We start from the raw sequence: 123,580 nt of genomic DNA on the forward strand, positions 1-123,580 counted from the left end.
GGGAAGTTTTCTAATCATACCAGATTTGAGGTGGGAGATAGCTCCAATGTTAGATACTGACATAATCTTTACTGTGTGGATATGGCTCTTCAGGAAGTCTTTCCAGTTTTATTTGGTATTACTTGCGCAAATGATGCTTCTGTTGCGGCTCTCGTGGAACTTTTTGGAGGTGTCACTCAATGGAACGTGATCTTTGCTAGTGCGGCTCATGATTGGGAGGTGGAAGCCTTTGACTTGTTTTTCAGAGTGTCGTATTTAGCAAGAATTAGATGGGAAGGGGAGGACAAGCTATGGTGGGTCCCTTCCAAAAGAGGGTTGTTTGGTATTAAATCCTTCTACAATGTCATGGGTTGTCATGATGGTTTCTGTTTCCCTTGAAAAAGTGTTTGGTGGACTAAGGTTTCATTGAGGGTGACTTTTTTTGGTTGGTCGGCGGCCTTAAGAAAGATCCTTACCATAGATAATTTTCAGAAGCGGCATGTCATTGTGGTTGATTGGTTTTATATGTGTAAAAGGAGTGGGGAGTTTGTTGACTATCTTCTGGTTTATTTTGAGATTGCTTGTGCTTTTTTTTTTTTTCTTCTTCTTTTTTTTTTTTTTTTTTTTTTTTTTTTTTTTTTTTTTCCAGTCGATTTGGGTTGTCTTGGGTTATGCCTAGATGAGTATTTGATTTGTATGCTTGTTAGTGGACTACTAGCAGTACTTGAAGTGCTGCTGTTTGGAAGATGGTGTCTTTGTACCTTTTATGGTGTCTATGGAGGAAAATGAATTATAGAAGTTTTGAGGATTGTGAGAGGACTTTAGAGGAGATTAAGTCTTTATTTTTCAACACATTGTATCTTTGGATAGCTGTTTTTGTTTCTTCTTTGGTGATTAGTTATCATGATTTTCTTTTGAGAATCTAGAAAGCTCCCTAGAGGAGGTGCTAGAGTTGTTTCTCCATACTTTGTATGTCTGGTCGATGGCTTATTTGTACCCTTTATCTATCAGCTTTGCTGAATTTCTTACTTCTTTTTCGCTTTCTAGTTAGGTGTTTCCTGTTGTATACTTCTAGTGTACGTAGGGGCGCCTTACGCTTTCAATAATACTATCATTACTTATCAAAAAAAAAGTTATCATGATTTTCTTGTTCTATTTGTCTCTACTAGCTGGGTGGCTTCTCTTGTATACTTTCTGTATACTTGGTGGTGCCTTATGCTTTTAATGATATCTTGATTACTTGTAAAAAAAAAAAAATGATTGGTTAATAATCTTAATAGAATAAAATTTAGATATTGCTTCAGGGCAGACATGGCCAAAATCCAACTCTATGGCCTATGTTTAAAGGCTATATTGACTCTCATTCATGTAGATTTATGATCTAAAATAATGGCTCCATTTGTTAATGTGTTTTGGGTGGTGTTTTTTTGTTTTTAATTTGAAAATATGTTCTGATGTGAATAAAAGTGAAAACTCCTTTTTTTTTTTTTTTAGGAGTGTTTTATGTTTGGGTTATTTGTTAATTTTTTGTTTTGAAAAGAGAAAACAAAAGACAAAAAACAAAAATTTTAATGAAAGGAGCCAATATAGTTTCTATTTGTCTGCGGCTGATTTATTTACATTTCTCACTTCTGATTTTAAAAAAAAAAAATTCAAAGTTGAATTCATGTGTTTGCTTTTAAGACTTACCTTGAGATGATGATCTATGTAAATTATTCCTTGCATTTTAGCTGGGATGAACCATGTATTTTTACGTAAGGCATATGGTTAATTTATTGAATTTATTGCTCTGTGTTAGGTACTTGGGTAAAAAGTTTAACTTGGGGAAGTAATTGATTTGGTTTATGAGTTTACTAGTTCTCCATAATATCTTACGATCAAAATGTTGTCTTTATGGGCCCCCGTGTATAAAGAGTTCGATGATGAAATTGTTTCTTGGTCGGTGCTTTGTTTATAGACAACTTAACAATTGAGTTGAGATGGTTGTCATAGTTTTGATTTCTTCTGAAGCTTAAATTGAACTAGTTGTGTAAATAAAATTGATTGACTTGTATCATTTAGTATCTATAACATAATTTATTGACGGTCTCGTTTTTGAGTCAATTAATCTGCAACTTACACTCTCTGTTTTGTTCGTTAAATCCTTCCGTGTCTTCTGCAGGTTTATGAAGTGCAAATGATGCTACATAATCAGAACTAGTTATATTGGGTGAGACTCATCCTTCACATTGTCAATTTTGAGGTGAAAATGTTGAGGCAATTTTAATTTTTGAGTTGTCCGTTTTGAGATTTTGGTTGCAAATATGTCACATAGCATATCGGAGTTTAATATTTTTCTGTTGCTAGCCACACCAGTTAAGAGAAAAAATATCACCATCTTCTGTCAGCATTGAATTTTTGAAATAGATAGGGTCCAATTTGTCGAGGCAAAGGACAAAACAAATAGGACTGGTTATTAGCATGACACTGTAAATACAGCTGAAGTTGAGCACGTGGAAATTTCTTCATCACCAGTGAGTGGTCAGACTGGAAAATTTACCTGCTATTAACAAAGTGAATCAGGAGATATGCATGGAAGTGTATTTAGTGAACCTTCAGAAAGAAGACATCTGCTTGGCTCTGAAAGTGTACAAAATGAACAAGGAGAAACCAGCTTTTCAGAAAATATAACCAAGGGTCCTCTTACCGAAGAAATGGGACCACCTCCTGCAGAAGTGAGCAATAGTGGTCAGGCTGGAAAAAGTTCATGCCCTCAAAAAATTACCTTGGAAAATATACATGAATCTGATTCCGGAAGTATACATGGTGAACCATCAGATCAAAAAAATCAGCTTGTCTCTAAACTTATACAAAATAAACCACCAGAAACCAGCTCTGCAGTATCCAGTTGTGCTGATTTAAAAAAGCTGCAATCATCTTCTGGAAATGCCACCACCAGTTCTCTTACTGTACCGTTGCAACCGCGTCCTCTAGATGTAATTGAGAGTATTGAGACAGGAAAAAGTTTATGCCCACAAGGAATTACCTTGGAACAACATGAATCTGGTTCTGGAGGTCTACGTGGTGAACCATCAGAAGAAAAAGATAAGCCAGGTTCTGAACTTGTACAATCTGGGCCAGTAAAAACCAGCCCTTCAGTTCCCGGCTATACGGCTAAGGAACAATTGCTGTCAACTTTTGGAAATGTGACCAAGTCTTGTACTGAATATGGTGGACTGCCTTCTGAAGATGTGAGCAAGAGTAGTCAGACTGGAAAAAGTTCATCCCCGCAACAAATGATATCAGAACAGACACTTAAATTAGGTTCTGCAAATGATCGCTTAGAACGAAAATCTCAGCTTGGCTCTGAACTTGTACAAATTGAACCTGAAGGAACCATCACTGTGGTGTCTAGCTTGTTTGGAAATTCTGTTACCGAGTGTGTGGAACTTCTTCCTGAAGATGTGAGTAGTTGTCAGATGGGAAAAAGTTCATGCCCTCAACAAACTATATCAGAACAGACTCATGAATTTGGTTCTGGAATTAGTGAACAAAAACATCATCTTGACTCTGAACTTGCTCAAAATGTATCAGTTGAAACCAGCTTTATGGTACCCAGTTGTATTGTTAAGAAGAGTTCTCTCATTGAAAATATTGGACCACCTCCTGAAGGTGCCAGCAAGGATCTTAGTACTGAAGAACTTGGACCACCTCCAGAAGATATGGCCAACAATTCTACGGTTGAACAGTCGGAAATGCCACCTAAAAACACAATCAATAATAAGATGCATTTGGGATGCAGGGATAAAAGAGCTCCAAAATCATTAAAGAAAAAATATATGTTGAGGTCTTTGGTAGCAAGTGATAGAATTCTTCGTTCACGGACACAAGGGAAGCCTAAAGCCACTGAATCAAGTAATAATTTGGCAAATGTTAGCACTGTGGAAGAGAAACAAAGAAAGAGGAAGAAGATAATAGAGGAGAGGAGGGTAGCTGATGAGTTTTCAAGAATCAGGAGGCATCTGAGATATTTAGTGAACCGAATGAACTATGAGCAAAGCCTCATTGATGCATATTCTAGTGAAGGCTGGAAAGGAGGCAGGTATGTACATTGCATTATATAGTTTGCTTCTTACATAGTGATCTTAGTCCTTTTTAAGTTGTTTCTGAGAAAACTTTGACATATAATTTTATTTTTGTTTAAGTAGTTTCTCTGGGAGCTTTGATATGATCACTTGTAGTTGTATCTTAATTTTTCTTCTGATTTAGTAATGCCTTGTATGGTTGCCAAGTGGTGAAAGGAAAAACATAAATGAATTGTTAGGAATGTTCAGGACTCAATGCTAGAGCTTAGTCCCATTCTTACTCGGACCGTAATGTCACTCTCATCATGACTCTTATTAGGTCTGCAAATCTTTCCCTTTTGTGGTCTTCTATTGGTGGTTATTCTATATTCTCATATTCATTTTCTTCTGGTAGGAGGTAAGCTATACCTAATAAGTTGTAGTGAAGCTGCGCTTTTAGAACTATAACAAGATCTCTGGATGGCTGGGACATTTCTTTTACGTTTTCAGAAAACAGTTTTTAATAATTGTTTTCAGTGAACGAAAAGAAAACTTATAAAGTTGATTTTTTTTTTTTCTTCTTCTGGGGTTTTGTTGTTCCTAAACTGAAACCAAAAAACACTTTCAGAAAACATCATTTGATGTTCTCTGAAAACAGACTGTTTTCAAGAATAATTATCTGAAAACTTGTTTTGAGAACACCTTTGGTAGCTCGTTTTCGCATTGTTTTCTGTTGTGAAATGTAAAAACAGAAAATTGTTTTTAAAAACAAAAACTAAACAGGCCCCTAATATCCTGCCCGTCTATGCAGCTGAAGTACGTTGGTTAATTTTGACGACTATTTGAGGCTGGCACTTCTTATGAGGACAGTAACCCCTGTGACACATGATGCTGGTCATCAACACCTGACTTAACAAAAGACTATTTTTTTACTGTATTGTAAACCATGCTTGTTTTTTGTCCCCTATATCCCCATTGTGCCAAAATCAGGATGTAGGATTAAATTAGGATAAATTATGCTTATGGAACAATTTGGTAGATATCTTAGTATAGCAGTGTGGAAGTTGTTTCAGCTTAATGTGGTGTATTTGGAGAGAACACAATGATTGAAGTTTTGAAGATCGTGAGAGGATGGTGGCAGAAAGAAATGTATTTTTCTTCAAAACCCTTTACCACCCGATGACTGCCTATAATTGTTTTCATATTTCTAGTGTTCATGATTTTCTCGATATTTTAAGTTTTTCTTTATAGTTGTCTCTCTTGTATACTTCCCGTGTATTTCGGTTGCATCGCTTTGCGTTTTAATGAAATTTGAGTACTTAAGAATAAAAAAAAACAATTGTACTTTCTTCCTATAAACTATCACTTGTGTGTCATTTACAAACATAGACTTTAACTTTGTGCAATTCAGATTCCATTTTGAAGTTTCAATGTCAGTTTGTCTCGTTCGTCCAAATCAGCGGTTAAGTTAGATGGAAAAAGATGCGAAATGATAGAATTGCCCTTGACAAGCATGTTTATTTTATATTTTTTTAGCCACAAAGATATTCTGTCTTTGATTTTGAAAATCATTATAAGGGGAATGGTTGATGGTCTTTTTTCCTCAAGAAAAAAATATTATTAATAGTTAGAGACTCCTTTTCACATAAAGTGGCAATTTAGTCATTTTTCAAATTTTTTTGGTCCAAGGGGTGTAAGTGACACACAAGTGGTACATTTTTTTTTTTAGTAAGTAATCGAAATTTTATTAAAAAGTGAAAATGTGCAACCCTAAAACACATAAAGTGTACAAGAGAGACATCTAACTAGAAGGAGAAAAAAGATCAATAAAAACAAGAAAATCAAGCACATTAGGAAAGTCTAAAGTAGTTACCCCAAGGTAAAGAGTATTGAAGAAGAAAGACTTTTGTTCCACTACCGTCTTTTCATGGTTTTTAAAACTTCTATAATTTCTTTCCTTCCAAAGACACTAAAAAAGACCTCGCCTAGGCATTATCCAAAACTACTAAAAATAACACTCCATAAGGCACTAGTGGCCTCACAGTGGAGAAGAAGATGATTCATAGACTACCGCTTCTCTTGCACATATGTCACCGATTGACCACCAAGACATGACACTTGCTAAGATTATCCAAAGTGAAGATCTTTTCTAGGGCTGTTGACCAAGCAAAGAACGCCGCTCTTAAGGGAACCTTACTCCGCCAAATACACTTTCAAGGGAAAGGAGAAACATTATAAGGGACAAGGACATTGCAGAATGATCTAACGTCGAACACGCTTCTCTTGGAGGGGGCCCAACAAAGCTTGTCTTCATTTCCCCGACACGATTTAAAGAGTACAATAAATTAAAAAACGATGCAAAGACATCTAACTCCCAATCATAAGCCACTTTGGTAAAGCTTACGTTCAATTTATGGGAGCCACTAGAAATCTCCAAATGATATGTCACTGAAGCATATCCTTAACGCAAGCAATATTGAGCAAATTTGGAAAAACTTCTTTGAGGGCTTGATTCCCACACCATAGGTCATGCCAGGATCTAATCTTGGAGCCTTTTCTAACCTCAGATTTGATATGACTAGAGAACTCCCTCCAACCTTTTCTAATCTTTTCCATAGATTCCACTACCATTCTCCACAAAGCCTCTCTCTCAAGCATATAGCGTCATTGCCATTTCCCCAAAAGAGCATGGTTGAACAAAAACAAGTTTTGGACCCCAACCTTCCCTAAAAAATCGTAGAACAAACCTTGGACCAATTAACAGAGTAAAATTTGAATTATTCACCTAGCCCACCCCATAAAAAATCCCGATGCAACTTCTCTATGTGATTGGCAAGACTTGTAGGGAGATTGAAAAGAGACATGAAGTGTGTAGGCAAATTGGAAAGGGTGTTCTTGATAAAGGTGATCAAATGACGCTCAATCTTCTCAATAACACCATCCCAAATAAATTTGGTCTTAAAAGAGGCTCCCAACGAAAGATCGAGATACTTCAAAGGCAAAGAAGAAACCTTGCATACCAACAAACCTACCAAACCATCAACATTATTGACATAGCCCACATGAACCAATTCCAACTTAGCAAAGTTAATTCTCAAACCGGAGACAGCTATAAGGCACATAGATAGCGAAGGTGGTTTGGATTTGCCCTGCAGAAAACCGAAGTATCATCCGCAAATAGGAGGCGTGAAATGTTAATCACACTAAAGTTCTTAGACCCCACAGAAAAGCCTGAAAGAATGCCCCCGTTAACATTGCTAGAAAGCATTCTACTTAAAGCCCCCATGGCGATAACAAACAGAAACAGAGACAAAGGATCTCCGTCTCAAACCATGGGAGCTATTGAAGAAACAAGAAGAATTGCCATTCACCAAAATAGAAAAGCATACCGAAGAAATACAATGTGCGCTATCTATCAACACCATTTTCCCCCAAAATCGTACCTCCTCAAATACAATAAGAACTCTCAATTGACATGATCGTAGGCCTTCTCAATGTCCAATTTGCAAGTCACTATATTTGATCCTACTATCTAGACATTCATCTTTTTTTATAAGCATGGATTCAAGGATTTGCCTACCTCTGACACGCGTTTTGGGGCTTCAAAATAATCCTCTACACAACCCTTCTCAGCCTATTTACTAGGACTTTTCCAATAATCTTGTACACTCCACTCACAAGACTAACATCTGTTTTGATCACATCCCAACAAACTTGGAAGAATGCCATAGTAAAGTCATCAAGGCCTTGCGCCTTGTCACTATTCATACCTTTCACCACCTCAAGGATCTCACCTTCCTCAAAAGGTCTCTACTCAAGAAGCAGCCTCATCAATGGAATAAAAATCAAGGCCATCAAATTTGGGCCGTCAATTAAACTGTTCAGTAAACAAATCATAATAGAAATGCACAATGTGGTCCCTAATCTTAGTTTGATCAGAAGAAACTGAGCCATTTACCAACAACTCGATAGAGTTATTTCTCCTATTCGAGTTAGCCATTCGTTGGAAAAACTTTGTGCATTTGCTACCCTCTTTTAACCAAAGCACCCTCGACTTTTTTGCTTCCAACTCATCTTCTCCAATAAGAAGCTCTCTCCATATCACTAATAACTTTGTTTTTCCTCAACTTCTCTTCATCACATAAAAGCTCTCTCCTCCTCCAAGCCATCAAGAACACACAATTCATCCAATAGAATCTCTGTATGGGTCTCCACATTACAAACGCCTGTTTGTTCCAAACTCTTAAATATGCTTTCAATTCCTTGAGTTTACGAGCCAAAATGAAGCTTTGATAGCCTTGAAAATGAGAAGAAGACCAACATTGTCTCACCCTGTCCACAAACCCTTCGGCCTTTAACCACATGTTCTCAAACTAAAAGTATCTTCTGCCACCCTGAACACTGCCGCAATCAAGGAGAATGGGAAAATGGTCCTAGCAAAGTCTAGGCAACCTTTTTGAGACAAATCAGGAAACTTGGCTTCCCAATCCGGAGAGACAAGAAACATGTCAATTCTTGACCAAGAAGGGGGATTCCGACCATGTAAAATTCCCTCCAACAAGGGGAAATGTACATGAGGCCCTGCTCAAAAATAAAATCAAAGAACTCCACCATGGCAGGACAAAATTGAGCTTCACATGATCTTTCACTAGAAAAAAGGGTGACGTTGAAGCCTCCCCCAATGCACCACGGCAAGTTCCACCAACTAAGCATGCCTGCCAGCTCCTCCCATAAATACCTTCTATCACAATCGGAATTAGGCCCATAAACGCCTGCAAAATCCCAAGAAAAACCATCTTCGACGTTTCTAAAGGAGCATGCGACAAAAACTCTCTTCCACACTCTTCAATCTTCTCCACAACCCTCTTATGCCACATAAGCAAGATACCTCTGGAGGCCTTTCTGGAAGCTAAGTAGCACTCGTCCAAATGTTGACAACCCTACGAACTATGCACAACACTGCTGGAAATGAGTTCCAGTTTAGATTCCTATGAACAAATAATATTTTTCTTCCACTATCTAAGCAAGGTCTTGACTCTAATCCGTTTATCTACCTCATTCAACCTTTTCACATTCCATTACAACAACTTAGGCTTCATAAATAACTGCAGACAACCCTCCCTTTGAATCTGCCACAACTAGCACTATCACTCTTCGATTCATAGTTTATGGAACGCGATAACCTTCCTAATTCTATACTTTCTTTCTTACCCATTGGAACTAGAAGCCGACTCCTTTAGGGAGTGACTTGCTTTGATGGCCATAAACAAGGCTTCAAGCTCTTTTTCAAACCCATCGCAGGAAAGCCCCACAAAATGCCAGTTTTCTTTTAGTCTGCAAAGCCTAAGCTGAAGAATTTGTTCCTGCATTTTCCCTTTTGGCAACCGGGGTACAGAAGCTCAACAGATAGGGTTCGTCTGAAGAGAACACTTCCACATCTAGGCAAGGCTAAGTGACATTAACAAGAGATTCATACCTAACAATACCACCCGCATCACACCCATCCATAGTAGCATAACCCCCCCACCCCCCCTTTCCTAACTCCAGGTCAACCTCATTGCTACTAGAGTTCAAATTGGAGGGAGAAGCGGGACCAACCCAATCTGATGGAGTTTGAAGGCCCAGTTGCTGCGAACAGACCCCAGAGGCTCCACCCTGGACGGGTGGTAGTTTATAGGTGTTAAGTGTAATTTACCCATTAAAGTTCACTCTAAAGGAATTTGAGTATGGGACACAATCTCCCAGGAAAAGTGAGGCTGCTTGAATTACGATGGAACGTGATCACTTCTACAACTACATTGCTTTTATTTTCATTTCTAAGTTCCTTTCCTAGTCTCATTCTTTCCGGTGGCAGGTGGTTATTCTTTGGTGCGTCCACATGTGGTTTCTCTTTTTAGCCAAATGGTCTTCTTAATTTTCTACAATGTAGGACAACCTTGGGAAACTCAAATTTAGGGGCCCTCTTATGAGGGAGAGCCAGAGAGGTGGTTGGGTGGCTGTAGATACATTTTATTCGGTGATGAGGGTTCAGTAGAATAGGATTGGACATGCTACTATGCTATGTGCAGCTCCTGTTAAATTAGAGAAATAGGATTGTTGCTGAATATTTGTGGGTATAGAAATGAGGAGGGGGAGAAAAAGAGAAAGGCAACCTTGCTTCAAAACTCAAATAATCAGTCTACATTACTAAAGTCTTCATTTGTTTGAGTACAATGAGCCATATTTATACTCTCCAACTCTTCCTTTTCCCCATTACAACTAGCACCGTAAATATGAATGGAATCCAATAGACACGTATAAGACTAAACTAAGATACAGAAAAAGAAACATGCCTCCTAGAATACTAGAAAACGCTATGATTGGTTTAATAATTAAAATACACCTAAAATACTAAATAGAAGAATTTAGAATCGACTTCTAGAAAATTACAATTATGCCACTGAGAATAAATGGGCCTATAAGCTCAAAACAAAAACTTGTTTTAACCCTTTACTCCTATTGACCTGATGACTCATTTGGATCCATGGAAAAATTGAGAGTTATATAATGGTTAAATCTTTGTTACATGGCTGCATCATATTGTGTGTTCTGTGGTGTATATAACAGATATATATATATATTATAAGGGTGTTAGTCAAATAAGTCAAGTTCATTGAACTAAGATTAAGTCTTTACTTGGTTGGTTTGTTTATGTGAAAGATTTTTGATATCTGACTCATCTAGTCTTGGCATGTACTTGGGGTCAAATAAGTCTGATCTTGTCTTAGTCTTATCTTCAATTGTCTCTGATTTTGGTGGATGGTTTATGCCTGGATATTGCTTCTGATGATTTCTGTAACGTTGCAGCCTTGAGAAATTGAAGCCAGAGAAGGAGCTTCAACGGGCCACATCTGAAATATTTCGACGCAAATTGAAAATAAGAGACCTATTTCAACGTCTTGATTCTCTATGTGCTGAAGGAAGGCTTCCAAACTCTTTATTTGATTCTGAAGGAGAAATTTGCAGTGAGGATGTAGGAGAATCCTTCAATTAGATGTCGTGTTCAGTCCTTGTTAAAATCTCACTCCCTATAAAATACTTAGTTCATGCTATTTTACTTTTGATAATAAGTAATGAGAGTTCTCTCACTGTTAATACTAAGATGTGAGATCTTTTTATGGCAGATATTCTGTGCAAAATGTGGGTCAGAAGAACTGTCTGTGGATAATGATATTATTCTCTGCGATGGTGCTTGTGACCGTGGGTTCCACCAGTACTGTTTAGAGCCACCACTTCTTAGTGAAGACAGTAATGCCCTATAACCAATTTGATAGCATAAATCAATTTTTTCTCCTTAGGTTATTTGTCAGTTATGCTTTCCTGGTTCTTTTCTTATCCCATTTATTGGGCTTACAGTTCCCCCTGATGATGAGGGTTGGCTATGCCCTGGATGTGATTGCAAAGTCGACTGCATTGAAATACTTAATGACTCTCAAGGAACAAATCTTTCTATCAATGACAATTGGGAGGTCAATGATATATCCTCGGGTCTTATTGGTTGATTAGAAATATTTTCAACTTTTCTGTTTCTTATCATGCCCCTATTTCATGTGCAGAAGGTTTTTCCAGAGGCCGCTGCTGGACATAATCCGGATCACAACTTTGGACTTCCTTCAGATGATTCTGATGATAATGATTATAATCCTGATGAACCAGCTGATGAGAAGGTTCAGGGAGATGAATCAAGTTCTGATGAATCTGAATATGCTTCTGCAACTGAGGAATTGGAGGCACCACCAAATGATGAGCAGTATTTAGGGCTTCCATCTGATGACTCTGAAGATGATGACTATGATCCTGATGCTCCAGATCTTGTTGTCAAGGATGAGGAAAGTTCTAGTTCTGATTTTACATCAGACTCTGAGGATCTTGCCGCAGCACTTGATGATAATAGGTCCTTTGGAGATGATGAAGGCCCTACGTCTACATCCAATGATGGTATTAAGCCTCTCAGAAGTTCTGGTGGAAAAAGATCCAAAGTTGGAGGAAATAAGCAGTCTTTAAATGAGGAGCTTTTGTCCATATTAGAGTCAGATGCTGGCCAAGATGGTTCTGCACCTGCTTCTGGGAAGAGACACGTAGAAAGGCTGGACTACAAAGAGCTGCATGATGTGAGTGCCCTTCTAGTATGATTGTCAAACCATGGTTCTATAATCCTCCAGTACATAGCATGCTATTTCCAGTGTGATCAATTAGTTCTAGTTTCCTTTTGTTTCTGTTCAGATTCTTGTCTTTGAAAACATGCCCTAGTTTCTTGATAGTACCTCACTATGATCAATCAATGTAAATCTGTAATATCTACTCTATCTTGTCACCATGTTCTCAATGTTAATATATATATCTTCTTTGGGTGTCAAGGTAATAGCTGTGAATAGTCATCAACTTCCGGGAAAGGGTACAAGAATGGGACCTACTATTGGACATACTATGTGCTATGGATGTATGATCATTTTGTTTTTAGAGTAATGCTACACATCATCCCCTTGTCCTCCTTTTGTCACCCCGAAATTGATGTGGCTCTTAAAATCACCATTGAATTTTTGATATATCACTCTTGGATTTTGATCCAATGGTATTTTAAGAGCCACATCAATTTTGGGGTGACAAAAGGAGGACAAGGGGATGATGTGTAGCATTACTCTTGTTTTTATGGGTTTATATGTGTGTGTGTGTTTAAATTGAAATTTTGGTTGTCTAGTCATCCATTTTCTGTATCAATCACAGTTGCTCTTGTGCTTGGTATTTTGATTGAAATTTGATGTTGTTTACATTAACTCTAACAGAATCACATATTTAGGTTTAGTTGTTGATAGTAGATTGTGTAATTTACATGTCAATGTTTCAACATAGGCTTATAACAATTTTTCAGTATTCTATTGATATAAATGACAGAAAAATTGGAGACACGGTTAGGACATGTTCTGGTCTAATTGGCTGTAGCCTGATCAAGCAAAATCTTGTTTGGTTTTGACGGTCAAGAGGAAAAAAGGGCTTTCTTAGAGAGAGAAAGAAGCACCCATTTACTGCTCTGTTCCCTTGTCTGGAGCCTGGGAATTTGTCACATTCACACAAGTCTGTGTCAATGAACTGCTATTGCTTGTCGTACTAGTCATAGTTTGTCTGTGTCAATGCATTTTAACAATCTCAAAAGAAAGTTCTGCTGTAACTAGAACTAAGATCTATGATGACAAGTTCATATGAAACCTATTTGTACTGCTCTGCATTGCTTGTGGCATTGGTAGCGACACAACTCAGTGCTAGAAGTAGCTTGTTCTTTTACGGTCTTCCTTGATTGGCTTCAGTGGTCCTTTCGTTTTCTGACTTCTTGGTAACATAATCTTTCCTTTTAACAAGAATGCATACATGTGCAATGATTCTAGTTGTATGACTGGGTTATCATTACTCTGTTGCTATGTTCACTGCTAATCATGTGCATTTCCTTGTTTGTTTCCTTGCTCTGAATTATAAAGGAGGCATATGGAAATGTTTCTACTGATTCAAGTGACGACGAAGATTATGACGGTACTGCTTCACCAAGGAAAGGGAAGGAAAGCGAATTTGCTCCAGTGTCACCAAATGGAAAGAATAAAGAGACAGATCATACTCCTAAGAGACGAACTCGCCAGAAGGCAAACATTGAAGATACAAATAATTCACCAACCAAATCACTAGATGGCTCTTGTAAACCTGGTTCTAGTGGTGAAAGATCTAGATCATCAGCATATAAAAGACTTGGGGAAGCTGTAACTCAGGTAATTGCAAGTTATTGCCTCTTGCTTCTGATTAAGTTAATAAAGCTTTAAAATCATTTTAACGGAATTCTGGATGCTATGCTGCTGGTATTTATTCTTTAAAAGAAGGGAAAACTTAACTTATAATCATTGATCTTTTATCACTTTTGCAATTAAGTACTCAAAACTTTAAAAAAAAATGTCAATTTAGAGTATCCATTTTTCAATTTCAACCCTCTGTTAAAATTTTTCGTTAAATCCTATTGAAATTCCTAAAATACCATTGTGTTTTTTTTTTTTTTTTTAAAAAAAATTATAAATTTTTTCAAAGATTCATGCATATGTATTTTTGCAAATTTCATTAAATTCTAACCATCACCTAAATCTTTGCAATTTTTTTTTTTCCTAAAAAACATAAGGGGTATTTTGGAAATTTTGACAGGATTTAACGGAAAATTCTAACAGATGGTTGAAATTGGAAAAAAAATTGGAAGATAGATACCTATCAACACTTTTTAAAATTTGAGTGCTTAATTGCTAAAGTGATGAAAGATCAGAGGTTATAAGTAAAGTTTTTCCTTAAAAAAATGAACTTAAAAATTAGGGAAAACTTCACTTATAACCCATGATATTTCATTACTTTTTTAAAAAGGTACTCAAACTTTAAAAAGTGTCAATTTAGGGTATCAATCTTTTAATTTTTTTCAATTTCAATCATTTATTAGAATTTTTCGTTAAATCCTGTCAAAATTTCTAAAATACCTCTATTTTTTTTAGGGAAAAAAATTGTTAGGATTTAGGTGTTGGTCGGAATTTACCAATTTTTGATTTTTTTTTTTTTAAATAAACAAGGGTATTTTGAGAATTTTGATAGGATTGAACGGAAAATTCTAACGGAGGGTTGAAATTGAAAAAATATTGAAATATAGATACCCTAAATTGATACTTTTTAAAGTTTGGGTACATTTTTATAAAAGTGATGAAAGATAAGGAGTTATAAGTGAAGTTTTTCTTAAAAATTATGATAGGAGAATAGAGGGCACCAATAGCTTGTATTCGGCAGTAGAGGAAAGTAGAATAAGATCCAAACTCAAGGATGAATACAAACATTATCAACATTTATTTTGTTGCCATTTTTTAAAACAATTTAATTATTAGAAAATTTTATTTATGATTTGATCCCCATGTTGCCAGTCAAGTTTTTTGGCGAGTTAATAATATTTATGAAGGTTTACTTTAACCTAATTATTTCCCTCTACTCTTCCTAGAATAAAGCAAAAATGGTGCTCTCTATCTGTCTCTGTCTCTCTCTCACATGTACTTGCATGCACACACAAAAGAAAGGGCTTATCTTAAACTTTCATTCATTTTATTTTGCAGATACTCTACAAATGCTTCAAGGAGAATCAGTATCCTGAGCGAGCAACTAAAGAGAGATTGGCACAAGAGCTAGGACTCACTTTCCGGCAGGTCCTATCTTCTTCATTGCTCTTAGGATGAAAATAATTCAATTATTTATTTCTCAAAATTTTAGTGGACATTGTTTCTTGTTTTGATGCTCAACGTCTTTTTTTTTTTTTTTTAATTAATTGTGCAGATAAGCAAATGGTTCGAGAATGCTCGACATTCATTGCGTCTGGAAGCTACTGTAGCTGATAGCCCTTCAAAGAAGGGCACTCCCTCGCCTCATACGAATGAAAAACTGCTTGTGCGGGGACCAGATACGGTTATCAGAGATGCCATTTGCAATGGAGCGCAACACGTTTCACCCAAGTCGGGTACCGCTGCCGAAAGCAGCCGAGAAAATTCTACAGCCCCAAATTCTAGAAAGAGAAAGGGTAGATCAAATATTCAGGAATCCAATCCAGATGCGAGAATTGACGAAGTGGCAAGAGCAAATGAAGTGCAATCAGGTGGTGGAATCAAGACAAGGAGAAGGAAATATTGACCATTCTAATCCTAAGAGATTAATTCTGACCATTCACCTCTTGAAAGAGCGAGATCTTTTGAGATGAGCAATTGGCGTCATGAAAGGTTTTTACTTTTCTTCCCAGAAGGTAATCTGATCACCTAGGCCATTGTTGTTCTGTAATTTGATTTTATTTCTTTTGGTCTTCCTCTCCCAGGCAATTCACTTTCCTCCCCACAAAATAAAGCTTCCCCTACTGATACACTAGGGTTTAATGCTTGTGATGAGCTTTGCCTTATATCTTGTATTTTTTTTTTTTAATTATTTTTTTTTATTAATAAACTTAACTTACCAAAAAAAAAAAAAAAAAAAAAAAGTAGCTTACCATCACTCTTAAATTCCTCTTCTAATGCCTGATATGTGCTGCATCAGTTCCCAATCATCATATGATATCAAAGCGCCGTGACTTTTTCTTGAATGCAGTGCTTGTGGATTTATTTTCCATTTTCCTTTCCGTGGGATTTGGTTCGCAGGATCTAAAATTTTCTTCGGATTCTACATTCACAAGAATGTGATGTATGGGAATCTAAATTTCTTAGAATGAGACAATTCTCACGGTTGGAAATGATTATGAATCTAATAAGAATTTTCCGAATATGAGATGTGAATGTTTGCTTTGTTCCTAGATATTATGCAGGAATTATTTATTCTTCTAAAAATATCTTTATGTTTATCTTTTCAAGCGTATAAAGTTTTTTGATACAGAATAATTTAAAAATTAAACAAAAAATGACACAAGAAAAACTAAATATAAACCGGGAATTTTTTTTTTTTTTTTTTTTTTTTATTTCTCAATATATAAATTGTCCATGCTATTTGATTTTTTTTTCTTTATTTTTCTTCTATAACCAAATAAAACATGTTTATTTCCATTTTTGTGGAATAAAATAGTTCCTCACTTCTATTTATAGATTTTACGTTCGTTTCCTCTTTTTTTTTTTTTTTTTTTTTTTTTTGGAATAAAATAGTTTCACTTTTGTATACAAATTTCACAAATCATCAAAATCAAACCTGTAAAATGGCATTAAAATAATAACCATAACAAAATTATCACGTAGCCTGTAATCTTAACGATATTCAATAAAAAAAGAATAGAAAATCAAATGGTAGTATCAAAACGTTTAAAAAGTTTGCAGACCAATGTCACCTACCTATTACATGCTATTACATATATAATGGAGTCAACCCTCCGGGCTCTAGCATGGGATATGAACATGTTTGGGCTTGTTTGGCAAATAACAGAACTTAGTTTTGAAATTAGTAAAAAATAATGACGTGATACAAAATAAAAAGAATTTGTATAAAAAAGTGAAAAAGTTTTGTATTATAATGAATTTTTTTATTTGAAAAATAATAAAAAATTATTGATGTGATATAAAAAGTGAAAAAAGTAAGAATGTTTTGATGTTGATTGTTATTGAATAATGAAAAAAAAAAAAAATTGTAAATAGTGATCAACACTATTCTATAATGTACAAGAGCTTAACAAACAAGCCCAAATTGTCATTTAAAATAAAGTAAACATTTCTAAGGCCAATGAAATGTGGATTCCTACTTCTATAGAAGAGAATTCACATTTCCTGTTCAAAAAGGTTGGGAGGGAATTCACATTTTTTTGGGTATTTGGATTCCCTCCACTTTAGCACAACTGAATGATGTAATCTATTAAGATTTTCAGGAATTCTAAAAATATTACTCTCATCCAAATGCCCTATTTTTTATTTTTATTTTTAATTATTAATGGGTTGTATTAGTTCTTGTTATTACCTAGCCTAGAGCCTCTTATAATTCAAATTGTTTTTAGCTCTGCCCTTTGGTTAGTTGAGGTGCCGAGCCGAAACCTCTTATGAGTGAAGAAAGAGAAAAGAAAATATTAAGGTTAATTAACCTTGGATTAGCCTAAAATAAGTGAACAAAATGGAGGGGGTTTGCAAGAGGAATGATAGGTAGGGGCAAACCAACCGCTCCTGCCCCATTTTCATTAAAATGGGATTTTTATAACCAAAAACAACTTCTCATGTCTCATTAGAAGTTGCTTTTGATTAAAAATATTATTTTTTTAATAAAAGGGTCTGTTGGACCCGGTTGGTTTGCCCCCAACTATCATTTCTCGGTTTGCAAATGTGAAACCAAAAATTGCAGCCTACCATTTTGATCAAATACAAAATGAAAATGGGATAAAAAAAAAAATCCAGTTTACAGGACTGGAGACAGCCAAAGATGAATGGTTAGATAAGGCCCACGTGTCCAAACGACATAGCTCAACAAGGTTGCTACCCATGCAATTATGCAAAGCAAAAAAGCAAAAGCAAATCCATGGTGCACTGAGTATTTCTAGTTTATTTAAAATCAAATGGTCAAGATTTTGTCATTTAAAATATAGGGCGGCGATAGAGTTATTATAATTTTTACTATATATATATATATAAATTGACGTGACAATTTATGTGGTATTTATTACGTTAGTCACTAAACAATTAAATTTGATTGTAGTACACATGGTAATGTTCTGTGAACTGTCACGTCGGTTTATAAATTTAGATAACATTTACCATGTTGACTGCTAAATAATTAAATTTAATTGTAATTAACATGGCAATGTCACGTGAACTGCCCATCAATTTGTAAGGGATTAGCAGTGAAATTATAAATGTTAAGAGTTACTAAAAAGATAATTTTATTTAGTAGACTGGTATACGACTAGCATATTATTAGGATAACATGACAGTAAAAATTATTATTATTATTTTTTTTTAAAGTGTTGATTCAAAATTTAAAAGGGTTAATTTTTATTGTTAAATCATCAAATTATATTATAATCGTAAATTAAATAGCATTATTAGTCAGTAAAATTGCAAAATGATAAATACTAGAAAGGAAAATTTTCAACCATTTCTAAAGGATTCTGATATCCGGGGGGAAACTGTCATCCAAGCGCGCGGTTAAAATGATTTTTGAAACGGTGAAAATGGCGGCATCGAGGCTCATCTTCCCTCCCGCCTCTCTCACTCAAACAACAGTGCATATCACGCTCGAAGCTTGACAAATATAGAAACTCTGCTTCTTCTTCTTCTTCTTCGTCTTTCTGAACCATAAATAGAACATATCTGACTATCAGGGAAACGCTGTAATTCCTCATGGGCGCGCACGAAAACACAGTGCAGGCCACGCGCTCGTCCAAGAAGCGGGCTTCGGCGGTGCTCTCTCAACAACTCTCCACGGCAAAGAAGCGAGTCGTGCTGGGCGATCTCACCAACTCGTTGAATCTCGGGTCGTTGCGGGACTCGGATTTCGGTCCTAACAAACCCAAATGCACGTTGAAATGGAAGGAGGAAGAGGAGGAGGAGGATCAGGAGCCCTCGGAGGAAGAGACTGCGGTGAGCTCCATGGTTCATCCCCTGAAGTGCGCTTACTCAAATTCTATATACAAGCATCTTCAGGCCCAGGAGGTACAGCTTTTCCAATTTTTATTTGATTAATTTTTCATTTTTATTTTTCTTCACTTATTTGGTTGATTTTCTTACTGATTGGGATTTGGGATTTTGTTTTTTGAAATTGAAAATAGGATTCTAACATCATATCTGCTCTTCGGAATTGTATTTTATCATATCCATGCTATGTTTGTGGAAACAATCTTTCAATTATCAATTGGGTTCAGAAATGTGGAGTGGGTTCGTCCGGGTCCTGTTTGATTCAATGGCTAGAGTTTGTTTGTGCTTTCTTGAATGCTCACTTGGCTCTGCCTGGATTTTTCCTCTTGAAATGATTCGAAATTGATAAGGAGTTGGTGCATGATGCTCGAACATGTACCTTCTTTTTTTTTTTTTTTTTTTTTTTATTTATTTATATATATATATATATATATATATATATATATATATAAATACGTGGAAAGAAAATACATTAACTAGGGCCGGCCAACCCTGAACATAAAAAAAACAAGAAAAACTAAGAATGAAAGTACGCAGAGACAATGCTTCTGAAGATGCGGGCCTATTGAACATGTACTTTTTAAGAGTGCGTATTTATTTTCTATTTATGTATTGATTACAAGTCTAAATATGATTAAAGCCCTTATGTGTCTTGAACTTGTACTGAAGCTAATATTAAGCTCTATTTGTTTTGAGGTAAAACGTTTTCATTGTGATTTTTTGGTATTTTATAAAACTACTGATTTTTTGGTATTTTATTGTGAACTTGAAAATATTTTCCATTTTCCGTTATTTGGTTGGCAATAAAAATGTTTCCTCAATGTTAGAGTATATTTGGATTACTCTAAACTTAAAGATTTGATGAGGATTGGCTAACACTCACAACATTGTTCACTTGTGGGGGTTGTTCCGGCGAGCGTTGGTATCAATGGGAGAAGGGGTGATGTTCGAGGTGTGTTATGGTGTGGGTGTTCGTTGGGAGAGGAGGTCTAAAGAGATGAGCGATCGACGGAAAAAGTTTTATGCCTTAAAAAAAATGTCAACTACTTTACAAAATCCAAAGGGGGTGTTTTAACTGAACATGTTTTACGGTTGACCAAGTTTTCCAAACGCAACATACACCGAGAAATGCTGAAAAGGTTTTATGGAAAATGCTGAAAATATTGAAATTTTTTGGTTTTGTTATATCTGTTGCAGCTACTGAAGCAACTATTGGGTTGAACTGGTTTAAGTTTTGGGGAGGATTTTGCTTTCTCCAACACATAACGAAGAAATCTAGTCTTAAATTTTAACTCCTGTATCTTCCGGCACTTGTCATTACTCATTAGTAACAACACGCTTGTATGCTTCTGATGATGTTGGGGCAATCGTATCTAACTTGCCTAATGATGTTGGTTGGTAATTCAGATGGAGGTGAGCAGAAGGCCATTGCCTGGTTACATGGAGTCGGTTCAAAACGATGTTGCTCCATATATGCGAGAAATTCTGTTAGATTGGTTGGTAGAGGTTGCGGAGGAATACAAGCTTGTCCCAGACACCCTTTATCTCACCGCATCATATATTGACAGATTCCTCTCTTACCGTGCTGTCGGCAAGAACAAGATACAGCTACTTGGTGTTTCATGCATGCTTATTGCGTCGTAAAGACATGATCCTATTTTGTTTTATATTTTATGCAAATAGTTTGCGTCGGTTTTCATTCTTGAAATGTTCATTGCTTTATGGTTTGATGATACAGAAAGTATGAAGAGATCAGTCCTCCACATGTTGAAGACTTTTGCTATATGACAGATAATACATACACCATGGAAGAGGTTTCTGTCTATTTCTTTCTTTTTTTCTGCTTTGTCCTTTTTACCTTTTTGGTGCCTGTCCTTCCCTCTATTTTCTCTCTTCTCTCTTTCAGTTTTCTTCTTAAAAAGAGGTAAGGAAAAGAGAAAAAAAAAAAAAAAAATCCTTCCTCAACCATGCGAACAGGTATATTGGGCCGACTTTGACGTATATCTCTTGGCGTCCAAATTATTGAAATCTAAGATTCAAATCTCAATATTTCCTACATTTTCTTGTTAACCAAATTGAACACTTTCTTCATTTCCCTTAATAAGGCTTTATAGCATGTAGTTTTGGTGGTCATTTTGCAGGTGGTGGACATGGAGAGACATGTGCTTAAATTCTTGAACTTTGAGATGGGTACGCCTACAACAAAGACTTTTCTCAGGCAAGAATGCTGCAAAATGTTATTGGACTGCCTTCTTTTTGTTTTGGGTTCCAATGTTGTTTGTTATGGCATCTATGTTAATTTCTTAAGTTGTATTTGTTTTTCGTGCCCTCTTTTTCTTCCACATAAGTGATTAATATCCAGATGCTAATATGATAAACATCACATTTCTTATTGTTTTTCAGAATATTCACGAGAGTTGCTGAAGAGAATGGCAAAGTAGGCCAACAACTTCACCAGTACTGATATTTGTTCTTTTGTCATTTCTTTCTTCAATTTTAGTTACCAATTCTGTAATGTTTGTGCTTTTCAGTCATTAAAGTTGCAATTTGAACTATTGGGTTGTTATCTTGCGGAGCTAAGTTTGTTAGATTATAGATGTGTGCCGTTCTTACCATCAGTGCTTGCTGCATCGGCTATTTTTCTTTCAAGATTCACGATCGAACCTGAGATGCATCCTTGGGTAAGAAAGCTTGAATTTTGCACTATAGAAAGTACAATGACTAATCTGAAAATTGGCAATTTTTTGGGATTGGGAATAATCTGATCAACGGTAAAAATTCTTGAAAGCTAAACACCATTATTTGGCAGTCATTCTGTATGAATTGATGAAAGTCTTTCAAGTGAAATAATGGGGGGAAAGGTAGCATGCTAGGAAGAGAAGAATGCATAGATTAGGTTTTTTAATTGTTGATATAATTTATATTCAATAACTTATAGAATATTGTTTGAAACTCTAGAATTATCTGGAAAGTGTTTTTTTTTTTTAATTAGGGATGGACCATGAATTCTGTTGCACATTATGCAGAGTTTAGCGCTTCAATGCTATTCTGGCTATAGACCATCTGACTTGAAGGAATGTGTCCTTGCCATTCATGACTTGCAACTAAATAGAAAGGAAAGCTCTTTGCAGGCAGTAAGAGAGAAATACAGGAAGCACAAGGTATTCTTGTTTTATGCTCCTTTGATATGCATCTTCTACAGGCACTATTGAATTCAGTAATCCCATGAATGTAGCTTCCTTAGGGATTGTGGTTCCTGTAAATAGCTGAAGTGAACTGGTTGGGCATGGGTGTGTATTTTGTTAGATCAGTATTTATCCCAAAATTAAAGTCAATATAAAAAGGTAAATTTAGTCATTTAATCAATACTTTAGCATTCCTTTTCACGTGTGAGTTCGAACTCTCAAATAATAAGTAAGGCTTAACACGTTAAATATTTTAATTGAAATTGGGGGTGAATTATGGAGCTAAAATTCGAACTCATAACCGTTGCTTTGATATTATGTTAAATCGTTACTTATTTCAAAGGCTTAAGCTGATAGAAAATAGATTATTTAATCATTTAATCAATACTTTAACATTTATGTTGATTTATGCCAATTTTATGTATGCTCTCCATAGATACATTTTAGAGTTTAGTACATGAGATTGCTGCTTTCTTACAAACATTAATCTGATCATAACTGAATGATCTTTTCTGATAACACTTCCTCTAACTTTTTTTGGCCTGATTCTGATGACAGTATATGTGTGTATCAACATTGACTTCTCCCTCGGAAATTCCTGCATATTATTTTGAGGCCATCAATGGATAGGAATCCATGACATTGTGAATGAAGTCTACTTTGAAGTCTGAAGTAGTCTTGTCATAGAGTTTCTTCTAACAGATTACAATTTACTTCTCTCTTCCAATACTGGCATTTTTGCTGAATTGGAGGGTGTAATAAATCACTTGCTGGTTGAGAGCTGCTCGATTTGAAGTTGGCATGTGTTGAAGTGCCTGAAAACTTTGTGCTCTGCATGTGCATTGCATCACATGTAGAGCCATTATTGACCAATATTTCAGCTTTAATGAGCAGCTCCTTTGCTAGTTATGAAGATGTGAGCTCATTTCATGTAATCCACAAAATCAAAGTTCCTCTTTTTGTGATTCATTTGTAATTTGTGAATATAAACAAGGATTGAGAAAATGATTCTTCACTCGATCTCTTTCCATCCCATCACACATTCCTAAATTTTCAAACATTCTATGAGAATGGGACATCCATAATTGCTTGTAGGATATAGGATCCTTGGGCGACAAAAGGTGTCTATTACATTCTTTTTTTGTGTTTGAAATTTGTGAATGTTTGGTAAAGCTTTTGAAATATGTTTTTGTATTGAGTTTTAAGTAGAGTTTTTGAAGAGGTGAAAAGTGAAAAGTATTGTCTATGAACAAAATTGTTTGGAAAACTTTTTAAAAAGTGTATTTTAATATTTCTGAAAAGCAAAAAAGATTTAGGTGCTCAAAATATAAAAGAAAAAAAAAGTAGAAAATTGCTATACCCTTTTTTTCCACTGGGGTGGCTGTGTTTCCGATCCTTTGTTAGAGGTAGCTGCATGACCACTTCCTCTCTTTAGCTTGTGGCCTCTTCCCTATTTTTTTTTTCCCCTAATTTGTAAAATTTTTGTGCATATTCTTTTCAAAATCTTGGTACCATTTTAGTATTTTTGAAAAATGATGTTTTCTGTTCAAATTCCACACAAATAATCACAAAACGACACAAACCCACGTGCTTTATGCGATTTTGATTTAACGTTTTAATTTTCAATTTGATAGATTTAAGACTTGAGTTTGAGTTGATTTTGAATTCAAAACCTCTATTAGATTTTTTGTCAAATAGGTAACAAAAATAAGTTTGAAAAATATTATTATGTTCTTCTAATGAAAAAAAAAAAGCAAAAAGAAAAAAAAAAAAAAGAAAGAAAAAAAACCAGCACAGACACCCTAAGTTTGGGGTTGCTTGCGAGCTACCCTATTTTTTTTTTTTTCCTTTTATTTATTTATTTTTTATTAGAGAGACATAATAGTATTTCATACTTATTTGACAGAAAATCTAACATGCATCTCACCATAATTTTTAAAAAAGAACTTTAGAAAAATTGTAAATATTTAGAAAGTCGAAATTTTATTCCAAAAACATGACCAGTCAAAATTAATGATGTGTCATATTAAATATTATGTGATAGTTAATATGACCAACAAAAAGTTAACTTAAATATTTGCACGCATACCTCAGTAAAAATAAAGATGTGTCATACTAAGTACTAAGAATTTTTAATTTTTTTTTTTTTTTGGTTGTATTTTAATAAGGGATAATGCAAAATTTGATTTACGTGGTTTAGAATTTTAACAAATAACTCCCTCAAACTTTAAAAAGTTATTGAACGCTCCCCAATAAATAAAGAAACAAAAAAAAAAATAGGTTCATGCCCTTAAAAAGTTGGTAGAATATGTTAATGTGCCACATCAGCACCAATTATAGTGTGACATATATGTAACTTACAATAAAAAATATTAAAAAATTAATATAAAATATACCTTAAATTTTTCTAAGAATTTGATTATACATTTCTAAACTTCATATACCAAAGTGAAAATTTATGTAATTTCAATATATTTTTCACAAGTATTTTGAGTGTTGTAATATATTTTTATTAATTTTCTCTTCCCATTTAATTCAAGCCCATTGTCAGCTCCAAGTCCAACAGCCGTTACAGCCCGTTCCAGTTTAGACCCGGTCTCTCGCACGCTCAACGACTCAACGTTCATAACTTCATAGGCTAGCCGAGAATCGGAAAGCAAAAGACGTCTGAACAGGAAACCGGAGGAACCGGTGAAGACATGGAAGTGGAAGCGGATGAGAAGGAGCTTAAAGCGGCCGGGGCCGAGCCCCTGCCTGACAGCCGGCGCGGCCTGCGCATCCATGGGTGGGAGATCGAGTCTCGCAAGCGCTCAATCCTCACCTCCTCCAACTTCGTCCTGTCAGTAAAAAATTTGTCTAAAAAGTCACAAATTTCTATTTCGTATAGATTGCACATGAATTTAAGGGTTTTCCAATTTCTATTTCAATTTGGAGTTACTTAGTGAGATCTCTGTGTTGGTGGTGCTTGCAGGTGGGAAGAGAAACTTCAGACTTCTCACCTGCCGGAGATGGTTTTTGGGGAGAGTTGTTTGGTTCTTAAACATGTGAACAGTGGCACCAAAATCCATTTCAATGCCTTTGATGCTCTGACTGGATGGAAGCAGGAGGCGCTGCCGCCTGTTGAAGTCCCCGCCGCGGCGAAATGGAAATTCAGAAGGTAATTTCTTTGTTGTGGACAATTGGATCGAACTACATCATGCATAGCTTTTATAGTGATACCACCTTGTCACGCCTTGGCCCCTGATCTTAATGAAAAGGGAAAACCTACCTCCTAGTGGAATTCACATCGGAAGAAGACACAGTGCAACAAGCATTACACAAAATTAGAAATTTACCTTAATATACCTGTCTAGGGCATCAACTCAAATTTCTATCGTGGTGTCGTTTCCTAATCTTGCTGATTAGCACTAGCTCCCATATCTTCTGTAAATAAAAGATCGAACTTACGCATGTTACCGACATGCAATTCGATCGAAGTAGAGGATGAAATTGTATCTAACTTCTACGGATAAAACATGTTCTCTCCACGGGATAGAAATGTAAATGTTCTCTTACTCATATAGATGTCTGAATTTCCTCGAGTTGGCTTACCGTTGATTGGCAGTATAAGTATTGAAAGAATGCTGCTTATGTGAAATATTAATTTGAGTGTGTGTGTGGTCGTGATTTTGTGTTTGTTTCCATCAATCAAATCATTGTTGTCAATATACCAGCATGTGCAGAGGGATTGTTTTTTGGTCTTAAATTATTATTGTGAATTTGCAGCAAACCCTCCCAGGAGGTAATACTGGACTATGACTACACATTCACAACGCCATATTGTGGGAGTGAAACAACTGAGATAGATACAGAGGAGGTATGTGCTCCCTCGTTTTCTATAGCTGTGTGAAATTTGCGTTGTCTGGGCTCCTCTTGTAGATTCGACTTTGTGTATGTGTTGCATAATTTAATGAGTTCCCTGTCCCTGTCCCTTTCAGTGCATTCCTTTCTTTTAGTCTTTTTCAATTTCAGAATGTAAGACAAATATTTTTCTGGAAACAGAAAGGGATAATTTTAGCCGGCTTCTGAATTTGGAGGATTGTCATTATGGCTTTGACTGTTGTTTTTATAATAATAACACCGATATATTGTGGTTGGTACTGTTTCATATGGTCAGCGTGGAAGAGGAGAAATCTCTCAGGAGGCATGTAGTCTCCAATGGGAGGAATGTGAGGAGCAAATTGATGTTGTTTCACTGGCATCAAAAGAGCCTATTCTCTTCTATGATGAGGTGTGCATCTTGATACCTAGAACCAGGTATGTTCTCTTCCCAGAATATGTTTCCATGCCATGACCAATGTAATCATGTAATGGAACAGGTAGTCTTGTATGAAGATGAGTTGGCTGATAATGGAGTGTCACTCTTAACTGTAAAAGTGGTAACTATTCGATCTTTTAATATGATGTCAAACTGCTATCTGCACAACATTGAGATGGTTAAGGACTAACCACGTTCTTGTTTTTTTTTTTTTTTTTTTCTAGAGAGTCATGCCAAGTTGTTGGTTTCTTCTTCTGCGATTCTGGGTGAGTCAACTTTATTGGTTCACGATATCTCTGCATGACATTATATAATGCAATGGAGAATTTGTTTGATTAAATTTTTCTAAACATATGTAAATGCATTTTTTTTTCTAGCATGTATAAATCTTTTTGACCCACACCCGTATTTCTGATGTTCAAGCGGCAATACGCATACAAAGGGCATACTCTGTTCTAGTAAACTCTGAAACTTATAAGGGACTACATATGTGCTTCACTTTCTTTTGCGTGTTAATTAACTCACGAACAAAGCAAGAATTGGACCCACTGCCTCATCCACCACCCCATACTTACGAGGGTGAAAGTGTCATTAGGCCCAAAGGCCATTACTTTATGTTCTCTTGCTGTTTATAGAATTTTTGTTTAGTCACTGAATCAGTTCTTCTTGTAGCTTAGAGTTGATGGCGTGCTTATGAGACTAAGGGACACTCGTATGCATTGCATCTTTGGAGTTAATGCAAATCCCGTCATTCTTCGAGAAAGTTGCTGGAGAGAAGCAACATTTGAAGCTTTATCTGCTGTAAGTTTGCCTCTTTTGTGTGTGCACTTGCACTTGCATGCATGCATGTGTGCAAAATCATAATGTTCTCTGATTCTAGGATGATAATCTTGTTATTTTAGTCTTTACACTTTAGAAAATGCTGTGCATATGTGCAATGATGCTAGGTTGATGATGTCGTTTCGTCTATTTGCCAATCTTTCACAGATATTCTTATTTTATCTGCATTTGGAGAGTCAACAAACTGCTCCTGTCACTTTCTGGGTGTTACAGGGGATAATTCGGTTGCTTTAGATAATATTAACTTCAGTAGTATGGTAATCTTTTAAAGTTCAAAGACTCCTTGTCTCCTGTACCCCAAGAAAACACACTATGCCTGCACACGTATCTCTTATGTATCTCTTTTGGAGTATGAACTGCATTTTCTTTTCAGCTGATTTTGTAATGGTACTAATATGTTGGGTGTGGGATCTATTGAACAAGTAGGAATGAACTGCATTTTCCTTTCCCTCCATAGACACTACAAAAGGCACAAAGGCATCATCTTTCACACAACACTTCGAGTGTTACTGGCCGTCCACCAACAGGCATACAAGTCAATAACTTGTCTAGACATAACCTATGATAGCCCAAAGCGACTGAAAAAAAAATTCAGTAAGGCACATGAAAACTCACAGTGGAGATTGGAGAAGATGGAAGATGGTCCACGAAATCTCAATTCCTTCTACACATACAACATTGATCTACCATTGACATGTCCCTTCCTAAGATTGTCCATGGTAAGGATATTTTCTAGGGCCGCCGTCCAAGCAAAAGAGGCCGCCCTCAAAGTAACCTTAGTTTGCCAAACACTCTTACAAGGAAAAAGAAAGCCATCATTACAACCTAGGGCATTGTAGAAGGAGTGTTGTTTGGAAGGTGGTGCATTTGTGCCTTTTGTAGTGTTAGTGAAGGGAAAGGAATGATGGGTGTTTTGAGGACTGCGTGAAGACTTTGGAGGAGTTGAATTCTTTATTTTTCAACACTTTGTATCTTTGACAGTCGCTTATGTTTCTCTTTAGTTATTAGTTATCATGATTTTCTTGTTTTTTTTGCTCCTACTAACTAGGTGGCTTCTCTTGTATACTTCTTGTGTACATGGAGGTGTTTTACGCTTTTAATGATAGCTCTATTAATTATGAACAAAAAAAGAAGGATCTAACATCGGACAACCCTATTTTGGAGGGAGCCCACTAAAGCTTGTCTTCACCTTCCCGTCTCTCTAACTAATGAAAAATGCTACACACACCCAACTCCCCACACCCAATTTCCACATCAGATTTTTTTTTTTTAAATGAAAACTCTCTCTCTCTCTCTCTCTCTCTCTCTCTCTCTCTCTCTTATTCTCCCTCATTCTTCTTCTTCTCTCTTCTGGTCGGCAAATGAATACGGAGACGGAGAGAGTGCCGGCCGGCTGGCCGGGATCTAGTCGTTCCCCAGCCAGAACGACCGGGGATTTGGCCATTTCAAGGCCAGAACGGCCGGATCCGGTCCTATCCCAGCTAGAATGGCCGGATACTGGCCGACTGTACGGGGAAGGGCTAGAACGGGTGGTCGGCTGGAGGTGGGAGGGAGAGGGAAGATGGAGGGAGGAGGCGGAGAGGAGATAGGAGGGGAAAAAGAAAACGGAAAAAAAAAAAAAAAAAAAAAAAAAAAAAAAAAAAAAATTGATGTGGAATGCCACATCAGGGTGTAGGAATTTGGGTGTGGGGAATTGGGTGTGAGTGTAGCAGCTCTCCTAACTAATTACAACACCTTGTAGAATAAGGCAAAGACATCCACCTCTCAATCATGAGCTGCTCCAAGGAAACTTACGTTTCACTAATTGGTGCCACCAGCAAACTCTAAGTGAGCCACTACGGAAGCATCTTTCGTGCAGGCAATACCATATAAAATTGGAAATGCTTCTTTTAGGACCATATCCCCACACCATAGATCGTGCTAGAATCTAACCTTGAAGTCATCTCTCACCTCAAATCTGGTATGACTTGAAAACCTCCTCCAACCCCTTCTAATATTATTTCATAACTCCACTCCAAACGCCCTAAGAGACTCATTAGAACACCACCTACCCCAAAAACTACCAAATTTAGAGTCTACCACAACTCTTCACAAAGCCTCTCTGTCATGCACATAATGGCATAGCCATTTTCCTAAGAGATCACAATTGAATATCAACAAGTTCCGAAGAAGAGAGTGCTATGGTGAGAAGAAGAGAATGCTAGGCAACCAGGTCTGCAGTAGATGACCAAATCACTAGAAATTCATGGATATTTATAAACTTTTGATTCTTCCTTACTCTAATGTTAGAAGCTTAAACTTTTAGTGCAAAGCCAGGACACTGACATCATTGAAACTGCATTACTTTTCAAGTTTTTAGACAGTTTCTACTAGGTAAAGATTTAGTACAATCAGTCACTCATAGTAGTCTGCATTCTCAATCTGTTTTCTTGTTCTGTTTGTTCTCTTTATGTTGGCACCTTGTTTAACTATGAAGAAAGAGATCAGTTTTATGTCTGTATTGTCAGGATTTAGAAGTATTTTCTTTTCTTAATGCATTGATTGGTCAAATATGGTGCAGAAAGGATACCCTTCTGATTCTGCTGCCTATAGTGATCCGAGCATCATCAGCCAGAGACTTCCCATCGTCATGCATAAGACCCAAAAGCTTAAAGTTCCTGGTAATTTGTAAGGTTATAACTGTCTTCATACAAAAGGACTCAATTTTTATCTGTGTTTTGGTTGTAGAGAATTTGAACATCCAAATTCACATACGCATTATTTTGGCTCATTCTCTCATGTTTGACTTTTTAGTTATCTTCGTGCATGTACACAAAATTTAGCTTTCAACTTTCTACTTTGATGTTTTATACCATAACTTCATTGACAAATTGGACCGCAGAAAGCAAAAGCAATGCAACATGAGTTGATTATGGTTATTTGTGGTTCAACTTCCACATGGTAATTATGTTATTTGGTTCATGAACAAACCAGGACGATTGATGCAATTCTGAATATAAATGAGAGAGAGTGTTTAAGAAGGGAAATCAGAAAGTATCAAGCTATCAAATTAGCAAGAACATCCAAACTCAATCCCCAAGTGAAAGGGAGAGAAAAGCCACAAATGTTGGATGATTCAGTTCTCTGGGGAAAAAAAAGGACTGTTACAACTTCAAAAAACTCTTAAATAAGACAATAAGTTGCTGCCCTAGCTAAGACACGATCACAACCACTAATTCAAATCTAATCTAACATTTCTGAATTTGTCCAGTATGATTAAAAAGTCACATGACTTATTAGTGGCCACATGACTTGGTACATAAAAATTAAAAAAGATTTAACATAAGAAAATACTTAAGTTCAAGACACAACAGCAACTAAAATCAACCAAGATTGATCATATAATCAAACTTATGGATGTCTAGGCTTCCTTTTAGTGTTCCTCTTCGGATGATCATGTATTTGTAAAAAGTCCCCTTTCATATGCTTTGCATTAGTCCTTCTTAAGTGAGGGAGAACTCGCCCTCGAGTTACCATCCTCCTCCACGATCTATTGCAATGCCAAATAGTCCTTTCCAACCCTTCTTCCTATGATGTCCCACACAATAGAACATCCGAAATCTTGTAGATGACATATAATTCTGCATGTTTCCATTCAATGGATTATGTGGATGATCTGTTTTGAAAGCAAACTCAACATTGCGCTTCATGTAGCTGACCTCCGCACTTTGGATCAAAAAATCTCTTTACGATCAAACAATTTTGTCGAATGAATTCCCTTCCAATAAAGTCTTGCCGGATTTGATCATAACTGGCTTCATCATTGTGTCGTGGAAGGTACATAATCCGGTGACAAACCAATTAACATCATGTCTTTCTCTTCGAAGTTGAAAACATGAATATGTGAAGACTAATGCTAAACGAATCTACTCTCTCTGGAGTTTTATTTGGAAGTGTTGGGAGATACTGACCAACAATATTGAGTTGCATGTTATTTTCCAAGTAGGGAATTTTATCAAACACTTGATATGTATCCCATTTTTTTTTTTTTTTTTTTTTTTTTTTTTTTTTATCAATTTCTTGACCATATGACAAAGAACTTACCTCCACAAGATCTTCATTGTCGAAATCAGTATCATAGATTGGTGCATACTTCATATCAAACACTCTCTCACCAATGGACAAGCATTCAATAAACTCTTTACCATTCAGATCACCATTGAACACAGGAATCTCCACCTTAAATCCACCATCCCAGCGCCTATCATCAAATGGAATAGGTGTTGATCTCCTTGGAGGTTTCAGATGAATAGGATTTTCAAATTCCTCTTCTGTTGATGGTCATCCCCCTCAGATTCGTTGCCATCTGAGAAGGATTCTCTCTTTCTGCAACGTGCTGGGCTAAAGCTTCAATCTGCCTTCTTAAATCTTCAATCATACTGACAACTAGTTGTTGATCAAACGCAGTGTTCTGATTTGGTGGAAGAGCTGCTCCACAAGGCTGATTCCTTCTCCTAGGTGGCATCTTGCAAATCCTTAGAGAAAATACCCCAAATCCCCACTGAATTCCTTCGGATTAAAACTTGCTCCGATACCAACTGATGCAATTCGTAATACGAATGAGAGAAAAAGAGAGTTTAAAAAGGAAAATCGGAGAGCTAGTTCAAGCTATCAAATTTAGCAAGAACACCCAAACTCAATCCCTGAGTTTCTAGTTGGCTGAAAATTCATTCAATTCTCTGGAACAAAAAGAAAAAAATTGTTACAACTTCAGAAAACTCTTAAACAAGACAATAGGTTGTTGCCCTAGCTAAGATGCGATCACAGGTATTAATTTCTGATAGTTCTAAATTTGTCCTGTGTTGATCACATGACTAATTAAAAGTCGCATGACTTATTACATAAAAATTAAAAGACTTAACAAAAGAAAATACTGAAGTTCAAGAAACAAAATATCCAATTAAAATCAGCCAAGATTGATCACATAATCAAACTTATGGACGTCTAGGCTTCCTTTTGGTGTTCCTCTTCGGATGATCATGTATTTGTAAAAAGTCCTCTTCCATATGCTTTGCATCAACGATGAAACACAAATTGCACTATATGCCTCGACACTGCTAATTTGGACAATTTTCTAAAGGTTATCTTTGTTTTTCTAGACCAAATATGTGACACCCGAGGTAAATAAATACCAAAGAAACATAGAAAACTAGAATTTAATAAATAAAATGTCGGGTTAAATAAAAATTTGGTTGAGCGTGGGGAAGCTCGTGGGCATTCGATAAAAAACGGGCGAAGATATATATATATTTTTTTGATAAGTAATAAACCAATCTTATTAAAAAGAAACGGGCGAAGATATTAAGTTAGAAACTTTAGAAATTCGGTACATAGGTGTGGCATTTGAACGAAGGATAGGCGCGTTCGAACACGGGGGATCTGCCACGTTTTAGTTAGGGGCGTGCGCGGGAAAACAAACGGCCAGGATCGATCAGGAACAAAACTCAATTGATTGTGTTCTGACGGAGGTCATTAGGAAAGCTGACCTTCTGCTTATTATTTGGATTTTTTTCTCACTTCTGAAAAGCACGAACGGTGGTCATTAGGAAAGCTGACCTTCTGCTTATTATTTGGATTTTTTTCTCACTTCTGAAAAGCATGATTTCGACAAAATTTGTTGATTTGTAAAGTTGGTAATACTGCTCAACCTAAGTACCTGTTTCTTTACAGTCCAATCATTTTCACCGTAATACTGGTTGAACCATAGATTAACCAAAATGGAACTGAACTAGAAAATGATAATTAAGATAAGAGAAGCCCTGTAAAAAACTCAGTAACATGTGGACTGCACCAGTAATTATTTCAGGCATCAACAACTAGGAATAACTGAAAAGTGGGGTTATGTTTCAGGTTTGGTTGTGCTACAAGATGCATAGTGGTAGGAAATTTTTGGTATCTCCTCTAGTTTCATTAGGCAGAACCACCATCCAGGTTATTGAATCTTAAAACTCTGGATTCTACCTTGGTTAGTTTCTTTCCTTGATGGATGAAGAAGTCAAAAGCTGTTCCAATAGAAAGAGTGTAGAATAAATTCCAAACTGAGGCAGAAGAAGGATGGTTGGGTCAGAGCCGCAGATTTAAGTCAAGCTTGTGTGGCTCTGATGGTGGCTCTGGTAGGGGTCGATCCAGATGAAAGCTGCCTGGCCAAATTAAATCCATTGAATCCTCCATCGTGACTGGTGTCCATGCCATTCTAAACCCTGTATTGGCATCATTAAATCTTGCTACAACTGCAGTTGAATCTCTGCTTGGCTTCTGAACAACTGAATGGGGCCGGACCCCAAGCGATCGGGCCATGGGAGTGTTAATGGGCAATCCCATCATTGCCAGCATCCTATGGGACTGGTATCTTCTGGCTGCGCCTCTTTCCCTCTTGTGGGCATTCTGATGACCCCCTAGTGCTTGTGAACTATAGAACTTTCTCATGCAGAAGTTGCATGAAAAAACCTTGTTAGAAGCAGTACTTTTTGGTTGTGGGTCAGAGTCTCCAGCTGTTGAGAGCAAATTCCTGCCTAGGCTCAGGTTCAGCCACTCTCCTGGATTATCATCTTCAGGTCCTTTGTTGTTATCGACGCCGCCGATTATTAGCTCCACTTGCCGTTTGTCTCTTGTTACTTCAGTTGCCTCTTCTCCCTGAAAGATCATGTCTCCACAAATTTCAAATATCAGGTGACGGTTCAAAGAATTAGAACAAAGATGGAGGAAAGAAGTGGGAAGAGGTATCAGAATGTAGGGGAAGTGAGATTGGGAGTCATTATTATTTATTTTATCGTTTCTCCATTCAGTGACCCCACCTTGGTGATGCTCGGTGCTCCAGGGGACAAGGCTTATGTCATCTTTACTGTTTCCCTTGTCAAGCTTAGGATTCCCCACTTTCATCTTTTGCCTTTTCTTTGTCAGACTAACTTTACATGGTTCTCTTTGGAGTACCAAAAGAAATACAAGGTTGACAATCATACAACATTTCCTGATTAGTCAAAACCATAATCTTACCCATGTACTTGAACTGCCTGCCTCTTGAGTGCTTCTTACCCACCAAATAGACAATTCAATGGCTGAACCTTTATGACTTTCTATGCTTCTCCTGCGATGGGATGTTGTATGTATCTATAGATTTTGGCTGTTTCTCAAACTATTTATGCCTCAGTAACTGCTGCTGATTTTTTACATTATCAATTTATTCTGTAATTCTTCTCCCTAGTTTATCAATAAACAGCTAGCATGATCTCACAGCCAGTAAACTCTTTCATGTCAAGCTGGTATGAAATATAATAAAGATGGTACCCACCAGAAAAGAGGTATGTCCAGAACAGAGAAGTGAGTGACAAGAAAAAAGAAAGAAAAAAGGTCAATGATAAGCTCCAAATTCTGAATGCAGCCATTGTAGTGACTAGTGGTGGTGGTAGTAAGTTAGATAGGTTATTAAATTGCCTGTCGATTTGATCTTTTGTGGTGAGTGACGGGACCTGAGAATTGCCAATAATGTTGATAAAAAAAAAAAAAAAAAAAAAAGAAAAAAAAAAAGGGAAGAAAAGAAAAGAAAAAGTAGAAAACCAGACAGGCTGGTATCTTGCCATTTTAACAGTGTTTTCTTTTGATAAGGGTATCTATGTGGGTGTCTTCATGTTGGGGCTTCTTGGGGTTCCTTTTCAAACGTGTAATGGGCAATGTGTATGCACATTAGGAGAAGTGCACAAAGGGCCACATGTACTATTGTCAGTCTTTTTTGTTATGAAACCTTTAGAAGACGAGAGTGGGTTTGTTTGGTAAAGTTTTGAGAAACTCTTCTCAATTTTCAAACATTGAAAAGAACTTCTCAAACAATAATTATCCAAATGTGTTTTCAAATGTGATTCTACCATTAACACCGTAATCACTCACTTCCAACGACACAATATTGTCTATTTTTTATTCCTTTAAATTAACATTTCCAAGAGGTCACCTATCTTGGTTCTACTATCGCATAAGCACGCTTAACTGCAGAGTTCTTATAGGTTCGTGGCCATCAAAGCTTTAAAATGAGTTTTTCAAGAAGGGTGCGAATATACATATAAGCAAATCTTCATTCTAATACTTAGGCGATATAGGACGTCACAAATACACTTTTCAAAATAAACCACAAAATACTTTTAAATAAATTTCTAATACCTTCGTATAAGAATACAAATGTTTTGAAAACGCATTCTGGAAAGGGGCTTTGTTACTTATGAAAAAGAAAAATTAAGAAATAATAATTTAAATAAGAAAAACACAGCCCTGGGCTCCGCCACTATTGGAAAGTTTGATAAAAACAAAAGAGATGTGAAATGCTTAGGATGACTCTTCTTAATCATGCTTAGCAGACAATATTATGAGCTTTCTTTCTTAAATTGTCTTTACCTGCAAGATTTTTCTCTTCGATGAGTGCAAATAGGGGAGGAGGGAAGAGCTCTGCCCCTGCCTTTCTCCCCCCTTTTGATGATTGAACATGTCCTCTTGCTCCCCTTGTGAAGCCTTTTCTCTCCCTGTGTGGAGACTCCCTAGCTTCTGGCGAGAGACTTTTCTCTCTCCAATGAATTCAAGCAAGAGCGGAGGGAAGAGGTTTACTTACTTCATTCCCCCCCCTCCTCCCTTTCACCTACAAGCACCGACACAATTTTTTTGTCTCCTTCATCAGATCCTTGGCTCCCTTCCACCTTCTCCTCTAAATTTCCATAACTTGTGCCCCTCTTTTGACTATGGAGACTTTCAAATCCAAATCTGATGTCCGCTAAGCATCCATCACCAAGCATCCCCCTCAACGAACATCACGCAGTGATTTTCCTCTACGGCGGCCCCAATCCAATTAATGTTATCCTCCATGTTGTGGCTTCAAAGTCCTCTTGTAGTTGTAATAGGTGTTTTTCATAGCTGCTCATCCATCGAACTGCCTTAAAATTGCCGTTTTCGGTAGCCCCTTTCTTGGATTGTTTGCCAAAAAAAAATCATTGAGACGTACCATTTATTTGGCTCATTCCCAAATGCCAGGTTTTATCTAAGACTGTGATGTTTATACTGCGGTCTATGTTGAGGTGCCTCACCCCCTCCTCCTTTTGTGTTATCTTTGCTTTGATTAATACAATCTCACTATATATATATATATATATATATATAAATGGGGAGATTTAATTTGAGGGCATACTATTTTGGCCTCTAAATGCAATAAAGCTAATTGGATGATAGGAAATTAGTATAAGCTGAGAAGTAGGGGATGAGAAAAATCAAAATTAAATTAAGTGAGAGAATGTTTGACCTACAAGCTTTATAATTGATACCTTGCTATTGATTATCTCCATAAAGAACAAGATTCATGGTGCTGACGCTAGATCTCTCGGATAAGGCATTGTTACAATGGTGCAAGTGGCAGAGTGAATATGTCCATCACTTTTGGAAGGCACCAACTTTTCTAACTCTACTTGAAAATAGTTTTCATACATGAATAATTGAGAGATATGGGTATACAACAGGGATTCGACAAACCAAAAGCCCCAATTCGTCAATTGCATCATCATTTCAGAATTGATAATATCTTTCACAGTTCTAAAAAGCTCTGTTGCTCAAATTCTTCATTTCAATTATTGTGTTAAAAAGAAAAACATGGTATTATCTTCATAATAAGGGTTATCTCAAAAAATGGATCATGTGGCTTTCCTGTTTATCATAACAATCATTGAGTTTTAGAGACTAATTGAGCTTTTTGAATTTATAAGATTAGTTCTTTCGTCCACATGCCGTTAGGCCTGTTTGTCACTATTATGATCCGGAGGAAAATCTCTGAGAGTTACTAAGAATATGTGCATCAGTTAGGCTACAGATTTACATTGATAAGAAGAGGACAAATTTCCTACTCACAATTTGAAAAAGAAAAAAGAAAAAAGAAAAAGAAATGGTGACTACCAAAGCTGCTGCCAGTGATGAGGTTCACCATAATGGCTTCAACCTGTGGGAAAACAATTTCGACACGTGTTCTTTGTTTGTTTTCACCCTCTTTCTGGCATGGTTGGGCATAAGGAAGATTTACAATGGATAGTGGAGCAAAAACATGACACCACTGGAAAGGACCGAGACGCAACAGGTATCATGATTCACGAGAGTAGGGTTCTGGGAGGAAAATTCCAAAGAAGAATGAAGGAAAAGAAGATTGGCAGAATCTGGGTGAATGATGGAACGTGATTCACGGAGGTGACACGATAACAGTTCGTGACCCAATGCAGAGGAAAGTACTTTAAAGTTGCTCCCGTTTTGATCTTTATAAATCTCAAGGAGACAAACCATTTTAGACAAATTTGCAAGAGACGACAAAATATGCCTCCTAAACGAAAATAATGTCTTGGTAACCTGTCTTGTCCAAAGTGACACAATCCTCTACACTAAAGGTGCCCGAATTGCTTGCTCCAAGTGCAAGAAAATCCTCCTCATCCCTGAAACAAACAATGAACACAAGCAGGTAAGGATTCATATTCCTAACAATTCAACCAGCAAATATGAGAGTCTCTCCGAAGCTCACCTGCCTGAACAGGAGGGCAGACTGCCTAAGCCTTATTTGGACAGGTAAATTTCGTAAGGACTCTTTCACGTTTGCTGCTCAAATTGCTAACAATCCTAAAACAATACTACAAATAACCACAGAAACACATGGGCCAGTCCCATTATAAGAGCAACAATATGTGTGCTGATTCATGAACCTTCTTCTATGGATTGTAGCTTAAATTTGCTCCAACAAAAAGGCCAATAGTGGACCATGAACCGACAGTAACACCCCTCGTGATCGTCCATAGTGACGCAATTGTCAGGACTTTATGCATCCCATGCGCTCCTTGTCATGAAAGTTATTACACATGACTTCATGACGCTGCCAATGGCAGACTGAACCATAAGACTTTGTCTCAGCTGTCTAACCGAGCATAGAACGGATCCATGAAACAGGCCCAGAAATATAACGAGAAAACCCACCAGCAAGCACACTGGTATTAAGTTCTATAACGATAAAACCACTCATTTTTCATTGAAAAGAAACCACGTGGCAAATGTTAATAACAGGTACTCCAAAAGCTAACAGTAACAGAAATTATTAAACAAAATATTTAATTAGCCAGAACCAACGTAAATTGTTGATGTCCATGATTTAAAAAACCTCCAAGTTTCTTCTTGGAAATGGCATAACTTGAATGACATCTTATTAATTTCCTACTAGATGGCTGAAGTTCCTACAAGATATCCACTCCCTACAACCTCCGCAAATTAACTCTTGCACTCAAATGTGCTGATACAACAGCCCTTTCAAGTACCTGCAATGACATGGCGAAAAGAAAATAAAATGCATAAGAAATAGGATCACATACACCAAGTGATTTGAAAAATGTAGCAACTTCTTCTACAACACCCAAACATAATATATTACTTGTTCCCCAAATGAAAGCTGATTGGGGATGGAATGAGAATCCACAAGAATAACCTTGACACAAAATTTCCCTCCAAGCAAAACCTGCTCAATATGTAATCAAAACCCAACAAAAAGAAGCAGAAGTCTTTTGCACCCGAATTTCAATAAGTGCACGGATTACAGAATAAAATTGTAGACATTTATTCAAGTTAAATGCGGCTATTTCTGGTTACAAATAAAAGATCAAATTAGCACCCACGGTTCAAAAGCTTGTCAAACATAAGCATTTTCAGATGGTCACACTGAACATGTTCACCTGACACTGCACGATCAGAGAAATATCCTAACTAAGGACGAGCTGGTAGTTGAAGAGCTATTTCTTCCCCCTTCTTCCCCATTCTCAACTACGACGTGCATAAACCTAATTTCCTAAATACAAATAAGAAGGAAAGAACAAAAGAGAGCTGCAATCAGATCCAACTAGATTTCAATCGAACAAGAATGTATCATTTTCAAGCACTAGCAAAATTCCAGGAGTGGGCCATGGTATCAAGCAATATCAGAAAAGCTTATGCTTTCTCCTCCCAAATGGAAGAAAACTTTAACCACCTGCCCTAGAAATTTCATATGGTCTCTTAGAATCTGATGTATTTCTTTTTTTTGATAAGTAGAATCTGATGTATTTCTAGCTGGACGCAACTTCATTACCAAAAGACCCATAGCTTGTATCCATAGAACATATTAAATGAGCGACAAGTAAATCGGACCTGGATCCTGTGGGAAATGTTGATCATGTGAATGGGTTGACTGGTATTTTGGGTTGTGGGGTTTCCTCTTTGCCTTTGAAGTATCTTGGTTTACCTTGGGGGCCTCCTATAAGCCCAAACATATTTGGGACGGTGTTATTGAAACGATAGAGCATCGGTTGGCTTGGAAAATGATGTACTTGTCTATGGGTGGTAGAGTGACCCTTATTGAGAGCAAACTTTCCAACATGCCTATGTAGTATGTACTTCAGGTCCCTCTTTCCTCCCCCTGTGAGTGTTGCAAACCCTAATTAGAAGCTTCAATGTAATTTCTTATAGGTTGGGCTAGGCGAAGAGTTTAAATATCACCTAGTTAGATGATCCAAGGTTTGTTCGTGGATCTTTGAGGGGGGGTTGGGGGTTATGAACTTGTTGATGTTCAACCGTGCTCTTTTAGGAAAATGGTTGTCATGCTATATGCATGAGAGAGAGGCTTAGTGGAGAGTGATGATGGACTCTAAATATGGCAGTTTTTGGGGAGGGTAGTGTTCTAATGAGCCTCTTTAGGTGTTTGGGGTGGGGTTATGGAAGAATATATGTATTTTTTTTTTTGATAAGTAAAAGTAATATTATTAAAAAACGCAAAGCACAATCAAGTACATAGAGTATACAAGAGAAGCGACTAAGAAGAAGAAGAAAAAAGAACAAGAAAATTATTAAAACTAACACTAAAGGAGCTAGGAACGCAGTAGTCCAAGAGAACAAAGAAAAGAAGAAGAAAGTAATGAACTCATCAATCATCCTTTCCTTGTCCTCGAAATGTCTATCATTTTAATCCCTCCAAAAGCACCACAAAAGGCAAGAAGGAACCATCTTCCACACAACAGCACTCCGAGAACGACCACCCGTCCAAAAACAAGCGAATAAATCTACCACCTGAAGACACATAACGCAAGACAAACTGAAGCAACTAAATATAGCATTCCATAGAGCGCGTGCACCCTCACAATGGAGAAGAAGGTGATCTACAGATTTCCGATTCATTTTGCACATACAACATCTATCAATCACAATGACAAGACGTCCAAGGTAAGGTAAACTTCCCACTCTAATGGAATGCAACAAGGTGAAGAAGGAAGCCACGACGTCCACCTCCCAGTCGTGGGCTGCTCGAATAAAGCTAACACCCCACTGAAAAGAACCACTCTTCGAAACCAAATGAGCTGCAACGAGCGCATCCTTGTCAGGAGCTATGCCATACAAAACTGGGAAAGCTTCCTTGAGGGGCATCCTTGTCATGAGCTATGCGCATCTATGGAAGAATATTAGGAGGGGTTGGAGGAAGTTTTCAAGTCATACCAAATTTGAGTTGAAAAATGGCTCCAAGATTAGATTCTGACATTATCTATGGTGTGGGAATATAGCCCTTAAAGAGACATTTGGTATTGCTTGCGCAAAGGATGCTTCTATTACAACCCATTGGGAGCTTTTTTTTTATTCCAATAAGTGGAACATGAGCTTTACTAAAGCGGCTCATGATTGAGAGGTGGATGTCTTTGCCTCAATGATGTTCTCTTCAACTAGGGAAAATGATAGGTGGAGGACAAACATCCGTCCCCCATCACCCTCTTTTGTTTTTTTTAATCAAAAAAAATATAAATTTATCCTTTGATGTGACATCAAAGGACTAATTTTGATTTTTTTTGCTTTAAAAATGAAAAAGGGGGTGATGGGGGACGGTTGTTTGTCCCCCATGTAACACTGCTCTTCAACTAGAGTGAGGCGGAAAAGTGAAAATAAGATGTGATGGTCCCCTCCAAAAGAGGGGTTGTTTGAGGATAGATCCTTCTATAGTGCCTTGGCCTATAGAGAAGGCTTCCGCTTCCCTTGGAATAGTTTTTGGCGGACTAAGGTTCCTTTGAGGGTGACCTTCTTCGCTTGGTTGGCAGCTCAAAGAAGAATCTTTACCATGGACAATCTCAAGAAGCAAAACGTCATTGTGGTTAATAGGTTTTGCATGTTTAAAAGGAATGAGGAGACCGTGGATCATCTTCTTCTCTATTGTGAGGTTGCTTATGTAATATGGAATGTTTTTTCCAATCGATTTAGGCTATCTTGGGTAATGCCTAGACAACACTCGGAGTGTTGATGTGTGGAAGATAATGCTTTTGTGCCTTTTATGGTGTCTATGAAGGGAAATGAATAATAGAAGTATTGGGGACCGTGAGAGGACATTCCTTTTATAGTGTCTATGAAGGGAAATGAATAATAGAAGTATTGGGGACCGTGAGAGGACATTGGAGGAGATTAAGTCCTTCTAGCTAGGGTTTTCTCCTATTACTTATAAAATAAAAAATTAGGTGTTTTCTTTTGTATATTTCCTGTGTACCTGGGGGCGCCTTATGCTTTTAAATATATCTCGATTATATATATATATATAAGTTAATCGGATTTTGATTATCACTCTTTATAAACATATTTCAATCTATAACATTTGGCAGACAACTAACATATAAATAAGGATGGATAATTAGATCCTCCCTCTTACAAATTTATTACATAAATAAAGAAGAGGCTAGACTAGAGCCTCCTTTTTGTGTTAAAGAGCCATTCACTGCCGCCTCCAAATTATGGTAATTAGCATATTGAAAAAACTTAGCATGCAATGAAGATCCAAAAACCAAAGAATTAATTATATATAAAATAAAACTATAAAAATAAAAATATGCACCAAATGACTCTTTTTAAGTCTTAATGCATAGTGATATTTTTTGGGGGGAAGGGGGTGGGGGGTTGAAATGGCAGCTAAATTGGTCAACATAATACCCTTGTTATAATCTTCAAAAAGAAAAGAGGTTCGCTTTGCTATGGTAAATGGTAATTAACCAAAAAAACTCTCCAATCATTTCTAAGGCTTTACATTATCCATTAACTCATACAAAATAAAAAAATTTACCACACTTATGTTTTGGAAAGAAAGGTTTAAAAAGATAACCTACAGTGCAGCATCATCCTCCCCGCCCTGTGGATGATCGAGAGTCCTCATGCATCACCCGTCTTTTCCATTCCACCCTATCAATCCCAATCCCAAGTCCTTTTCATCAACCAAACTTAAAAGGCTAACAAACTCCTACCAAGCCCTCATCTATCAACCAAACAGAACTGTAACCAGATTTTTTAAAGTGTCAAAACATTTAATGTTCTCTAGGGCATTAGTGGATCTAACAACAAAATGAGGAAAAAACAACTGTTTTCATTTTTGTCACGTATCCTAGAAATAGCAAGACTCACAAAGAGACTACTAGCGATCCTGACAAGTACGACGGAAGGTACCATGAGACAGCTCACAGAAAGCCCGCACGTTGGCAGCAAGGTGAGATGTGAGGCCTGTGGCCAATGTGAGTGGCAGAAATGATTGTGTGCATCCCAATTCTCCCAAGTTCCTACAGGAAACACAAGAAAACCAGTTAATCTCAGCAGAACAATCATTTAACATCTAATAATATAGAAAAGGCGAGAAAGGAAAACCTTTTGATCCCTTTATTTGCTACAATAATAATGATTTGCCATTACTATTTGTGTCCCAAGAAAGCAAATGTCCATCAAATTATTTATTTATTTATTATTATTATTATTATTATTTTAAAAATGACATAGTAAAACAAAAATAGGTTCATAAAAACTACAGTTAACAACCTTCAAAAAACGATCTCTAGTTGATTTGGGTAAAAAAATGGAAATGGAAACAAAACTGAACCACAAAAATTTCAGAACTTTAGACGGGCACAAAAACAAAAGATAGCACACAATATGGACTATTTTCACTTCTCTCCATTATCTCAGCAACCAATCGTGGAGTAAAGCACTACTTGGAAATGGCAAGCAATTAATTGATAATAACTACAATATTCATAAATCAAAGATCCATACAAATGTAATTGCTAAAAATAAACAAATGCCATTGCAAATTTGCAAATTCGAACTTTACATTTCCTTTATCGTCCTCTCTTTTTTCTCACAACACAGGCAATGGTTGAAATTCCATCTCTGTCCCATATCTCACATAGCCGATATCCAACCAACATGAATGAATAAATACCGATAAACAAAATAAAGCATATAAAAATTCAAAATTTTCTCATGTTTTTTTTTTTCTATCATTTTCCCGGAAACCAAACAGGGAGGAGAAGAGGTTAGGTTTTGGGGGACCTGGGGACAGCAGCGAAGGGGAGGCGGCGGCGGGACTGCACGCGCGGAGCGGCGAGTGACGGCAGGCGGGTGCGGGGGAGAGGCCGCGACGAGCGGAGCGACGAAGCCCTGGCGGTCGAGATTAGCGACCGAGACAGCGATCCTGAGCGCAAAGCCATTTCTCTCTGTTTCTGACTCAGAGAAAAGAGGGAGGCGCGAGGGGTTTTCGAGGGTTTAAGGGTTTGTGTTGGTTTTGCTTTGTGCTTAGCGTGTGATGTGAGGTGGATGATACGGTGCTGCGAAGGAGGCTAGGAGCAGAGATTTACAGGTATTCCTATTTTTCAAAAAAAATTGATTATTATTTTTTTAAATTAAATATTTAAAATTTTATTACATCAATATTTATCACTTTTAAAATATTATAAATTATAAACAATATTGATATTAGCAAAAATGATGAATACTGATATAAAACAATAACCCAATCAAAAACAATCGTTGGAATTTTTTTTTAAAATAAAAAAAAATAAATTTAAGTGATTGAATATCTTAAGAATTCTTGAAGATTCTAATCCAGCAGCAATGTAGAGTTAGACAATCAAATACATTTAATTTATATTAATGATAATACACGACCGATCACATATTATTTTTAGTATTATCAATGAGTTTTAACTCAATTTGTACTGGTTACTGGTACTTCTTTTCTTTATAGTAAGGTGTAGGGTAAGATCGTAGGCTCATGTTCCACGTATGCCTATCTAAACAAAGAAATTATATATACCACATGCAGAAACCATTTGGGTTCCATCTACCCTCAATAAGTTTTAGATTCCATCTTCTTTGGGCTAAATGAAATTTGGGTTAGGGTAGGGTTGGATAGTCGGTGAAGGGCTTGAGTTGTCGTCCCGTGAAGCCAAAATTTTTGTTCACAGGGCCTGACAGGGGACAAGATTAAAGGATAGAGTTATACTTCATACATTACATGCTTAATGGTCGCTGGCAATCCAAATCAGAGTAGGAAGTTAAGTTATATACAGGGTTAAATACACTTTTAGTTTTGAGTTTTAAAAATTTTATTTTTTAGCTCTTAGAATTTCAATTCGCCTCATGGATGACACTTCAATTTTGAAAAATGACCGAATTAATACCTCAGTCAAGTTTTCCATCAAAAAAACTAACGGCTCGTCACGTGTCAACCTCTGACACTATATAAAAAAAAAAAATCTTTAAAAATTAATAAAATAAACAATTTTTTTGAAAAAAAAAAAGAAAAAAGAAAAAAGAAAAAACCACCCACCTTGGCCACCATGGGGATGGCCGGGCCACCCCCAAAGGCAAAAAAGGATCTTGAATTTTTTTATTTTTATTGTTTTATTGTTTTTTGTCAAGGGGCCTTTTTTTTTCAATTTTTTAATATTTTTAATTTTAATATCTTTTAATTAATTTTTAAAGATTTTTAATTTTTAATTTTTTTATATAGTGTCACGTGTCGACCTCAGAGGTTGACACGTGACAAACCGTTAGTTTTTGGACGGAAAACTTAACTGAATTACTAATTTGGTATTTTTTTCAAAATTAAAGTATCATCTGTGATGCAAATTGAAACTCATGGACTAAAATATAAGTTGTCAAAACTTAGGGACTAAAAATGTGTTTAACCCATTATATATATCAGCAGCAAGAAGCATAACTTATTTGCTTTCCTTTCTTTCCTGGATCTTCTTCCCATACTAACTAAAGATATGTTACATGTTCTTCACAAAATAAGGTGATAGCAGCAGTATTAATGATTCACATAACATTGCAAGAAACTAACTATAACACACAAGATATATAATTACCTCAGAAGATCCTAACTTTTGAAAGAGGCCCAAAAAAGACGAAAGATTTATTAGAAAAATATGAGCAATGTTCCTAAAATATAATTGATATTAACATTCAAGGAAAAGCTGCTTCTTTCAGAGAGCATGTCTTCACACATTTTAGCTGTGCATTGAATGTGTAGATTATGCCAGATAATATGTTTGCTGTGACTATCGTTCCTCGGTAGTGTAATCTTTTTAGAGAATTGAGGTCCTTCGACCAGAGACCGACTTCATGAAGATCGCCTTCTTCCCAGCAGATGCTGACTGTTACCCCACCACGCGCCTTCAATCCTTTCACACAACCATTAGCCCATTTGTCCCGGGGAAGAGCAGGAAGGAAATACAGGTCATTTATGGTGCTCTGGACAAGCATTTCTGAAACTGCTGCTATGAAACTGAAATCAAAATATTGTTAATACCTTTGTCAATCACCAACATTTATTACTTCCAAGGCAATATTTGTTTGCAAGAAGGTTTGAAAGAAAGACTGAAGTCGAAATATGTTGCTTGGTCACAATCAGAGATGCAATAATTTACACTTGGCACTTCCTGTTTGACCCCTAAAATAATTCCTAATCAAAATTATCTTTCCCATATATCTTCTTTTTTCTTTTCTTTTTTTATAAGTAATAAAAGTTTTATTAAAAAAGTGTTAAGGGGCCCCTATTCCCATATATCTTACTGAATAACTTAACAGTTTTGTTTTATACAACTAAAACATGAACAAGAAACTTAAATAAGGGATTCTTTTAGGCACATTAATGGCAACTGGGGTGTAATTAATGCCAATTGCTGTGAATAGATTACTTACCCAAAGTTGGCATCAATCTGGAAAGGAGGGTGTGCTGCGAATAGATTACTGTATAGTCCTCCTTCAAATGGTTCCTCATTATCCGGATCCACCAGGTTGATCAACTTCTTGACCATCCGATATGCATGCTCACTGTTGTGGAGACGGGCCCACAAAGAAGCTTTCCATGTAGTCGACCATCCTGGACCATCCTCTCCTGTTCGAAATGGTCAAAATGTAAGAAAAACAACTCTATATGACATTGCTCCTAACAATCATACATGTTGAAGTCCACAAAGCTACTCCAGAATTCAGGCTGCATAAGTTAACCAGTTGATTCGTGATGGTGTTTACTAAAAACCATGGTAGCGCACATAACATGATATCTAGTCCTCCATACAAATTCAAATTCTAAAGGAAAAAGTTGTAATCATAATAGGCCTCCTTCCCACATTCTGTGTAACATATATGTCTATGTATTTTTGGGTGTGGGTACAAACAAGAAATTTGCATTTTAGAGTGACTGTAGTTTGATTTACAACTTTTATTGGTGCTAACGGATAACATTTTGATTGTATAATTATTCTTCCTTTTAGGAAACTTGGTTATTCGAGACACCCATGAGATTTTAGTTTTTTCAACCTTATCCCCTGTGCCTTTTGAATTTAATGTGTCTCGTCAACTAATTCATTAGCATGGCTTATGGAAAAAAGTCATAATTGTAGTTTTTGCTGTTATTATTAGTACATGTAAAATGAGGGTGTAAAATTTGTTGACCAAGTGATGTACTATTATCGGTTAAGATGTCCTCTGTCAATCTTCTGATGTAGATCCACATGAGTGTATTAACAGAAATAGGATTCAAAAAGAAATTAAGAGATTCCCAAAATAAGAGGTGCAATTAAAAGAAGTTGAGATCTTAGGGGGTGTTAATAGGACCTCAAAATTGGAGGGGTATCCAAATGCCCCAAAACTAGACTGACATAGGAAGACAAAATAAGCAATCTAGTTAGTTCCCAGAATAAATGAATAATATGATTTTTTTTAAAAAGAAAAAAACCTCGTTTGTTGAGAGAAATCTCTGCAGCTTCACAGAGATCCGGAGCTTTCTCAACAGTTATTGTGTGCCCAGGAAACAGGCCAAATAGGTGCGAAAGATGTCGATGATGCACATCTGGGTCCTCAAAATCTTGTGCCTGGCTTAACACAGACTGGTTTTCTTAGCCCATTACACAAGCGAACTTCATTACTAACTCCAAAGCAAGACCTTTTGCTAATAATTGACAAGTTTACACTCGAGGTACTCACATACCCATTCCATAATGGAACCATCTCCAGCAATTTTTGTTGGATACAGCCTTGGTAAAGCCAGGCGCACTCTTTGAACAAGATCATCTTCATCTCTCTCCAGAACCTACTGTCAAAAATCAATTAGGATATGGAATATATTTTTTTTTTTTTGATAAGTAATTTAAAATTCAATATATGGAATTTATGGAATATATTTTTTTTTATTAGGATATGGAATATATGGAATATATGAAAATTAAAAAGAGGATTGTTTTGGATGGTATAGAATAAAAGCGTCACCTCAGCTGCAGAAACAACTGCAGCAAAAACTTCTCTTATAATTGCCATGTCCATTGTTGATGAGTAGCTCACACAAGCAGTCTTACCGTCAGGAGCATCAAAGTCATGTTCTGGAGAAGTTGAAGGGTTGGTTTCAAGATAACCATCCCGGCCTTCAATCAACCAATCCAACAGAAATGATGCACATCCATCCAACAAAGGATATGCCTTGACTTTAAGAAAATCCTAATTATGAAGAACATATTAGCAATATATACCTCCAATGAGTGAATTAGATTCTGTTAGAAGAAATTATATATGGTGCGTTGCTGCAAGAATTTTTTTTTTTTTTTTTTTAGAAAAAAAAAAAAAAAAGTGCTTTCAAGATTGCAAAACAATCAAACTATTCAAGCCCCATAAGCAAAAGATTCATTGATCTAGTAAGAAATATGAGTTTTACAAGTACCTAAGTAATCTTCAGGGTTTTCAAATGGCAAATTACAAGACGATCACCTTCAACTTAAGAAACAGCAGCACTTCATAGGCTGCATATATTTAGTATTATAGCATGCATTTAGTGAAAGTTTGACCCATGTTAGTGTATGACCTTGATATACATTGTTGGGCTTATTCTCATATCAACTTAAACTTATGTGACAATTGGTTCAGCAATATGCTGTTAAAGCCTTCCAGTCCAAAAAGTTGTTTTTATACTCTAGGGAATCACCATCGTATTTGGTTACTTTCTATGGTGTTCATACTTGTGTTCGAAGTTCAGGTCTAGTTTTGCTTCAGCATGAGAAGGTGTGTGTTAGTGTCTGAGCTTATTTACATAGTTAAGCTTGTCTCCTATTAGGTTAAGCTTTTGAGACAATCGGTTTTGCTAACAAATTTATTTTCACACATTAAAACATGGAAATTTAACCAACTTACCACATTAGCTAAGCCTATAATTCCATGGCCTTTGTGCAGAGCTTAACTTCAAAAAAGAAGTTGCTTAGTTTTCAGGGACCATCTCTCACCCAAAAGAACTGCCTGAACCACTTGCTTAACTCTAGTGCAAAAGGCTTTCCAAAAAAAAAAAAAAAAACTCTAGTGCAAAAGGCAATCTTGAAGAATTTTTTTTTTTTTTGCAAAGCTAAAACAGGATTCATTAAGAGATACCAGCAGATTCTACCTATTTGAAAAGTATTTTTCAATAACCTTCCTATTAGGAGGAACACATTTTCAGACCAATGATAGACTAAAGCAAGGTATTTTTTTATAAGTTTAAAAAAAAAAAAAAAAAAAACCGAAATCTTACCTTGTCCATTGTATAAGTGTAGTGATCCCATAAATGGGTACAAAGCCATGCTCCGCCCATCGGCCATAATGCCCATACAACATCACCTTGATCTGCCGATGATTTTGCCCAAATGTCAGATTTATGATGTACAACCCAACCATTTGCTTCATAGTTTACCTACAACATTCTGCAAATAAGAAAATTGTGCATGGGAATAGATAAATGGGAACATAATTTCTTGAAGAACAAAATAAGATCACAAAGGAGGGCAAGGGCATTGACAGAGATTGTGCTGGTCTTAGGCCTCGTATGCTTCATTCCTGACATCTACAAACATAGCTTTCAGATTTAGGCTGCCAGCTACCATTCGATGGCAGTCAGCAATTAATTCCAAGTTGTTTTCATCAAAATAAGCACCATGCTGTCCTAATGGCATGGTATAAAGGATAACAGCATTGAATTTAAAACTAAAACTTCCTACTTTAAGATTACCTAAATATTTGGACATGGGAGCCTCATATGCATAGCCACATTTCAGGACTTCCTCATCTTAGTCCTCTATTGTTTTCAAATATTCAATACTTAAACTGGAATGCCCGCTTACACTCGGATAGTTTAGCAACCAAAAGAGATCATATGGATGAACAGACTAAATTGATTGAAGGCTTTAATATAATTAGAAGGAGAAAATTGACTTACTTCTGCAGTTTTACGTCCATTAATTGACAAAGAGGAAATGAAGTCAAACAATGGTTCCTGGCACTCGCTAAGGTTGCAAGGAAGGGAAGGCCAATAATTCATTTCAAGATTAATATTCAAGTGAGGAGCCCCACTGAACAAAAAGATGAAGGTGTCAGAAACTCTCCAGATAAAATCTTGACGTAACTAACTGCAAGTAATTGTAGGTTTTATATGACTTATCAATATCTTACATCAATGTGCTACTGTTGGAAGGTAGTAGTTTATGCATATTACGTGTATTAATTGACATGTAAAGAAGTAGAAAGTGAAGTAAAATATTCTTTCAGATATGGCCAACATTCTCTTTTATCTCTCACTCTCTCTTATCTCTTTCTGAAAGCCTAACTTCCTGCACAATCTTATTACTGGAATCTCAAATTTTTCACAAATAATAAGGAGATGGACAAGGCATATAAAAATTATAAAATAGCAACGAAATTAAGAGGGAAAAAGAAGAAAAAAGTCTCCCTAGTTTCTCCACTTTTTCCTAAATTGGAACGGTCACAAAAATTAGAGACATAACTTACTTTTAATACATCTAGATACAACAACCACCAATCCCTAAAACTTAGGAAGTGACCTCAAGTAAAAGGAAAAGCAGAAGAATATCAGCAGTAGAAGAGGAGGTTATGAACTGCTACTCACCAAATATATTAAAACAAAAAAATTTTAAAAAAAGAAACAAAAGAGAGAGGAGGTTACAAAGTTTAAATTGATGCATTAATTAAGGCCCTTTTAGATCAACTGAAATAATTTTCTATATCTAAATTACAAACTAAACTCCTGCGTGGCTGCGTGTGTGTGTGTGTTTTGGGGGGAGAGGAGTGTGTGGGTACGGTGTGTGTGTGTGTGTGTGTGTGTGTGTGTGTGTGTGTGAGAGAGAGAGAGAGAGAGAGAGAGAGAGAGAGAGAGAGAGAGAGAGAACAAAGCAGAAAATATCAAGCAAAATAAAACAAATTGAGTTGGAGACGGAATAACAACTAAAGGAATGAAGAGAATGTGACATACTCCCATTTTGGCTGAATATCCTTATTCCATATTCCCTGCAGGTTTGCCACCTGAGTTCGAGGCCGTGAACAAGAAATAAGTAGATATCGACCATACTGGAAAAGAAGCTCCACCAAGGAAGGATCTTCATCAGTCTGAAAAGATTTGACTCTTTCTGCAGTTGAAACCATGTTATCTTCACTTCCCTTATGATATAAACCGGTTACAGAGGGCGTAAGTTTCTTCAATTCCAGAGACCCATCAGATATAATGCTCTTCAAGTTTTTCGTAAGCTGCAGTGAGACACGATGGAAGAGATTCTGATAGTCATCCAAATGATGAGCATAAAGATCATAGTATGACAAATCTCTCATCGGCTTCAACGCACTGAGTGACTCTGAAGTAGGATTCCTCTTAGAATCTGAAGGCTTAGTGAATGGCCCAACAAATGAAGATGAAGCGACTAGAAGCAAAACAGCCCAATCTGAACCCTCAATCCTCAACTGCTTGTCATCCAAAATATGCATCACACCTCTGTCATCACTAATCTGTAAATCAAGAACTGCAGAAAACTGAATTCCCTTTGGCTTGTCATTTGCATCCACTGTTGGGGGAATCCTTTTAGCAGGACAGCTTCCTTCCATAATAATCTGATTTTTCCCATTAATGTATGAATGATGGGGTAACTTGCTATCTAGAGACACTGAGAATGATAGAGATCCTGGTTTGCTTCCAGAAATCTTTGTAACAATTACTTGATCGGGATTGGAAGCAAAGTGTTCCCTTGTAAATTCTACATCACCCACAGAATATTTTACTCTTACTGTTGCAGTATCCAAGTCTAACTCTCTGTGGTAAGTTTCTTCAGCAAAGGTAAGATGGGAAGCATCAAATTCCAGCTTGATGTCACCAAGAAGTTGGTAAACCTGAATTATCACTAAATAATCAGTACAATATAATACTCAGACCTATATAAAGCTTTCTGGAATGAATAATCTCAAAATGGAAGCTCATGGGCTTTAAATGATATATTGAAAGCTAAAACCCAACATACGAACTAAACACTAATGCGGGACAACAAGCAATTGAGAAGAAAGTTTGAAGAGAGAGAAGAGAAGTAAGAGAGAAGAAGAAGCGCGCGCGCGCGAGAGAGAGAGAGAGAGAGAGAGAAGAAGAAGAAGTCAAGAGGGAAAAGATGACAACAGTCGATTATTTTCTTTTTCATCAAAAACTATTTATCACAGTAAAATACTATGCTTAAATAGACTAGAGATTTAACCATTGTAAAAGTCTATGGGCCTTACTCACCCTCAAAAGACGCCTTGAGAGAAGAGAGGTGTCCATGGCTTATATAGTCTACAAGACAAGGAACTCTTAGCAATGTGGGACACTTTAACACGCCCCCTCACATGTGGCATCTTTGGTCAAACACGTGTTCAACAACGAGAAGGAAATGCCCATTATTGTCAAAGGAACCTGCTCTGATACCATATAATAGTCCATGGGCCTCACTCACCCTCAAAAGGCGCCTTGAGAGAGGAGGGGTGTCTATGGCTTATAAAGTCTACAAGACAAGGATTTCTTAGCAATGTGGGACACTTTAACAACCCTAACCCTAACCCTAACCCTAGTGATACTTGAGCTTACAGCCCACTAAAATAACATAAAGCCCAAAACCAGAAAAAAAAAAAAAAAATAACAAAACACGTAAAAATGCGGAAAATTACTAAAGTGCCCATAATAATATCTTTAGCTCTCAATCACCCAACCACAAGGTCATGGATTGGGCCATCCTCCAACGTCGACATCCATACACGCGTGTGATCGGTGGCTTGTGTCTGGTGTCTCCATCAAACACAAGCTGTGTAGCATGAACAAATTTTTGGCTAGAAAGTACCCCAATATATCTGAGGCTAGTCTCAGGTGGTGAGGCACATTATTTTAGTAAAGGATTTACTCTTATGCCCAGCCGGAACATACATCACCAGGATGGGTGCTAACTGAGCAGTCACCACCAGGTGCAGACCAGGGATTTACGTGCATTTGGCGCCTAAGCAGTCCCAAACAATAATGTTCAGCTGCCTGCTGTATCCAACCTTAACTGCCTCATTTGTATTTTACATAAGCCCCATCTTGAAATCAATTCATTTCACTCTTTCCAAACAATTTAAACTTTTAGGCCAACAGATAACTTATCAGTTATCATGCGATCAAGGTAAGTGATCCTCTGTTTAAATTCCAAGGCCTCCCACTTGGTTTACAAGTTTCATGTGTTAGGCCTACATATAAAAGAAGGTTTGAAGCTTAAATGTGAGGGGGAGTATTCAAATAGATTAAACTCCAAACAATTTAACTTCTTAAGACAATTGGTAATTTATCACCTCAACAATATGAAGGAACCAAAGCACTATGGTGGGAGATTTTTGCATATATACCGCAGTAAAAACCCACCATAGGCAGTAGATAGACCCTAAAAGAACTGTGAAGGTGATACTAATACAGATTTATTAGATTAATTCTGGGTCATCTTTTTTATGTGCAACTTTATCTACCTCAATAGAATAATGTCAACCATCGCAGTACTTATCAAATGATATCAAATCATCCTAGACATTTCAAAACATAGATTTCTTACATGGGATCCATTATCTATCTTTGTCCTAATCCCCTTTGTGTTACAATCCCTCCACAAATTCTATGTTTTAATAGATTCTCTCACCTTCCAAGGAAAATTTTCCTAAAAAAAAAAAAAAAAATTATTATTTATCAACGTACTTTTGAGCTATCAGAACCTACTTATATTATACAAACCCATTGAAACAGTTTCAACATAAGCAGCATGTACGCGATAAGACCCAGACAGATTTCAAGCAGCAGGGGTCTATAGTGACATGTAAATATTCTATGACATCATAAAGCTTCTCTGTATATTCCTTTTAGTCAACAATCACTAGTAAATTACTCATACAGACCAACACTATGAAGAAGAGCAGCCACACTAAAGGTAATGAATAGCACGTACCTCAGCAGGATTTCCAGTCAACTTGACTGCCTCTGTAGTAGCTTCAGCGTATTTATCATCGTCAACAAGTTTCCTGACCTCTGAAAGCACCTCTGGAGCATTAAGATTAGTATAGTTGCCAGGCGTCCCGGTCCAGAGTGTGTCCTCTGCAAGAATTTGTATGCTATGAGTTCTCTGATTATTTGTATTTCACACATTACCCGTGAAACAACCATTTTTCCCTATAGGGTAAATTTTTTTAACCTTATTTACGTATTTCATTTTGCTCCATTTGGTTGCCAATTGAAATTATATGAAAATAAAATAAATAGTTCTGAGCTTCAAAGCTTTAATAATCTAGTCCTTGAAAATACTTCCACGCAACTGCACTTGACATCAATTCAGCTTCTACAACATGAAGCATAAAACTGATCATTTTATTAATCAGAAGATTATCTAAAAGATTAAATCTATGAACTTATCTAATAATGAAAAATATGAAAAATGGCAAACTTGACAGAAATTAAGCTGTCAATTGTAAAATTACACTCTGATAGCATGATAAATTACTAATTGTCTCTAAAGTATATGCCGATAGGAAATGATGAATTTTCACGTGAACAATATTCTAACACCAATTGAAAATTTGATACCATAATCAATAAATAAAACTAATCAGAAACCTAGAGGTAGAAGATACTGCACCACTTTTCAAATTGAATAGGAAAGCACTATAAGAAGCAAAAGCAGCCCCAAAAAGTCCCACATTCATATGGTAATCATTTCAAGCAGTCCACACAATATCAGTGAAAAAAAAAAAGTAATAAAACTAAAAATAAAGCCACAAAAAAATCACCAACCAATTAAGCTTAATCAACAAATCCAGGACTACTTACTTAAACCCTACAATTTTTTTTTTACAAATTCATTTAAATTCCAAGCAAATGAGCTCTTGGTTATACCGTTAAGCTGGAGAGTCTCCGATGCGACGCCGCCCCAGACCATGGCTCCGAGCCGACCGTTGCCGATGGGGAGCGCATCGGTCCAGTGCTTGGCGGGCCCAGTGAACGTGATCTTCAGAGGCTGAGAAGAGCTCTCGGCCTCCATCGAGCTTGGGTTCCACAATTCCGTCTCCGTGGGCTGTCGCACGTAAACCCACCCTCCATCTCCCATAACTGAAACTAACTGAATTTCCGGTGGCAACAACAGCGTATAGACTCGCTTTGCAGAGTGATGAAGTTAAAGAAAGCAACGTGGATTATCCCCTTTGCTTTGAAATTTTTTTTTAAAAAAAAAAAAAAAAACCCTAAACCTTCGTCAATTACTTCGTAAATTTAAAAAACTTTCAATTTAGTATATTTATCTTCTAATTATTATTTTTTTAAAATTTCACCCCTGTATTAGATTTTTTCATTAAATCCTAATGGGGGATGTGTCAAAATTTCAAAAATAAAGAAAGAAAATACAAGGATTGAGACGTTGATCAGAATTTACAAAAATACCCAAACATGAATATTTGATTTTTTCTAAAAAAAAGTAATAATATTTTGAAAATTTTGACATGATTTAACAAAAAATCTTAACAAATTAGTGAAATTAAAAGATAGATACACTGAATTGAAAGTTTAAGTTTAGAGAGATAATTACAAAAAGGGTGACAATTCAATAGAGTTAAGCAAAGTTTTCTAAAAAAATAAAAGTATCAGGCTTTTAAATTGCTTTTGGCTTGCAAAGTTTATTATATTAATTAAATAACTATATTTCATCATTTGTTTTATCTTAAAATTTTAAAATAAGTACAAGTTTGAAGTTTGATTCTACTGTTTATCGCTAATTTTAATTATATATTATACATTTTACACATTAAGCCTCACTCGTTAAAAACAAAGTAGACCGATGCCAATTAGCAAGATTAAGAGGCAATACTAGGACTGTAAACGAGCCAAGCTTGAGCGAGTAGTGCTTGTACTAGCTCGGCTCATTTAAATTTATCACGATCCCGAGTCGAGCTTGAGCTTATTTATCACGAATCCGAGCCGAGTTCAAGTTCCTAACGAGTTTTAAAAATTAAGCTTAAGTCGACTAAATGAGCTCGAGTCATAACAAGTGTTAAAAATTAAGCTCCGCTCGGCCGATTTTGTGCGTTGTAAGTTTTATAGTTTATTTAACAAACAAAAAAGAAGAGTGAGCTCATTTAAAAATCAATATTACATTATATAACATATAAACAATATATATTTTTATTGTATGTTAAATAAACTATATAACTTACAAAAAAAATAAAAATAAATGATGTAATGATTATTAAATATCTAATGATAATACTTATAGCATATAATAAAGTGATTACATGTCATATGCCATAATGTTATATGATTATATAGTCCTATAATCCTATTATATTATATAAATAATATGATTAAGTATATAGATTATCATTATATCATATGACTAATAATTAAGTATTGATATTATTCTATTTTACTATTTTATATACATATAAACAATTAATATATACTGACCAATGACCATTATTACTTGTTACTTAATTTACACTTACATATAGTATATTGTTTGTTAATATATATATATATATATATATATATATATATATATATATATACACGAATCGATCCTTATACGAGCAGGTTTACGAGCTTTAATCCAGTCAAACTGAGTTTATACAAGTTTGCATCGTTTAATAATCGAACCTAATTTCGTGTTCACGAATAGCTAATTTAATATTCGATTCGAGCACAAGTCGAGTTTATTCGAGTCGATCTCGAGTAAACTTACGAGTAGTCCAACTTGTTTACACCTCTAGACAATATTAATCTTAGACAAGTGTAAGTTGTAAGGTAAACTTCATTGTGAATGTAAAGTGCATATCATATATATATATATATATATAAAAGTCGAGTTATTCCTTATAATTGCATAAAATAGTGATACGTGACATAAACCCATACTTTTTAGTGACTAAACCGGTCATTTAAGTACTGAACCGATCTTTTAAATAAAATTGAACCGATCTATTTAATATGTCTCTCTCTCTCTCTCTCTCTCTCTCTCTCTCTCTCTATTAATGATACAAGTAGTCTCTCTCTCTCAAATAATTTATATTTTTTTGTTGAAATCTAAATATGTTTCCATTTTGTTTGTGAAATATTTGGTTGAGCAATTCTTCATTTAAATGTTTTTTGAACCAGTTTTCTTCTTGCTATTCTTCTTCGTACTCATTTTCATTCTAAACTACACTTATGAGAACAAAGATTTTAATATGTTTTAATTTAAAGAAATGTTTATTGCACACACTTTGTACACAAAGTCCTACGTGGTACGTGGTATGTTTTAATGCTTTGATAATCAGAATTCTGGTTTTTCTCTTGATACTTTTTTCTCTTTATACTTCTTTCCATTTTAAATTACACATCTGAGAATATTTTAAATGTTTTAATTTATATGGATTAAAAATAAAATTATGGTTCTTTTGATTTATATATTCTTGCAATGTTCTATGTGCAATGGAGATTTTTTTTAATTTTCAAAATTAAATTATAATTAATAATCCTGCGCATTGCGCAAGTTATGAGCTAGTTATTTTATAAAACTGGATATTAGTGCTTTAATATATGTTGCAATGTGGCAAAAAGTATCAAGGCTTTATTTGTTAAACCATTCTATTTTTCACTTTTGTTTAATGTTTTTAAAACAAAAATATTATCAAACAACTTAAAACACAAAACACTCAAAATTATTTTCACTTTTATATCACATCATAACATTTTTTCAAACAAAAAACGTCCTTCAAAAAGCATTAATAGAGCCTAATTTTTTTCTCCGCTATAAAACTATTTTTTTTTATAAGTAAATTTAGTCTTATTGAAAGCGCAAGGTGCCCATAAATACACTGGGAGTATACAAAAGGAAACACCTAACTAGGAATAGAAAAATGAACAAGGAAATCAACAAAGCTAATTGACAGTATGGACAAAAAAGTCATCGTTCAAAGATACAGCGTATGAAAAAATGTAGCTAAAATATCATTTATGAAACTCTCTACATCCTCGAAACACCTAAAATTTATTTCATTCCAAACACACAAAAAAAAAAAAAATGCAGATTGGCACCATCTTCCAAATCGCACCACTTCTCAGCTTTCCAAACTTCCACCAGCAGACTAACAAGTCAATAACTCTTCTAGGCATAACCCAAGACATACCAAAACGAGTAAAATTGTTATTCCACAAAACAGAAGCCACATCACAGTGAATAAGAAGATAGTTCATAGATTTCCCATCTCTCTCGCACAAGCAACATCTGTCCACAATGACGATATGCATCTTCATGAGATTGTCTACGCTAAAGATCTTACTATTATACTTGTTATACAAATTCTTTTGCTGTGAAATTATTATAGAGACGGTTACACACCCTCAGATCAAGATCCCCTGTTTTTGGAATTAAGAGCAAGGGCGTGACAAGTGTTGCCAAGACTTTGATCAGCACAATTAGAAAAAAATAAAAATTAGAAAGACTTTGATCAGTACATAAGACTTGCATCTTTAGGTTTTCAGTATTTGAAGCATTTAGGGGAGGATCCAAGTCGAGAGCGATACTGGGATTGCACATCCTCAGCTAGTAATGTGAAAATTAGATTATGAGAAAAAATAAAAATAAAAATTTGTACCATTGGTCCATGTGGTAGACCTAAATTACAAATTACTTCCTCTGTAATCAAAATTAATTCAAAGATTATTGTGGTTCGCTTAATTTAGAAATTGCTCTCTAGAGTCAAATTTCGATAAATTTTTTTGATAAATTCCGTTAGGCGCCACATCAGCGCCAATTAAATGACGACACATATCGATAATAATAATAATAATAATAAAAAATATATAAAATCTATTAAAAATATAAATAAATGAAACTTAAAAAATTATTTTTTTTTAAAAAAAAATTGAAAAGAAAAAAAGAGGAAGCTGTCGGTTGGGCAGCCTCCCCCAGCCAATGGGGGTGGCCGCTTGCCATCTCCGGCCACCTCTGGGAGTGGTGTGTAGCCACCCATTTTTTTCTTTTCAATTTTTTTTTTCCATTTTTTATTTATTTATATTTTTAATATATATATATAATTTTTTTTTATTATGATCGAATTGTGTCACAATCTTATTAGCGCTGACGTGGCGCTTAACGAAATCTATCAAAAAAAAAATTAACAAAATTTGACTGAAGTAAGCAATTTGTAAATTAAGTCAACTGCATGAATCTCTGAATTAATTTTGATATCAAAATTAACGATTTGTAATTTAGACCAACCACATGGACCAATGGTACAATTTTCTAAACAAAAAAAAGAAAGTGAAAATTAAGAACACGCAAACATCACTCAGAAAGAAGTAATAATTGAAGAATGCTTCATAGAAAATGCTTGCCTGAAATTGTCTTTTTTTTCAATTTTTTTAATAAATAATTACAATTCAATTCATTAAAAGCGCAAATGAACGCAACTCTTATACATGTGAAATATATAAGAGAGCCCCTAAATAGGACGAGAAGAGAATAAATATAAAATTTTTATATAAGTAAAACCATTCAAACAATAATGTGACGTTATCCAAAGATATATCATATTGAGAAATGAGACTTGCATGAAATTGTTATTAACAACAAATAAATGATACCGTGAAAGATTCTCTCGCTTGACCAATCAAATCAAATCAAATCCAAGACCAAAAACTTGATAAAGAAAGACAGACAAAGAAATGCAAAGGAATTCATAAGATCAATTTGATCTTAGCAATCAAGAAAAAGCCTCTTGCTTCTCAGAGAGAGAACGTCTTCACGCATTTTAATTGCCGATTGAAGGTGTAAACCGTGCCGGATGATATACTCGCCGTGACTGTAGCCCCTCTATAATGTAATCTTCTAAGAGAATTCTGGTCCTTGGACCAAAGGCCGACTTCATGAAGGTCTCCTTCCTTCCAGCAGATGTTTACTGTCATCCCACCACGTGCCTTCAATCCTTTCACGCAACCGTTCGCCCATTTATCCCGGGGAAGAGCAGGAAGTAGGTATAGATCCTTTATGGTGCTCTGGACAAGCATTTCTGCAACTGCTGCTGAAAAACTATAACAAAAGATTTACAGAATCGTCAATCATGCATGAATAATATTCTTACTTCCAAGACAGCTTTTAGTCAAACTGATATCTACTTCAAGTGCATGTATATCAAGGGTGTCACTTAAGAAAAACTTTAATCACAAACTCCCAATTACTGCTATGATGATTTTTAATGCTCGGAGTCGGAATCAGATCCTTTTACAAGGTGAAAACCAGAGTTACATTGTACGGCTGAAACCCTCCTTGCCTTTTTTTAGTACAGTGAGTATATATTACTCGGCACATAATTTTGACTTGGATATTCATGTTCGACCCCAAAATTCTTCACAATGAGATGCTTGGTGAAAATTTGGGACATGATCCAGAAATTTATGTATATGTGTGATGGGGCTGCCTTAAATGACAGGGAGAGGGAGGGAGAGGTGAACTTTTAATATGACAGCCTGCAAAATATACTTGTGGGAAAGCCTCATGTCTCCATAAGCGAATGTTTTTGTCAATGATGCTGACAAGAAAAATTACAGTATCTGAGCTCCTACTCCCAAATTCATTTACAGAAATGCAACAATAAACATGAAATAAACTGTTGTTGTCAGGGGAATGGAATTTATTATAGATAAAAAAAATTTCCTGGGGCAAGCAGTCATAGATAATGAGCGTTACTTAACACAAACATATATTACTAACATACGGAAAATATATTGTGACTTACCCAAAGTTAGCATCAATCTGGAAAGGGGGGTGTGCAGTGAACAAGTTACTATATAGTCCTCCTTCAAAGTCACTTTCATGATCTGGATCTACTAAGTTAATCAAATGCTTGACCATCCGGTATGCGTGCTCACTGTTATGAAGACGAGCCCACCATGCAATTTTCCATGTAGTTGACCATCCTGGACCGTCCTCTCCTGTTTCATGTTAAAAGAATATAAATGACAACTCTACGAACTTGCTGTTAAAGTAATATCATATTCTCAAAATAATCAGTAATATCAAACCGAAGTAAACAAAAAATATGAATTGGCTAACTGATAAAATGAACTCTAGAGAGAGGCGATCTTCTACTTAGGACAATCATTTCACACTAACTGGCCTATGGCAGCTGCTGTCACAATTAGTTGAATACTGCCATAGTCCCACATAATAATATTTGGCATGTGTAAATGTATCACATGTATCAAAATGTTTGCTTTTCTAGTGTAATAAAAAATTGTCAAGTATAGACAAAATGCAAAATAAAACATAAAAAATGCTTTGGAATCTAAATAGTCAGTTATGACACGCGAACCTCTTTTATAGAGGGTATAATCAGCTGCTTTACATAAGTCTGGCGTTTTCTCAACACTGATTGTATGCCCTGGAAAGAGACCAAAAAGATGTGATACATGTCGATGATGCACATCCGGGTCCTGAAAATCTTGTGCCTGCCATAGAACAGAGAGAATTTGTTAGCTCATAACGAATTCAGTTGTTCCAGTTCATAGAAGAACTTCATTAGAAATACTAAAACATAACACCTTGCCGAAAAAGACTCAGAAATTAAATTCAAGATACTAGCGTACCCATTCCATAATGGAACCATCTCTAGCAATTTTTGTTGGTGGTAGCCTCGGTTGAGCCTCAAGGACTTTTTTAACAAGAGAATCCTCAGTTTTTCCCAAAACCTGTTTGCCAGAGAATTATTAGTAATGGAGTTCACCAAGATAGAAGATTAGGATTGATTTGGCCAGCATATAAGAGCTTCACCTCAGCAGCAGAAACAATTGCAGAGAAAACTTCTTTTATGATTGCGATGTCCATGGTTGATGAGTAGCTCACACTGGCAGGCTTACCATCCGGAGCAATAAACATGTGCTCAGGAGAAGTTGATGGGTTGGTTTCCAAATATCCTCCACGGCCTTCAATCAACCAATCCAACAAAAATGATGCACATCCTTCCAACAAAGGATATGCCTTATTTTTTAGAAAATCCTAAATATGCAGAAATTATTAGCGATCATATATATACTAGATCTTTTCAGTCAGAAATTGTCACCAACATAGAGAAAATGTCATATATGAATCTAGGTAGAAAACTGAAATTTCAGTTTTACCAATATTTCAAGTCCCTAAATCCTCATTTTCTTAATTAGTTTAACCTCAAAACAACAGATACTAAGTCAACCAGCTTCGATTACGCAACAACAGCAACATTGGCTGCATCTTTTTTTTTTTTGCTTTTATGAGTAATCAAATTTCATTAAAACTAAAGGGCTCACCAAGTACATAAGATGTACACAAGAGAAACAGCTAACCAGAAAAAGAAAAAAGAACAAAAAAGTCACGGAAACTAGAAATATGGAAACAATCATAGGCAGTCATCTAATGGAAAGGAGGGGGGGGGGGGGGGGGGGGGGTGGGGGGTGGTGTTAAAGAATAAGGCCTTTAACTCCGCTACCATCCTTTCTTTGTCTTCAAAGTTTCGATCATTTCTTTATCTCCAAATACACCACGTCAAGAATAGCGGAATCATCTTCCATACAACTTCACTTAAAGGGCTACTAAACTTCCCTCTCCAACAAGCAAAAAGAGCCCTCACTCGACAACGCATGACCCACACTCAGCTGAACAGTCCGAAGATATAGTTCCATAATGCACTAATTAACCCACAATGGAGTAAAAGATGGTTAATGGTTTCTCCACTCTTCTTACACAAACAGCACCAATTAACTACAATGATATGCTGCTTAAGGCTTCCTTAAGTTATCCAAAGTAAGGATCTTACCTAAAACGGCCAACCAAGCGAAGAAAGCCATTCTCGTAGCGGTCTCACTTTGTCAAATGCACCTCCAAGGGAAAGAGTGCTACCATGGGGGATTAAGACATTATAGAACAAGCTAACCTCAAACATCCCTCTCTTGGAGGGGATCCAATAAAGCTTGTCTACACCATCATGTCTCAATTTGATGGAGTACAGCTGATCGAAGAACTGAAGATGAGCTGCCACAGAAGCATCATGTGCTACTCTAACAAAATGAATGTTCCACTGAGGAGAGCCATTAGAGAATTGAAGATGACCTATCATAGAAGCATCCATGAGGCAGGCAATGCTAAACATCGCAAGATTGGGAACCCCAGTTTCTTGGTGTGTCCTACAGGAGGCTTCCTAGACTTTGCTCATGCCATTTTTCCGATCCTTCTTGATTGCAGAGACTTTCAAGGGGGTAGAAGGTATTTCAAATTGTAGCTAAAATCTTAGGGTTTTGTGGATAGGTTGAAACAATGGTGGAGTTCTTATCACTTTCAAGGTTCTTCGAGTTTCATTTTGGCTCACAAGCTTAAGGTTTTGAAATATGTTTTAAGAAATTTGAATAAGAAGGTGTTGGGTAATGTAGAGAGGCAGAACAAGCTTCTTTGGGATTGTTAGAATAATATATTATTATCATTGTAATGTGTGGTAGGTAAGTGTGGTAGGTAAGAGGGTATTATGGTCATTGTAATATTCTCCAAAGTCTATATAATAGTATGTGAGGTAGGCTACGATATATAAGAATTAGCCTCCTCTTTCCCTAAAACATGGTATCAGAGCTGGTTTAGATCCTTGGCTAAACCTCTCTTTTTGGTTTTCTCCCGTTGGTAATAGCACCGCCCGTGTGGGCTAAGCCCACACGGGCAGTGCCTTGATAAAGCTCTACAAGAGCTATTCATCGTGATTTCCGGTAGGTTATATAAAATTGTTCGTCGGTGCGATTCTGTGTGTGGTAGAGGGAGATCGTGACCCACCGAACCAGCTGGAACCCGTGAACCCAGAACCAGCCAGACCCAGACCTGACTTCCGGCGATTTCTGGGTGTTTGTCTCGACACTGTATGGTCGTCTCACGGCCGCGTTTTGTGATCTCTGGTGTCGCTTGAGTTGAGGTCGTTCGGAAGAGTCTGTTCGTTGTCGTTATAGTGGTCGCCGGCACGGTTTGTGTGTCGCCAGAAAATTCCCGTCGCTGTTGCAGTTGGAACCCGTGCTTGTCGGCGCTGTTTGTGGCATGGGTGGTTGTTTGTTGGCCCATCAGAAGGTTTTTCTGGCCGTTTCCGGAGTCTGTTTGACGCCGGTGTGTAGTGGTCGTTTCCGGTGAGATCTGAGGTTGCGATCTCGCCGGACGATCTGGTGTTGCTGTTCCGTGTCGGCATGAACATTGATTTGGTGCGTCTGCCGGGAGTTACCGACGAGTTTCCGGCGGTGGGTGTGCTGTCGAACGTGTACTGTGCCTTGCCAATCTGGTTGATCTGGTCTGGGCAATTGTTTTTTGAATGTTCTGGTGATTCCGTCCAGTTGGTGGTGTATTTGTAACAAGCTGGGCTTATATGATATATATGCTCCAGCTTGAGGGGGAGTGTTAGAATAATATATTATTATCATTGTAATGTGTGGTAGGTAAGTGTGGTAGGTAAGAGGGTATTATGGTCATTGTAATATTCTCCAAAGTCTATATAATAGTATGTGAGGTAGGCTACGATATATAAGAATTAGCCTCCTCTTTCCCTAAAACAGGGATGAGTTATGAGGTCTTCAAACTGTTGAAGAAGATAGGGCCTTATGTGACGAGGAGAAGGCGAAAGTTATAAGTGATTTCGAGATGTCCACTCTCATGTAGGAGGTAAGTTGGAGGCAGATATCCCACCAACAAGAGGGAGATCCATTAGACCCTGATCAAAAATGAAATCTAAGAACTCCACCATAGCTAGATTAGAACGGGCTTCTCTCGACCTCTCACTAGGGAAACGAGAGATTTTCCCCAATGTACCAGGGCAAGTTCCACTAGCTAAGCAAACCAGCCAATTCATCCTAAAGAAATATTATCTCCCCATCAACATTAGGGTCATAAACACCTGTAAAAGCCCATATGGAATGATCTTCAACGTTTATAAAAGCGCAAGCAACAGTAAACTCCCCCACACACTCGTCAATCTTTTCCACCACCCTTCTATCCCACATAAGCAAAATTCCACTGGAAGCCCTGCTAGAGTCTAAACAACACCAATCCACATGACGACAACCCCACAAACTACGAACGAAAGCATAAGACATAACCTTCATTTTAGTTTCCTGAAAACAAACAACATTAGCCTTCCATTTTCTAAGTAAATTCCTAACGCTTAGGCGTTTATCACTCACATTCCAAGACCCCCCCCCCCCCCCCCCCCACAAGGAAGAGGACGATGCCAAAAACTTTCTTGGCCCCACAAGAACCTCCGCAAATGACCTATTCCCAACCACCTCCACCTATGATTTAAATGGCATAACCGACTTACTTCCACCCAAGCCCAGCGACGATCGTCCATTGAAACGAACCCCAGCTAATCCACCACCGGATGACGACTGGAGAAGTTGCAGATTTGAGCGCAACTCGGTGGCAAAGGACCTCCAACCTTTACCACCATTCTTCCTTCTGGCACAAGAATACATCCGCTCCTTCTTCCTCTTCCGAAACACCCATGCATGTTCAAGCATCGCTGGGCGAGAAGAGTTGAGATTCCAACTTTGGAGCATCTCTAGAACTCCATACAGCAGCTAACAACCTGAGACAAGCTTTACCCAATCAAATGGATCAAACACAACCTCTACTCCTTCCAAAAATCCGTAACGTTGAGGACATGCACTCCACCACCAACTCAAACGACTGGATTCAATGAGAAACCACCTTGAGATTCCCATAACAGCAAAGAAAAGTCGGCACGCACTAAAACACGCCAACGAGAGAGATAGAGGACTAATGTCTAGTTTCTTTTGACACTAAGCTGGTTAAGATTGCTTAGTGTTTTGTTTTCTCATAGGATAAAGCAGGAACTTACTTTGTCCATTTTATAAGTATAATGTTCCCACATATGGGTACAAAGCCATGCTCCTCCCATTGGCCATAAAGCCCACACAGCCAGACCTCGATCTGGTGATGTTTTTGCCCATATGTCAGACACTTGATGGACAACCCAACCACTTGCTTCATAGTTCACCTGCAATATTCAGTGACTATATAAGAAAAGATACACTTAAAAGTATGTAGAAAAGATAGAATAATAAATTGTCTTAGTGAACACAAAGATCATGGAGGCCACCAAGGGGTTAGGTTAATACAGGTCTTACTGGTTTTAAGTCTATCAATGCTTCACGGAATGAGGTATGTACGCCACCACAGTCACATTAGCATGATACAGATAATAATAAAACCAAATTGCATCAGAAACTAAAGAGTCCCTTCTACAGGGTCATCCTATAGGCACTGCACAATCCATACATAAGCAAATTTAAGGCTCTCATATTATTTCAATAATTTATCTAAAGGCTCACTACTGCAACTTAAAGTGCTACTTACAGCACCCATGTATCTTTCAATATTGGTTCTTTAATAGAACAATATTTGTTAGACTTAGGGTGAATGTCATCCATTAGAAGTTGCCATGAAAAAAAAAAAAAATTAACCTTGAACAAAACATATAGATAGATAAAATAAACAGGTCAAAAGGACTGTACACTAGAAAGTGAAAATTCTTACTTTTGCAGTTTTGCTCCCATTGATTGACAAAGAGGAAATGTAATCAAACAAGGGTTCCTGGCACTCACTAAGGTTGCAAGGAAGGGAAGGCCAATAGTTCATTTGAAGATTAATGTTCAAGTGAGGAGCGCCACTGAATAGAAAAGGAAGGGGTCAAATAAGTAACTATTCAAACAAATCATATGCAAATAGCCACATGAATTGTAAGGTACCACATGCTATGTTTATGTACTATCATTGAAAGGGAGCAGTTTACCCATGCCATGCATCTAATTCATGTATATAGAAAAATAATTAGAAAATAAAGGTGTAGAGAGGGAAGGGGTAATATTCCTAGAATGTACATTTTTATCTAAATATCTTTCACTCTTGCCTATGTCCCTCTACAAAGCCTAACTTCCTCTATTTCAGGAAAAGTAAAAAAATACACACACAAATACTATGGTGGAGAGGGAGAGGGGAAAACATACTCCCATGCAGGTTCAATATCCTTGTTCCATATACCCTGCAGGTTTGCCACCTGAGTTCCAGGTCGTGTACAAGAAATAAGTAGATATCGACCATACTGGAATAAAAGCTCCACCAAGGAAGGATCTTCATCAGTTTGAAAAGATTTTACCCTCTCTGCAGTTGAAATGGAATCAGCTTCACTTTCCTTGAAATTTGAATTAGTTACAGAAGACATTACTTTCTTCATCTTCAAAAAGTTATTTCCTAAAAGGCTCTTGGTGCTTTTTGAAAGCTGCAATGAGACACGATGGAAGAGATTCTGATAGTCGTCCAAATGATGGGCATAAAGGTCAGAGTATGACAAATTTTTTATTGACTCCAAGACATTGATCGACTCTGAAGTAGGATCCTTCTTAGAATCTGAAGGCTTCGTAAATGGCCCACCAAATGAAGATGAAGCCACGAGAAGCAACACAGCCCAATCTGAACCTTCCACCCTCAACTTCTTGTCATCCAAAACCTGTATCACTCCCTTGCCATCGCTAATCCGTAAATCAAGAATCGCGGAAAACTGAATTCCTTTAGGATTGTCATTTTCTTTCACTTTAGGTGGGATCCTTTTTCCAGGACAACTTCCTTCCATTCTTATCTGATTTTTTCCATTTACTTGTGAAGTATGATGTAACTTGCTGTCTAAAAACACTGTAAATGACAGAGACCCTGATTTGCTTGAAGAAATCTTTGTCACAATCACTTGATCTGGATTGGAAGCAAAATGTTCCCTCATAAATTCTACATCACCCACAGAATATTTTACTCTTACCGTTGCAGTATCCAAGTCCAGCTCTCTGTAGTAAGTTTCTTCAGCATATGTAAGATGTGAATCATCAAATTCAAGCTTGATGTCCCCAAGAACTTGGTAAACCTTCATCATCATAAAATAATCATTAGGATGTAAATCCCATAAGTCAATCTTTTTAGGAACATGGAAGCTCACCTTGTCAAGTAGTATCAGTAATAGAAATCTTGCCCTCATACAGGTTCACAAATTATGCAGAAAGTTTTGGGTAACGTATAAGATGCACACTACGTATACATAAGACCACCATCAAGAGATGAGGCATATTAGCATGACAAAAATTAACTAAAATGCTTAGCCAGTGTAGCATGAGGCACCGTATGATCAGTAAAAGCCAAATGCAGAATTTTGCAAGCAAGAATACATCAGGCACTCAAGACAGTCGCAAACTATCATGTTCAGCTATTATGTTTCATATTTAACATCTCATTTGTGCAGTGTATAAGCCTCAATTATAAAATATTTTTTTAAAAAAAATTGGACAGTTTGCATATGTACCAGCGGGGCCTCATGCTAGATAACAGATTAAACAGAATACATGATGCACTACTGACTAGCAACAAAGGTTTAAACTGAATTGCATGGGTTGTTTTACAAGATAGAATAAGCTCGAGAACTGCATTAATCTCGTTGAATATCATATATACTGAGTAACGAAATGAAGAATAGCAGCATCAAACGTAATGAAATTACATACATCTGAAGGTGCTCCTGACAACTTGACCGCTGCTGCAGTGGCTTCAACATACTCACCATTATCAACAAGTTTCCTGACCTGTGTTAGTGCCTCTGGAGCATTTGGGTTGGTATAGTTTGCTGGGGTCCCAGTCCAGAGTGTGTCCTCTACGTAATAATTGAAATAAATCAGCCATTACTTATTACTAAATGCCTGTGGAGGTCAGCTGAGTCATTGAATTGCAGAGGAAGTAGATGCATATAATTGTAACAAACTCCATTTGGTTACTGAAATATATGACAAGAAAAGAAATCTCCATCAAGATTTCCAGGCGTGTATTGTCTGGGACCATTTAAAACAATAATTATCCAGACAGTGATGGACGTTTTTTTATCTTTTAGAAACAATAAAAACATAAACTCAAGTCCCCACTCTCTTTGCCTCAGGAATCTCAGCAACCAAATGCAGAGGTACTTGACAGATAAGATAACACATAAATTTACCGAATATGATTTATTAAAACAGGTAGAATCAAAGAAGTGAACTCAAATTCAAGAACAACATCCCCTAATTATAACCAAAATTCTCAGAGACTAAAAGTTGAGTGCACCAATATTGTTGGTAAATGCAAAAGTAAATCTTTCATTTCAAACCTAGTCACTCCAAGCATTTCAAGTATCTTGAGAGCCAAATGATTGTAGTATTTCCAACAGTTTGGTTGCTTAGAAAATGTTACAACATGAACAAGTCACAATGTCAAATCCTCGATCTTAGAAATAAGGGGATAGAAAAAGAAAAACAAAATCATAGATATCACTGGAGTTCACTACAAGCATTTCTACCAAATCCAGTAACACTTAGCCTCCACATGGCCATCCAAATGTAGGATTGCAACAACAAAAATATAAACAAAAAACTAAATTCTATTTACTAATCAATAAGGAGACAAATTATAAAAACTCAAACCCCTTGATGCTAAAAATAGTTAGAAATTTATTAAAAAAGGAAAGATATAGTTAAGCTTTAAAAAAATGTTCAACATAAGCAACCCTATTCAATTGTTTCCTTATTTGATTTTCTTCTTTCCCCTTTTTTTTTTGGAATAAACAAAACCAACAGCTTTCACAAAACCCAGAATTTTCTTTTCATTGCTTTCGTTTTTTTCCCCAAACAAATAATAACTAAAGAAGTTTACTATCAAAATCCAAATTAACAGTTCTTCGATGCAAAAGGGAATGTGGCATTGCTTTTTACCATTAAGCTGGAGAGTTTCTGTTGCCACACCCCCCCAAACCATAGCTCCAAGCCGCCCATTCCCAATAGGAAGCGCATCGGTCCAGTGCTTCGCCGGCCCAGAAAATGTAACCTTCAAAGGCTTAGAGCTCTCTGCATCCTCTAAACTCGGACTCCAGAGTTCCTTCTCTGCCGGTGGCCGCACCAGAACCCACTCACCATCCTCCATTACCAAAACAATCGAACCCAGAAAGAGTTCCACAACAGCAACAAGAAAGACGCTTTGTGTGTATCTCTCTCTCTCTCTCTCTGTGAGTGTGATACAGTAAAAAAGGTGGGGTGGTTCGTGGTTGGGGAGGCAGAGAGGCCTTGGCTTTGAATTTCACATGGCATGTAGTGAAGTAACCGGGTCCACGCTACACGGCATTTTCTGTAGAAGCTTATGAAGTGATTCTCACACAACACAATATTTACAGAAGGTGAAACTTATACGTGTCTCCTGGGTTTCATCTTATGTGGGTTTATTGTGTAAATGTTGCGTACATTGTGCTGTTTAAATATCATTTCTCCCTTTCTTATGATGTGCGTGTGAGTCTGACATCATAATTAAGTGCACGCGGCGCGATTTGCTCACGAGCGAACCTAGATAGATTGAGATTCTCTTGTCTTTCCCATTGTCAGAAATTCTGACTTCTTTATGCTGCCCTTCCGACCCATAAGAAAAAGGCTATGAATAAAAAAATACTAAGTAAATAAATATGCATGGGACAAGAATAGAGAATATTTTATGTGATTTTTTATGTCCTAAAGGGTGGCTCGTATGTCACATGTAATTTTGTATGATTTTATAAAAGGGTTGGATTTCTCTCATAACTCTTTTTACACAATTTTTTTTATTTTACGTAGGATTCATGCATATAAATTTTATATGTAGGTCTCACACAACATATGAGAGGAGGTTCTGTTTGTATGAGAGTTGTAAGTGAAATATTTTTCTTTATAAAATATATAAATTAAATATATTTGTTAATTTATTCTAATAAGAATATTATTAATGAAAATTCTGATTAAAGGTCCTAATAGATATTATAAATAAAGGTTGGGTGTATTTAGTCAATATAAACAAATTAGCATAATTTAGAAAAATGGCTCTAACACCAATCCCATGTCGGCCATTAGGGATGTTAGATGAGCTCAATTGCTCATGAACTCGACTCGGTTAAACTTAATTTGATATCGGTTTGAATAATAAACGAGTCGTTCGTGAATACAATAATCTCCTCGAATATTAAACAAGACATACTCTTATAAACTCGACCCGATTTAAAAAAAGTTCGTGAGCTTACCTTATATAAGTTCGACTTGAATCATTAGGTCGCTCGTGTATATATATATATATATATATATAGAAAGAGGTTATTTTTATTTTTTTTATTTTTAAATATGGGTGCATACGTTACGCCTAACGTGCACGACTCATGCATGCACATGTAGTCCATGTAGACACCCTTATGACAAAATGCCAATATGGGCAACAGACAAATTCCGAAGAGCTAGCGAAGAGTCATGAAGATATTCAACAACAGCTATAAGCATAGCTGTCAACCATAACCTCTTTCAATTTCACTTAACACCAAGAACCATATATGTTGCCTTGTTGGTCAAGAATCAAGATACAATAACAAATTACTCATTTTCACCATCGATGGTCACCAATTGTCGTGTGTGGCAGTGCAGGAGATATGGAGCAGTTGGGTGCATGACTTGCAGATCTGTTGTCGTGTGAGAAGAGAAATGGGTGTAAAAGGAGGAGCAACAGGTGGCAGGGGGAAGTGGCTACTGCCACCAGCCCACCCTCTTGGGACCGAGCAATCGGTGATGGGGTAACCAACGTTTATTTTTCTATATTATTTAGTTAAAATTTTACATAATTTCAATTAAGATCGATGGGAGGCTTGGCTTGTTAACTTAACCTTGTTCAAGTCAAGCTCGAATTTGGCTAGACTCTTAACAAGACAAATCCGAACATATCTTCAAAACTTGGCTCAAGCTGAGTTCGAGTTCTCAAATTATGTATTCGAATGGAATCTGACAGCTCCAAGCTCGACTAGATTATAGGCGCCAAAGAGATATTTAATTTTGTGTAAAATATATATGTTCTTATTCGTTATAGTGATGATTTTCACTTGTTGATGAACTTGTTAACACGACAGAATTGTGTATATATATGGTCGTATTAGATTAAAACATAGAAAGTATGGAGGGAAAATAATCTAATCGAATCCTATATCGTCTCAAGGAAGAAAATTAGTATTTGAAATCCGGATTCGCTATGTCTCCATGCCCAATGGTTCACGAGGTAACATTAACTAAAGAAGTTTGTCATTTTCTTACGGAAAAGAAAAAAATAATAATAAGAGAAAAAAAAAAAAAAAAGATTGCAGCCAAGGATTCGGGGATTCTCGTATAGGCAGCCATGCCCTTGATAAAGGTGTTAAAGTGTCTCACATCGCCAAGAAATACATGACCCGGATACTTTATAAGCTATAGACACCCCTCCTTTTTCAATGCGTCTTTTAAGAGTAATGCCTATAAACTTTTACATGGCATCAAATTAAAGCAAGTTTTTTGGACGATTATGGACCTTTCCCTCCCGATGTTGAACACGTGTTTGACCAAAATTGTCACACGTGAGGGGGCGTGTTAAAGTGTCCCAGATTGGCAAGAGATACATGACCTGGGGACTTTATAAGTCATGGATACTTCCTCTTCTCTCAAGACATCTTTTGCGAGTGAGTAATGCCCATAAACTTTTACAAAAAATGGTAGTACAATACGTCCATGATAAGACATAGAGGAAGGTCATTCCATATTGTATCTATGATACTATTGTGGTAGAACTAAATGTTCTACCCTTTTAATCTTGATCAATAAAGTTAAAATATGATCTAGCTTTAAAATAAAAAATAAAAAAAAAATTAGGACCCCTTAAACAATCCCACGTGACCATGGGGTCCAAGAAGCAGTACCATAGAATGCATGTTGTTTAACGAATAATATCTGGTACGTGCTTCCACAACGAATTCTAATAAATGATCTTGTGACTTTGCCAAGACGTATGTTTTTGGTTTTTGGTAATAATTCAGTAGCTGCATGCTCTAACAAATCAATCTCCCATGGATCCCACAGAATTTGAATCCCAAATTAAACTCTAATTTAACAGTGAAACTTGGATAAGTTATATATAGCTTTGTAATGTGAACTAAAAGGATCGAAAGAAAAGATAAAAAAAATAAAAAAATAAAGACAATAGCAGAAATGAATTAAAATAAAGACAAGTAATTTTACGTTGTTTGGTCTATGACTTACGTCTACAAGATAAAATTTAAAGGGCTACATTTTTCTTTTATCTCATGATGATTTTACAATAAATAATACTCATTTTTTTTTTTTGAACGGAAATGATAATCTATCATTGATATGGTGAACAACCCAAGGCATACAACTTGAAAATAAGGGACAAGCCCCCCATTCTCTAAGCCAGCAAAATCTGGCTTAATAAACAGCTGCCTAAGCAAAAATACAATTTTTACAAGAAAGCATTTGAGCCTCTTTACATTAACGCTCACTTTCTAAATAAAAGAGACCAGATCTAGCAATTAGCCAACAAATATTCCAGTAAAAATTGAACCCAACACAAGCAGACTGTGACCCAAGAAAAGAGAAAAAAACACATGACACTGAAGCAGAGACCACCCAAAAAACAAGCTGCCGGCAGTGGAGCAAAAGGGCCAAGAAGCCAGACGGCGGCGCGTGGGGGACACGCGCCGACACCGGCGCCACCCAGACGGAGGACCGAAAATCGCCGAGATCGGCCAGAAAAAAGCGGCGCGTGGCCCACACGCGCACCAAACAGCGGAGAGCCCACTGGCGCGTGGGAACCACGCGCCGGTCACCGGCGACCGACAGGGCCGAATCTAGCGGCAGAAGGCGACGGAGAACCCGGCTGGGGGGCGCGTGTCAGTCAGAAATGGGCGAGGAAGAGCAGATCTGGCTTCCAAAATCTGAAGAAAAAAGGTGAAAGAATGGGCCAAAAAACATCCCGCCGACAACACGAACGCTCGGCCAATCCCCCAAAGAAGACAACTTGAGATGAGAAATCCTGCCAAAACAAAAGAAAGCAAACAAATAACGACCCATAAAAGCCACCACAGCCCAAAAAGGCTAAGGGAAGACCAGCCTCCACCGGATCTAGCCAGGAGGAACAAAATATGATTACAATCAAATCATATAAAAGGTAAGTAACGTATCATATCATTTTAATATATCTTGTTTCAAACATAGGAAATATGTTCCATATCTAACATTATCCAGGTAATAGAAAAGGTAATTCTAGTATAGTGATTGGATATTTTGATTGCCTATAGACTATGCATCACAACAGCAGCATCTGAATCATCATCATCAGCATTATATTGGAGAATCTATCAACAGGAGGCATAAGATCAGATTCATTTGGGTGTTTAGGACCATTAGATCTAAAGGCCCACCTTCACAAAGCCCAAGAAAGCCCCTAGACAACCTTAAATGGAAGACTTCTCTCTAAAACAGGGTTTTGGAGATATATTTTCTACCTCAAAAGAAATTCCCCCCTCTCATTTTTCTTTAAGACAAAAAGTACTGGTTGGAGGCTCTTTCCTTGTTTTTCAAGTAGTCGTTATCCAATTCGGCCGTGCAAAACTGTATGATCAACATGAGTTCATTTCTCTTCAAACGTATTTCAGATGCATGTTCAACTTAATTTGCAAAACATGTTCTACATTCAAGCCAATTTTATTAGAGAATTGGCTTAATTAATGCAAGCAATATTTGGCTACCATATGCAAATAAATAAATAGGTACTCATAAAATTAAAACCATCACACACATATATATAAAACCTCAAATTTATTGACATCATAGACTTTCTTACAGGGTTACAGTTACACACACAAATTTCCAAGGAATCAAAGGCAAATCAACCTCATCACACCACTCCATACACCTTGTCTCAAAATATGAACTCTTCACCTCGTTAGGGAAATAACTCACCCAAACTTGCCCTCCTATCCTCCACTCCAACACACTCCCTTCCATCTCTTTGCTCAACCTCCAACCCACTCCCTCTCCATACTCGTCCCCAGCAAAAACCAACCCTCCGGTTTTCGTAAGCGGTCTACTCGACCCGATAACCGGTTCTCAAAATCGTGTCCCAGTTTACCACCACTAGTAACTGACTTCCACGTGGCAACTTCGAGGCCCGTCCTGTTGTCGCAAAAAACAGCATCGAAAATCGCTGCGTTTCCCTCCGCGTCCTGCTCCCACCTCCAATTCCTTGTCCTCGTCCTCGTCCTCGTCGAAGTCCTCGCTGTGGCTTTCACCCTTGGAGCCTTCGATTTTCTGAAACTACCCTTCACTGTCTTTTGCACTTCCACTTCTTTCTCCTCATTGTTCGTGGATCGACCCAAGCTTAGACAACAAAAATAAAAAAATAAAAAATGAAAAAATAATTTTAAATCGCGTGTTACTCGAAAATTCTTCATACCTTTACCTTAAAGGAAAGAAACTAAAAATATCTTGAGTATCTATTAAAGAGAGAAGTCGAGAGGCCAAAATTTTGTACTATTGCAAGTCTTTTAATATTGATTATAAAATAACTCCCATATATGGCCTTTATTTCAAGTGCGTATTGATTATAAAATAACCCGGTTGATCCCTGAAGTCTCAGTTATTCTTAATCATTGACACGGCGAAGACCTGATTGGCTAAAGTCAGCACAAGTCTCACGTATTCTCATTCTAATTTCCCCATCATCGCCTTCTTTACGAAGAAACAGACAAAAAGTGAAACTTGAGAGAAGTTTTTGCGTGTTTATCTAGAGCCTAGAGGAAATCCCAAAGGGCAAACAAGCTTCAACTCCCAGGAAACTCTGTCTTTCCAAGTGATCATTCCAATTCATCTTCACTCTCAGCGACCTCGATTTCGACTCCGTGATGGAGGACGACTGCTGTGCCACGCAACTCATCGACGGCAACGGCAACTTCGACGTGCAAGGCCTGGAGAATTTCACGAAGAAGGTGAAGCTTGCCGAGTACGGCCTCTCCTATGCCGTCGTCGCCATCATGGGCCCTCAAAGTAGCGGTACGTCTGTATTTAACTACAGGTTTCTGGAATTTCCATATTTGCGCTTCTGCATTCTTTTTTTCATTATTCAATGATATCCAATTCGCTGCCACGCGTGCCTAGCATAAATCATTTCAAGTTGGATTAGGATTCTTCAAATTTTTTAAACATTTGACATTTTCAGATTATTAAATTTTAGTCATACTTTGCATTTATCGGTTTACAATATACCAACTATCCTTATAAAATAAATGCTATCAATAAAAAGTAGTATAAATTGTTTAACATTTATTTCATATGGACAGTTAACATATTATTAATCATTAGATGTAAAGCATGACTAGAATTTAAAAATTTAAAATTCTCAAATGTTTAAAATTTTTTAGGAAATCCTGATCGTTCAAGTTGAGCTTGATGGGTTGCTCTCGCGTATTGTGTTCATGAGAGTGTTGGTGTTTAGAGCCAATCCGTGGACGTTCTTGGCATTATTTGGAATCTCTCCTGTTCCCATTGATCACTTTAATTTCATGTGTTAAGTTGTTGACTTCGTCAATTACTATGAGTAATTACACTTCTGTGTGTTTACAAGGACAACATGTTGTGTAAAAAGTCTTTTTTTTTTTGGCATCTCTCGTACTTTTCCTTTCATGTTAGACCTATTATCCTATCCTCTTCGTCCTTGTATATATTAATATTCAATTCAAGACTTTTAATTATGTTTATAATTTCATTAAAAAGACATTTTTCGGTAATATCATGATTTACTTTTATAAATTGGAATAATTGCACCATTGGTCCCTGTGGTATGCCATAATTATTTTCTACTCCCTATAGTTTAAAAAGTTCATAAGAGGTCTTCGTGGTATGCAATAATTATAAATCAATCCACGACGTCAAATTCTGTTAAAATTTTTAACAGATTCCGTCTAATACCACTTTAGCGACACGTGTCGCCAATAAGATGGCGACATATGTCCATCTTAATAAAAAAATATAAATTATTAAAAAATAAATAAAAATACTTATTTTTTAAAAAAAAAATAAAAAAAAAAAAATCAGCAAGGGTGGCTGGACCACCCCTTTAGGGGTGGCCTGGCTGCCCCCAGCTGGCCGCCGCCACCCCCTTCGGCCACCCCCAAAGGGGTGGCCCAGCCACCCTTTCTGCTTTTTTTTTTTTTTTTTTTTTGAATTTTAATTTTTTTTTTAAAAAAAATAAGTGTTTTTATTTATTTTTTAATAAATTTATATTTTTTTATTAAGATGGACATGTGTCGCCATCTTATTGGCGACACGTGTCGCTGACATGACATTTGATGGAATTTGTTAAAAATTTTAACAGAATTTGACGTCAGTGATCGATTTGTAATTATTGCATACCACGAGGACCTCCCATGAACTTTTTAAACCATAGGGAGTGAAAAATAATTATGGCATACCACAGGGACCAATGGTGCAATTATCCCTTATAAATTTTATAAAATGTTTGTCTATTTTTATTGTATTTGTTGAAATATCAACACATCTTATTATGAAAAACATTTGTTCTTGATGACTTGTATCAGGTGTACAATCAAGCATAGTTGAAAAATATTTTGCATCTTTAATTTTTTTAATAATTACTTTTAATTTTAGTTGCTAGCTAACAAATGTATCAATTCATTTTGTATATTATGTTCAAGATAATGGTTATGAATTTCACCATGCATCTTTAACACGCCGAATATGTTCTTGTATTATTGGATCAAATTATGATATCATTTCAATTAGACTTAAGAAAATTTCATTATTTTCTTGGTAAATATTTTCATTATTTCTTCGAAATGCCAAACTATTTTTACTAAGATTCTTTACTACAACAATAATTATCAATAATACTCTTTTTCCGATGATCTTTTTCTTTGTTAATTTTTTCTTGGACATTTTTATCAATTGTTTCATTTTTTGACAATCTCATTAATTTCTAAATCAACCCAAACATTCATGTTAGTAATATGTTCATTGGTTGCTTCATGACTTTTAAGTTTAGCACTAAGATTATATTTTTCCAGTCATTAGTTCATTCATTAGCTAGTTGACTTATACTAGAATTTGAATTAAACAACTTGCAATAAAAACAAAATATTTTATCCAGGGGCGGTGCTAGCTTTTAGATTTTGGGGGGGCCAAATTGAAATAAAAAAAATTGGGGGGCATAAACTAAAAAAAAAAAAAAATAGGGGTAAAATTTATTTATTTATTTATTTTTGGAAAACCTTGGGGCTTGGGGGCATGTACCCCCAAGGCTCTACCTAACTACGCCCCTCATTTCATCTAAATCATTTGAATAGATTAGCCATTTTCTATCATTATTCTCCCCATTTGATAATTTTCGTACATAAAAAGTAATAGAAAAATGTCTAGGGTTCTCATCTTTAGGAAAATTTATATTGTTGTCTCTTATTAGACCATTTTCTACTAATAAATCTCTTAATTTTGTATCAATATTTTTTCATTGACCTGGGTCATAAATATTTGTAACAATAGAATTAGATACATCATTAATAATTTTATTTTCTTTTAAATTTTCCGAAACTTCTTTATCAATAATTGTTATATTACATAATTGAACGTCAATATCATTATTTTCAATATCATCTTTTTGTTGTATTATTTCATTATCTTCTAACTCTTTTTATGATTTTTTTTGTTCATTTATGTGTTTTTCAACTAAATTATCATTTATATTTTGTTTATTGGTAATAACAAATTTATTTAAAGATCCTTTTAAAAATTCAATTATTTTTTTTTTTTTTTTTAGTTTTTCATATCCAGAAGCATTTTTTCTAGTAGACATGTATAACTAAAAGTATTTACAAATTACATAAACACGATTTCTAATAAAAACAAATATATATTTTATGACTATAACAAAATAAAAGGAGAACTTTACAAAAAGGTACTGAATTATCATTCATTTTGACAACAGAGTATTTCTATCATTTTTCTCGAACCGAAGTGTTTAACTATAAAAGAAAAAAACTATCATATAAGGATAGTCCGTCTAATTTTGGTGTTAAAATATGACAGAAGCCGAGTCACGTGACTTCCAAGTGATTAACTTAAGCAAGAATACTTATTATGCCCACAAAGTGCATGCCAAAAAAACACGTGTTCTATAAGGGCCATTACCACCGACTGACCGACATGTACGTGCAAGATGTCGTGGAAGAGCGCGAAGGACATGGAGTTCGAAAACAGCGCTAGCGCTTGGCGTGAGGACTCGACGGCGTCGTTGAGACGTTCGAGTCTGTGGGTGGTAGAGTCGCGGATTAGCGATGCCGTATTGTATTGAAGGAAGCTTAAGCTGCTGTGCATGGTCTGAGCTTTCGAGATGGTCTGAGCTTTAAGTAGAAAGAGATGGTCTGAGCTTTCGAGAGCATACCTGCGAATCGAAGGACCAAGCAAAGCCACGCAGAGAGTGAGCCACTGAGGAAGTTTCAGAGAAGAAAACGAAAGAGTGAAAATAGGGCTCAAGAAGTTCCTTCTCTAGCTCTCTCTCTCTCTCTCTCTCTCTCTCTCTCTCTCTCTCTCTCTCTCTGTGTGTGTGTGTGTGTGTGGGTGTGTTGGCAAGGGGTGGACGGCAGTGGCGTGGTGGGGCTCCGATCCGTTGGTGGTGTGGCTTTCAAAGAGAGAGAGAGAGAGGCAAACATGGGGAGGGGTGGAGGGTGACTAGCCAAAAGACATCTGTGCCATTGATCTTAAAATCTGATCATTTCATTTAAGGGCAATTTTGTAAAAGAGACTAATTTTAGACTCTTTTCTTCTCTCTCATTCTCTACGTAGCCATGCATGGGATTGAGATTTTTCATGGAGAAATGATCCCTACACTCATTTCTCACAACAGCCCCACAACAAGCTGACGTGGCTGGTAATATTTTATTATTTTTTTGTTTTGTTTTCATTTCTTTTTGTAAAAAAATAATAAAATATTACCAGTCATGTCAGCTTGTTGTGGGGCTGTTGTGAGAAATGAGTGTAGGGATCATTTCTCTTTTTCATGAGAAGCCAAAAATGTGTGTACGCTGTTTGATTGCAAGAGGTGTAATGACAATGGGGCAGTTTCTATGGGTCGTTGATTACCGGCAGGAACAACGACACAACGACACAACGACGCTCTCTCTAGCTAAGTGATTAGTGTTCCCTTGCTTAATTATGCTCATGATTTTGATCATTCTTTGTTCCAATAATTGGTAGCATGGTGCCTCATTTCCAACATTCAGCAAATTATGTTGCCTCCTTAATTTGGTAATGCAAAGTTCTAAGGTTCAACTCTTCGACTCATTTGAGTAGCAGCTGGATGTTTGTGCTATGAAGTTTTCAGATTATAGTTAGTTAGCAAAATAGGCCAATGTCAATTGGATTTGTAGAATTGAGGGGGGGTTCATGGCCTCTACTTCCTCCCTTAGTTTCGTCCTTGTCGACACTTCGAAATTTTGTTTTATTATTTTATTGTTTTTTTAGTGTTTTTTTTTTCATTTTTTAAAATTTTAATTTTCATTTTTTTTTAATTGAAAAATGACAAGTGAAAGGGGTATTAATTAGAGGCATATTTTGACGAAATTGTTCTTTTTGAATCTTTTTGATAGTTTGGGGGCTACTTCCAAAAAGGCTGGTAGTTTGAAGGGCTATAATAAAATTTTTGTTTTTTTTATCTATTTATTTATTATTACTAATCAGATATGGAATGATTTTAAGGACTTGAATAGTAAGATATTGAAAAATAATGAAAATGGAGAAAAATAGATAAATTCAAATTCGAGTAAGATCGACTTGAATCGGAAAATTGAGATAAAAAATGAAAATTTATAAAGAGTAGGATTTGAAAGGGAAACTTAATTAGATACTTTCTATCTTCTCACTTCTTAGCATTTATTTATTTATTTCACTTTGTATTGATTTTTGAACGTTGGACTTAAGGCGTAAGGCCTTCAATTTTTTGAACGTTAGATAGTTGCCTTAGTTGGACTTAAGTCTTATTTTTTGAATGAGACTTTCCATCTTCTTACTTCTTAGAATTTATTTATTTATTTTTCATTCTATATTGATTCTAGAACGATGGACTTAAGGCGTAAGGTCTTTAATATTTTGAACGTTGGACTTAATTAAGTGTTATTTTTTGAATGTTGGTAATTAATTAAGGCCTTCAATTTATTTATTTTTGTTTTGAAAATAAATCTCCATTAATATTTTGTAATTGGAGGCCTTAATAAATTAGCACCTTGGATTATATTAATGCCTTTATTAATTTTATTTTTACCATATTTCGAGCCTTACTAAAGTGTATTGATGGTAATTAAGATCTTATTTGCTTTTTAGAAATAAATCTCTATTAATACTTTTTAATTGGGCTTAGGTTGCTGCTTTCCCCCTTTCCCCTTTCTTGGGGTGTGCCTTTCGAGTGTGATTTAATCTTATGAATTGAGCTAATATTCTTTTTTTCTTTTTCATTTTTTTCCCAACGCCCTTTGCTGAGCAGGGAAGAGCACCTTATTGAATCATCTTTTCCATACAAATTTCAGGGAGATGGACGCATACAATGGAAGGTTGGTTTTTTAATTGCTTCATATATGGTTAACCAGAAGACACTTTCCGTTGCTTCTCTTGGCTTTTTTAATTCACCTCCATATGAGAAACAAGCAATATAGTTTTGTGTTATTGTAGGAGTCAAACAACCAAAGGCATTTGGATAGCTAAGGGTGTTGGCATTGAGCCTTGTACAATTGCCATGGATTTGGACGGTACTGATGGGAGGGAAAGGGGCGAGGTAATGAGATTTTTATTAGAATTTTTGATTTTATTTAAGAAGATACAATAGGAGAAATGAAGCATAGTTATTACCAAAAAGGAGGGCCGTTAAGCTTTCATACACTTTATGTGGCAAAAGTTATGGTGTTTTTGTGATAAGAGTGGTATATTAGATGTCAAAATTTAATCCAACATGGCTCTATTCATTTTGAATGCAAGGAAAATAACCAATTTTAGGCACATTCACATTCACATGCTCATGCACACACATCCACAATTAAAAACCTGTTACTTGACCGAACCTTCATATATTTTCGTATACTTTAACGAGTTTGTTGCTTCATTTTGGATTGTAAGTGGTACATTTGTGACCTGATGTGATACACCCCAATTTATATGAGACTCATGAGAAAATATAATGGTGGAATTTTATTGTTTTTGGAAGTCTAGTGGTGTTAGAAATTAGAATTTGGGACCGAATCTTCATATATTTTCGTATACTCTAACAAGTTTGTTGCTTCATTTTCGACTGTAAGTGGTACATTTGTGGCCTGATGTGATACACCCTAATTGATATGAGACTCGTGAGAAAATATAATGGTGGAATTTTATTGTTTTTGGAAGTTTAGTGGTGTTAGAAATTAGAATTTGGGTCCTGCTAAATGAACTTAATGGTTTGGATGAGTCTTGAAGTATTTTTTTTCTTCTTCTTGTTTTTAGGGATTTAGTAGGTCTACTAGGCCTATATTTAGGCCTTTATGAGTGGTGAAATGAGATTTACATCACCTCAATATAAAACTCAAAAGCAAATTAGATGTGTCCTGAGCTATGCTTACCATCTCTCCTTTTTCTTGGTTCCTTTTTTTTGAAGTATTTTTTCACTTATCCCTTTTCTAATTCATCTTCCCTCCTCTAAGTAATGTGTACCTTTTATCACAAATTACTGATTATTTTGAGCAATTTTCTTCTGTTAACTCTTATTTTTCACTAGTTAATGTTTGTTGAGAATCACAATTTGAATATTTTTTTTGATAAGCGTAGATTTTTTTTTTGATAAGTAATAAATTTTATTAAAAAGGGTAAAGGCGCCCCCTAAATACATAGGAAATATACAAGGGAGCAATCAAATCAGCCCAAAAAGAAAGAGACCCAACAAACCTGCGAGACACTAAAAACCCAAAAGACCTAAGACCCACGAGGCATTGAACACTACATCATGTGAACCTTGCATTTCCAATGCCAGGAGGTTGCATAATCATTTCCATAATTGACAGAGCTTTTCAAATTCAACATCTCCCTTCGACCTTTATTCTTTTGACGGGCAACCACAGATTCCTGATGAAACTCCTCTTCGCTAATGCTAGAATCCACGATAGCCAAAAGTGAAGCCCCATCCACTTCATCTGGCGAATAATCACCCAAAGGGAAAACGGCTACACCATCCTCCCCAGACCGACTAAAACCAACCGGTCACTTCTGAGACTCGACTAGACAGTTCACCCGAAGGTCCTCACCCTTATCAGCTAATGGAGAGACACAAGGACGCAAATGAGAGGGAGTCCCTACCACCTCATCTTCCTTAACAATTAGGGTTGTTAGCGACATGACCGGCACTTTAGGCGAAAAAAACCCCTCCATAAGAATCCCCTCACCGGAGGAGTTCGCTTAATGACATCCTTCATAGAAGTTGCCTCGTCAACAAGGGGCGGCACTTGAGAGCTTTGCACTAAATTTGACTCCAAAGGAAGCTCTGGCTCAGGAGTGGCACCCAAGGGAGGAAAAGGAATCCCATCAGCAAACTCGCCGCCACAAAATCGAAAAAAAAAATGCTCATCCATTTTTACTACTTGACCTTCCTTAGCCGTCCTATAATACTTCTAGAATGGTTTTGAGGTCGATGCCATTGGACGAGAAAGACGAAGCCTCTCTCCCAACTCAGCAGCCCCTGAGGAAGAACTACTAGGGAAAAGGTGAACTGGAGCCGGAGCAAACTCCTTAGACTTGAGAGAAGCTTCTAAAGACACTGTTGATTCTTGCTCAAGCTGAGAGGAATTCACATGGACAAGCCCATCTCGAGCAGTGGAAACCAAAACCTCATTACCCAACCAGTGGTCTTTTGAGAACAACTCAGACCAAACCTCCAGCAACCCCAACACTGAGCCATGCACCGATTCAGACCCAAAACCTTCCTCTATCAAGATCACCGGTGAAGAAACTTCATCGGAAGCTCCATGAGTACTGCCAAAACCAAAGGACCAGGCCTAAAAGCCCTAACCGGAAGACTTGCAAACTGGTTTAAGGTGGATAATGGATTTCTTGCCAATATTCTTAGGCTTGAACCCATTGAACTTAGAACCCAACCCAACTAACTGACCCACATATCCTCTGACCCGATCCATCACTAACCGAGAAAGCCCTAGAAACACCTTCAACCATTAATTGACGGAACTGCCCTTCGGCTATATATCTATCGTCTTTTTCGTTGCATCATTGGAAATCACCATCGACAACCTAGAGATATCAAGCTCGTAGCAATTCACCGCTGTTCGCACCTCCTCACCACCATACGCCAACACTAATAGAAGCAAATCGAGAGGAGTCACGGACACCGGCTTTGACCACACCATCTTCTCATCAACTTTGTCCATCGAGTGTAATACTGCCATGTAAAAGCGACCGGATAGGAGACCCCCCTTCTGTTTCCCCTCCAAAACAAGTGCCTTAGAAACTAGATGCCACTCATTTACTTCGAGGAAAGCCAGCATCTAATGTAACTCACCCACTCAAGTTTGATGAAACGAGAGAAAAGGAGCCATCAACATCCACACAATAAAGGTTGTCCTACTCATGTCCCGAACCAATCATCTTCTTGGTCTTAAGATCCTGAAAGAGACAAGTAGGGGAAAAATAAATTTCACATTGTAAGGCTTTAGTTAATTGGCTAACATAAAGCAAATTAAAAGAAAAATCTGGAACATAGAGACTAGATGGTTAGGAAAAAGAATTGGTAGGATGAAGAACACCTTTCCCAACAATGGGTCGAGAAGAACCATCAGCTAAAACAATGTGGTGTTGAGCAGGAATCAAATCAGAAAAGGGAGATAATATACCATATATATGTTTATTAGCGGTAGAGTCAATGACCCAAGACGGGGATGAATTGGCCACACATGCAACATTATTTGAATCAGCAAATGTAGCAGTGGAAGAAGGAAGTGTAGTACACAGGCATTGAACAAGTTCGCTAAGCTGACTAGTGAGTGCATCATAGGAATCAGAATCAGAAGGTATACGTCCAGAAGAAGTAGTTGGGAGATGCCTTGGTGTATTGGGGGAGATTTTAATGTACGTGGTTCGATTTCCAAGTGAGAGATCAAGTGTTTCCGGTTATTCTGCAACAATGGAGGAGTTGGTGGATCTTTCGCTTGAAGGTGGTCAGTTTACTTGGTTGAATAATCAAGAAAATCAAACATGGTCTAGAATTGATAGATTCTTAATTTCTCCTGAATGGGTAGAACAGTTTCCAGAAGTGACACAGGGGAACTTGGCAAGACTTTTGTCTGATCACTTTCCTTTGTTGTTGGATTGTGAGGCGCCTAGAGGAGGGAGACGTATTTTAAATTTGAAAACATGTGGTTGAAATCTGATGGTTTTGTTGATTAGGTTAAAACTTGGTGGATGTCCTATGAGCTTTAGGGATTACCAAGTTACGTTTTGGCTAATAAGTTGAAAACTCAAGAGGCGGATTTGAAGAAATGGAGTAATGAAGTGTTCAGTGATGTAGGGAAGAAAAAGAATGAATTATTGGAAGGCATTCAAGAGCTAGTTATAATTGAAGAGTGCTATTGCTTAGTGGAGGAGGAGAGGGTAAGAAAGAGAGATATGTAGAGGGAGTTGGAGAAAACTCTCCTTTTTGAGGAAATGAACTGGAGATAGAAATCATGAGCTTTGTGGTTGAAGGACGTGGACAAAAACGCAAATTTTTTTTTTTTTTTCACAGGGTGGCCAATTCACATCGCAAATTCAATCATGTGGACTCTTTGAATATACATGGAGCATTGTCTAAGAATCCTATGGAGATAAAGGAGCAGCATATAGTACATTTTTATAACAATCTATATTTTAAGTAGTGTTCTTGGAGGCCAAGGGTGAATAGTCTATCTTTCCTATCCATTGATGAGGATGAGAGTACTTGGTTAGAAAGAGAGTTTGAGAAGAATGATATGTAAGATGTGGTAAGGGATTTGAATGAAGATAAGGCGCTGGGTCTGGACGGCTTCACAATGGCTTTCTTTTAGAAATAATGGTGGCATTAGAATGGAAGCTTGCCACATTATTCCCAGGACTAATGAGTTCATGTTTTATTGATAGCTTGGTTTATGGTAGATGTTGAACCTATTTGACATAGATTGTTGTTTTTCTTCCATGATGAAGTTAGTTTTAGGAACATAGAGGCATGCTGACAAATACTTGCATTAGTGGATTTCGAAGATATTGCAGCCTCTTCAACCCCAAAAACCTATATTTATTTGTAAAATTTTTAATATTGTTCCTGCTCCTTCCCCTTGAGCATAGTTCCTTCTCTGATTTTGAGAAAACCCAACAGTCGAGCTTTTGTTTCCTCAACTGATGATTGCTTTTTATTTATTTGGTCATTATATCCTACATGGACTATTTGAAACTAAATCCCTACCATTATCTATTTGAAGCTTTCTCATATGGAAATCTTTACATCTTCGGCATTGTATGGATGCTACTGTCCAAGGCTTAACACTTTCCTTTTCTTGCATTGACCGAAGATGGATTGTGGTGTGCTATTCTTCTTCTCATTAATTTAATTAAGTAATTAACACTGTAGTCTAACTTATAAAAAAATAACAACACTGCAATTCCTTTGCACTTCAATTTTTTTAATGGTGTATGTTTCTGAATATTTTTGAAATTTTGAGGCCCATTCATATTTCTCAGTTCCTTTAACTGGTATCAGTGTGTTAGCAGCAGGATAGCTGAACTTTCATTTAGGATTTTTATTTTGGATAAGTACATGATATTTTATAAAACTTATACCTCCACGGGAATTTCTTCCATTCTCATAGTTTTTTTTTTAATATTTTTTTATTTGTTTTCTCTCACTTCCAGGATGACGCTGCATTTGAGAAACAAAGTGCTCTATTTGCTTTGGCAGTTTCTGACATTGTACTGATAAACATGTAAGTTTTTATGATTTAAGCATTTTCTTTAATATTTAATCAAACCATTGAGTCTTTAGAAATGGTTGCTTTTCGTGAAAACATAGGCTGTTAAAAAAAAATGAGCTTTTGGTTTGGAATCTCTTATACAGATACATGGAATATAAATATGCTTATTTAGGAGTTTATGTACACATGTAATGAGGAATCGTGTTAGATTGCAACTAGAGATTGAATATTCTTTACAGGTGGTGCCATGATATTGGTAGGGAGCGTGCTGCCCATAAACCTCTTCTAAAAACAGTTTTTCAGGTACTGTATAGTCATGTTCTTTCCGGTCAACATTTCTTGGTTGGTGTATGATACCTTCTGGTTACTGTACTATACGTAGGTCATGATGCGTTTGTTCAGTCCCCGTAAATCAACCTTGTTGTTTGTTATACGTGATAAAACAAAGGTCTGCACTAAGCAAACTTATTCTCAATGTACATGTTTACAAATACTTTGGGTCTTTTATTCGAATGCTCTATTTTTTCATATTAATCTTTGTAGTCTTCATGGCTTTCCATGTAGACCCCACTTGAACGTTTGAAGCCTGTTTTAACGAAAGATATTCAGAAGGTTGTCGTTTATTTTTACAGTCAGACTTTTGCCCCGTTCTCTTTATTATTTTTATTCAGTATTTCTCAGAGATTGTACATTCTGCAGATATGGGATGCAGTGCCCAAGCCCCAAGCCCACGAGAATACTCCTCTTAGTGAATTTTTTAATGTAGTATACTCTCTCTCTCTCTAACTGGTCGGTTGTTCACATTGTTTTCTTGGTAATTAATTTTATGTGTTGATTTACTTTCTTTGACATGAAGGTTGAGATCACTGCTTTATCCAATTATGAGGAGAAGGAGGAGAAGTTCAAAGAGGAGGTAATCTGTTTAATATAAGAAGAATCTCAAGAAGTTTGTTTTCTTACTGTCCAGATTCGTTTATATATGTACACACACATGTATAATTTTCTCTATTCTTATTCACTTGAAGGCCTCCTGTACTGTTTCTCCACTTGTTTCTGGAAATTTTTTATTCTTTATCTTGTAAACTACATTGTGCCTTGATTATCTGAGATATTTGTAAACTTCTCTTGTAGTACAGTGCTGAATGTTTGGATTGTTTAATGAATTATCTTATTTCTGGAAGTTTAAATTCTTGCAATAAATGGAACTTAACTCCTTGACATCCAGACCTCATTTGATCAATCCTTAGAAAATTTCCATTCTTCTTGATTTTAGAGTGGAATATATAGGTTTACATCTATATGTCCTGTCTTATACAGGTTGCTCAATTGAGGCAGCAATTTTTCCATTCTATTTCTCCTGGAGGGCTTGCTGGTGATAGACGTGGTGTTGTCCCTGCTTCTGGATTTTCGTTCAGTGCACAGCTGATATGGAAAGTTATAAAAGAGAACAAGGATTTGGATCTTCCTGCTCACAAGGTTTTATATTTTATTCTATGACTCCCTTTTCTTTTTTCCTTTTGGAAGTGGTTGTGGTATCTTCACATGCATTTATCTGTTTGTTTATTAGGTAATGGTTGCCACTGTCCGGTGTGAAGAGATTGCCAATGAGAAGTTAAGTCGCTTGACCTCTGATAAGGTACACCTTTGTCCATCCTCTTTTCCCGGAGTTGCTTCTAGATTAATTTGGAATTTTCTTTTTTCATATTAGTCATTATTGAATTTAATTCAGGCTTGGTTGGCACTGGAGGAAGCTGTTCAAGCAGCTCCAGTATCAGGTTTTGGGAAACAGCTCAGCTCAATTTTAGAAAAATATTTTTCAGAGTTAGTTCCATTCAGCTTGTGTCTTTTAATATTCAAATCTTTAAATATGCCCAATTTACCTGGGAAATATTTCTTTGAGGTTGCTGATCCTCTTTTTTCTTGACACTCCTTGACAAGAAAAATATATATATTTTTTAGAAGAGCTTCTATGTTTAGAGACCCTTGAGCATGAATTCTAATTATCTAGTTCTCTATCCACCTCTTGCTTTATTCTATGAATCTGGATGCATCCCTCTACTGCCCATCGACCATCGTTGATTTACCCCAACAAGATTCAGCCAGACGCTCCTCAATCTGGGGTGGTTGTTCTATATATAGATCTAACTGTTGATTGTATAGTCTTGGACTACGTTTTTTTTTTAGAATTAATTTGAGTTATAACCTTGCTTTCGGACGCCTCCCCCCTCGGGCGGCTTCAACGACCCAAACAGATATGACATGGAGACAGAATTCTATGATGAAGGTCTACGAAATGCAAAACGACGGCAACTGGAGTCAAAAGCATTGGATGTAAGCCCTCACTCTTTCTCAATTGTTATCTTAGTTTCAATTGTTACACACAAATTCATTTAATTTATTGCATATTTTTCTGGATAAATAATTTTATGACTTGTAATGGACTTTGCTATATTATATCCCTTCACCCTGCTCCTGTATGTGTGCTATATGGCCACCATGTGTTGTGTTTTGCTATTGATTATGCTCCTAGATTCTTTAATGTAGCAAGTATCCAAGTTGAATAGGTAAGGTTGCTTTTGCCTCTCTGCCCATCTTCAAGCTACCTTTATTCCTTCCGCTATTTATTATAGATTCATTCCAAACTGTTTAGCTATCCAATTTACTTGCTTTCACAATCAAGCATTGTGACTCCGCCCCCTTGGCCTTTCTAGCGAGTTTTGGAATCATTATATTCTATACCCTAGAAATTTAGACTAGATTTTGGCATCTGAACATCATTGCTGAGCAGGATTCAATGTTACAACTACAAAGGGGGAAAAAAGGTTAAAATGATTACACCACATTTTTAGTAATTGAACACACAAGCATAATTTCAGTTTGATTGAACTCCACAAGTAACTTATATGATCTAAAGTTAAGGCAAACTATGTGATGCTGGGAAATTCTGCTGCCATAACAAATTTTACATCACTCTTTCATGTCTGCCTCAAGGATGTTGATTAGCGTTTTTGAGGATGCCTTGAATGGCAAGGATGGAGAGAAATGCATTTTGGAATTGATTTGTAGACTCAAAATGGTCTTTAGGTGGGTTCCATTTGATTGCAAGGACCTTTCACCTAAATGGAATTAGCCCTCCAATCATGAAGGGTCTATTCAACCCTGGTCATTTTGGGCTAGGGATGGGGTTTATCTTTTAAAGATGAGCCAAGGGGATCTGCCTTATTGAATAGAAGAACAATGGGCTTCATTTAGTTGACCTGTTTCAGAAATCATAGCAGCTACTGATGCCTATAGCCTTACATTTCTTGAACTCTCTATATTAGTTTGTTGTCCAACGACCCTGGCTCCAACTTATTGTCTCCAACAAGTTTAGCTAGATAGAGATGAGAAGCATTTCATCAACTAGTAGAATATTTGGTTTTTGTAGTTGGCCTCAAATTTGGGCATTATTTTTTTGTTGATTGGTAATTGAGATACCATTAAAAGTGTAAGCCCCCACCCCACAATTACATAGGAAGTATACACGAGAAAACACCTAGCTAGGAGAAGAAAAAAGAACAATAAAATCATGATAACATAAATTTGGACATTTTTTTTTTGATAAGTAATAAGGTTTCAACAAAAAGTGCAGAGGGGTGTAACTCTAGTACACAGGAAGTATACAAAAGTGCCGGTAATTAAAGGAAACAAAATAACATGAATGTAAAAACTTAGCATATATAACACGACTCGGGCTATGAGCCAAGAACCAAACATATAACATATTAAGCATATTTCGACACAAGTCCACAACCAGTAACTCCACATCTTCAAATAGCCTTGCATTCCACTTAAGCCAAAGACCCCACATAACACACAAGGGAACTTGCTTCCAAAGACGCGTAACATGGCCATGGTCCAACAAAGTGCCCCAACCACTCAATAAATCCATCACTCTTCTTGGCATGACCTACTCCATCCCAAATAAACTATAGAAAGAGCTCCAAACAACCCGTGCCACATCACAATGAAGTAGAAGGTGATCAATGGATTCCACATTCTTCTTACACACACAACACCACTCAACCACCACAATATGACACCTACGCAAATTGTTATGTGTCAAAATCTTTCCTAATGCCGCTGTCCACACAAAAAATGCCACCCGCTTTGGAGTCTTAACACGCCAAATACCCTTCCAAGGAAAATAGACCACCTCTTGACAAGCTAAGGCTCTATAAAAAGTCTTCATTTCAAAGCTCCTCCTCTTGGAAAGATTCCACCAACCTATCAACCTCTTCATGTCGAATCCGAGTAGAATATAACTGCTCATAAAAGGAAAGAACCATTTCCACCTCCCTATCCTGAGCAGAACACGTAAAGACAACATTCCAATGAACAACTCCATCTACCACAGACAAATTACCAACCACCCAAGCGTCTGAAAAACGAGCAAGAGTGTACAAAATTGGATAACATAGCTTAAGTAGCCTATTTCCACATCACAGATCATGCCAAAAACGAACATGATACCCATCTCCCACCTCCAATCGCACATACTTAGCAAAAGTATCCCACCCTCTTCGAATATACTTCCATAAACTCACACCATAAGACCTTATCACCGGTAAAGAACACCATCCTCCCCTCGCACTCCCATACATCACATCAATCATCGACCTCCACAAAGCCTTTCGCTCCTGAACAAACCTCCACATCCACTTTCCCAGTAAAGCTTGATTAAATTTAATAACATTTCGAACTCCCAAGCCACCTTCTTTAATTGGAGTGCAAACTCTATGCCAATTTACTAAATGAAATTTAGCCTCATCCTTCATGCCACTCCACAAGAATTCCCATTGAAGCCGCTCTAGTCTCTTAGCTACACTCACAGGAATGGGGAACAAAGATAAATAATAAGTAGGAATGCTAGAAAGAGTACTATGAATCAACGTCACTCTACCACCCTTGGATAAATAAAGTGTTTGCCACCTAGCCAACCTTCGTTCCACTTTCTCAAGAACTCCATTCCAAATAGAAATAGATTTAAAAGAAGCCCCCAACGGCAAACCCAAATAAGTCATCAGCATCAACCCAAGTCTACACCTAAGAATATGAGCCAAATAATCAACATCTTCCACCTGGCCTATGGGAACAATTTTGGATTTACCTAAATTGATCCTTAACCCTGATGCGGCCTCAAAACATAAGAAAGTACATCTCACATTTTGAACTTGTTCTGCCTGTGCACCACAAAAAATTAAAGTATCATCTGCAAACAACAAATGATTCACCACTAATTCTTCATTATTCCTGGTTCCCATAGAAAAGCCTGTCAACAAACCTTGGAGCATAGACGCATTCAACATCAGGCTTAGCAATTCCATAACCACCACAAACAACAAAGGAGAAAGCGGATCACCTTGTCTAATCCCTCGAGAACTCTAAAAGAAGCCAGTCGAAGTGCCATTCACCAAGATGGAAAATTTCACTGTAGAGATGCAAAATTTTATCCATTCCCTCCATCTGATAAGAAGATATTAATACTACAAACAATGCATTTTTTTTTTTTTGATAACTAAGAGAAATATCATTAAAAATGCAAAGCGCAACCAAGTATACTTGGAGTATATAAGAAAATCATGAAAGCTAATCACTAAGGGACCTAGGAACGCAGTAGTCCAAGTGTACAAAAAATAAAAAAAGAAAGTTCTAAGCTCCTCAGATGTTCTATCTTTGTTCTCGAAGTTCCTATCATTTCTTTCCCTCCACAAGCACCACATAAGGCAAAAAGGAACCATCTTTCACACAATAGCACTCCGAGAGCGGCCACCCGTCCACCAACAAGTGAATAAATCTACCACTCGAAGAGGCATAGCCCAAGACAAGTTGAAATGGCTAAAGATGGCATTCCATAAGACACAAGCAACCTCACAATGAAGAAGAAGGTGGTCTACCATTTCCCCATCATCTTGCACATACAACACCTATCAATTACAATTAAGTGCCTCTTTCTAAGACAAGCTGAAATGCATGTTAAAACTTCACAAATGCTATAGAGATATCTCCATCGAGTATTTTGTCTCGAATGACATGACAATCGACCTCAATATGCTTGGTCCTTTCATGAAAAACTAGCTTAGATACAATATGTATAGCAACCTAGTTATCACAAAACAAAGGGATAGGAGTAGGAGCCCATAAACCAATCTCCTAAAGAAAATGTTGTAACCATGTCAACTCACTAGTAGCTTGAGCTATTTCTCTCTACTCTGCTTCAAGACTTGATCGAGCCATGACTGTTTGTTTTCTTACTCTTCCAAAGTTCCAAGTTACATGATTACCACCTAAGAATGTACAATATCCTGTAGTAGATCATCTATTTGAAGGAGAATTAGCCCAATCTGCTCAGTAAAACCTTCTACCTTAAGATGTTCATTCGGTCTATACAGTATCCCTAGACTAGGGGCTCTCTTCAAATACCAAATAATACGTGTAATAGCTTCCCGATGTGAAACTTGAGGATCCACTACGAACTGACTAACAACACTAACTACATATGAAATATATGGCCTAGTAATAGTAAGATAATTCAACTTTACAGTTAGACGACGATACCTGGCAGAATCTTCAAATAATTTTGCTTCATCCTTCAGTAATTTACAATTTGAAACCATCAAAACCTCAATGGGACAAGCACTTGGAACACCTGTCTCATCTAACAAATGAAGTACATACTTTCTCTGAGATAAGTTAATACTTGTATGAGATCTAGCAATTTCAATACCTAGAAAATATCAAAGTTTGCCCAAATCCTTTTTTTGAAACCATTGTAAAAATTGTTTCAATTGGACAATGCCTTCTAAATCATCTCCAATAATAACAATATCATCTACATATTCCACGAGGAGAATATAGCCAAATCTAGTATGAGTGAAATACTAAATGATCTATTTGAACTCTCTGAAGACCAATCCACTGACACTTGAGAGAATTTTCCAAACCATGCCCTCGGTGATTGCTTGGGACCATACAATGCCTTTTTTTTTTTTGAACTTGTAAACACGACCCATTCAATGTTAATCCCTAATGAATGCTTAGACAATCCGATTAGATTGGGGGAATTCGGGGTGTTGTGCAAGTTGGATTTAGAGAAAGTTTTTGATCATGTAAATTGGGAGTTCTTGCTTTATTTGTTAAAGAGATCGGGATTTGGGGAGAAATGGAGGGATTGGATAGAGCATTGTATATCTATAGTGCGATTTTTCCATTCTTGTAAATGGAACATCGTCAGAATTTTTTTCTAGCTTTCGTGGATTGAGACAAAAGGATCCATTATCGCTACTGTTATTTGTGGTGGTTATGGAGGCATTGAGTTGGATGATGATTGCGACAATGGATAGGGGTCTTTTGATAGGTTTCTCTATGGCGTCGAGGAATAATCCAGTTTGTAGTGTCTCATTTACTGTTTGTTGATGATATGCTAATTTTTTGTGATGTTAATTTTGAACAATTTGACATTTGCGATGAATTATCCCTGAGGAAGAGCCTGCTCCTCTATCCTGTTGCCCTAGTGACACAGGGGATTTTTTGGTAAGGGGTCTTTGGAGTTACTGCTGAAGATGGCCCTAGAGTACAGTCCTCCAATGGGGATTAAGTGTGTTGGCTCCGAAGGTCAGCTTCAGCCCTTATATATGGATCTCATTGCTAGTCAGGATAAGAAGGAAATGGGTAAGGGTATGAAATCGGGCACCAAAGGTACGAGGGAGCTAAGCAGACTTTTCTATTCTGTTAATTATGAGACATATAACAGAAGCTCTTCTAGTGGTAAGCGCAAAAAGAGGGTGCACGGTAATCTGTAATGAAGCCTAAAATCCTTTCATGGAATGTTAGAGGGTTAAGCGAGGGTGAGAAACGGTTAAAAGTTAGAAATTTATTGAGGCAATAGAAGGCATATATTGTTTGTTTGCAAGAAACTAAACTGAAGTTTATTTCTAATTCTCTTGTGAGAAATCTTTAGAGTTATCCTTTTGCAGATTGGTGTTACTTAGCTTCTTGTGGTGCCTCTGGTGGTATGTTGATTATGTGGGAAAAAAGGATTGTAGAGAAAATTGATGTGTCTGTGGGTGAGTTTGTTCTTGCCTGTTCTTTTAGAAGTGTTGAAGAGGACTTTTCTTGGGATTTTGCTGGGGTCTACGATCCTAACATTGATGCTCTCAGAAGTTCTCTTTGGGATGAGTTGGCTGGCTTCTCTTCTTGGTGGGTGTTGCCTTGGTGTATTTGGGGAGACTTTAATGTCATTTGTTTTCCAGCCAAAAGATCGAGCGATGTTTGCCTAAACACTGCCATGATGGAGTTTTCGGACTTTATTTTTTAGTAGGGTCTTATGGATCTTCCTCTTGCAGGAGAGTTGTTTACGTGGTCTAATAATCAGGAGAATCCCACTTGGTCTCGCCTTGATAGATTTCTTGTGTCCCCTAATTGGGAAGTCAAGTTTCCAGGTTATCCAGAAAAGGCTTCCTAGATTGTGTTCTGATCATTTCATGATTCTTCTTGAGTATGGAGGCATTCATTGGGGTCCCAGACCGTTCAAGTTTGAGAATATATGGTTGAAGGCCGAAGGGTTTGTGGATAGGGTGTGACATTGGTGGATGTCTTACCATTTCCAAGGTTCTCCTAGCTTCATCTTCTCTCAAAAACTTAAGGCTTTAAGGAATGATCTTAAGAGATGGAACGAACAAGAGTTTTGCAATGTGGAGTTTCACAAAAAAAGGCTTCTGGAAGAATTGTGCGCTCTTGATATGTTGTAGGAACAACGTGGTTTAGCTTCCAAAGAAAAGACCAGAAAAAAGTGAGGTCATTAGAGATCTGGAGAACGCTACTTTGCAGGAGGAGGTTAGTTGGAGACAGAAGTCTAGAGTTCTTTGGCTTAAAGAGGGTGATAAATGCACTAAATTTTTTCATTAGATAGCTAACTCGAATAGGAGGTCCAATGCCATAGAGTCTCTTTCAGCTAATCGCTCTATTTCTTTTTTAGCAGGCTATTACGGATCACGTTGCTCATTTTTATGAGTCCCTCTTTACATAACCTTATACTTGGAGGCCTGGGTTGGATAACCTTGCTTTCGACTCTTTGGATGAGGTTGAAGCTTCTTCCTTGGAACTTCCTTTTGTGGAAAAGGAGGTTTTTAGAGGTAGTTAAGGGCATGAACCGTGATAAGGCTCCAGGCCCTGATGGGTTCTCTATAGCGTTCTTCCAAGATTGCTGGGATGTGATTAAGACAGATCTCATGGGGGTATTTTAGGACTTTCACACTCATAGCAAGTTTGTAAAAAGCACTAATGCCACTTTTCTTGCTCTAATTCCAAAGAAGTCTGGGGCTATGGATCTTAAAGATTTTCGGCCTATTAGTCATGTTCGTGGGGTCGACAAGATCATTGCAAAAGTTCTTGCTAATAGACTTAAAAAGGTTGTGGATAAGATAATCTCGAAGCCCCAAAATGCTTTTGTGAAAGGTAGTCAAATTCTTGATTTAGTTTTTATTGCTAATGAGTGCTTGGATAGTCACATTAAATCAGGTGAACTGGGGTTGATCTGCAAGCTGGATATTGAGAAGGCATACGATCATTCAACTGGAGCTTCTTACTGTATATGTTGAGAAGATGAGGTTTTGGGGAGAGATGGTGTTCGTGGATAGAGCATTGTATTTCATTGGTGCGCTTCTCTGTCTTGGTGAATGGTACTCCCTTAGATTTTTTCAGCAGTTCTCGTGGTCTAAGACAAGGTGATCCCCTGTCGCCTCTTTTGTTTGCCATTGTGATGGAGGCCCTAAGTAAGTTGTTCACTGTTTTTGTTCATATGGGGTATCTATCAGGTTTCTCAATGGGTTTTGGTAGTAACGGGGTGCTAATATTTCTCATTTATCGTTTGCGGAGAACACTTTAGTTTTTTAGGGAGCTAATCTTGATCATTTTCATTTTCTTCAATTTTTTTTTTGTTTTTGTTTTTATTTTTTGAAGTTGATTCAGGTTTAAAGATCAATCTGGCCAAGTCAATGCTGGTTCCTGTGGGCAATGTTGTTAATATGGACGATTTGGCTGGTATTTTGGGTTGTGGAGTTTCCTCTCTACCTTTAAAGTATCTAGGTCTTCTGTTGGGGGCCCCTTTTAAGGCCAAGTTCATTTGGGATGATGTAGTGGGTAAGATTGAAAGATGGCTGGCTAGTTGGCAGATGATGTATTTATCAAAGGGTGGTAGAGTTACCCTTATAAAGAGTACTTTATCTAATTTCCCCACGTATTTCCTTTCTCTCTTCCCTATTCTCACTAGTGTTGCTAGTCGTATAGAGAAGCTTCATCGAGATTTTTTGTGGGGAGGCATAGGTGAAGAATTCAAATACCACCTGGTTAACTGGTCCACGGTTTGTTCCCCTATTCCAGAAGGTGGTTTGGGTATCCGGAATTTGAGGACCTTTAATAAGGCTCTATTAGGGAAGTGGTTGTGGCGTTATGAGCATGAGAGAAAGGCTTTGTGGAGATCAGTTGTGGATGCTAAGTATGGTTCTACTTGGACTAGTTGGTGTTCTTTAGACCCACCAAGGTCTCACGGAGTAGGGCTTTGGAAGAACATCAAGAAGGGGTGGAGTTTGTTTAGTAGCCATACCAGACTTGCTTTGGGAGATGAATCCAGGATTAGATTCTGGGATTATGTATGGTGCAGAGAGATGCCCCTTAAGGAAGCTTTTCCAGGTTTGTTTGACATAACTTGAGACAAGAACTCACTCATTGCAGCTCATTTGATTTTGGAGAACGGATATTTTCAATGGGATGTCAAGTTCTATCAAACGACACATGATTGGGAGGTGGATGTCTTGGCTTCCTTCTCCACCTTATTGTATACTATCAGATTAGATCGTGATGGGGAAGACAAGCTTTGGTGGTCTCCTACTGGCAAAGGGAAGTTTGATGTTAGATCTTTCTATAACATTCTAGCTTACAAGGACATAGTTCATTTCCCCTGGAAAAGTATCTAGCGGACCAAGGTTCCTTTAAAAGTGGCCTTTTTCGCTTGGGTGGCAGCTCTAGGAAAGATCATTACTTTGGACAATCTCAGAAAGAGGCAAGTCATTGTGATTGATAGATGATGTATGTGTAAAAAGAGTGGGGAGTCTGTGGATCATCTACTTCTTCATTGTGAGGTCGCTTGCCTTCTATGGAATGCCATTTTTAGTCGCTTCAGTTTATCTTGGATTATGCCTCATCGGTGGTTGACCTATTTGCATGTTGGTGGACGGGTGGTCGCTGTCAGAGTGCGGTTGTGTCAAAGATGGTTCTTTGTTGCCTCTTTTGGTGCTTGTGGAGGGAACGCAACGATAGACAGTTCGAGGACAAAAATAGAATCATTGAGGAGTTCATTTCTTTTTTCTTTTATTCTTTGTACTCTTGGACGGCTACGTTCCTTGCCCTATTAGTGATTAGTTATAATGATTTTCTTGTGTTGTTTTCCTTTTCTTCTTAGTTGTCGTTCTTGTGTACTCCCAGTGTACTTGATTGCACTTTAAGCTTTTAATGAAATTTTTCTTACTTGTCAAATTTTTTTTTTTCTTATGTTTTGAAGTAGCTTCGGAATTGAGAATCAATTTAGCGAAATCAGATATTGTTCCTATAGGAGATGTGGAAGATGTAGAACTGGCAAGTATTCTTGGTTGTAGAGTCTCTTCATTGATGGCGACTCCCTTTACCCTTTGGGTGTTTTACCTCCCGGCTTATGAAAGACAAGTTGCACCTGGTGTAAGGTGGGGGTTCTCCCTAAGGTTTTGGGCTTGAGGGCTTGGGTTTTTTAGGGTTGTTGGGTTTTCTTTTCTTGTTGTAGGCTGCTTTGGTAGTTCGTGTGTACTTGAGGGCGCCTTACGCTTTTTATTTTATTTTTTTAAATCTTTATTACTTATAAAAAAAAAAAAAAATGAAGTGTTTGGGTTTCCCATTGGGTGCTTCTTATAAGGCCACTTATATTTGTAATGGCATTATTGAAAAGATGAAGCGTCGGTTGGCTGGATAGGAAAAAAAATTATTTAACTAAGGTGGTAGATTGACGCTAATTAAGAGTACTATATCCAATTTACCCACGTATTACTTGTCTCTTTTCCCTATCCCAGTGGAAGTGGCCACTAGCCTTGAGAGATTGTAGTAGGGATTTTTTATTGGGTGGTATTGGGGATGAGTTTAAATTCCACTTAGTGAATTAGGTAAGGATTTACCTATTTTGGGAAAGTGGTCGTGGCAAGTATGCTATGGATAGAGACAATTTATGGAGATTGATGAAAGAGACTAAATATGATAGTATAGAGCGAGGTTGGTGCTCTAAAGAGGCTATAGGGACATTTCGAGTGGGAGTTTGGAAACATATAAGAAGCGGGTGGGATATGTTTTCCAAATTTGTTAGATTTGAGGTGCGGGATGATGGGTCAAAGTTTAGTTTTTGGCATGATGTGTGGTTTGAGGATAGTCTGTTGAAGATTTCTTATTTGGATTTGTGTAGTATTGCTCAGAGAAAAGATGCGTGGGTGGCAGATAACATTCAGGTTCGAGAAGGGATTATTCAGTGGAATGTAATTTTTAGTTGACCAGTTCCAAATTGGGAGGCGAAGGTGGTAGTATCTTTCTTTGAGAGGTTGTATTCTTTCAAATTAAGACAAGGAGAGGAGGATGGAATAGGATGGAGTCCTTCCAAAAGGAGCAAGTTTGAAGTGAAGTCGTTTTATCAAGTACTAACTAGCCAAAATGGATCATCTTTTCCGTGGAAGAGTATATGAGAGTAAAAGATCCTTTGTGGGTGGCATTTTGTGTGGACAACAACATTAGGGAAAATATTGACGCTTGATAATTTGAGAAAGATGAATGTTGTTCCGCAGTAACACTATGGTAATAAAAGAAAAAAAAAAAAAAGAGAAAGATGAATGTTGAGGTGGTTAAGTAGTGTTGCATGTGCAAGAAGAGTAGGGAATTCATTGGTCATTTATTGATTCATTGTGAAGAGCAAGGGAATTATGGAGCTCCGTCAATGGGTTATGCCTAGAAGGGTGATTAACTTGTTGGTCAATTGGAGAGGACATGTTGGCCTGTTGGGTGTGCTACAACTATGGAAGTATGGAGGTTGGCTCCATTGTGTTTAATGTGGTGTCTTTCACGAGAAAGGAATGCTCAGAGCTTTGAAGATGTAAAGACTTCGGTGATAGAGTTGTGGAAGATAATGTTCAACACTTTCTAAACTTGGATATATATGCACATCATAGTTTGGTTGTTTCTATTTTTGTAAATTTTTTTGAATGTGTTCTTTTTCCTTAGATTAGGGTTTCTTCTGTATATTCCATGTGTACTATAGTTACGTCTCTTTGCGCTGTATTTATGATAATGAAATTACATATCAACTTTTTTTTTTTTTTTTTTTTTTATTTATTTTTTTTCATTTTCTATCAATTAAGCTCTTGGGACAATTAACAATTTAATATAGTATCAAAACAGAGGTTCCGAGTTTGTTCCTCGACTCTATATTGTAGCTCCCATTTAAATATTTCATGTTTTGGGTTCTACCTAATAATAAGGGAAAAGTTCTGGCCCACACATAAAGGGAGAGTTTAAGAATATTAATTAAATGATTAAATTCACCATTTAAATATTTCACGTGTTGGTGATTTAACAATCATAATATCTAACTTGTGTATATGAAGAATGATTGCCAGTTTCTCAAATTCCAAAGCAACAAATAAAGATACCCTTTGATGGACTACGAGATACCATTTTATTTTATTTTATTTTATTTATTTTTATTTTTATTTTTTATTTTTGCATTTCAAGAGGTTTATGGTTGTTGGACTTATATTAAATCAAGGTCTTGTTATATTGCCCATTTGGGTCTTAGAAATAATACTGTTCATATACTGATGTGGAAATAGAGTTTTTGTGATTAAAGTTAAGAGTTAAAGAGAAGTACGCCTTATTGTTAGTTTGCAATTCTATGGTTATGTTTTATTTCTTAATTGATTCTTGTTGTCTTATGACTTGTCCAGTTTGTTCACCCTACTTTCACCACCTTGTTGGGACATCTGCGTTCTAAAGCTCTCGAGAGTTTTAAAAGTAGACTGGAGCAGTCACTGAACAAAGGAGAAGGGTCTGCTGCATCTGTTCGTACTTGTACTCATTCTTGTTTGCTCGAGTTTGACCAAGGATGTGCAGGTAGTAAGAAATAAAGATTTAATCCGTACAACATACACATACTTATGCAGAAATTATGTTTGTGTCAATGCTTATTCTAGATGCAATTAGGGTTGTACTCTCCCTGTTCTGGAACATTGTTTAGTTGCTTTGTAGTATGTATTTGTGAAATACTGTAAATTTGATGTGCAACATGTCAAGTTGTCAAATTAGAAGTGTTGAGGATGACTTTTCTTGGGCCTTTGCTGGAGTCTACGGTCCTAACATTGAAGCTCTCAGAAGTTCTCTTTGGGATGAATTGGCTGGTCTTTCTTCTTAGTGGGAGTTACCTTGGTGTATTGGGGGCAATTTCAATGTCACTTGCTTTCCTGCCAAACTATTTAGAGATGTTCGTCTGAATGCCGCCATGATGGAGTTTTCAGACTTAATTTTTGAGCAGGGTCGTTTACGTGGTCTAATAATCAGGAGAATCCTTCTTGGTCTCTCCTTGATAAATTTGTTGTTTCTCTGGATTGGGAAGTTAAGTTTCCAGGACTCTGTAGAAAAGGCTTCCTAGATTGTGTTCTGATCATTCTTGATTGTGGAGGCATTCATTGGTGTCCCAGACTGTTCAAGTTTGAGAATATGTGGTTGAAGGCTGAAGGGTTTGTGGAAAAGGTGTGACTTTGGTGGACATCTTACCACTTTCAAGGCTCTCCTAGTTTCATCTTCTTTATAAAACTCAAGGCTTTAAAGAATGATCTTAAGAGGTCGAACAAATAAGAGTTTGGCAATGTGGCGCTTCGTAAAACTACGTATTTGGAATCCTTGTATTGTTTGCCTCTTCTTCTTAGTTGCCGTTCTTGTATATTCCCTGTGTACTTGATCGTTTTTTGAGCTTTTAATAAAATTTATCTTCTAAAAAAAAAAAAAAACTACGTATTTGGGAGAACTGTGTGCTTTTGATTGGTTGGAGGAACAACGCGATTTTTAACTCTCGAAGAAAAGATAAGGAAATGTGAGGTCATCAGAGATTTGTAGAACTCTATTCTGCAAGAGGAGATTAACTAGAGACAGAAGTCTAGGGTTTTTTTGGCTTAATGAGGGTGATAAATGCACTAAATTTTTTCATCGGATTGCTAATTCGAACATGAGATCCAATGCTATGGAGTCTTTCTCAATCAATGACTCTATTTCTTCTGATCAGCAGGCTATTAGGGATCATGTAGCTCATTTTTATGAGTCACTTTTTTCTAAACCTTGTTCTTGTAGGCCTAGGTTGGATAACCTTGCTTTCAACACTTTAGATGTGGTGGAGGCTTCTTCCTTGAAACTTCTCAAAATGACTGAGGTGATTAAGGGCATGAATCGTGATAAGGCGTTAGGCCTTGATGGGTTTTCTATAGCGTTCTTCCAAGATTGTTGGGATGTGATTAAGACAGATCTCATGGGGGTATTCCAGGATTTTCACACTCATAGCAAGTTTGTCAAAAGCATTAATGCCACTTTTCTTGCCCTAATTCCTAAGAAATTTGGGGCTATGGATCTTAAATATTTTCGACCTATTAGTCTTGTAAGTGGGATAAACAAGATCATTGTAAAAGTTCTTGCTAACAGACTTAGAAAGGTTGTGGATAAGATTATCTCGAAACCGCAAAATGCTTTCGTGAAATGAAGGTAAATTCTTGATTCAGTTCTTATTGCTAACGAATGTTTGGATAATCGTATTTAATCAGGTGAACTAGGGTTAATTTGCAAGCTAGGTATTGAGAAGGCTTATAATTATGTCAACTGGTTTTGGGGAGAGACGGTGTTCGTTGATAGCACATTGTATTTTCTCAGTGCGCTTTTCTACCTTGGTGAATGGTACCCCTTCAGGCTTTTTAGCAGCTATTGTGGACTTAGACATGGTGATCCTCTATCGCCTATCTTGTTTGTCATTGTGATGGAGGCCCTAAGCAAGTTATTCACTATTGCTGTTCACAGAGGGTTTCTTTTAGGTTTCTCAATGGTTTCTGGCAGTAACTGAGTGGTTGATATTTCTCACTTACTGTTTGCAGATGCTACTTTAGTTTTTTGTGAGGCTAACCTTGATCATCTTCGCTTTCTACTTGTTTTATTTGTGTTGTTTGAAGCAGTTTCAGGTTTAAAGATCAATTTGGCCAAGTCAGTGTTGGTTCCTGTGGGTGATGTGGACAATATGGATGAATTGGAGATCAGTTGTGGATGCTAAGTATGGTTCTTCTTAGGCTGGTTGGTGTTCCTTGGACCCCACCTGGGTCTCATGGAGTAGGGCTTTGGAAGAACATTAGGAAGGGTGGAGTTTGTTTAGTAGCCATACCAGACTTATTTTGGGCAATGGATCCAGAATTAGGTTCTAGGGTGATGTGTAGGTTGGAGAGATACCCCTTAAGGAAGATTTTCCAGGTTTGTATGACGTAGCTTGTGACAAGAACATGCTTGTTGCATGGCATTTGATTCTGGAGAACAGATCTTTTCAGTGGGATGTCAGATTCATTCGAGCGGCCCACGATTGGGAGGTGGACGTCTTGGCTTCTTTTTTCACCTTATTGTATTCTATCAGATTAGATCGTGATGGGGAAGACAAGCTTTGGTGGTCTCCTTCTCGCAAAGGGAAGTTTGATATTAGATCTTTCTATAAGACTCTTGCTTACAAGGAGATTGTTTTTTTCCCTTGAAAAAGTATTTGGCAGACTAAGGCTCCTTTGAAAGTGGCTAGGGAAGATCCTTGCTTTGGACAATCTTAGTAAGAGGCAAGTCATTGTGATTAATAGATGTTGTATGTGTAAAAAGAATTGGGAATCTGTGGATCATCTTCTGCTTCACTGTGAGGTCGCTTGCGTTCTATAGAATGCCATTTTTGGTCGTTTCAATCTGTCTTGGATTATGCCTCGTCGGGTGGTAGATCTATTCGCTAGTTGGTGGATGGATGGTAGCTTTCGGAGTGCGGTGAAGATGGTTCCTTGTTGCCTTTTATGGTGCTTGTGGAGGGAATGTAACGATAGACAATTCGAGGACAAAGAAAAAACCATTGAGGATCTCATTTCTTTTTTCTTTTATTCCTTGTACTCTTAGACGGTCACGTTCCTTGCCCCTTTAGTGATTAGTTATAATGATTTCCTTGTCTTGTTTTCCTCTTTTTCTTAGCTGCCATTCTTGTATACTCCTTGTGTACTTGATCGCTCATTGCGTTTTTAATAAAATTTCTCTTATTAAAAAAAGAAAAAGAAAAAGGTTGAATTGACAACCATGCTGTCCATGTACATTTCTTTTTCTTAGCTACTACTGCTGTCTATATAGTTTGTAGAAATTGGGACTTATTTTGTGCAAAGGTTTAGATTTACGATTTGGAATTTGCCTAAGTCTTTGTTTTTTAGATTATTGTACAATTGGATGATACTAGCCTTTGTTAATGTCCCTCTGACTCATTTTTTTTTGGATTTTATTGATCTTTTGAACTTTAGATTGTAATGACCGAGGGAATCTTTGGTATGCTTCCTTAAGTGTTCTCAACTTTTCTTTCCATGAAACTTTATTTACCTGAAAAAGGAACTCATCCTTTTTTCTTTTTTAATTTTTTTTAATGCTTGAAGCACATGATTTTCTTTCTGATTTATATTTTCTTATACTAATCTTGTGATGGTTGCGGTTGTTTGATATAGATTTTGGGTTTCCGGTGCATCTTTTTATGTGATTATTTAGTGTTGCTGAAAGTTTTGATATCTACTTTTCTTACATGTTTGCATGGTGTTGTGAACAATTAAATCCTTGTTTAAAGGATGTTATGGGTCTTCTTGAACCTACCTCTTTTACTTGCCTTGAAGGAACATTATTTCCTCTGATGTAAGATTTTAACTGGATATCTTACATGTTTTCTGTCAATTCCAGCTTTTTATTTGTTTGGCATGATTGATATTCAAATCCTATGTGGATGTTAGACTTGATATATTCCACTTTCAGATGCTGCCGTAAGTCAGGCTAATTGGGATGCTTCAAAAGTCTCTGACGAACTTCAGCGTGATATTGATGGACATGCATCATCTGTTCGTAGTGCAGAGTTGTTGAAAATGATTGCCAGTTATGAGGTATTGTTCTTGATTAATCCAATGAGTGAATACTGCTTTCTGGACCAGGGTGTCCTTCAAATCATGTCCATAATGATATTTTGAGCCAAATCACCAACACTGTTTGGAACCAATTCATGATTGAATTGAATTGAATTTAATTCATTATGATGAAAAATTACATATCAGTGATATCACTAACACTATGGACCTAGGAATGATTGGATTGGGAAGCTTTTATTTCTCTCTCTCTCTCTCTCTCTCTCTCTCTCTCTTGGAGGTGGCGGTCGGAGGGGCTTTGTGGTTATTCTGGGAGGCAGAGGTGGTAGGGGATGGGCTGGTTTTGTGCTTGAGTTACAGAAGGTTCTAGAAACCTTTCAGACTTCCTTTGATGATGTCCCAAAAGCTTATCATTCCGGGGAACCCCTTGGTCGGTACTCTTTGTCTGGCCACAAGGTGAACCCTTCTGTGCCTTCCATGTCGGTGGTGTGTGTGCCGGCAGGGGAAGCTGTCAAGATGTCTTATGGTGTACGATGAGGTATTGGTTGGACCGAGGCAGTATACGGTGGATTCCACGTCTCTTGGGAAGGGTTATGCCTGGCCCGTTACTTTAGTGTTGTGTAACAGATATATTAGTAATGGGCCACCTTAGTAGTTAATGGGCCTTATTAGTTAATGGTCTATTACTTAGTGGCCTATTAGTTTAGTGGCCCTTAGATGAGTCTATATAAACAAGTCTAGTTAAATGTTTTAGGCATGAAAATTGGTATCCAATCCTTTGGCTGAAAATGGAGGGGGAGTACCTCGAATCACTCATGGAGGTGTTAGGCATCCTCAAATTTGCCTATTATCAGTGTTAATTCCATTTTAATTTCTTCTTCCATTTCTCTATTTCTCTCCATTTCTACTCTAAATTCCCATTAAACCAGAAAACGTGTTACAAATTGGTATCAGAGCCTCTAATCCAATTGCCCACTCTGATTTCCTGTCTGGGAGAACCCGATCTAACACCATGGCTGAGGAAAATCAAGCTCGATCTCTAGTTGATACCGTTACCCGTGACCAATTAACGGAAGAAGCCTTGCAAGCTCTCAGTGTTCATCAAATTGACTGGAACAACAGGACTACTACCCAGATCCAGAATTTGCAGAAGGATATGTTGAAACTGCAGAGGAATCAGGAGGAGATGAAGCTCCATTACGAGACTCAATTTCAGCGTATTCAGGACATGATCTCGAGCATTCCTGGGTTCAATGCGCAGGGTAAGGAGAAGGAAATGTTTCCTCCACTGGTTACTCAGCCTACTCTAGAAGGAGGTGAAACGTCCGGGAAGGAAATCATGAAGCCGAAATCTGTTCGGCTGGACTTTCCCCTATTCGATGGGGAAGATCCGAAAACGTGGTGTTGCAGAGCTGAAGAATTTTTCGTGTATTACAATATTCCGGCAGAGCAACGACTGTCCATTTCTGCTTTCCATATGGTCGGCGAGGCTAATCTATGGTTCATGGAACTACGAGCTAGCAAATGTGCGATCACTTGGGAAGAATTCGTTCAGACTCTTAGAGCACGTTTTGCAGTTCCTGCAAAAGAAGAAAACCTAGACCTCATTCACATTCCAGATCCGGTTGAAGACGTTGACACCACACAACCAATTCCAGAATCTGAAACAGCTCTGGTTGGAGATACACAACAAACAACAATTCCAGTATTGACAAAGTCAACAATTCCAGCATCAAATCCGGTTCCTGAGAAGTTCGTGGACTTAGCCACAGTCAAGAACGGAGAAGATGAAAAGAGAGCTGAAGAAAGGAGACGAACTCCGGATCCGGTGGATTTTTCTCAACTTGAGCCGTACTTGCTTGCTGAAAGGTCGGATCAGAAAACCTCAACTCAAACTTTGAGTTCCTTTTTGTCTCCATATTTGCCCGAGGTTGCAGTGGATTTTGTTGTTCTCAAACACCGATGGCGTTGGAAAGAAGAAGAGGATGCGACGAGAGCTGGGCGAGGAGGACGGCACTGCTGTCGCCGGAGCCGCGCAAGACAGGGAACCGGAGGTCTGAGAAGCCGAGCTATGGGCCGGAGACTTGGACTGGTTCCGATGCTTTTCTCTGTGGATTCTAGAAGCTGCAGAGGAAGGAGAAGAGTGGTCCGTGTGGATGACGAAGGGCAATTTCGGGCTGTGCACTTTAGGCCTAAGCAGACGGAAAGGTGGCATCCACATGAATTGTTTTCAATGGGCTGGATCTTGTGCATGGGACCACTTGCATGGGAACCAGTACTGCTTATCCTTGAGAAAAGGGTTGCTTTTTGTGGGTTATTGGGCCTACAACAATTGGAGCATATTTTTGTTCACAAAGAAAGGGCAGCAACCAACTTTTGAAGCTTTTATATTTTTACTCAAAAATAATCGCACCTTGTGGGCAAGGTGCTTAAAGGGGTCGGTATTGTAACAGATATATTAGTAATGGGCCACCTTAGTAGTTAATGGGCCTTATTAGTTAATGGTCTATTACTTAGTGGCCTATTAGTTTAGTGGCCCTTAGATGAGTCTATATAAACAAGTCTAGTTAAATGTTTTAGGCATGAAAATTGGTATCCAATCCTTTGGCTGAAAATGGAGGGGGAGTACCTCGAATCACTCATGGAGGGGTTAGGCATCCTCAAATTTGCCTATTATCAGTGTTAATTCCATTTTAATTTCTTCTTCCATTTCTCTATTTCTCTCCATTTCTACTCTAAATTCCCATTAAACCAGAAAACGTGTTACATGTTGCAGGCTCAGAAGGCCAACGACCGTGGCGTGCTTGGGGATGCGACAAATCCCTCCCAAGTTTCAGACTGGCGTTGCAGATAGTGGGAGTGAATTGAGGGTGGACAAGGACGTCAGTGGGGCTGTTCGTACTTTGAGAAAACATCTGGAGTTTTGAAAGCGGAAGGTGACATGGTAATTGTCTAATTGAGCAGTTGGACATGGCCAGGAGCTAATTGGGCTGGTAAAAATTATTAGTACGAAACAGGACGTGGTTCCAGCAATGGAGCCCAATCACAACTAGAGTCCGAACCTGCTCAAACACCCTTTGTTGAAACACAAGGAGCAAAACCATTATGGTTGGGCCAATCTAATTTGCCAAAAACAAAAAAGAAGGAATGAGTAATGAGTAATGGCCAGATTACCCCCAAGTAAAATGTGCATTTTGGTTGGTGAAGGCAGAGGTTGGCTCTGTTTCTTCTTCGGGCCTGGGTCAGGGTGCGGGTGTGGGCCCTTAGTGTGCGTGAGTGAGATCCACCCATCTTGTTGGATCTCTGACAGTCTCACCATCAAATTCTGATGATCGTGGTGCTTATGTGGGAGATGATCGGAAAGGAAATTAGAGCATTATTGGGGGAGGGGGGAAGAGAAAATCTTGACGATTGCCCTCTGTCTACAGTTCTTTCTTTTTCTTTTTTTTTCTTTTTTTTTTTATTTTTTATTTTTTATTTTTATAAGTAAATTTTATTGAAAAGAAAGCATAAGGTGCTCCTATTTACACAGGAGAGTCACAGCTAATCCGGAAAAACTCGAACAAAAAACCAGCAAACAACCCCCAAGACAATACCTAGAAAACAAAGAAACAACCAAAAGACTACCCGCAAAAGAACCCAAACAGCACCCACCCCCCCCCCCCCAGAAAAAAATAAAAGAAAAGAAAAAGGAATAGAGCACCAGAGAAACCACAAAAAACCCCCCAAAGCATCCAACCCAACAACTTATTGGTCTTGTCTCTCCTACGCCTCGAAGAAGCCTTGATGTCTTTATAATTTACGGATCTTTGTAGATTTTGAAGCTCCTTCTTACTCTCGCGTTTCTTGCTCTCAATCATCTCACCCTAAATCTCCCAATGCTTCTGTCTCTGTTCTTTAGTCATGAACGGATACATCTTGAAGATCTTCCCCCAACTCTGATTGCAAACAACAGGCTGATCCTTCTTCTCTAGAAGCTTTGATACCTCCTTCCTCCACCAAAAGACTCCATCTCGGACTTTCTCTCCCAAAGTTGTACCAGTGGATAACGGAAGGGCAGCAACAGACTCTGGAATCTGACTAGGATCTTCAGCAAGCTTCTTCTCTTCTACTGGATCTGCAGGGACATGTACAAAAGAAACTGTGTGGGCTTGCACAGAAGGAACCGCAAGGACTAGAGAGGAGGACACCGGAGAAGAGTTCAACTCAGAACCGACCAACAAGGGGACAGAACCTAGAGAAGTTGCTGGAGCCATCGGAAGCAACAACTTCGGTGCCAACAGAGGAGGATACAACAAGGACTCCAATTGAAGAGGGCACCCAAAAGAACCCGATGACATCATACCCATACCCATACCCTCAGAAGATTCTTTAGAGGCAGGAATCCGACTTGAAAGCATTGGAATCACTAGGACATTGCTCAACTCACCCCCGGTGGAAGACAGAAATGATGTCATCCCTGTAACTGCTGACGACGTCGTCCCATACCCTTTGCTTACAGTGGCACATTCGAACACCCAATCGAAACCGATCTCTCTCGAACCTTCGGATATCGCTGGTGAGACGCTGCGATGGTCCTTATTAGTCTTGGCCCGTCCCGATGCGGGTGTTTGTGGTGAAGTTTCTATTCCTAGAGGGATGCCTTAATTATTCTGGCAACTTGGTTCTAGCGAATACATTTTGCTCTCTCTCTCTCTCTCTCTCTCTCTCTCTCTCTCTCGCATGTCATTCAAACTTTTTCAAATCTTCTCTCCCTCTTTCCGCTAGAAAGGGCGCTTCTAGTTAGCTCATTTCTTTAGATCGTCTTTTCTTCCTTTCTTTTCTCTCTTCATTAGCTAAGGCTGTTTCTTTCCCCGTTTTGTTTCTTCTTTGTTCGTGCTCTGTGATGCGGTTTCTCGAAGGTTAACGCTCAAAGCCTGTCATGGAGCGTAGGATTTGTCGTGGAAGCCAAAAAGTTCCTTTTATCGGTGAAGGTGGGCTCTTCAGTGATTCGCTTGGAGGAGAAAAGGAAGTCCTTTTTAGGGATGGTGACTCTGGGTTCGTTGTGTTCCGCTTGGTTGGTGGACATGATAAAAGAGGCGCTGAAGTCGTTGGGGATTGAGGATTTTGTGAAGTCTGGTAGGTTTCTTGAGGTGGCCTCTTTTGCTGTTGGTGGCCTGAAAGGCTTCATTTGGCTACCTGAGGGTCGAGATGGACGGGGTTGGAGACAAGTAGCGGGTGAGCTGAGCAAGATGGTGGCGTTCCTTGAGTCACCCTTTGGGTCGTTAGGGGGTACCGGGGCTAATTCGGTTGGGAAGAAGTTGCAACTCTCTCTAGGTGGGTTTCTCTTTGAGGCTGGAACTAAGAAGGGTGGGGTGGCTATGTCTTACATGGAGGCGGTGCGTGGGATGGCTGGTTTATTTACTAAGATCTCAACAACGTCAGGACCTAAGACAGAGATGCGTGAGTTGGATCTACTGCCGATGTCATTGTGTAGAGTTGAAGAAGTGTTGAAAGTGGTGGTGGACTGTTTCGAACTAGTGGAGAAGATAACGAGGCTAACGGAGACGAAATCGACAAGCTGGAGTGATGGCGGCGGAAAGAGCAGGGACATGAACTTGGATAACCCTAGATTCTCGAAGGTTCTACTCGGGCTCCTCATGTCAGGGCTCCTCAGGTCAGTCTTGGACTGGATTGCTGTGCCTGTGTTGGGCCAGGTCTGAACCCAAACAATCCTTAGGTGTAAAGTGTACCTGGGTTGGTTTTAAACCCATCTTAAAGAAGAAGAGAGGAGCATTCTTGGTAGGACGTGTTGTAAAATCTGCAGTTATGGAGTTCGGTTCGGGTTCGGGTATGGAGTCTATCTCGGGTACTTGTCCAAATGTGGTTTCGGATCTAGGTTCTAAACTGGGTTCGGGTTCGTCTCTGGGGCATCATCGGAGGTTGGTCGGAAGCTTTTTGTTGATAATATGTTGGTGAGTAATTCCCAGCCACTTAGTCTTGTGGTCTTAGGGTGTGGATCGGAGACGAGGAGTCGTTTGGGTGATGGTTTTACGATGGATTGTAAGGGTTCTATTATGGACTGTGTCGGGTCTGTCTTGGGTTCTCAAGATTCGCTTGAGGTGGGCTCGCTAGAAGGGAGGGTTCCAATCTCATCCTTGGAAGAACCCACGTCCAAGCCTTTGATTCAATACAAACATAATGGGAGAAGACCGGAGATGTCAGTGGGTCAAAGAGGACTCAAATAGATGGGCTATTTCAGGCGGGGTTCCTAGAGGAGAGCTCGTGCTCTCTCTTAGGGTGGGGTTGATCTAGTAGAGCTCGTCCTATCTCTCCTATGGAGTGGTCTTTCTTTTTCTCTTCGATTGGGTTCTGGACAAAGGGGGAAGAGGACAAAATTGTGGCTTTCCTCTCTGCCCTTGATGAGGCTCATAGGTAGTGGGATAAAATTAAGGATTGTGGGCGTTAGGGGCTTAGGGCTGGGTTGTTTTGTGGGTTGTTTTTTGTTGGGTCGATGGTGAGATTGTTGCCTCTTGTGTACTTCGTATGTACTAGGGGCGCTTTTACGTTGTTTTTTTAATAACATTGCATTAATAAAAAAAAAAGTTGGTTCTTGCAATGACACTGTAGCTGACACTAAGCCCTCTAGGAATGGTGGTTTTGTTGCCAAAACAGCTGCTTTAATGCCGGTCAAGTTCTATGTACCTATAAGGGTTCTCCTTCACTGAAAATGGGTCCTTGCCCTCTGTGGTGAAGGAAAACCCTTATAGGCGGGTCCATATCATCCAATCCAGAAAAGGTGGGTCACATTGTCAAGAATATTAAACCACGACCCACATGAGTCCCTACCACATCAATGGATACAATTCCTTTCCCTTTATCGACAGGGGGAAGAGCTCATTTTTTGTAAGCCGCTATGATCTTGCCCTCTGTTGCTTTTAGTTCCAAATTTGTCAATAGAGATGAGAGAATAAAGAATTGAAAAGATTGTCTTGTTATTTCGATTATTTATGAAGCCTAAATCAAGTAATTCTAGAAGTCTTTATTGTGTTCCTCAAAAAATGAGGTGGCTTTTAAAATCACCATTTGATTAAAGTTCAATAGTGATCAATCACAAGTCCAATAGTGATTTTAAAATCCACATTATTATTGGAGGCACACAAGAGTGACACAAGCGGGACTTCTAGCATTACTTAGTGAAAAATAGGTGGACATCTTACTACTTTCAACCTTCCCCAAGTTTTGTTTTGCCTCTCAAATTTAAGGTATTGAAAGCTGATTTAAAGTCTAGAATGAGGTGTTTGGTAATGTAAAGAGATAGGAAAAACTTTTTTTTTTTTTTTTTTTCTTTTTTGGGATGAATTGCGAGTTATTGATGGTTGAGAAGAAAAGAAAGCTTTGTCTGTTGAGGAGAAGTTGAGGGAGGATAAAGCTGTTGGGGTACTCTTTCGTAGAAGGTGAGTTAGAGACAGATATTGAGGCAAGTATCGTATCCATTTTCACTTGGAAAGTTGAAATCCAATACGCACACCCTAAGCATATCCTCGAGCGTTTGAATGGTTCTCTCGAATTGGCCATCGATTTGGGGATGGTATGTCGTGCTAAAGTTCAACTTTGTGATACAATCTCTCCCAAAACTTTGATGTGAACCATGAGTCACGATCCGACACAAACGAAACCTGCACTTCAAATGGCCTTACTATCTCTCGCGTATACATTTATGCTAGCTTGTCCATAGAATTTGTAATCTTGATGGGGAGGAAGTGGGTGCTCTTCGTGAGTCTATCAACAATAACCCATATGACATCTTGTCTGCTTGGCACTCTTGGTAGAGCAACGACAAAATCCATAGCTATTTGATCCCATTTCCACATTAGCACTTTGAGAGGCTGAAGTTGCCCAGCTGGCCTTTGGTGTTTAGCTTTCACAAGTTGACACAAAGGGTATTGTGAAACATACTCAGCTACATTGTGCGTCATGTCATACCAACAAAATTTCTTCTTCAGATCTAGGTACATCTTACTGTTGATGGGATGAACAATATATCTTGTCACCGGTGGTTTTTTGCCGTTGGTGATTTTTTCGTTAAAGCCAAAGGCCGAGAATTATTTTCAAGGAAGTCATTTTTTTTAAAAAAAAAATGATTTCGTTGAAAATATTTTAGGACGAAAAGGGTTTTACGTTGAAATAAACAGAGTATAAGTGTTTTTCTTGCACATTTTACCAAATTAATCACTTAATTAGTCTAATCTATGTTTTTAATACTTAATTAATTTCTTGGACATTACATGGCTTGCCCAAGATCACCACTCAATAATATCCCAATAATTTGCTTTTACGTAAAAATATCCCAAATAACCCATCGCTAGTCAATAAGAAGACAGGAACTACCAACACAGGGACGATATCATCGGGACATGCCCTCACATGCCGACTGCCATCAGACACAAACTTACCTTTTAAGCAGATGCATACATTAATATCATATCTTAAACACACATAAGGTAGCTATTTTAGCCCATTCATAGTTTCCAATAGTTGCTAAAATGCTGATACTTTTTTTGTTTTGTTTTTGCAGGAACAACTTAACTTGGCACTAACGAAGCCGGTAGAATCCTTACTTGAAGCTGGTTAGAAAGACACCTGGACTTCAATAAGAGAACTTCTTAAAGGTGAGACTCATGTTGCTGTAGCAAAGCTTTCAACTAACATTGCTGGTTTTGAGTTGGACGAAGCAACAGTTGAGAAAATTGTGCAAAAATTGAGGGACTATGAAAGAGACTTGGTGGAGATAAAAGCAAGAGAAAAAGCTGGAGAAGTTTTGATTCGTATGAAAGCTAGGTAGGGACTAGCAAACTAAGTAGTGGAATTTTTTTAATTTTTATTTTTTTTCCTTTCTAATCTTTAGCATTTTTAGTGGCTTATTTCTTTGCTTTACAAATTTCAGGTTCTCAACCTTATTCAATCATGACGATGAAGCTACTGTAAAGGATGCACTCTCAGCGGTAATCTCCAAATTAAAGGACTTTTATTGGAGTTTAAGATGAATTACCAGTTATGCTTAAATGGATTCATCTATGATCTTACTATTGCAGTCTCTAAAGCTTTTATCTATTATGGCTGCCATACGCTTGAATGAGAAGCCTGATAAGATTGAAGATTACTTTTTTCCTCTCTCATGGATGGTATTGTTGCTCTTCCATCTTCTGAGGATGGGAGCATCAGAGCTCCTATAGACGCTCTTGCCTCAAGCACTTGGGAGGAGGTACTATTTAGTGGTTACTGGTAAGGTCATAGCATAATGTTCTTATCACCAAACAGATTTCTTATTGAGGAGCAACTATAATATAGGTTTCTCCAAAGGATACGTTAATTACACCAGAGCAATGCGTGTCTTTGTGGAGAGAGTTCAAAGCATGGGAAGAGGATAAAATCAGGGATGTTGAGGAGGGGAAAAAGGTGCATTCTATTCCTATTACTCTTCTATAGCTTATTGTTTATTGCTTTTTTTTTTTTCTTCGATAATTTGATTGTATCTGAAATTATTAGCTTACTGATGGTGTTGCATAAGAAATGGATAACTTTCTTTATTGATTTTGGAAGTTCTCGTGTCTATCATGAACTGACCCTTAATTTTATGTGTTGATTCAGACTTGGAAGCTTTAAATTTTAATGTACACAAAGTATGGTTTTGTAGCATATAAAGTTGTTTCATGACGTAGTTTAATTTGTTTATGTAATATTGAGTTTCTGCCACAAGTTTGAGCCGTGGTTTCTATGAAACAAAGCCAAGCTATTTTGAAAATTTGAACTATGGGATTTTGAGCTGAGGAGATGCACAACTGGAAATTAATTGGGAACTAGTAGGAATAATACCATATACAACTGAAGTGATCAAACCAGATTTACAGGCCATAATGTTTGTCTAATCCACCCCAAAGTGTACAAGCAACAATAGTTAACCGCAAGAAACTCAAACTAGAATAGTGCAAATAGCAAATAACCACAACAACTAGGTAAAAGACCCACGAACAGTGCTGAAACAAGCCAGAGAACCACACCAACAAGCGAAAAAAGCCATGGACAATGCTGAAATAAGCCAAAAATCACAAGAAACAGCCCAAAACATAGCAAAAACAACCCAAAAATTGTGGAAATCAACAAAACTATCTGAAATACGCCTATATCGACTAAAAATAACTCAAAAAAGATATGTACTACCGAAATAGACAGAAAACTGACCTGAACCAGCTTAAACTTCCTGAAACATGTTGGTGATCACCAAAACCAGCCAAAAACGAGTAGTCACCGACCAAAATGTGTCAGAGATCATTGAAACTGATCGAAATTAGTTGCCGTAGGCCGAAATGTGCCAAAGATCACCGAAATCGGCTGAAAAAAATTGCTGGCACCCTACTGGTTTGACAGAAGACGGGTTGACTCAATTGGTGTCAGGTTGATCCGATAACCCGCTTCGATGATGGGCTGGACGGATCCGAATGAATGAGAAGCGGGTTTGGGATGAATAGTGTACTGGACTTGGCCCAAATCACAACCAAAGCTAAACGGACTTTGGGTTGGACGCTGGGCTAAATGGCCCCAAATCAAAATCTGGCCCAACTCACCCAAATGTTGGGGATGTTACACAAACGGCAGATGTGCGGCAGAAACTTCTTCTTTCTCCTCAAATCTATCTCATGGATCTTGTGACCTTTGAATCTTCTCACCAATTACTAAACATAGTTGAGAGTGGGCTCTCAACTTGCTTCTCACAATACTTTTTCTAATTCTTGATAATACTTTTTTATTTTTTTGATAAGTAAGCAAAGTTTTATTAAATAAAAAGCGTAAGGCACCTCTAAGTACACAAGAAATATACATAGGAGCAACCAAAGCTAAACCACAACAACCCAAATAACCCACAAAACCTTAACCTTAGAACTTGAATGAAACATCCAAAAACAACTCCTAGAGGAACCCAAACAAAAACGCATGGAAAAAACCAAGGGCTGCAAAACAACCCACATAACCCTCCAAGGCTCACAATCCTACATCATATGAGCCTTGCCTTTCTTATGCTTAGAAGAAGTTTGAACGACGCCATAAGTGATGGAGCTTTGCAATTCAATAGCTCCCTTTTGCCTCTGGACTTCTGGCGCGCTATCATCTTGTCTCAAAGAGAATCCTCTTCCATGGCTAAACCATCCCAAAAATCAACGTTCTCCTTGTGTCACTCTTGTGTGCCTCCAATAATAATGTGGCTTTTAAAATCACTGTTGAACTTGTGATTAATCACTATTGAACTTTAATTAAATGGGGATTTTAAAAGCCACCTCATTTTTGGAGGGACACAATAGAGACTTCTAGAATTATTTTTGATTTAGGCTTCATAAGGAATCGAAATAACAAGACAATCTTTTCAATTCTTTATTCTCTCTTCTCTATTGACAAATCTGGAACTGGAAGCAACAAGGGGCAAGATTATAGCGGCTTACAAAAAATAAGCTCTTCCCCCTATTGATAAAGGGAAAGGAATTGTATCCTTTGATGTGGTTGGAAGTCATGTGGGCTGTGGTTTAATATTCTTGAAAATGTGACCCGCCTTTTCTGGATTGGATGATATGTCCCTGCCTATAAGGGTTCTCCTTCACAACAGGGGGCAAGGACCCATTTTCTGTGAAGGAGAACCCTTGTAGGTACATAGAACTTAATCGGGTTTTGTTTTGCCTTGCAAATTTAAGGTATTGAAAGCTGATTTAAAGTCTAGAATGAGGTGTTTGGTAATGTAAAGAGATAGGAAAAGCTTTTTTTTTTTTTTTTTTTTGATGAATTGCGAGTTCTTGATGGTTAAGAAGAAGAGAAAGCTTTGTGTGTTAAGGAGAAGTTGAGGGAGGATAAAGCTGTCGGGCTACTCTTTCGGAGAAGGTGAGTTAGAGACAGAAACTGAGGCAACCAGCTTCACTTGAAATCGAATACACACAATCTAAGCATATCCTTAAGGGTTTGAATGGTTCTCTCAAATTGGTCGTCGGTTTGCGGATGGTATGTCGTGCTAAAGTTTAACTTTGTGATACAATCTCTCCCAAAACTTCGAAGTGAACTATGAGTTACGGTCCGACACAATGGAAACTGGCACTTCATTTGGCCTTACTATCTCTCACGTATACAATTCTGCTAGCTTGTCCATAAAATTTGTAATCTTGATGGGGAGGAAGTGGGTTCTTTTCGTGAGTCTATCAACAATGACCCATATGACATCTTATCCGCTTGGCACTTTTTTGCACATTTTATCAAATTAATCACTTAATTAGTCTAACCTATGTTTTTAATACTTAATTAATTTCTTGGACATTACATGGCTTGCCTAGGATCACCGCTCGATAATATCCCAATACTTTGCTTTTACATAAAAATGCTGATGCTTTTTTTGTTTTGTATTTGCAGGAACAACTTAACCTGGCATTGACGAAGCCGATAGAATCCTTACTTGAAGCTGGTCAGAAAGACACTTGGGCTTCAATAAGAGAACTTCTTAAAGGTGAGACTCAGGTTGCCGTAGCAAAGCTTTCAACTAACATTGCTGGTTTTGAGTTGGACCAAGCAACAGTTGACAAAAAGGTGCAAAAATTGAGGGACTATGGAAGAGACTTGGTGGAGAAAAAGGCAAGAGAAAAAGTTGGAGAAGTTTTGATTCATATGAAAGCTAGGTAGGGACTAGCAAACTAAGTAGTGGAAAGTTTTTTATTTTTTATTTTTATTTTTTATTAATCTTTAGCATTTTTAGTGGCTTATTTCTTTTCTTAACAATTTTCAGGTTCTCAACCGTATTCAAAAAAGACAATGGAAATGATGCACTCTCTGCGGTAATTTGCAAAGGACTTTTTTTGATGGAGTTTAAAATGAATTACCAGTTATGCTTAAATGGATTCATCTATGATCTTACTGTTGCAGTCTCTAAAGCTTTTATCTGTTATGGCTGCCATACGTTTGGATGAGAAGCCTGATAAGATCGAAGAATTACTTTTTTCCTCTCTAATGGATGGTGCTGTTGCTCTTCCATCTTCTGAGGATGGGAGCATCAGAGCTCCTACAGACGCTTTTGCCTCAAGCACATGGGAGGAGGTACTATTTAGTGGTTATGGGTGGGTCATAGCATAATGTTCTTATCACCAAATAGATTTCTTATTGAGGAGCAACTATAATATAGGTTTCTCCAAAGGATATATTAATTACACCAGAGCAGTGCGCGTCTTTGTGGAGAGAGTTCAAAGCATGGGCGGAGGATAAAATCAGGGAAGCTGATAAAATTAGGGAAGCTGAGAAAATCAGGGAAGCCGAGAAAATCAGGGAAGCCGAGAAAATCAGGGAAACTGAGAAAATCAGGGAAGCAGAGAAAATCAGGGAAGCTGAGAAAATTAGGGAAGCTGAGAAAATCAAGGAAGCTCAGAAAATGAGGGAAGCTGAGGAGAGGAAAAAGGTTCATTCTATTCCTATTACTCTTCTACAGTTTATTGTTTATTGCTTCTTCTTTTTTTCTTCTGTAATTTGATTGTATATGAAATTATTAGCTAGCTGATGGTGTTGCATAAGAAATGGATAACTATCTTTATTAATTTGGGAAGTTCCTGTGTCTATCATGAACTGACCCTTAATTTCATGTGCTGATTCAAACTTGGAAGCTTTAAATTTTAATGTACAAAAAGTATGGTTTTGTAGCATATAAAGTTGTTTCATGACGTACTTTAATTTGTTTATGTAATGTTGAGTTTCTGCCACAAGTTTGAGCTATGGTTTCTATGAAACAAACCCAAGCTATTTTGAATATTTGAACTATGAGATTTTGAGCTGAGGAGCTGCATAGCTGGAAAATTAATTGGGAACTAGTAGGAATGATACCATATACAGCTGAAGTGATCAAACCTAATTTATAGGCCATAATGTTTGTCTAATCCACCACAAAGTGTACGAACATCAATAGTTAACCCCAAGAAACTCAAACTAGAACAGTGCAAACACTACAAAAAAATATTTTCATTTATGGCATTTTTAATGCAGGCGCTTATAGAAAACGCCAGCTTTGCAAAAAGTTAGCTGGCATATTTGAAATACGCTAGTAAATTTTATTAAAAATCCGGGCCTAATTTCTTATGCCAATAATGAAATGAGAATCGCCAGAATATACTAGTAGTCTCTTTCCTAGTGTATACTCATATGCCAGGAAATTATTTTCCGGAAGGGGGCAAAATTGCGCGGGATTCTGAAAAAAATTGCTTCCTTATCAAGTTTGGTTTTTTTTTTTTTTTTTGGATAAACACTCACGAACGTGGATCTCTCGAGTATATATTAGTTTTCTTCTATATATATATATATATATATATATATATATATATATATATATATATATATCTACCTCTCACAAAGTTTTTTTCTCTATCGCTTTCTCACAAATCTCCTCCTGGAATCCGCTCCACCATCGTTGATCGATGCCGCCAGCCCGCTCAGCCCACCAGCTCGCCTCCCTCTAATGATTCGAGGTGTTTTATCTTATGAGCTACCAAGAGAGGTGAGGAAAGAAGCAACTAGAAGCTGGAAAGAAGGAGAAGGAAAGGAAGCAAGCGTGAAAGAAGGAACCAACAGCATGATAATGGGAGAAGTGAGCAAGCTGCATATGTTAGAGTTAGTGGGTAAAGCTATGGTCGTGGGCCATGTCCTTTATGTTAGTAGTGGGTAAGTTTCGGCTGGTTTAGTAGTTATTATGTAATGGGTTAGTGGGTAGTTTGTTAATTTAGTTTATCTCTTGTATTTAAATTTAGCTTCGATGATCAATGAAAGGGAACAAGAGAAATTATTCAAAGGTTCATCTCTTAACCGCATGTTAGAGTGAAATAGAAGATTTGGCCCCTTGAAGTGCCAAAGCTATTATTTTTATTGTATTTTATCATGGTATTCTTAGAAATTACTTTCTCAAAGGTTGAATCAAAGAAAGTGAACTCAAATTCAAGAACAACATTCCCTAATTATAACCAAAATTCTCAGAGACTAAGTTAAGTGCACCAAGATTGTTGGTAAATGCAAGAGTAAATCTTTCATTTCAAACCTAGTCACTCCAAGCATTTCAAGTATCTTGAGAACCAAATGATTGTAGTATTTCCAACAGTTTGGTTGCTTAGAAAATGTTACAACATGAACAAGTCACAATGTCAAATCTTCAATTGTTTTCCTTATTTGATTTTCTTCTTTTCCCTTTTTTTTTTTTGGAATAAACAAAACCAACAGCTTTCACAAAACCAAGAATTTTCTTTTCATTGCTTTCGTTTTTTTCCACAAACAAATCATAACCAAATAAGTTTACTATCGAAGTCCAAATAACAGTTCTTAGATGCAAAAGGGAATGTGGCATTGCTTTTTACCATTAAGCTGGAGTGTTTCTGTTGCCACACCCCCCCAAACCAAAGCTCCAAGCCGCCCATTCCCAGTAGGAAGCGCGTTGGTTCAGTGCTTCGCCGGCCCAGAAAACGTAACCTTCAAAGGCTTAGAACTCTCTGCATCCTCTAAACTCGGACTCCAGAGTTCCTTCTCTGCCGATGGTTGCACCAGAACCCACTCACCATCCTCCATTACCAAAACAATCGAACCCAGAAAGAGTATTGTTCAACAATAGCAACAGCAACAGCAACAAGAATGACGCTTTGTGTATGTGTGTCTCTCTCTCTGCGTGTGTTATACAATGAAGGTGGGGTGGTTGGAGAGGCAGAGACGCGTTGCCTTTGAATTTCATGTGGCATGGAGGTGAAGTAACCGGGTCCGGGTCCACGCTACATGGCATTTTCTGTAGAAGCTTATCCTTCTTATGATGTGCCATGGCGTGTGAGTCTGACATCATAATTCAGTGCACGTGGCGCGATGTGCTCACGACCGAACCTAGGTAGATTGAGATTCTGTGATGACCCCTTTTTTTTTTACAAAACACAAACGAGTCATCGCAGTAGCACGGCTATGTGTCGCTCAACCAACATAGACACATGTACCTGATATACAAAGTTACATCTACAGCGGAATAAATCATGATACCATTGCACATAGCGGAAAAGCATAACTATAAATAAACATCTTATCTATAGAAACATGAGCCATAGCACAAGTCTATATGTTTAAGGTTTAACTACACATAACTATTACAAAAGAATGGCTTACACAAAATAATATGCGACACGTGCGCTACAAGCCATATACAAAAGTACCCAAAAATAAGGACACCCTAGTCCTATCCCACTACGACTGTCGTTACAGGCTTAAATCATAGTAACCCAAATAGTGTGCTACCGGATCATCGTCTGCCTCAGGAGTACCTGCAATCACAGGAATATCATCTACACAGTTGTGGTGGTATCCACATCCGCATAGGTGAAAGAATGAGTTCACCGCCTTAGCATGTGACGACCCGTTTTTTTTTTTTATACAGAACGTAAAACGAGTCATCACAGTGGCACGACTACGTGTCGCTCAGCCAACATATGGCACATGCCCCATAACATGTACCTGATAATCAGAGTATGACATATATCTATTTATGCAGCGGAAAACATAAATCTGAATAGCGGAAATTACAACTTATACATCTGTCACAAATTAATTACAACAAAGAGCCATTTAACATCTATTTGTATGAGTCTTATTAACACAATATTTACAAAACAACTATGGCTTTACAAAGAATATGTGACACAAACGTCACAAGCTATACCAAACCTATAAAACAGTGGACAACCTATGGTCCGACAATTACAACCGTCGCTGTGAGCTTCAGTCATAATATCTGAAGCACATTGCTACCAACCCATCGACTATACCGAAGTACCTGCAACCAAAGAAACATCATCTACATGGTTGTGGTGGTATCCACATCCGTATAGGTGAAAGAATGAGTTCACCGCCTTAGTATACCTCATACTAAGACCTCAGTGGTATAAGACTAACTGAGTTTTCACAAAGAACCAACCCTTATTTTATTTTTAGTCGTGCGAGCACTATATTAGCCACAATTTACCAACAGCTAATGTAGCAAACACCGACTATTCAAAAAATATTTAAAACATACTATATAGCTGTGAACATATGTAGAAGTTCCAATCTACCGCTTGGAAGTTTCTACATATAGACCCCTCTATAATAATACTTTTCATCGGTCACTTGGACATATGTGCACACGATCACTCCATCACAGATATCACGTATACACATAAGTCTTAAGCAAAGAACATGGCATCTTACTTTTCCATACTAGGATAACATCCTTCAACAAAACACTCACAACACCATCTCTAATCGTATTCCAGCTTCATGCCTTGACGTCAATAGATCATGAGAGCATTAGAGTTAAACTCAATCATGCTAACACGTCTTTCCTGAAGAACAATAGCAGTCAACCTTCTTACTCATAGACATGCCGTTACTCGCGCCTGGGCAGTCATGTATCCATGTACTTTCAAGTTCAATGTATGCTATTAACACATGTGACCATCCGATAAAAATATACATAAGATCTTGTCATGAAGACTCTTATTCATACCAATACGTCTAGCAAAACTACTTATAGCATAAAAACATCATTCATAAAACAATGCTATACATGATATGCATGCCTCAATGTGCTGATACTGTTACTCTGCTGATACTGTTACTCTGATATGTATGCTCTATACTACATGCTCTATGTTCCGTGCTTGACCAGTATATATTTCACTATTGTATCATGCTAAAAACATGCAGTTGCTAAATTACGTTCTCTTAAAACTAAACAATCCAACATTTTATGCAACCCTTTGAAATCATTCAAAACATAGTTTCTTCATAAAATCTAAACAGTTTCAACATGGCATGTCCTCAAACTCAAAACATAATTTCATAAAACATAAACAGTTTTAACATGACATGTTCTCAACAATTTGCATAATTTAAATCTCAACCGCAAAACTTAACTCTTTAAATCAATTTAATACTTTTTTCTCTTGCACTATTTCTTAAACATCATTGATATAATTTAAACATAATCGAAACTAATCAAATCTTCTCAAACATACATTTCATCATATGGTTGGTTCGGTTTCATAAACAATATATATATATATATATATATATATATATTTTTATCAATCCAATACATATAAAAATATATACTTTCTCAGTGAGTGGAATACCCACCTTGGCTGCATTA

At 37.3% G+C, this 123,580-nt stretch overlaps 7 protein-coding genes and 1 pseudogene across 13 annotated transcripts; 4 read left to right on the forward strand and 4 right to left on the reverse strand.

Moving 5' to 3' along the window:
* The first annotated feature begins 2,143 nt into the window (after positions 1–2,143).
* Positions 2,144–15,966, forward strand: LOC133881743 (homeobox protein HAT3.1). Its single transcript, XM_062320763.1, has 8 exons — positions 2,144–4,060; positions 10,869–11,034; positions 11,186–11,309; positions 11,418–11,530; positions 11,618–12,172; positions 13,532–13,813; positions 15,173–15,262; positions 15,390–15,966. The coding sequence occupies exons 1-8, from the start codon at positions 2,547–2,549 to the stop codon at positions 15,738–15,740; spliced, it is 3,195 nt and encodes a 1,064-aa protein (XP_062176747.1). The 5' UTR covers positions 2,144–2,546; the 3' UTR covers positions 15,741–15,966.
* A 2,917-nt stretch (positions 15,967–18,883) lies between these two features.
* On the forward strand, positions 18,884–23,362 carry LOC133882564 (cyclin-A3-4-like). Its single transcript, XM_062321765.1, has 8 exons — positions 18,884–19,210; positions 20,600–20,832; positions 20,931–21,006; positions 21,334–21,410; positions 21,596–21,629; positions 21,724–21,873; positions 22,219–22,353; positions 22,936–23,362. Exons 1-8 carry the CDS (start codon positions 18,899–18,901, stop codon positions 23,005–23,007), a joined length of 1,089 nt encoding a protein of 362 aa, XP_062177749.1. The 5' UTR covers positions 18,884–18,898; the 3' UTR covers positions 23,008–23,362.
* A 1,613-nt stretch (positions 23,363–24,975) lies between these two features.
* LOC133881907 (TIP41-like protein) lies at positions 24,976–30,304 on the forward strand. The gene is made up of 8 exons (XM_062320976.1): positions 24,976–25,216; positions 25,349–25,534; positions 26,143–26,233; positions 26,534–26,647; positions 26,736–26,795; positions 26,899–26,940; positions 27,347–27,475; positions 30,075–30,304. The coding sequence occupies exons 1-8, from the start codon at positions 25,077–25,079 to the stop codon at positions 30,183–30,185; spliced, it is 873 nt and encodes a 290-aa protein (XP_062176960.1). The 5' UTR covers positions 24,976–25,076; the 3' UTR covers positions 30,186–30,304.
* Positions 30,305–33,271: 2,967 nt separating this feature from the next.
* LOC133880976 (zinc finger protein 7-like) lies at positions 33,272–34,564 on the reverse strand. Its single transcript, XM_062319941.1, has one exon. The coding sequence runs from the start codon at positions 34,508–34,510 to the stop codon at positions 33,617–33,619; it is 894 nt and encodes a 297-aa protein (XP_062175925.1). The 5' UTR covers positions 34,511–34,564; the 3' UTR covers positions 33,272–33,616.
* A 3,991-nt stretch (positions 34,565–38,555) lies between these two features.
* LOC133882405 (uncharacterized) lies at positions 38,556–44,224 on the reverse strand. Of its 7 annotated transcripts, none has more exons than XR_009902663.1 (4): positions 43,910–44,215; positions 43,034–43,143; positions 42,700–42,772; positions 38,556–38,859 (listed from the first exon to the last, which is right to left on the reverse strand). XR_009902663.1 is itself a non-coding variant. In XM_062321563.1 (4 exons), the coding sequence occupies exons 1-4, from the start codon at positions 44,065–44,067 to the stop codon at positions 38,852–38,854; spliced, it is 360 nt and encodes a 119-aa protein (XP_062177547.1). In that variant the 5' UTR covers positions 44,068–44,224; the 3' UTR covers positions 38,556–38,851. The 7 variants fall into 7 exon arrangements, 3 of the variants coding, with proteins under 3 accessions (XP_062177547.1, XP_062177549.1, XP_062177550.1); XR_009902662.1 differs by having other exon boundaries at positions 42,696–42,772; XM_062321563.1 differs by lacking the exon at positions 42,700–42,772 and adding an exon at positions 38,973–39,056 and having other exon boundaries at positions 43,910–44,224.
* A 1,534-nt stretch (positions 44,225–45,758) lies between these two features.
* LOC133882426 (alpha-L-fucosidase 2-like) lies at positions 45,759–55,350 on the reverse strand. Its single transcript, XM_062321600.1, has 10 exons — positions 55,092–55,350; positions 54,151–54,296; positions 51,150–52,054; positions 50,100–50,232; positions 49,419–49,577; positions 48,137–48,361; positions 47,859–47,960; positions 47,607–47,742; positions 46,568–46,763; positions 45,759–46,151 (listed from the first exon to the last, which is right to left on the reverse strand). The coding sequence occupies exons 1-10, from the start codon at positions 55,300–55,302 to the stop codon at positions 45,830–45,832; spliced, it is 2,535 nt and encodes an 844-aa protein (XP_062177584.1). The 5' UTR covers positions 55,303–55,350; the 3' UTR covers positions 45,759–45,829.
* Positions 55,351–59,739: 4,389 nt separating this feature from the next.
* On the reverse strand, positions 59,740–70,472 carry LOC133881563 (alpha-L-fucosidase 2-like). Its single transcript, XM_062320518.1, has 10 exons — positions 70,011–70,472; positions 68,778–68,923; positions 67,242–68,146; positions 66,772–66,904; positions 66,074–66,232; positions 61,996–62,220; positions 61,812–61,913; positions 61,538–61,673; positions 60,962–61,157; positions 59,740–60,255 (listed from the first exon to the last, which is right to left on the reverse strand). Exons 1-10 carry the CDS (start codon positions 70,216–70,218, stop codon positions 59,952–59,954), a joined length of 2,514 nt encoding a protein of 837 aa, XP_062176502.1. The 5' UTR covers positions 70,219–70,472; the 3' UTR covers positions 59,740–59,951.
* Positions 70,473–75,765: 5,293 nt separating this feature from the next.
* LOC133881623 (protein ROOT HAIR DEFECTIVE 3 homolog 2-like) lies at positions 75,766–120,220 on the forward strand (annotated as a pseudogene).
* The last annotated feature ends 3,360 nt before the right edge of the window (positions 120,221–123,580 follow it).

The sequence above is a fragment of the Alnus glutinosa genome, chromosome 11, assembly GCF_958979055.1.
Source record: "Alnus glutinosa chromosome 11, dhAlnGlut1.1, whole genome shotgun sequence".
NCBI classification, from domain to species: Eukaryota; Viridiplantae; Streptophyta; class Magnoliopsida; order Fagales; family Betulaceae; genus Alnus; species Alnus glutinosa.

Excerpts from the sequence above, each read along its gene's own strand:
- LOC133881743 (XM_062320763.1), top strand. The coding sequence starts at position 2,547 with ATGCATGGAAGTGTATTTAGTGAACCTTCAGAAAGAAGACATCTGCTT. Across the intron at positions 11,531-11,617 it reads CTATCAATGACAATTGGGAG|AAGGTTTTTCCAGAGGCCGC; the intron begins GTCAATGATATA and ends TTTCATGTGCAG. Across the intron at positions 12,173-13,531 it reads ACTACAAAGAGCTGCATGAT|GAGGCATATGGAAATGTTTC; the intron begins GTGAGTGCCCTT and ends TGAATTATAAAG.
- LOC133882564 (XM_062321765.1), top strand. The coding sequence starts at position 18,899 with ATGGGCGCGCACGAAAACACAGTGCAGGCCACGCGCTCGTCCAAGAAG. Across the intron at positions 20,833-20,930 it reads TCATGCATGCTTATTGCGTC|AAAGTATGAAGAGATCAGTC; the intron begins GTAAAGACATGA and ends TTGATGATACAG. Across the intron at positions 21,874-22,218 it reads AACCTGAGATGCATCCTTGG|AGTTTAGCGCTTCAATGCTA; the intron begins GTAAGAAAGCTT and ends CACATTATGCAG.
- LOC133881907 (XM_062320976.1), top strand. The coding sequence starts at position 25,077 with ATGGAAGTGGAAGCGGATGAGAAGGAGCTTAAAGCGGCCGGGGCCGAG. Across the intron at positions 26,941-27,346 it reads TTCTTCTTCTGCGATTCTGG|CTTAGAGTTGATGGCGTGCT; the intron begins GTGAGTCAACTT and ends TTCTTCTTGTAG. Across the intron at positions 27,476-30,074 it reads CATTTGAAGCTTTATCTGCT|AAAGGATACCCTTCTGATTC; the intron begins GTAAGTTTGCCT and ends AATATGGTGCAG.
- LOC133880976 (XM_062319941.1), bottom strand. The coding sequence starts at position 34,510 with ATGATTGTCAACCTTGTATTTCTTTTGGTACTCCAAAGAGAACCATGT.
- LOC133882405 (XM_062321563.1), bottom strand. The coding sequence starts at position 44,067 with ATGGCTTTGCGCTCAGGATCGCTGTCTCGGTCGCTAATCTCGACCGCC. Across the intron at positions 43,144-43,909 it reads CCCTTCGCTGCTGTCCCCAG|GAACTTGGGAGAATTGGGAT; the intron begins GTCCCCCAAAAC and ends TGTTTCCTGTAG. Across the intron at positions 39,057-43,033 it reads TTTCTGTGAGCTGTCTCATG|GTTTTGCTTGGAGGGAAATT; the intron begins GTACCTTCCGTC and ends CATATTGAGCAG.
- LOC133882426 (XM_062321600.1), bottom strand. The coding sequence starts at position 55,302 with ATGGGAGATGGAGGGTGGGTTTACGTGCGACAGCCCACGGAGACGGAA. Across the intron at positions 52,055-54,150 it reads TGACTGGAAATCCTGCTGAG|GTTTACCAACTTCTTGGTGA; the intron begins GTACGTGCTATT and ends GTGATAATTCAG. Across the intron at positions 50,233-51,149 it reads GATATTCAGCCAAAATGGGA|TGGGGCTCCTCACTTGAATA; the intron begins GTATGTCACATT and ends CTTTTTGTTCAG.
- LOC133881563 (XM_062320518.1), bottom strand. The coding sequence starts at position 70,218 with ATGGAGGATGGTGAGTGGGTTCTGGTGCGGCCACCGGCAGAGAAGGAA. Across the intron at positions 62,221-66,073 it reads ATACTTATAAAATGGACAAA|GATTTTCTAAAAAATAAGGC; the intron begins GTAAGTTCCTGC and ends CTGCATATTTAG. Across the intron at positions 60,256-60,961 it reads CAGATTGATGCTAACTTTGG|TTTTTCAGCAGCAGTTGCAG; the intron begins GTAAGTCACAAT and ends CTTTTGTTATAG.